The sequence below is a fragment of the Odocoileus virginianus genome, chromosome 22 (assembly GCF_023699985.2).
Source record: "Odocoileus virginianus isolate 20LAN1187 ecotype Illinois chromosome 22, Ovbor_1.2, whole genome shotgun sequence".
Taxonomy (NCBI): domain Eukaryota; kingdom Metazoa; phylum Chordata; class Mammalia; order Artiodactyla; family Cervidae; genus Odocoileus; species Odocoileus virginianus.
This window is the reverse complement of record NC_069695.1, coordinates 9,265,398-9,406,420: the sequence shown is the minus strand read 5'-3', so window position 1 is coordinate 9,406,420 and position 141,023 is coordinate 9,265,398. Positions and strand designations below refer to the sequence as shown.

The 141,023-nt window shown below is 42.4% G+C and overlaps 1 pseudogene; it reads right to left on the bottom strand.

The window, feature by feature from the left end:
- Positions 1-38,611: 38,611 nt before the first annotated feature.
- Positions 38,612-126,420, bottom strand: LOC110149309 (AP-3 complex subunit sigma-1 pseudogene; annotated as a pseudogene).
- Between the last annotated feature and the right edge of the window lie 14,603 nt (positions 126,421-141,023).

Sequence of the window (141,023 nt, the reverse complement as noted above, 5' to 3'; positions counted from 1 at the left end):
AGGCGCGTGCAGTCCAAGCGCACACCTGGCTGTCCGCGGTCCTGGGCATCCCTGGGGCCCACCTGGGTGGGGTCTTTCAGCTCCCAGTGGGGGCGGCTTTGGAGGTGTAGCGTAGGCATGGGCCCGGAGGGCATGGTTGAAGAGGTGATTTCCCTCTTTCAGAGTAAGGGCCTAGGGAGAGTCATTGAAGGAGGAGCCAGTGAGGTGTCCTCCTATCCAGCCGCGGGGGTGGTTTCCTGAGCCGCGTGGCTCCTGGGCCTTCCCTGCACCACCCCGGGAAGCTCCTCCTTCCCGGGCGGGGCCCGCCCACGCCCCGCCGGCTCGCCTCCCAGTACCAGCCGGGTTGGTTCCATGAGGAACCTTCAATACTGAACTCCAGTTTTTTGGGGGCTTTTCTTCCTCCAAGACGTTCTTCGCACAGTATTGTCCGGGTGACACCACACAGTGGCTATCTTTTAGAGGGATTTATTTTTAAATGGTTTGTTAAAAACAAATCTTATTACTTTCCTTCATCTTGGGCTATGACTGTCATCCCCCACTCCCTTGCTCCGCTTTCCCTCCGCCCCGTTAGAATCTCCACAGGGAGTCTTCCCCAGGTTAGTCCTAATCACCAGCGTTGTCTTATGAAGGTAGAGTGTGAACAGCGTAATGTAATTTTAAGGTTTCTAGTGTCACCGTTATAAAAGAAGAAGCAATTTTAATAAATATGAATTCAGTATATTCCAAATATCATTTCAAGATGCAATCGATATAAAGTTACTAATGTATCTTATAGTTTTTTTCACGCTAAACCTTTGAAAATGGTATTTTGCATTAGGGTAGCTCAATATTCACTTCATGCTGGCCATATTTCAAGTACAAGATAGTAGTGTTAGGCTTCTTGAATTCTGAATTATAAATTGATACCCTATTTTGGATTTATTATATCTTGTTTCCTGAAACTCGTTTCTTATGATGAGCTTGAATGAGTGCCTACTTTTCTAAATTGCCTGAGGTGCTACAAAGACAGTCTAAGAGAAGGCTAAGGTATATCTTCTGTTGCTCTATTTTATGCCCTTCTATGGGTGTACACAATTCTACTTCAATTTATCCACCCCTCTGGGAAATGGAGTATTTCCTGCCATATCAATAGCCAGGGTGTCACAGTCATCAGCAATTCCAGCTCTCCAGGGCAACCAGGAAGCAGAACAATACCTGCCATCCGGCAACTGTTAGGCTGCAGCCACTCCCTATGGTAAGCCCCGAGGAAAAGCTCAGGGTACTAGCTCCAGATAGGTAAGATGCATGAATGGAATGATCTCAGTGAGCCCAGACTCTTGCATCTTCCCGTACATAGAAAAGCGCTAAATTCCTTAACTTGAGGTATCTGGTTTTCTTTAATTCACAAAAACACTTCTGATGTTCAGACTACCTGCCCTTTGTTGCAAACTTCCATATAACCTGACTCCTCACTGGCCCCCCTCCTGCCTCCCTGGAGCAGTTTTCTCAGGGTCACTTGAGATGACCTGTCTCCTAGGCTTGAAGTCCTAAAATTTCCCACTGAATAAAATATAACTCTCAACTTTTAGGTTGTGACTATTTTTCAGGTCAACACTTCCAATCAAAGGCATAGAGCATTTTATCTGGTACCAACCTTTTCTGTTACTCCACTGTATCCCTAGTCTTTCCATCACCCTATAAGTTGCCTCTCTAACAACTCATTTATAGCAGTGGCCTCTGGAGCAGTGATTTCAGTCTTGGATATATAACAAAGTCAAGAAAGGCTTTTTAAAATGGTAGATGAAGAGAAAGAAGAAAGTCTCAGATTTTGTTATAAAGTGCATCTAGAGTGGGAACCTGGACATGCTTTTTAAAAACTACACAGGGTTGAGCATACTGATCCAGGGTGTGAGTTTGAGGTTTACAGAAGAAAATCTTGCTATTTCCTGAAAAGTGATCCTTTTCTCCCCTACCTTCCCAATTCAGAGACAGAAATGGCAACCCACTCCAGAATTCTTGCCTGGAGAATTCCTTTGACAGAAGAGCCTGGTGGGCCACAGTCCACAGGGTCGCAAGGAGTCAGACACAACTGACGCGACTTAGCATGCACACACCTTCCCAATTAGGTACTATTTTCACAGATTTACTATGTTTATACCCTTTTGGTGATATATCCCAAGGACATAGTATTTTGTGGCATCTTAATAAAGGTGCTGAATATATTAAAAAAAAATTTACCAGTGAATAGCTTGTGTAACTAGACATTTACTTATAGAATATGCAGCTATGTTTGCTGTCTGATATTTCTGTTTAAGCAATAATCATTATTTGAAGGATAGATTTTTCTAGCAGAACAAATCTCATTTCAAGGGAGAAACTAAAACACATAGTGGCTACTCCCAGGATATTTTTGTCAGGAGGAAATGCATAGCAGAATTACAAATGAAACTCAGAAGTTCCTTTCCCTGCCTGTTTTCATGACTTGTCATTTATTGCTCACCCCTTGGTCCTACATTCACTTCCCAAGAACTCAAAGCAAAAGCTGTAGCAAGAGTGATAGCTCCTCATATAGTTTTCTTTCAAGAGGGGGGAGTTGTAGATAAGATCCATTCAGCTAAGATTATTTTTTTTAATGCTAAGTGGTTTAATTTATGTGTTTTTAACATAAAAATTGCTTCCTGCTTCAGTCTCATGTAATAAATGAGGTTTCCTAAGTTCCTATAGACAAATGTATACATTCATGCATTAATTTACATTTGATCAATATTGTGATTTATGAACAAGGTAGGAATTATTGAAGTTCAGAGACCTTCCCTTTTGGGTCTAAATTTATTGTCTTGTATTAAATTTTGTTTATGAAGCAAGTTTAAGATTTGGTTTTGGCTCTAAATACATGACTGAGTTTCTTTCATTTAAATCCACTAAACAGGCTATTCCCCTCCACCCTCCCACAACCACACAGCATTAATTTGCACCTGATTTAGTTTTCCCTTTCATTGTCTGCTGTTGTTTAGGACATGGGTTCATACACTGGGACAGAGGGGTTGCTTTAAAGATCCCGGGACTAAAAGAAAGTACAGAAATGGCTACATTTTATCAACTAGCAGGCTGACTGCTAAAACCTGATTGTAAGGATGTTAAGGATGTAGGATGTTAAGGATTGTAAGGATTGTAGGATGGAACAATTGCAAACTAAACAGACCTCCACAAAGATGTTTGTCCTAGTAAGGAGAAATTCAGATAATAACTTTGAAGCCATGTTGTAAAAGCAACCACAAAAGTGGGGTGAAAGACTTGGCTGACACTGTCACCTAGAACCCCCAAAGAAACATCTGCTCTGTTTTAATCAGAATGAGTTTCTTTAGGGTAGAATGTCCCTTAAAGAGCCTCTTCATGAAAGTGAAAGAGGAGAGTGAAAAAGCTGGCTTAAAACTCAACATTCAAAAAACTCAGATCATGGTATCTGGTCCCATCACTTCATGGCAAATAGGTGGGAAAACATGGAAATAGTGACAGACTTTATTTTCTTGAGCTCCAAAATCACTGAAGTTGGTGACTGCAGCCATGAAATTTGAAGATGCTTGCTCCTTGGAAGAAAAGCTATGACAAATCTAGACAGCATATTAAAAAGCAGAGACATTACTTTACTGACAAAGGTCCATCTAGTCAAAGCTATGGTTTTTCTGGTAGTCACGTATATGAATGTGAGAGTTGGACCATAAAGGAAGTTGAGCACCAAAGAATTGATGCTTTTGAACGGTGGTGTTGGAGAAGACTCTTGAGAGTCCCTTGGACAGCAAGAAGGTCAAACCAGTCCATCCTAAAGGAAATCAGTCCTGAATATTCATTGGAAGGACTGATGCTGAAGCTGAAGGTCCAATACTTTGGCCACCTGATGAGAAGTGACTCATTTGAAAAGACCCTGGGACAGATTGGAGGCAGAAGGAGAAGGGGATGACAGAGGATGAGATGGTTGGATGGCATCACTGACTTGATGAGCACGAGTTTGAGCAAGCTCCAGGAGTTGGTGATAGACAGGGAAGCCTGGCATGCTGCAGTCCATGGGGTCACAGAGCTCATGACTGAGCGACTGAACTGAACTGACCTGAGGATGTCCCCTGGGAACAGGAACACCCCGCTCCATGGTAAGTCTTACTCAATGAGCATATCATTCTCCTGCTTCAATAGCTTCCAACTGTTTAGGAATAAAGTTTCCTACCTGAAATTCCTAGGCCTTCCACATGCTGGGACATTCTTCTAAGTGCTTGAAATTGTTATTTAAACACACTCAAATCTCTGCTATATTAACAGAAACTCTTCCTTGATGCTGCACCTGCCCCCTGTGACCACTTGGTTCTCTCCTCCAAGTCAACTTCTCCAATAACTGCCTGCTCTCCTTTACTGCATAATGCAGAGTGCCTGTGGCCTCTTGCTGCTTCACTGAAATATCCTCATATTGTCACTGTACCCAGTAAGCACTTCTTGTCCTTATTCCGCTTCACCTTTCCATGTCAGGGTTAGACACCAGTGACTGTTCCTCGAAGCACTGTCTTCCTTTGCCTGCCTTCTGCCTTCCTTCCTGCTCCATATTCCTGCTTCAGTCTCCTTCACAGGCTTAGTGTCCCACTCTCTCCTGAGGTATTTATTGAGAATTTGTCTTGGGCCTGCTTTCTGCTTACACCATACTCTCCACCTAAACATCTTATCCTTTCCTAAGATTTCTTCTTCCTTATTGACAAGTTCCAGACCTCTTGTCACTCCCAATCTCTCCATTGAGCTTCAGACCTAGAAATCCAGTGTTTTAGGTATGTTTCCAGTGGGCAATTAAAATTCAGCTCAAATTTCCAAACGGAAATCTCAGTTAAAATGTTTTTTAGCTTCGTTTTGGATAGCACAACTCATCTACTCCTTTCTTCTGGCCCTGAGCCTGGTGGCCATTCTTGACTTCTCTTTCAACCTCCATAGCCAGTCAAGGCCAGATCTTGTGATTCATACCTCTCAACTCTCAAATACATCTATCTTTCTCCATCTTTACCACTATTACTGTGGTCTAGGCCACTATCATTTAGACCATGAACTATTGCAATAGTCCCCCAAACAATATCTTTATATCTAGCCTTGCTTTCCTGCAATATATTTTTAATGCTGCAGCTGGCATGATTTTAATTCAAGTTTACTCTACCCACTTCCCTGTTGTTGTCCTTAGGATAACACCCTGGTTTCTTAACATCCCTTAGAAAGTTTTCTGCATCTGGGTCCTGTTTAACTCTTTAGCCTCATCTCCTGCTATTCTTCTTCTTGCATTCTTGACCTCAGCCATAGAGACATTCTAGGAGCCATTCCTGTATTCTGTATACATACTCCCATTATGCCTCAGGGCCTTGAGTATGGCTCTCTTCTGCTCACTCTCAGCTTAGCTAACTCCTACTTGTCTTTCAGAGCTCAGCTTATGTGTCACTTCCTCTAGGATGTCCTCCCTAACCACCTAGGTAAGGTTAGGTGACCTTGTAATAGGCACCAATTGCATCCTGTATGTCCCTAGCCACACTCTGCCTACTTGCTTAATTGTCTCTTTTCTGTTTTCATCCTAATAAAGCCAGTACCTACATAGTCCCTGGTGCATAGGAGAGGCCAGTATGTACTTACTAACTGAAGTTTCTTCCAAATAAACTCAATACGTTAGCTACTTTGAGCTTTTGACCATTTTTCAAAGATGTAGTGTAGTCTCCCATCTCTGGGCCTTTGCTTATGCTATTTTTTCTGCCCTAATTGCTCTCACCTTTTATCTCCACCCTCCCCATCTCTACCTGTTTTAAGGCCTCAGCTTAGAAAGTTGACTTCCTTTGACATATTTTCCTAATCACTACAATCAAGGGTAGTCCTTCTCTCCCTCTCCCCTGGAGAATGCACATGAAGGTGACATTGTGCTTCTGTCTTCTGAATGCTTAAGCAACTCCCCTTTACAGTCTATCCATGGATCTTTTGGGATTGCACAGGCCTGTGACTCAGACTAGCTAGATATTCACTAACCCACTTCCTCTTCTTCCTGAGCACACAGCCTGCTGTTGCAAACTGGGGCAGCCATAGACTCAGTTTTACCAAGGGTGCGACAACTGCAGACCTAGCCCCAAAGAATCCCTCACACAGTATCTTCCACATCCTTTTCCCATCTGTGATGTAGATGAGTATGATGACCACATGTTAAAAATGGCAGAGTCACGAAATAAAAGGTACATCACCACATGGGGGAAAGGTGCCCTGAATCTGATTTGGTGTTTTAAACTTGGCGTGAAATAAAAAAAATTTTTTTTTACTGAGTTTGAGGTATTATACACTTTTGTGTACATTTGTTGCAGTGGTTAACCTATCTTAATTAATATAAAATGCTAGGTTAACAGGGAACTCAGCTCAATATTCTGTAATAACCTAAATGGGAAAAGGATTTGAAAAAGAATAAATACTTACATGGGTATAACTGAATCGCTTTGCTATACTCCTGTAACTAACACATTGATGATCAACTATAGTCCAATATTAGATAAAAATTAAAAACCAATACTGGGTTGAAAACCTGTGGTTTGCTATATACCATGGAGCTCAACCTGGTGCTCTGTGACAACCTAGAGGGGTGAGATGGTGTGGGGAGGGAGGCTCAAAAGGAAGGGGACATATGTATACTTATGACTGATTCACGTTGTACGGCAGAAATCAACATAACATTGTAAAGTGATTATCCTCTAATTTAAAGAAATCAGAAAAAACCCCTGTGGTTTGTAAGGAAAAAGTAAAATGAGCAGTAATTAAGAGGTTAAGGGGGGGGAAAGGATAAAGGTGTAGGGCACAGAGGATTTTTAAGGCAGTGAAACTATTTTGTATGTGATCACAGTGGTGGATACATGTCATAATACGTTTGTCAAGACTCACAGAAGATAGAGTACCAAGAGAACACTGCTGGCTTTGGGTGATGACAATGTATCAGTGCAGGCTGCGGATTGTAGCAAATGTCCTTCTGGTACAGACTAGTGATAGTGGGGGAGGTCACCCTCTGGGAAGCCAGGGCATGTGTGGAACTCTGTGCTTTCTGCTCAGTTTTGCTGTGACCCTAAAACTAATTTTAAACAATAAAATCTATTTAAGCAAAAAATACACAAAAGCATAAGCGTTTTGTACATTGATGGCACTTAATTTGAGCTATTCATTTGCTCTGGTCACAAACTGCCTGGGACTATCCCACTTTGTAGCCTCTGTGTGTGTGTTTCCATGTGAGCACTAAGTCACTTCAGTTGTGTCCAACTCTTTGCGACCCTATGGACTGTAGCCTGCCAGACTCCTCTGTCCATGGGATTCTCTAGGCAAGAATACTGGAGTGGGTTGCCTTGCCCTTCTCCAGGGGATCTTCCCCACCCAGGGATCAAACTTGAGTCTTTTTTTTTTTCATTTATTTTTATTAGTTGGAGGCTAATTACTTTACAATATTGTAGTGGTTTTTGCCATACATTGACATGAATCAGCCATGGATTTACATGTATTCCCCATCCTGATCCCCCCTCCCTTTCTACCCGATCCCTCTGGGTCTTCCCAGTGCACCAGGCCCGAGCACTTGTCTCATACATCCAACCTGCCACGCCAGTCAGGATGGCTGCTATCCAAAAGTCTACAAGCAATAAATGCTGGAGAGGGTGTGGAGAAAAGGGAAACCTCTTACACTGTTGGTGGGAATGCAAACTAGTACAGCCGCTATGGAGAACAGTGTGGAGATTCCTTAAAAAACTGGAAATAGAACTGCCATGTGACCAAACTTGAGTCTTTTATGTCTCCTGCATTGGCAGGCAGGTTTTGTAACACTGGCACCACCTGGGAAGCCACTTTGTAGCCTAGAGCCTGATGATATTTATTGTCAATCCACCAAGATGACATGGCAGTCATAAATTTGTATGTACTAAATAACAGAGCTTAAAAGTATATGGAAAACAAATGAATTAACAAAAACAGAAAACCTGATAAGGCTAAAAGGAGAAATAGACAAATTTACAATTGTAATTGGGGCCTTCCCTTTCCATCAATTGATAGTGCTATTAGACAGAAAATTAGCAAAAATATAGAAGGACTGAGTAATACCATCAGCCAACAGGATCTAATGAATATTTATAGATTGCTGCATACAACAGTATGATGTGCATTGCTTTCAAGTGCCCATACAACATAGACTATATCCTAGTCTGTAAAACTAATTTCAGCAGATTTAAAAGAAATGAAATCATATACAGCATGCTCTCTGACAATAATAGAATCAAACTAGAAATCACTAACAAAGAAAACATAAGAATATCAAAATACCTGGAAATTATACACTTCTAAAAATGCATTGAACTGAAGGAAAATGAAAATAAAACATACCAAAATTTGTGGGACACAGCTAAAGCAGAGATGAGAGAATAATTTATGGCACTAAATGGTTATATTAGAAAAGAGAAAGATTTAAAGTCAATAATCTAAATTCTTATCTAACAAAAAGAACAAAATAAGCCCAAAAAGCAGAAAGAAAGAACTAGTAAATAGCTGGAATCACTTACATTGAAAATAGGAAAACAGGAAAATCAAATCAAGAAACTGATTCTTGCCCAAAATTCAATAAAATTGATAAATCTTTAGTAAGAATGACAAATTTGAGAGAAAACATAAATCAACAATATCATTAATGAAACAGACAATAGCAGTATAGATTGTACAACCGTCAACAGGATAAAGGAGAATACTGCAAATAATTTTATATTTAAAAATTTGACAACTTGGAAGAAGTGGGCCAGTTCCTCAAAATCCACAAACTATCAAAATTCAACCAAGACAATTAAGGTAATTGAACTCTTGAAAAGTAAAGGAAAAGATCCTTTCAGGAAATCTCCCAAACCTAATGGTTTCACTGGAAAATCCTACTAAATACTTAAAGAGGAATATAAGACCATGTTATACAATATCACCTAGAAAATAGAAGGGGAGGGAATACTTTGCAATCATTTATGAGGTCAGTAGAGATGCTAAAATCAAAGACAATTCAAAGAAAACAAAGCTACTGACAAAATCTCTCATGAACAAAGACACAAGGGTCTCAACAAAATATTATCAAATAAAATCTAACAACACATAATAGGAATAATATACCGCCACCAAGTGGCATTTCTTTCATGTATGTAAGGCTGTTCCAGTATTTAATAGAGTAGTAAAGGTGGCTTAGTGGTAAAGAATCAGGCTGTCAGTGCAGGAGACTTGGGTTCAATCCTTGGGTCAGGAAGATCCTTTGAAGGAGGAAATGGCTACCTACTCCAGTATTCTTGCCGGGGAAATCCTCTGGACAGAGGAGCCTGGCTGGCTACAGTTCATGGAGCTGTATACGAGTCGGACATGACTTAGCGACTGAACAACAGCAAACATAAGTTCACACAAAAATTTGTACAAGTACCAAGAGAATAAAAAAAAAAAACCAAAAAAACAAAAAACTTGTACAGGAATGTTCGTTGCGGCATTATTCATAATGACCAAAGAGTAGAAACAACACAAACATTCTCAACTGATGGATGGACAAGCAAAGTGTGGTATATTCACACAATGGAATATTATTCAGCCATAAAAAGAAAGAAGTACTGAGACATGCTACAACACAGATGAACCTTATTAACATTAGGCTAAGTTAAAGAAGTCACTTCCAAAAGGTCACATATTGTGTAAATCTATTTATATAAATACTCAGAATAGGTAAATACACAAAAATCAGGAAGCAGATTAGTGGCTGCTAGGGACTAGAGAGTGAAAAAAGGAGTGACTGTCGAGTCTATTTTTGGAGTAATTAAAATGTTCTGAGATTAGTGGTGATGGTTCAAAAACCTTGTGAATGTACTAAACTATAAACTTATATGTTTAAATGTGTGGATTATCATACTGTTTGTTATTTATATCTTAAAAACTCAATCAATGTAATCTACCATATCAACTGTCCAAAGAAGAAAAATCATATTATCCTATCGGTGCAGAAAAAGCACATCACAAAATCCCATACCCATTCATGATAGAAAACTCTCAGAAAACAAAGAATGGAGGGAAACTTCTCCTTGATTTACAAAAAGACTTTAGCCAACATTGTAATTAATGACAAAAGACTGAATACTTTTACCCTAAAATAAAAAATGAAGCAAAAATGTCCACTCTTACCACTCTCATTTGACATAGTACTAGGAGTTTTAACCAGAGATATAAAGCAAGAAGAAGAGATTTAAAAAATACACAGACTGGAAAGGGACAAATATATGTTTGAATTATCAAATATAAATAAAAAGTGGAAGAGTATTTCAGTGAAAAATTTCAAGTTTCAAAATAAAAGGAGAAAAATCACCAGAATTGATCTCCAGGTTATATGGAACTGATTCTAAAAAGCTCAATGTAAAACAGTAGCTATGGCAAAAAAGTATAGTCAAGAAAAGCAAAAAAAAAAAAAAAGCCAAAAAACCCAAAAAACCAGGGACTTCCCTGGTAGTCCAGTGGTTAAGACTTCACCTTCCAATACAGGTGGTGTGATTTCAATCCCTGGTGGGGGAGCTAAGATTCCCACATGCTTGGAGGTGGCGGGGGTGAGGGTGGGGGAAGGAACATAAACAATAGGATCAATATTGTAACATGTTCGATAAAGACTTTAAAAATGAAAATGAAAGTGAAAGTCGCTCAGTTGTGTCTGACTCTTTGCAACCCCATGGACTATACAGTCCATGGAATTCTCCAGGCCAGAATACTGGAGTGGGTAGCTTTCCCCTTTTCCAGGGGCTCTTCTCAATCCAGGGATCGAACTGAGGTCTACCACATTGCAAGTGGATTCTTTATTAACTGAGGTATGAGAAAAAATAATCCACATCAAAAAACAAAAAATAGCCAAAGAAGAAGAAGGAAAAAGCCACAACATATAGGTACCATAAAGTTGAGAAAGGTAGAGAAGAATCTAATTGGCCAAACAGTTAAGGCCTTTGAAACAGAAGGATATGCTATAGCATATAGCACACAAAAATATGTAAAACAGTAAAAATTCATTAAAAAAGTAAAACTAGAGAAACTAAAGAAGAAAATGAAGTGCAAGTTATATAAAACAGGGAAAGAGAAAAACAATGAGATGAATCTGGAATCTATAAATAAATATTAGTTGATTGAGAAGCTAAGGAAAATGTCTATACGGTTAAAAAAATCTGATAGTACATCGCAAATTAACAACATGATTTGAATACATCTTAAATTTATGTTTAATAATAAACCATGTAAAGAAATTTGATTAATAAGTATATAAGTAATTACATTCTTTTTTCTTAAATTTCTGCCCTTATTTTGGATGGCATTAACATGGCTTAAGATTCTTTACTCTCTTGTGGTCTCCACTTTTGATTATCCATTTTAAAAATGGAATCATTCTGAAAGGATAGTTTTTCTAACTTCTGCAGTCTGTCAATTCAGAATTCAGCATCTCACCACTAAGTTCTAACCCACTGGAGCACAATGCAGTTTTGAATAGGGTGGTCAGGGTAGATCAATTGAGAGGGTGCTGTCTGAGCAAAGACTTAGAGGTTAAAGAGGTAGCCAAGTGGAAATTCAGGGGCAGCATGTTCCAGAAAGAGTCTCACATCTAGTGCAAAGGTCTGAGTTGGGAGTAGATCACACAGACCTTTGTAGGCTGTTTAATAGGCTTTAGTTTTATATGTGAAATGAGAAGCCATTGCTGAATTTTCAGCAAAGAAGTGATATTTTCAAAGGTGTGGAGGATCTTTGCTGTAGGAGGCATGAATAGGAGTGGGGTCATAAGGAACAGGAGGATTTGGGACGTATTTTTGAATAAAGTGCAAACTGACTCCAAGATCTTGACCCGCCCAAGAAACCAGAAAGATGATGATGCCATCAGAAGGGGTTGTTGCAGGCAGACCAAGTCTGGGCTGAGTGTAGGGTTTCATGACCTGGGTGGCCTCTCTTGCGGCTTGAGTCCAAAGTCTTCATCTCTGATTTGATGTTTCTCATGATCCTTCCTGCCAGTTCTCCTTTTCAGCTTTGCAACCTTCGAAGTCTTAGCTTTAGGGAGAAGGAGCAGCCTAGTTCTCTAGACAGCCTGTTGGCTGGTTCCTCTTCCTCAGTACTTCATTATAAATCTGCTAAACATTCTCCCTGTGGGACAGTGGTCCTAGAGAGGATATAGATGACTCCTGGTTGGAAAAGGAAAAAAACCCTACTAATACTTTCAAATTTTCCTTTAAATTTTTTCATAAGATTAATTTAAAAAATATTTTTCTTAAAATAGTATTTTGCAAGAATTTAACTTCTATTTTTAATATTTATATATATTTATTTTTGGCTGTGCTGCGTCTTCATTTTTGCACACAGGCTTTTTTCTAGTTGCGGTGAGCAGGGGGTCTACTCTGTAGCTGCAGCGTGCGGGCTTCTCATTGCAGTGGCTTCTCTTGTTGCAGACACAAGCTCTGGGGCATGCTAGCCTCAGTAGTTGCAGCTTCTGGGCTTCTAGAGCACAGGCTCAGTCATTGTGGTACATGGGCTCTGTTGCTCTGTGGCATGTGGGATCTTCCCAGATCAGGGATTGAACTGGTGTCTCCTGGATTGGCAGGCGGATTCTTTGCCACTGAGCCACCAGGGAAGCCCCTAATTTAACTTCTAGAAGCAACTTAAAGCTCATTTTGCAGTACTAGAGGGTTAAATTTCTGTCGGTAAGGAGAATAGGGAAGCATCTCTTCTTCCAGTTCTTAGCAGAATATTTTAATCTTGACCTTGAAAAATTCCTCTTAAGGATGAGCAGGGAATACACTTTCCCTATCAATCAAATCTCAGACTTCTTTTTTTTAAATTTTGCAAAAATGAGATGTTTAATAAAAATTAATATATTTAATTTAATAAGGTAAAAAGTCATTTTACTTTTCTGTTTTATTTATTTTTAATTGAAGGATAATTGCTTTACAGTATTGTGTTGATTTCTATCAAACATCAAGATGAATCAGTCATAGGCTTTAGCCAAAGGTCCGTAGCCAAAGGTTCATAGCCTAAGGTCCATCTAGTCAAAGCTATGGTTTTTCCAGTAGTCATATACGGATGTAAGAGTTGGACTATTAAAAAAAGCTGAGTGCCGAAGAATTGATGCTTTTGAACTGTGGTGTTGGAGATGATTCTTGAGTGTCCCTTGGACTGCAAGGAGATCCAACCAGTCCATCCTAAAGGAAATCAGTCCTGAATATTCATTGGAAGGACTGATGCTGAAGCTGAAACTCCAATACTTTGGCCACCTGATGTGAATAACTGACTCATTTGAAAAGACCCTGATGCTGAGAAAGATTGAAGGCAGGAGAAGGACACAACAGAGGATGAGATGGTTGGATGGCATCACTGACTCGATGGACATGAGTTTGAGCAAGCTCCGGGAGTTGGTGATGGACAGGGAGGCCTGGCTGCTGCAGTCCGTGGAGTTGCAGAGTCAGACACGACTGAACGACTGAACTGATTTCGTTGATTTCTACCAGACATCAAGATGAATCAGCCATAGGTTTACCCATGTCCCCATTGACTTCTTTCTTTTAGGTCATGTGCAGGAGTGGTTGAGTTTACAATGGACAGAATGAATTTTGAAATACACCAACTATCCACTAGGACTTGGGGTGAAGCCATGAAGTTATTTTATTCAGGTCCCTGTGTAATTGTGATAGAGGCATTGGTCCCCACAGTCAAATCTGCACTGAAGTCATTGCACAGTAAAACCTCCCCAAGGCTACATTTTTATGTTTCATTTTCAGACTGTTGGTGCCAACGGAGCAATTAAAATTTGTGAATAATGTCTGTTTCTCCCTTGATAAATAATGTGAATGGCCGGCAGTCTGTTCATATTCATGGCAAGGGATTTAACAGGCTATTGTGTTAGTAACAATGTGGATGCAAATTATAAACATTTATCATCCCAAAGTTTCATACAGTTTTCAAAGCAATATCAGTTGAAACAGATGCTCTAAAACCCCTAAATAAAACAATATTCAGATGATTTTCCCACACTCTCCAAAACCATTTTGTCTCTCAGTGACTTCTATTTATTATATCAAATAATATTGTAAAATCTACTAAAAAGTGATGAGTAATGGATAAAAAGTTTAATGCAATGTCCTCTAAAATTGATTTCCTATCTCTGTAGAGGCTATGAGCTATTACTATATCAATAACACCTTACATATGCTGGAATATAGTATGTTCCCTCTGCCTATTTATCAGCGTGTTTATTAAGAGGTAAACTACTTATTGCTACTGAAAATTTCCTGATATAATTACCTATTTATTTCAGAAATTTACAACGGATACTATCTTCACTCCTGAATCACTGATCCTAACAGGAAATGCCAAAGATTTGGAAATCTTAAAATTGAATGGATATTTTGCCAAGAGGGGAAAACTCTTTAAGAATCATTATTTAAATCTCCTAACACAGCAGGTTGGAGGAGACAGACATGGATCAACAAATATTTCTTTTTTTTTTAATTAAAAATTTTTTTATTGGCTGTGCTGTGACTTGTGGGATTTTAGTTCCTTGACTAAGGATTGAACTTGCATCCCCTGCCATGGAATTGCAGAGTCCTGACTCCTGGATGACCAGGAAATTGCTGACTAATTTCTTCTTATGAGGCCTTGGACTGAGCATGTGGGGATACAAAGAAACATAAACTGTGGACTTGACCTCAAGAGGCTCATAATCTAGTCAGGATAGTCAAAAGTTAAAAATCTGGCAAGATAGTCAAAAGTTGAAACGTGCATGGGCAGAGAAGATGGTAATCTATTAAATAATAAATTAAATGGATGTTGGAGAAGCATATTTTAGGTATTTTGAGAAGGAATATTGTTTTTTTGATAATCAAGAAAGACCTTATGGAAGAAGTGGAATTAGGTAGAGATTCAGGAGAGGTGAGCTCTGAAGAGCTGAAAAGCAGCGTGTTGGTGAAAAACACTCCACATAAAGGAATAAGAGAAGCCCATAGTCTTGGAAGTAGTGGGAGATTGTGGGGTGAGTAGACAAGTCTGATTAAAGTGAGTGATAAATCTGTGGCGATGAGAAAAAGCACAGCCTGGTAACATGGAAAAGGTGAAGGCATTTAGACTCCACTGTGAGGCCCCTCTACTGTGGAAAGGTTGGTTTCTTGTGTTAGGATTCAGGCAGAATGGAGATAAAGGCCCTGCTCCACCACATATGAACAGTTAGTGATTTAACTTCTTTGAACATCAGTTTGCCTTCTTGCCAATGGAGATTATATCCACCAAACAGAGTTGTCAGGGCTGCATAAATAACATTTCACGATCACATTGGCTGTCACCCCTCCCCAGTAGGGGGTGGGGCGGGGAGGCCGAAATAAGTGCTTGTGAGGAGGAAAATGACATCATTAAAGGAATGGGCGTGGTGCTTGGGAAATGGCAGTTTTGTGATGGTGTGCAGGGTGAACTGAAGAAGAGGCATATGTGTGTATCAGAGGTGAGAGGAAGCAGGAAACCAAGCCTATTAGGCCATACACAAAGAGACAGGGTCCTAACTAGCCATCCTAGCTATGGCCAAGCCAGTAGAAATGATGAAGTGACTGTCAGAAGGGAGGGATGAAGGATTTGGTGAAAATAGGGCCAAAGGTAGAAGATGAAATCCAGAAGAAAAATTGATTTCAGGATGAAGATAGAAGTATCAAACTAGTAGAAGAAAGTATTGTTTTAAAACCTTCCAATGAATGTTTGTTTTGCTTTGTTTTGCTTTGTCTGCTCAGTACCTGCTCTTTCCTTTGGGTTAGCTGCTTTCTTCTGTCTCTGAACATGTCTTTATCTGGAAAATCAGAGCCCTTTATTGTCTTGGCACGATGGTTGGTCTGGAGATCAGGCCAGCCAGACTCCTTCCTTAGGATTTTTCCACCTGAAGATAAATCCACTTGACCTGAGTATAGAAACTAGCAGGATCTCTAGAGAAAGCTGATGGTAGGAATGCAGGAAGCCAAATGGAAAGCATAGGAAATCAGAGGAGAAGCAGAAGGATGGATTGGAAGTTTGGTAATGTTGATACTAGTTTCATTTCCCAGGATCCACAGGGTTTCCCTGATTTTGGTAGAATCTCTTTTAAAATTTCTGTGAGCTACAATCCTTCTAACAAACCCCTTTCTGTTTAAGCTAGGTTAGGCAACAGAAATACCAATAGATGTGACTTTGCAAAAGTTAATGTTTCTGCAAGCCAAAATATTTTAAAATTAAGTCAAATAAACTAGATAACATTTGCAACAAATACAATATGTCAGAAAAGGTAACTATTCTTATTGCATGGAGAGAGATTACATATCAATAAAAAAATGTTACTGTTCCAGGAAAAAAGTGAGCAGAGGTCATGAGCAGACCATCTGCAGAAGAAGAAATACGAAAAGTCAATAAGTAAGAATCTGCTTCAATAACAAGCACATAAATATAAATCAAACCAGCATCCATTGATAGATGACCAGATAAAGAAGATGTGGCATATATAGGGCAAAAATAGAGACACTGAAGTAGAGAATGGACTTGGGGACGGGAAAAAGGAGAGGGTGGGCTGAATTGAGAGAGTGGCATTGACATATATGAAAGTGAAAGTGTTAGTCACTCAGTCGAGCCGGACTCTTTGTGACCCCATAGACTGTAGCCCTCCAGGCTCCTCTGTTCATGGAATTCTCCAGGCAAGGATACTGGAGTGCATTGCCATTCCCTTCTCCAGGGGATCTTCCTGACCCAGGGATCGAATCTGGGTCTCCTACATTGCAGGCAGATTCCTTACCACTGAGCCATCGGGGAAGCCCGTATATACATGTTTACACCACCATGTATAAGATAGGCAACTAGTGGGAAGATGCTGGATAGCGCAGGGAGCTCAGGTTGGTGCTCTGTGAGGACCTAGAAAGGTGGGGTGGGGGGATGGGAGGGAGGTTCAGGGGGGAGGGGATGTATGCACGTTTATAGCTGATTCACATTGCTGTACACCAGGAACTAACACAACATTGTTATACACCAGAAACTAATTCAACATACGAGGGCACGTATGTATGCCTATGGCTGATTCCTGCTGATATTTGGCAGAAACCAACAAAATTCTGCAAAGCAATTATCCTTCAATTAAAAAATAAATAAACTAAAAATAAATCAAAAGGGCTAGATATGCTCTTCATTAATCAAATTGCAAGGTGAAAAATATGGTCAAAATCTTGCACACAATGTATGTATTTGTATTATTCTACTTTTCTTGCGGGCTTTTCTGCTTTGTGTGTTAAGAGCCTTAAAAATGTTCATAACTTTTGTTTGAAATATTCTTCTAGGAATGACCCTAAGGGTATGATCACAGGTGTATCTAGGTACTCAAAGGTGTACTCAAAGGTGACATGAATACATGTACTCAAAGATATACATATCCGGGGTTGTTAATTGCAGTGATATTAGCCTAACTGTAAATGTCTAATTGGGTGATGATTTAATAAATAATGAGGAATGGGAAGTCATATGATGAAAAATTATGAGCCAATGTAAATCCCACTTTTGGAAAATATTCCTTGACATGGGAAATTCTCATTAATGGAAATCAAGTAGAATGCAAAATGATGATATGGTCCCAATTATTATTATTTTATGTATATGTGTATGTATATATGTTTTAGGATGTGAAATGGGACTTTTTCTATTATCTGGAATTTTCTCGGCCAAAGCCCAAAGCTGAGTAATTGATACAGAGTACCCTTACATTCTCAAGAAGGGGGTTAGACACAGTCCCACAGTATTTACATTAGAAAACAAAAGCAAAAAGGAATGAAATGTAGTAGTCACTGTTACTATAAGGAACAGTCTGTGAAATTTCTCAGGAAGGATTATTTGAAGTGAATTTTTTAGGGTAGCTTGTGCTTTTTGGCATAGACCCTGGTGCCTGATGCTGCCTTGGAGGTATCTGAAGGTGGGAAGCTGCTTGGAGCAGTCCACAATGGTAGGATAAGAGACGGGAGTAGCAGCGTCCTCAGGCCTTCCTTTCCCCCTTGGATTCTTCCACGGGTTGAGTGGGGTGGGGCGAGGAGAAGGAAAGATCAGACCATTCATTACCTCCTTCTCCGCTCTGAGTCCCTGAACTACAGAGAAGCCTGGGCTCAGGGAATAGAGAAGCATTGACTTGATCGAGAGCGAATGAGGCTTTTCATTCCTGCACGAGAAAGAGTTCCCCTCCCTGAAGGTAACAGAAAGAAAAGCTATGGGCTGTGTTTGGGTCGTGGCTAAGGGCAGAGAATGGAGAAATGTAAACTGGAAGGAAACGGTAGGAAAAAATGTCAAGCCGCTTCATTTTTGTATTCCACTGTGTCCATTCTATGAAGTCATTACTCCTAATCACATCCATTCATCTTGGGGGAAAAAAAAATCAGTATGTTATCTGAAATCATCTCTGAGTGGTGAGAGCAGAGGGCCTTCTTAAATGCCTTCTTTATATTTTCTTCTGTATTTTTCAAGTTTTCCAAAATAAAACACGTATACTTTTATAAGAATAAGAAAAGACATAAAAAAAATGGAGAGGAAATGGCTCAAAAGAGAAGAACCAAGACCAAAGTTTTAAAAGGAGATGAATTATCTCCCACTTAGTCTAACGAGTATGTTATTTCTGGATTTCTCTTGAGATGTCTTTAAATCTCTCCCTCTTTTCATGGTCATGTCACCACATGAGTGCTGAACCTTCCTCCTCCACGTTAGAAGACTGCAGTGACTTCATAATTGCTGTTTTCCTCCTAGTAACCACCACACGACTGATGGACCAAAATCTCTAAACATTTTCTCCTCTTCGGATTCTCTCATTGCTTCCTGACTGTTCCATGATGGCCTTCCAGATTCAATCAAGAGTAGTTCACTCATAGTCCCTTTGTAGTAGGACAGTTTCTTTATAGTAGGCTAAGCCAGTCCCTCCTTGGGCTCTTGTCAATTTCTAACATCCAAAGTGTCCTTTCAGTGTATTCAAATTGTAACTGTTTCCTGGGGCTGATCTTTGTTCCCACCCTTTCAGTCATTTCAGGAGGCAAGAGGCACTTGCTTTGAAGGTTGGTTACATGGTAAATAGAATTCTTTACTTTTCTGTGCGTGTAAGTTGGATTTACCTGATGACATAAATTCTACAGGTGATGGGGCCGTGCAGTGTGCTTTTGTGTGTATGTCCTTCTGTCACTTACTGCATTCTTTAGCACATAATAATTTCAGAAAATATTGTTGCATTGATTGAATTTAAGTAGTCATCACAAAAGTAATCTGTTAATGCATCACTAGAACTACTAGAATTCTGGTACTTAAAATAGCCTATTCAGTTCCTTTCTTGAATTTTGGAAATAACTTTCTAAATAATCTTTCTTTTCATCTGTGATATATGGTCATGTGAAAGTAATTTGACATCATAATATCTAAAATATAAAATAAGAGAGTGGATTTAGAGAAAATAACCAGTATTAGACCCATTCATATTTGTATTTGAAATTTAAAATGAATTAGTACTTTCATATTACAGTTGTCATTTCAAAATTAGTTTTTTTGAGCCTCCTAACAATAGTCACTGAAAACATAGAAAACTTTTTCACCTTTTTCCTTACTTGGAAAAGATTTTTCTCTTGATCTTTCTGAACAGATCCAAAGGAAAAAAAATAGAGGCTCCTACTTGTTTTCTCCACACTTATATTATTACAAATATTTTATTTGTAAGTAAATTTACCCTTGGATTCCCAGGTGCCTCAGTGGTAAAGAGTCCATCTGCCAATGCAGGAGATGCAGGATACACGGGTTTAATCCCTGGGCCGGGAAGATCCCCTGGATAAGGAAATGGCCACCTACTCCAGTATTCTTACCTGGAAAATGCCATGGAGACAGGAGCCTGGAAGGCTACAGTCTGTGGGGTCCCAAAGCCTCAGACATGACTGAACAACTTAGCATGCACACTTACCCTGACTCAGTGCTAGGCAAGGGCGAATTAGCTTACAAAAGAGAAAATGGAATTGGACATAGACAAAGGTCAAGTTTCCTCTTATGTCTATAAGGCAGCCATGTCCAATGGGACTGACACATGCAATGCTTTTTGTGGGCTGGGTATTTCAGAGGCCATGATATGTAGTATTACATTTGATTTGACTTCATTAACAAACATAGTACTGATCACAATACTGATTTATGTTAGCTTTTTCAAGTTTTTTTTTTTTTTTAATTCCTTATTTGACCTCACGTTGAAACCCATGGACACGTTTTCTTTAGTTCCCACCCCCGTCTACTGGAATCCCCAACTCCATCATCCTCAGCAGCGGCAGTGCTATAGACCAGGCCTGTCGGCTGGGTTGAAGATCTCTGGAGGACCCTAAACCCAGAGGCAGCTTGACTCTTGCACCCCCAACCCTTCTGAACTCTCCTGCCTGTACAGCCTGCTTTCACCTCCCAGAGTCACGTCCTTCCTTCTCCCTTTTCTTAAAAGTTAAGCTCTCTAGACATCCGCCGTATCCCTACCATGGGGCTGGCAGGCTGCAGAAGGTGAAAGCCTGGCTGTTCCTCCTGATGGCAGAGGCAGAGGTATGCTCACAGCTGGAACTCAGAACTCACGTAACCAGAGAAACCACGGAAACCAAGGCGTTTGTTAGCTAGGTTCTAGAGTACACGCAGAGCTCCAGATGAGGTGTGGAAGTCAGACGCCCTCGTGTGAGTTCTCCTGGGCATCTACCTACTCCTTCAGGGCTGTTTCCTTAGGAGAATGGCTTTGCGTTCCAAGTCACTGACCATAAACTGTCTGTGTGGAGGGGGCCCAAGGGGCAGAGGTTTAAATTGTTGGCTGCCTGTGAACCCAGGCAGGGGTGGGTCCCTCTGAGGGACTCAGCCCTCTTTACCACGACTCCAGGCTCAAGACTTCTGGGTAACTAGGGAAATGAGGCATGTTAGAAGGAGCACCAGAAAGGGAAATAACTAAACTTGAGTGGGGAGAGGGTGCCCAAGAACTTGGTGCAAGGACTGTGGGTGGGGCAGGAAGGGCAGGTGGTTTGGGAAAAGTACCGGTGAAGGTTTCCAGAGGGCTTTTGGCCGGGTCCCTAGAGATGGTAACAGTGTTATATTGTTAAGTTAGTTTCTATGGACCTGTATCAGAGACTGGTGGGAAGGTTATCACACACATACAAAAAAACAAAACAAGTGGAGCCAAGAATTCTATCTGCAGTTCTCTAAGAAATGGAGGCCAGGGGTAGAGTTATCTTGTGTATGGCAGGCATTCTGCTGTTCAGTTGGAACAAAATAAATTTGTAGCTACAGTCAAGGCCACCCCAACCTGGAGGCAATAGGAGGTGAAAGCAGGAATCCTTATAAAATGATGAAAGAACTAGGGCCACCGAAAAGCAGGAGGAAGGGTCATCAGGGTCATTTATGACTCTGACTTCCCCCATAGGAGAAAGAGAGGTTCAGGGCACCGGGATCCAGACATTGAGATGCAAGTCTCTCATCCAGGTTTAGCAAATAATTTACTGATCTGGTGACTCTTTTGATTGTGTCCTAGGGGGACGGGTGCTTTGATATACCCCTTGGTGTTTAGGAGAGGCAGAGGTATATTTATGTTAGTGGTAAAAAACCTGCCTGCCAATGCAGGGGAAACGCAAGAGACACGGGTTCCGTCCCTGAGTTGGGAAGATCCCCTGGAGAAGGAAATGGCAACCTGCCCCAGGATTCTTGCCTGGAAAATTCCATGGACAGACGAGCCTGGTGGGCTACAGTCTACGGGGTTTCAGAAGAGTCAGACACGGCTGAGCGCACACACATGTGCATAGTATATCAGCCCTCAATGAGTGTTCCTGACAGCCTAAATAAAACTAAATAAAATAGAAATAATATATAACGAAACTATACTTTGGGGTTCAGACAAAAGGCAAAAGGAATTATTGTTGTAAAACTGAAGACACACTGTGCTGGTATCGAAGCTGATTTTAGCCTTTGTTGTTTATCATCTTAGCTGTTGAATGGGCCCATCCAGTCTTTTCCTTCAGGGGAACCGGATAGAATTGGGAAGAGACACCAACCTTTACTGTGACAATTTAACATTTATTTTATGGTCTTTCAAAGAGGTCTGCAGGGGGCTTCCCTCGTGGTCCAGTGTTAAGAATCTGCCTTGCAATGCAGAGGATACTGGTTCGAACCCTGATCTGGGAAGATCCCACGTGCTCTGGGGCCACTAAGCCTGTGAGCCACAACTACTGAAGCCCATGAGCCCGAGGGCCCGTGCTCCACAGCAAGAGAAGCCACTGCGGTGAGGAGCATGAGCATCACAACTAGAGAGTAGCCCCTGCCCACTGCAACTCGAGAAAGCCCGTGGACAGCAAGGAAGATCCAGCACAGCCAAAAATCGCAAAAATGTTTTAAAAGTGGCCTCGTGGGGCTCTAAGCCTTCTCTCCTGACTGAGAATGTGGTGGGTATTAAGGTAGAGGATGAGTTGATGCCAGAATCTCAAAAGTGATGGAGATAGTGGTGGTGGTGGTGGTGGTGCTGGATGCATGTGTCCGTGCGTGCTAAGTTGGGAGGGATTTTTGATGGGAGGTATAATGTTTCTTCTAGCCATTGACCCCTAAAACTGGAAGGAGTTGTCCCAAGTGTTGGGAGTATGGCTGCAGAAATTGGCCTGACTATCCCCTCTAAAATTAGGCCTAATGCTGCCTTTTGGCACATGAGTTCGAGGTGGAAGGCAGACTAGTTTGCTCTAGTCTAGGTGGATTATAACAGACAAAAACGTATGCAGATAAAGTATATACTTCATGAATGCCAAATGCTCTTACTCACCGAAAGCACTGCTTACCATCCTTTGTTTGTTTGTTTCTGGCTGCACTGGTTTTGTTGCTGCACGTGGGTCTTCTCCAGTGGCACTGAGTGGGGGCTACTCTCTAGCTGCCATGCGCAACAGAGCCATGGGCTCAGAACACGGGCCATGTTTCTGAGTCTGGGCTTCAGTAGTTGTGACGCACAAGCTTAGTTGCTCCATGGTATGTGGGATCTTCCTGGACCAGGGATCGAACCCGTGTCCCTTGCATTGGCAGGTGGATTCTTAACCATTGGACCACCTGAGAAATCCCTCCTTTTTTTCATTTCCACTGTTGCTACCTTAGTACAGGCCCTCGTGAGCTTCTGCCTGGGATTTTGCAGTGGCCTTCTGCCTGAGCTCATTCCAGCTTCATCCTTGTAAAATCCATCTTCCCTGTGGCAACTACATAAGATATCCGCAGTGCAAGCCTAGCTGTATTAGTACAAAACGTTCCACCCACCCTGACCTCTCCAGGTTCTCACTTTTCTTTTTCCACTGCATCGGTCAACAAAAGCTTATTATTTCACCCACAGACCAAGTCCAGGCACTTGCATCAGTAGCTATGTCAGCTTTGGTAATGAGAAAGAGAGATGGTTAGTGTCCACTGATTTAATCTTTAAGATCGTCTTCAACACTTTATTTCCTATAAGATGAAGCAGAAGTTTTGCAGGTTGTCATTCACTGCCCTCCTTACTTTTTAAACTCCACCCTCCCTTCCCCTATCCCCCATAACTAAAACTCCATAAGAAGAATCACTGCTTCAGCCAGATTTTCCTATAATATAGTAACCTGCAAGTCTTTCTCCAATGGTGGTTTGCTTGCACAGATCATTCTGCCTACAGAGCCCTTCACTTCTTTTCTGTCCATTCACTCGAACCAACCCTCAAGGGATTCTAATTCACACTGATTTTTTGCTCTTCTATCATCTACGTCTTTGTTTGCACAATTAAAAAAAAATAATTTATCACATATTGCTTTATATTGATAATTGATTCTTTATGCATAGGTCCTACCTCTGTCCTACCTACAAGATTTTAAGCTCTGTGGGGGACAAGGTCCAATTTTCAAGCCTCCGAGTGTACCTAGCTCATTGTTTTGCCTTAGGTGGGTCCTCCACACGTGTTTATAGACTTCTTTCTACAGGACCTATCTCTTGAGCCATGACAGCCCCATATTTTGGTGAATTGTCAATAAAAGGGTTCAAAGAAGACAAAGTCAATAAATTTAAGTTTCCAAATGTAAAAGTTAATTGAGGTTAGATTCCTCAAGTCCCACAAAGGGGATAATCACTTTTGTAAGATGCCTAGCAATAGTCTTATGTTCTCCTGAGCAAGTCCTGGAAATTTGTAACTTTTGTGTCAATGAAAATTATAATTACTGAGTACAATAACAATGCCTTGGAAATCATGAATATTATGGTTCATACATCTGTAAAATTGCTATTTCAAGGCACATGAAAGATACAAGCTCAGAACAAAGGAGAACAAGAAAAACTTTGGAACTAGATTTCTGGTGGCAATAAAGAAGCTACTGAAATTCCCTGGAGTTCCAGTGGTTAGGACTCTACACTCCCACACTGCAGGGAGCACAGATCTGATCCCTGGTCAGGGATCCTCATGCTGTATGGTTTGGCCAAAAAGGAAAGAAAAAAAAAAAAAAAAGCAGTTACTTTAAAAGTCTGGAATTTTAATTTTTCTTTCTCTATATATTCTTATTTATTTTTAAGTGTTTCACCTTAAACTGGAGTTCATGAACAAAGAAACTCTTCTGTTATTTTCATATGTTTTATTTTTCTGCTTCCAAGATTCTGTCCCCCATCTGTTTTCATGGCTTTATTACAATTTTAATGAACTTTTCAGTCAATCCCCTGATCATCTTGACCCATTAGGCATTTTTCTTCTAAAGGTTTTAGACAAAAATTCCATTTCATTTATCTTTTCATAAAATTTAGTGTTCTTTCCATTGTAGGTGGCGTTTTGTACTTGACTTGGCAAAAAAGGAATTTATTGGCTCATCTTAATTGAAAGTGTAGGGCTAGATCAAGTTTCGGGCACAGCTGAAGTAAATGGCAAAGAGATGTCATCTTTGTTTTCTGCCAAGTGTTGCCTTTACTTCTGTGCTTACTCTCTCAGTCGTGTCTGACTCTTTGTGACCCCATGGACTGTCGTAGCCTGCCAGACTCCTTTGTCCATGAGGATTCTCCAGGCAAGAATACTGGAGTGGGTGTCCTTGCCCTCCTCCAGGGGATCTTCCCAACCCAGGGATTGAACCCCAGGTCTCCCTCATTGTGGGCAGATTCTTTACCATCTGAGCCGCCAGGGAAGCCCTTAATTCTAGGCTTAATGTAGTAGCAAGGGAGTAGCAACAGTCTGGGTCCTATATCTCCTCTAGTTTTAAGACAGTGGGAACGAGTGATACTCCTTTCCTAGAAGTCCCACAAATGGATCTCATTGGCTCTCAGTGGTTTTGTGCCCACCCATAAATCAATCGCCATGACCTTGATTTACTTGATTGGGGTGAAGAGGGACGGTAGGCACCACCTGGCCTCAAGGGTGTAAACTGCTCCACCCGAGTCTGATGGACTGACAATAAGGGTGAATTGGCATTAATCTTTGTAGAAACCCATCTACTGAACTGTCAGGAGCCGTTGACCTTGGTGACCACTTCTTCTCTAAATCATCGATTTCTTTGACTTTTGTGATGCTTCAGTCTCCTGGTCCCTCTTTTATCTTGCCACTCTCTCTCTGGCTGTTAAATGTTCAAGCCTCTTAAGGGCGGGTCCTAGGCACTCTTGTAACTGGCTTCTATTTGAGGTGATTTCATTCATAAGCAAGGCTTCAATGACCACCCAAAACCTGAGGATTTGACATTTCCTCTGAAACCCAGAGGAAACTTTGCACCTGCTTCTTTGTTCAACTGCCCACTGAATTTTCTATTTGATTCTCTTAAGGTCATTTCAGACCACAATGTTCAAAACCACATCCCCTGTCCCCCAAATAAACCTGTCCTGAGCATGGTGTTTTCTGTTGTGGTGAACTGAATCTATCCGGTTGAGCAAGTCAGAAGTCTTTAACACGGCCCTCAACCTCTCTCCTGGTTGCTTAGCGGATCTATGACCAAATCCTACAAGTTTTGCTTCCTCACTATCTCTCAAATCCTTCCATTTCTCACCATCTTTATTGCCACCTCCTGAGTCCAAGCCGTTATCTTCAATCATCTAATTACTATACATTTTCTCAACTCACTTACAATGTGTTTCTGCCTCTTTTAAGTCTGTCTTTATTTTGTAGTTACAGTGCATTTCTTCAGAATTCAGTGACTTTCCATTGTCTTAAGATGCAGAACAAAATCCCAACTCTGGTCTACAAACCTTGGCTGGTACGCCTTCTTCCTAGCTCCTCATCACCGTGACGCTCCATACTCCCCTCTTGCCATGCCATTATGGCAGCATTCTTTTACTTTCTTGACACATCATGGTAGACACAGAAAAGGCCCTCCAGAGATGTTCACAGCTTACTCACCAAGACGTCTGAATGTGACTTTATATGGAGAAGGAACTTTGTAGATGTGATCAAGTTAGGGGTCTTGAGACAGGAAAATCATCCTCTCTTATCCAGGTAGTCCCAGGATGATCAGAAGGGTCCTTATAAGAGCAAAGCAGGAGAACGGAAGGCAGAGAAGGACGTGTGATGGTGGAAGCAGAGATCTGAGTGGTATGAGGAGGGGACTGTGCATCAAGGAACACCAGTGGGGACTTCCCTGATGGTCCAGTGGTCAAGGCTCTGTGCTTCCAATGCGGGGGTCATGGGTTCTATCCCTGGTCAGGAAACTAAGATCCCACATGCCCTGCAGTACAGCCAAAAAATAAGTATAATTACAATAAGAATAATAAAATAATTTTTTAGAAAGTATCACAGGTAGTCTTTGGTAACTGGAGGAGGCAGAAGACAACACTTCCTCTAGTAGGCAGATAACCTTATTGACACCTCAATTTTAAGGCTTCAGAACTGTGAAATAAGAAATTTGATTCAAGTGATTGGAATGGTGATAATTTGTTACAGCACCAAGAATAAATGGATACACACATCCCTGAGCTGAAGATTTTCGGTTTGTCCTTGCCGATTATTCTCCACCATTCTTTGTGCTGCTCTGTGCCCCGAGGCTGACCTGCGTGCTCTGCCTCAGCGAGATCTCTTAACTTCTGCTGTGGCTGGGCTTGGCCAATGGGAGATACCCCCAGGAAGCTGGAGGGCAGAAGGAATGTGAAGTTGGGCTATTTATCTCCCTTCCTGCCACCCTATCGGGTCTCTGTGGGCTGGTTGCACCCCTCTCTGCTAAAGACCACAGCTCCTGTTACATGGCCCTACCATGTGTCTGCCTACTCCAGATTCCAATAACTGCCTTATTCTCTTGCGCCTTTACGCTGGGGTGGTAGTTGCTAACAGTTCCCTGCACGTGGCTGCACCATTCTGTACTATCTTCCCTATACCCTGGCCTCATCTTGTAAACACTCCTTAAATTTCCTGGTTCAGAGGCTGTGTCTTTCCCCACAGGAGGCTGACTAAAATAGGCCTTATTATCTTCCGCTCTGCCTCAGGGCCTTGGTACATGCTTCTGTCTTTACCAGGAAAGCCTTTCTTCCTATCTGTGACCTCTTCCTGGATTAATCTTCAGAGTCTTAAACAGCACTTTCCTTAGACAAAGTCAGATATTACACCATCACCTAACACTATATATCTATAGTTCTTATCACTTACAGTTGCTTATGAGTTTTTTTGATTACTGTTTCTCTTTCCTTCTGGAGTCACATTATCCTATATGGTGGCTGCTAGCTACATGTGATTATGGAGCATTAGGAAGTGGCTAGCTTCACTGACTAGTCGAATTTTAATGATTAACTTTGATTAAATTTTTGGATGGTAAAGAATCTGCCTGCAATGAAGGAGACCCCCAATTTGATCCACAAGTATGGGAGATCCCCTGGAGAAGACAATGGCAACCCATTCCAGTATCCTTGCCTAGAGAATTTCATGGACAGACCATAGGGTTGCAAATAGCTGGACACGACTGAGCTACTAACACTTTGATTAATTTAAATTTAAGAACTATTAATAAAGTTAATTAATCAGAGAGCTTTTAAGAATATTTATAAAATCTTAAGTCATGGAAACCTACTTTATCAATGAACATTTATGAAACATAAATACAGGTACAATTTTTCCTGACAAAAATTTAGTGTCTGAATAGAGATGGGCCATAAAAAAAAAAGAACAACACTAGATTTCAAAGACTTAGTACAAAACAATGTAAAATATATAATTAATAATTTTAAATATTGATTACATATTGAAATGGTAATATTGGGATCTGTTGAATCAAATTAAATATATTATCAGAATCAGTGTCACTTGTCTCTTATTACCTTTTCTAAACATGGCAACTAAAAAATTTGGAATTCCATATGCGAGTCACATTGCTATTTCTCTTGGTAAGTGCTTTTCCAGACTAGAGAGAGCATAAAGTTCAAGAGGGCAGTTTTCTCACCCTTGTTTCTCTTTGCCTACTGCCTGATGGTTCTTAGATGATGCTCCTCAAATATTTAATGCATAAGTGAACAAATGGAAATGTGTTCTCAGGCTAACAGTGCAGAGTAGCCTTAGGGAGCATCTTACCTTGAGTAGCAACAGATTTCTGGTCTGCATCCCTATGTAGCTTAAGAGTCAAAGTTTTAGGGACAACGCTGGTAAGACCTATACATGTTTTTGTCTTCTGGGAGTTAAGATCCTACAGCTTGATAAGGATAGCTGTTGCAAAATAGACCTTATCTAGTGATGAGATGGTGTGTGTATTAGTAGCAGTGGAACAAACTTTGCTGCCCTTGACAGGAAGCCAAGTTTTAAGGTGGTTTTGAGAGAGATGAGAGTGAGCTGTACTGAAGTCTCCTGGCACTCATATTCAAAAATAAACCAGGGACTTCCCTGGTGGTCCAGTGGTTAAGAATCTGCCTGCCAGTGCCGGGAACATAGGTTCGATCCCTGGTCCAGGAAGATCCCATGTGCTTATGGAGCAACTAAGCCCATGCACTTCAACTATGGAAATCCATGCTCTGGAGCCTGGCCTCTGCAACAGGAGAAATCACGAAAATAAGCCTGAGCACTGCAACTAGAGAGTAGCCCCTGGTTGCCACATCTTTGTTGCCTATGCATGGCAGCATAAATAAATAAATTAATTAATTTAAAAAAGAATAAATCAGGGCTGCTCCCTGCGAGCCATGCTCCCTTTCCCACAGTGGCTGTGTTTCCTTTTTTTTTCCTTTTAGGCTCTGGTTTCTCCCAGCCTAATCTCATAGGGTATCTTACCAAGAGCCTGCTTCCAACCAGGGCTGCTTATTTTGTGGACAGTAGACTTTTACTTCTCTGAATGGACTCTTCAAAAGGAGATGTGGCAACTTGCTGGGGTGAGAAATAGGCCATTTGATTTTTGTTGGAAAGACATCAATCATATTAATCAGACCTCTGCACTGTGGGTCACACATCTCCATCTTTTCAGCCCCAAGCACCTCTTTTCAACTGGAAAAATGTCACCCTGCCAGGCAAGCTGGTCTCTGATGTTGAGTCCTTTTATCTTTGAGAAGGTAGACACAGGCAAGATAGCAACTTCATGTCTTTATGATTAAGGTCCCTTGAATGTTCACTCTGCCTGTCTGCCTGTCAGAATAAAGTTCTGAGTCATAGGGGGGTTTGAAAGGGGACTTCCCTTGCTGGTCCAGCCCTGCTGCTCTGCCATCTCCCTGCATTTTTCACAGATCTCACACAAGCTGAATTCAGCAGCTTATTTTCATTCATTCCGTCTTTACGCTTCCTTCAGAGCAATGACCTACTTAAGTTAAAGGGAAATACAAACCTCCAAGGAGATTTGCTGACAGCTGTTTTCCTGGGTAGAATTAGGTTGGACATGTGTCTGAGAGAAGCTTATGAACTCTAAGAATCATCTTGGCTGAGGATGGAAGTGGAAAAGAAGGAATTAAAGGTTTTAAAGAAAAATGTTAGACACAAGTATTCCTGGGGAGGTGATGGGAGACTGGGGGAGGTGATGGGAGACTGGTGAAGGCAGGGAGGGTTGGGTAAGAGTTTCTCAAGGACAGGTCTCAGCTGGAGTTTCCACGTTCTCTTTAGTTCCCTCTCTCAGTTTCTTGCTCAGAAGCTCTATCTACTCCTCAGGTCATAGAGCTTCAGTGTCCAGACAGCAGATAGAGCCAAGTCAGCATTAGAAATAAAACACACTTTTGGAAGGCAGTAAATCATAGGGCAGTTTGGAAGGTAATTTAAAGACAAAAGATCACAGTGGAAACAGCTTTGGATCGAGAGTGGGAATACTTAAATTTTTACCATGAATTTGCCAGGGACTGGCTGTGTGTGTTAAACAAGTCATTTTGACTCTAAGCCTCACTTTTCTCATCTGTAAAATCTGTGGTTCAGACTAGATCATGATTAAGATGCCTTCAGTTATTAAATTCCTTGAAGCATATAAAATGATTTACCTACTGGCTCACGTAGCTGATAATCACTTTCACTTAGTAAAGTTGTTAAAAAGTAGACTGACTTATGTTTTATCCTTTTTCTTTCTTTCGATGGAGGTAGTTGAAGGATGGCCAAAAGATCAAAGATCCACATAAGCCCCAAACTGGACAACGGGCTCTGGTTCATGGATGGCTGATAGGGTGTGGACTTATGGTGCCCACTGCTATGAGTCTTCAGCCTTATCATCCCAAGCATCCGGTCCCGTGAGGTGATCCTTTTCTCATCTGTTTGGTGCATGGCAGAACCAACCAACAGCCCAGAATCTCCTGGCTGAAACCTACGGTGCAGTTTGCATGTTGTTTTCATTCAACTGTTAACCGCATGAGTAGAGTAATCTCCGTATAATATTTGATGTTAAATTCCACACCAAACCATCTGGTGTATATTAGATCAGCTGGCAAAACTGGTTATAGAAGATCAAAGTAGTCTTAGGTCAGTTTATAAGCTTAAAATTAAGTATTACAGAATTTAGCTTTAAAAGAGACTGGAATCCACCTAATCTAATACTCAAACTTTAGAGGAAAAGTGAAGATGCAATGACTTGCCCAAGGTTACAAGTGAATAGTATAAAATCAGGACTTGATTCTCAAGTCTGTATTCTTTCTACTATAATCTATTGTTTACAAAGGAACCTGAGTATATGTTAAGTGCAATTAATCTTTTGTAAGATGAGTATTTTTAAACACATTTTTGTTAATTTTAAATATGCAGTGCAGGCACTACAAAATTTAAAAGACACAGAGGGTTTACAATGAAAATTCAGTCTCCCATCCATTACCATCTCTAACCACTTAGTCTCTTCCCTCTTTGATCAACCTGGAGTTTATTTTAGTATAAGGCATGCGATGGGGATCTAACTTTATTTTCTTTCAGATTAAGATCCAGTTATCGTAATGCTGATAAGGTATGTTTCCCTTATTTGCGCTTATGTTTTGGAATTTTCATGTTTATTCTTGCCTGTTTTTTTTTCTTATATATGAACTTGAGAATCAGCTTGCACACTAAAAAAAAATACTGCTTTTTAAAAAATGGGATCCTATTAAATTTATAGATTGATTGCAGGGAGATTTGATAGTGTTATAAAGTCTGCTGTAGAGCTTCAAGACATATTTTCCTCTCTGATAAAAAGAAACGTGATAAAAGATACTTTTCTTTCTGCCTTTTGAGGTGGTTCTGTGAGGGTGTGGTGGTCACACTTCTAAATATCACACGTTACCTCACAGTTTATACTCAAATAGGTTCCAGTTATACTGGCCTCCTTGCTATTTCTTCAACTCAGCTAGCATGTTCTCTCTGCATAGAACATGTCCTTAGTTCAGATATCTGCATGGCTCACTCACCTCCCTCGGGTGTTTGTGCAAACACCAACACCTCACTGAGCCTACCCCTTGACTACTCCATTTAAAATCACTGTTGCCTACATCCCCAGCTCTTCCAACTTTCCATTCCACTTATCACCCTCTAATATCCTAGGTAATTTTTGTGTATGCTCAGTTGATCAGTTGTGTCTGATTCTTTGCAACCCCATGGATTGTAGCCCACCGGGCTTCTCTGTCCATGGAGTTTTCTAGGCAAGAATTCTGGAGTGGGTTGCCATATCCCTTTTCCAGGGGATCTTCCTGACCCAAGGACTGATCCCAAGTCTCCTGCGTCTCCTGCATTGGCAAGTGGATTCTTTACCACTCTGCCACCTGGAAAGCCCTTAATTTACTTAATCATTATGCTTATTATTTATTGTCTGTCTTCATTACTAAAATGTAAGCCTCAAGAGGGCAGAGATTTTTGCCTGTTATATTCACTGCCATATTCCAAATGCTTAAAACTGTGCTTGGCATATAGCAAGTGTTCAATAAATATTAATAAAAGTAAAGAAAGTATCTATCTAGTAAATGATTTTATTAAGACTAGACATTACATTTTTTTCAGTATGAAAGATTTTTTCAGCATCTATGGAAATAATCATAAGACTCTTTTCTCTTTTCATTCCCAGACTTGGTAAATTATATATTACATTTCGTAATAGTAGACTGTCTTTGCATTCCTGAAATCAGTCCAACTTAGTCTTGGAGACCCAGGGATCGAACCCAAGTCTCCTGCTTGGCAGGTGGATTTTTTACCACTGTGCCGCTATGTTTTGAAGAATAGCTGAGTTAATAAAGACACGCTAAGTGCCCATTTGAATGCAGAGTTCCAAAGAATAGCAAGAAGAGATAAGAAAGCCTTCCTCAGTGATCAATGCAAAGAAATAGAGGAAAACAATAGAATGGGAAAGACTTGAGATCTCTTCAAGAAAATTAGAGATACCAAGGGAACATTTCATGCAAAGATGGGCACAATAAAGGACAAAAATGGTATGGACCTAACAGAAGCAGAAGATATTAAGAAGAGGTGGCAAGAATACGCAGAAGAACTATACAAAAAAGATCTTCATGACCCAGATGACCATGATGGTGTGATCACTCACCTAGAGCCAGACATCATGGAATGTGAAGTCAAGAGGGCCTTAGAAAGCATCACTATGAACAAAGTTAGCAGAGGTGATGGAATTCCAGTTGAGCTATTTCAGATCCTACAAGATGATGCTGTGACAGTGCTGCACTCAATATGCCAGCAAATTTGGAAAACTCAGCAGTGGCCACAGGACTGGAAAAGGTCAGTTTTCATTCCAATCCTAAAGAAAGGCAATCCCAAAGAATGCTCAAACTACTGCATAATTGCACCCATCTCACACGCTAGTAAAGTAATGCTCAAAATCCTCCAAGCCAGGCTTCAACAGGACATGAACTGTGAGCTTCCAGGTGTTCAAGCTGGATTTAGAAAATGCAGAGGAACCAGAGATCAAATTGCCAACATCTGCTGGATCATCGAAAAAACAAGAGAGTTCCAGAAAAACATCTAATTCTGCTTTATTGGCTATGCCAAAACCTTTGACTGTGTGAATCACAAAAAACTATGGAAAATTCTTGAAGAGATGTGAATACCAGACCACCTGACCTGCCTCCAGAGAAATCTGTTTGCAGGTCAAAAAGAAACAGAACTGGACATGGAACAACAGACTGGTTCCAAATCGGGAAAGGAGTACATCAAGGCTGTATATTGTCACCCTGCTTATTTAACTTAAATGCAGAGTACATCATGCGAAATGCCAGGCTAGATGAATCACAAGCTGGAATCAAGATTGCTGGGAGAAATATCAATAACCTCAGATATGCAGATGACACCATCTTTATGGCAGAAAGCGAAGAACTAAAGAACCTCTTGATGAAAGTGAAAGAGGAGAGTGAAAAATTTGGCTTAAAGCTCAACATTGAGAAAACTAAGATCATGGCTTCTGTTCCCATCACTTCATGGCACATAGATGGAGAAACAGCGGAAACAGTGTCAGACTTTATTTTCTTGGGCTCCAAAATCACTGCAGATGGTGACTGCAGCCATGAAATTAAAAGGTGCTTGCTCTTTGGAAGAAAAGCTATGACAAACCTAGATAGCATATTAAAAAACAGAGACATTACTTTGCTAACAAAGATCTGTCTAGTCAAAGTTATGGTTTTTGCAGTAGTCATGTGTGGATGTGAGAGTTGGACTATAAAGAAAGCTGAGCGCCAAAGAATTGATGCTTTTGAATTGCAGTGTTGGAGAAGACTCTTGAGAGTCCCTTGGACTGCAAGGAGATCCAACCGGTCAATCCTAAAGGAAATCAGTCTTGAATATTCATTGGAAAGACTAACGCTGAAACTGAAGCTCCAATACTTTGACCACCTGATGCGAAGAAATGACTCGGAAAAAACCCTGATGCTGGGAAAGATTGAAGGCAGGAGGTAAAGGGGATGACAGAGGATGAGATGGTTGGATGGCATCACTGACTCAATGGACTTGAGTTTGAGCAAGCTCTGGGTGATGGTGAAGGACAGGTAAGCCTGGTGTGCTGCTGTCCGTGCAAAGAATCGGACACGTCTGAGTAACTAAACAGCAGCAACAGCAGCAACATGTCACTATCTTTACTATGACTTTATACCACATATTCTGTGCCTGGCTTTGTAGAAACAATGATAAGTATCACACCAATGATAAGTATTATTCCTTAAGTTATTGATGGTCTATTTGGAGCATCAGAGAAACAAATATACAGTTCTATCTGTGTGCTAGGAATGTGGATGGAGGTGTGCATGGGGCCACAGGCAGTTCAGGGGAGCACAGTGTTGGTTCTGAGAAGCCTGAGTGATCGGGACCAGGAAAATCCATGGATCCCCCATGAAGGCAGAGGGAATGACTCTTGGGGAGGCGGGAAGCTGAGACACTGTGTATTCGAGAACTGTTTGCCCGAAGTGAAGGATGTGAGGATGAGCTGATGTGAGATGAGGGAGATAAGGCTGGGTCTGGATGTTGGAGGCCTTTGTTGGCCAGAATAAGAGTTGATCTGAAAAAAAAAAAAAAAAGAGTTGATCTGATCTGTACTTTCTTAAAGTTAAGAACCCCATTTCCCCAAGATTTAAAGCTTTTTGAGGTATTCTAGAAGGGGAAGCCACATAGCAAAACCAACACATACATGCATGAATGAGTGAGTAAACAAATGCCTTAAGAATCTTACTTTAATGGGAGAATGATGAATTGACCTGAATTTCCTGTAGAGTGGTGGCTCTCAGCTGGATGATTCTGCCCTTCCTGGGGACATTTCTCAGTGTCAGGAGACATGCTTGGTTGTTGCAATCAGGGTGGGAAGTGCTACTGGCACATTGCGAGTGGAAGCCAGGGATATTGCTAAAAGTTCAAGGACATACACAGGACAGTCCCCAATGATACAAAACCATCAGGTCCAAAGTGTCAATAATGCTGAAACTGAGAAACCTTGCTTAAAACCTGAGAAATAAGGCTAGAGGAGAAGGAGGTTCTGAGCACCTTCATGCATATCTTTAATAACATGACAAGTATTTTGGAACTCATTGCACAGGCCATTAGGAAGCTAATGAAGGTTTTTTAGTAGAGAGCTATGGTGAAGGTTGTGTTCTGGAGGATTAATGTCTGTGTGGAGGGAACTGAAGAATTTCAGGACATGGCACAGCCAAATAGGCCACTTTGGTGTATTGATTATTTTGAGCTAAAGGTACTTGAAAAACGTCAAATGAAGGGAGACGTTTGCTCTGAACTCCTCTTATCTACCTCAAGACAGATCTTCCAAGAGGAACTCAATAGTGATAGATCCCCTGTGGGGAGTTTTGTCCTCCAGGGAGGACTGAGTCGTTGCAAGAGAGGAAATTAGAAGTTGACACCACATCTAGACAAACTTTATCACAAACTAGCATACTTCCCATCAAACTTAATAGCAAATAGAAGGGGAAGAAGTAGAAACAGTGAGAGATTTCCTTTTCTTTGGCTCTAAAATCACTGTGGACAGTGACTGCAGCCGTGAAATTAAAAGACACCTGCTCCTTGGAAGAACAGCTATGACAAACTTAGACAGCATACTAAAAAGCAGAGACATTATTTGCCAACAAAGGTCTGTCTAGTCAAAGCTATGGTCTTTCCAGTAGTCTTGTACAGATATGAGCACTGGACCATAAAGAAGGCTGAGCACCGAAGAATTGATGCTTTTGAGTTGCAGTGCTGGTGGAGACTATTGAGAGCCCCTTGGACTGCAAGGAGAGCAGACCAGTCAATCCTAAAGGAAATTAACCTTGAATATTCATTGGAAGGACTGATGCTGAAGCTGAAGCTCCATTACTTTGACCATTTGATGTGAAGAGCCAACTCATTGGAAAAGACCCTGATGCTGGGAAGGATGGAGGGCAGGAGGAGAAGGGGGTGGCAGAGGATGAGATGGTTGGATGGCATCATTGACTCAAAGGACATGAGTTTGAGCCAACTCTGGGAGATAGTAAAGGATAGAGAAGCCTGGTGTGCTGCAGTCCATGGGGTCACAAAGAATTGGACATGGCTTAGCAACTGAACAAAGACAATGATTATACCTCTCATCTGTTCTTTGAAAGGCCCATTTATCTTCCTTAAACATCATTTACTCTCCTTTAAATTGCCTGCATTCTCCCTCCCCTTTTGCTCTTAAGATGATATAAAGCTCTTGAATCTCACTGATTCTTTAAATATTCACTCTCCCCCTCCCCATGATGTCCTCATGCACATAATATTAAGAATTAATATATTTGTATCTTTTTCTCCTGTTAGTCTGCCTGTTGTCAGTTTGTTTAGTAGATTCCCCTAATGAAACTAGCAGGATCGAGGGAAAGTCTTTCCTCCCATACAGGAAGGACACCAGAGCGTAGGAGGGATCGGAGGCAGAGAATTGTGTAGGAGGTTATTGTGATGGTTAAGACTCTAATGGTAAACCCAAGTACTTGGGAGAAAATGGAGAGGAAAATAATGAAAATTGATGGACATTAAAAAAACTTGGAGAGGAAGATACTGTGGGAGAAGAGAATGTGCTTTTTTTTAAAGAAAACATTCATTTTAGGTTAACAGTGCAATTCATGCAGAAATATCTCCTATGCAGACAGTTGTGTCAACTGAAACAAAACAAAACTCCACACCCTAAACCTAAGAATTAGGCTTTAAAAACAAAATTTATTTACTTATTTTTGGCTGCGCTGGGTCTTCATTGCTGTGCTCGGGCTTTCTCTAGTTGTAGCGAGCAGAGATAGTCTCCAGTTGGCGCGCCTGGGCTTCTCACTGCTGTGGCTTCTCTTGTTGCAGGGTACAGGCTCTGGGCTAGTAGTTGGGGTATATGTGCTTAGTTGCCCCGCAGAATATGGGATCTTGCTGGACCGAGGATCGAACTCATGCCCCTTGCTTTGGCAGGCAGATGATTCTCAACCACTGGATGACCAGGGTAGTCCGGGAATTGTGTTTTATTTGGGAGACTTTCTGAAGACTTAAGCCCAGGTGGCCATCTCTCCTGTAGCTCTGAGGGACTGCTCCAAACAGTAAGGGAGAAATCAGGATATATGGGAATTTTTGCAATCAAAACCAGGTAGTTGGAACATTGAAAGATTACTATTAATGAAAGAAAAAGCCAGACATTTCAAGTCAATGACTTTAGCACTTTCTTATGTATGTGAAGATGCAAGCGTCTGGGTTCACTGAGATTATTCCTCTGATAGGCTTCTGAACTATCTGGGCCAGTATTCTGTTTTGTCTGTCCTGAATCTCCTGGGGGATTCACGGTGGTGGGGGAGGGCTGAGGCTACAGTGGCTGAGGGTTTGATGTCAGCAGCCTGTTTCTAGATATGGCAGGTGACATTTTCATCTTCAGATATGTGCTTAGGAAAGAAGGTTATAGGAGTCATCAGGCTAGAAGTGACCAGCAAAATAGCAGCAGGCTAACTCTTTGGGCAGAAAGGGGTGGCAAGAGAAAAACAGTAGACTAAGAACTGAAGGCAATTCATGTCATGATACCTCTTCTCTTACTCTGTTTTATTGTTTCCTTAAAGCCCCCGTTTCTCACCAGTGCTGTAAATAGGAAGAATGGAGACAGGTGCCATTTCCAGCTAGCCTGACTCCGTTGGTATTCAAGATTCCTTAAGTGACTGTTCATTACATTGATTAGCCAGGTGTTTCCTGGCAGGTTGACTCCCATCTGAGGATTTATCACTGAAAATTAGCCTGCTCATCGATGCTTCTAGTTACTTTGGTCCTCCTCCAGGCTAGATGGTAGATTTGTAATCACAAAAGGAGCATGGCCTGGATCCTTTCCTTTCCCATTGTGTGTGCCTACATGCCTGAGGTGTTGGCATTCTGTAGATTATATGTATATTTTTTGCTTTATAAGTCCGGTTACATTGTAGTTTATTTACACTAAGAGAAAAAGGTCATAATGTTTTCATGCAATACATACTTCATTCTTTAGATAACAATTATTGTGACAAATAACAGACATCATTAAGGAATGCTGCACTTGTGATTCATACAAAACATCAACATTTTGGGTTGCACACAATTTAAAGAAATGTCCTGAACACTTTTGGAAATACTGTAATAGCCAATACATAGAGGCATGCTTTAGGTGGCCACAGGAATGCAGTTTAGAAAATAAAGAAAAAAAAATCACACTTGGAACTGCTTCATTTCTTCAAAACCACTGAGCGAGAAAAGTAACATTGAACTTCCAATACTGATTTTACATTATGTCTATACAGTGCCTTGACTTAAATCCAAGAGTAAAAGTAGACTCTCCTCTATTTTTGGTAAACAACTGCATGGTAAACTTAGATGATTTTTTCCCCTGGATTTTACCTGGGAGTGGCCTTTTTAATTTTTTCTTTAAAAGAGAGCAGGTTTGACACTTTTATACTGATGTCATCAATGTCAATATTTCTTGGGATCTCAGGAAGATTCATATTCTTTACAGCTGATATATCACAGACTGGAGCTCCTGCTAAGTCAGCCTCAGATTTCTCTAGCTTATTTTGTGCATCAATTTGTGTAACAATATCATTCATGTTGGTCTCCAATGCCATTCCCCCATCACCATTTCTGCAAGAATATTGTGAACCTTGTCTACATGGAAAATTAAATCCAGTTCACAGACGTTTTCAAAACACTTGTCTAATGTTTCCACAAACACTTGAGTTACATCTAAAATACCAAGTTCACTTTCTGAAGAATCCACACAGAAGACAAAATATAATGTTGCATAATGTCTATAAATCAGACAGATTTGTTGTCAGATCCTCCAATTAATAATCCTCCTTCTAGGAAATTACAAACATTTTCATCTCTCTTAGATACCAAATGGAATGTCTCCCTGATGATTTGCTGTTGTGTATCTTCACTCTGTGATTCTGAGTCAGGGTTGGGCTGGGTTCTCCCCCACCCCTACTCCAGCGCCTCTCTAGAGATGCTCTGTAGATTGTATTTTTAAAAATCTTATTTGGCCATGTCCCATGGCTTGGAGGACCTTAGTTCCCTGACCAGGGATTGAACCCTCCTCTTAGACAGTGAAAGCATGGAGTCTTAACCACTGGACCACCAGGGAATTCTTTTGAATCTTGGTTACTGCTTCCCTGTTGAATCTCCTGTGTCTCACCAGTATATTTCTCTCCCACAGAGCATGTTAACCACAGAATTCTACAGTCTCTGCAAATTGACAACTTGATCTGGGTGGAGAGCAATGCAAGGAAGAAGGAAAGGGTATTAAGGAAAATAAAAAGACAAATGTATTTGGTTAGAAGAAGAGTGAGTGAGTGAATGCTAGTCTCTCAGTCGTGTCTGACTCTATGTAATACCACGGACTGTAGCCTTCCAGGCTCTTCTATCCATGGACTTCTCCAGGCAAGAATACAGGAGTGGGTTGCCATTTCCTTCTTCATAAAAAAAGAGACAAGTGCTCAGGCCTGGTGCACTGGGAAGACCCAGAGGGATCGGGTGGAGAGGGAGTTGGGAGGGGGGACCGGGATGGGGAATACATGTAAATCCATTGCTAATTCATTTCAATGTATGACAAAAACCACTGCAATGATGTAAAGTAATTAGCCTCCAACTAATACAAATAAATGGAGAAAAAAAAAATTAAAAAAAAAAAAGTAAAACGATAGGAAAAAAAAAAAGAGCAAAGCCATTAAAATGACCTTTTAGTCAAGAATTACACAGAACCTTAAGAAGGAAGGAAATCCCACCATTTGTGATAGCATGGATGGCCCTGGAGGATGTTACGCTAAGTGAAATAAGCCAACACAGAAAGACAAATATGTATGATCTCACTTATAGGTGGGACATGAAGTAGTTAAACTCACAGAGGCAGAGAGCAGAGCGGTAACCAGCAGAGGCTAGGTGCAGGGGGGAACAGGGAGGTGATGGTCAAAGGGTACAATGTGTCACTATTTAATGGCTGTTACTTATTTACTCAAAATTTAGTTTTCTTTTTTAAAAAAATTCTTTCTCTGTGAGAAACCAGGCAGCAGTGAACAACTTTCTGTGTAGATCATTTTGCACATAGGTAACAAGTACCACTAGAGAATACATTCCTAAAAACAGAATTGCTGGGACCAAGGGCGTGTACGTTTGTAGTTTTGATAGTGAAACAACCTCCCATAGAGATATACTCAGATTAACCTCCCACAATGTACAGGGTTGTGCTCATGTTTAAACTTATTTTTTTTGTCCTTCTGATAGAGAAATCATAGCTTCTTTTTACTTTTCTTTGTACAACGTGACCAAACATCTTTTCATATGTTCAAGAGACATTTTAAAAATTAGCATTCTTGGATTTCCCTGGTGGTTCAGTGGCTAAGACTCCGAGTTCCCAATGCAGGGGGCTCAGGTTTGATTCCTGGTGGGGGACACAAGTTCCCACAGGCCACAACAAAGAGTTCGCATGCCACAACTAAAAATCCTGCATGCCACAACAAAGATCCTGCTTGCCACAACTAAGGCCTGGTGCAGCCAAATAAATAAATTAATTAAAAAAAATTTTGTAAAAATATTCACATTCTTAATGCTCCCCAGTCTTGTGAATCCTTGGCAAGGTTCAGCTTGTCCATAAGTCAGCTGAGTCAGTAGAATCCTCTCATTGGGCTGGACCCCAGCTTTCCTTCCTCTTGATGATGTTTACTGAACCGACGGGCCACACGTTCCCTCTCCTTGTGGCTCTGAAGGAGCTCCCCCTGCACAGAGGGTATCTTGGCCTCCCCTGGCCTTTCTGCCATCCTCTGCTGATGCAGTCCCTTCTCACTCACTAGCATCACCTGCCTCAGACGGCCGATCTGTGGACACCACAGTCGCAGCCCAGGCCTGGGTTCTGCTGCACTGACCCAACCTTTACCTCTGACTTTCTAGGCTGCCTGTTGTCATCCAGGCCCATCTGGGGTCCATGCTTTCCTAGCCTGACTCTGGTCACCTACCCTCAATGCAGCCGATGCTCGGAATAGCTCCCCGTAGTGATGACCTCTATCCCTTCTTTGGGAATGTGCTATATCTACCCAGCACTGTTGTCTTGGTCAGTTGCTGCTATAACAAAATACCATAGACCAGGTAGCTTATAAATGACCAAAGTTTATTTCCCACAATTCTAGAAGCTGGAAAAATCCAAGATCAGGCACTGACTGATTTGGGGTCTGCCAAGGGCCCATTTCCTGGTTCAGAGATGGTTGTCTTTCTCCTGAGTCCTCACATGGCAGAAAGGGTAAAGGAGCTCTCTGAAGTCTCTTTTCGAGCCCATGAACTATAGTCCGCCAGGCTCCTCTGTCCATGGGATTCTGCAGGCAAGAATACTGGAGTGGGTTGCCGTTCCCTTCTCCAGGGGATCCTCTCAACACAGGGATCAAACCCTGGTCTCCTGCATTGCAGGCAGATTCTTACTGCCTGAGCCACCAGTGCCCCTTATGAAAGCACTAATCCCAATTGTGAGGGCTCCATCCTTATTACCTGTTTTCCTCCAAAGGCTCCACCTCCTAATACCAGCTCATTGGAGATTAAGTTTCAACATATGAATTTTGGCGGTAGACAGGGTGGGGGTGGACACACATATTTAGTCCACAGCAATTGTGCTGTATGTTAAGTGATTTGCAGGAATTCTCTCTTTAAGTGTGTGTGTGTGTGACTCAGTCCTATCTGACTCTTTGCGACCCAAGGACTGTAGCACTCTAGGCTCCTCTGTCCATGAAATTCTCCAGGCAAGAATACTGGAATGAGTTTGCCATTCCCTTCTCCAGAGGATCTTCCTGACCCAGGCATCGAACCCACATTTCCTGCATTACAAGTGGATTCTGTATCCCCTGAGCTACCAGGGAAGCCCCCTTTAAGTCTTTACAAGCACTTTAGTTTAAGGAGGAGGAAACTGAAGCTCAGAGAAGGTACGTAAACTCCTCAAGGGCAAGAGGTGGAGATGGAGGAAGATGGAGGAAGGCATTGGAGGAGTGAGAACTCTGTCTCTCCTTCTTTCTAAAGTGCATGCTGTCCATCGCCCCAGTGGCGGTGCTAACCAGATCTTGACTTCCAGGGTTTGCTCTTGGCTGCTTTCTGGGGCTTGCCACCATGTCTCTCCAGTTCATGGACACCTTTCTCTCTCTGTCTATTTAAAAATGTCTTCCTCTGCAAACTGGCCAGATCTATTTTCAGGGAGATGAGTGGGAGGGGAGAAACCACTGCACGGGCCCCTAGCACAGAGGCTGTAGCCCAGAATGACTGAGGTCTTGAGGTTTACCCTTCAGACTTCCTCTTCCTAAGGCACCTATGCGCTGGGTCAAAGGTTGAGGAGGAAGTGGAGAAGGATGGGGAAGGGTGTCGCATGGTAGAGAACCCATCACTCCATTCTGCACTCACTCCCTCTCCTGCCTGGGCTGGCGGGCCCCTCCTTCCCAGATGCCTCCCTCCCTCACCTGGGATTATTCTCTCAGGAGCCCCTTTGTTCTCCTTGCAATCAATCTGTTGTCTGTCGGGCAACCCAGGGCATCAGATCCATGCATAGGTAGGTCCCTTCTACCATGTGGTCCCAAAGGCCTCCTCACCGTGGTTCTATCAAGTCAGGGGCTGCCCCTAGATCATTACTTAAGGTCTCTGAACCTTGCAGTGCACAAGAGACTCACTCTGTGCTGAACATTCCGCAAGGCCAGCTACACATACAGATACGCCTGGGCCTTAACCATGGTTCCATCAGACCCTCCCTTAACATACTGCCCCTTCCTCTAAGCCCTGTTCTATGGTTTTGCCTGCACAATGGACCAAACAGTCTCTTAAAGTTGAATTAACTTTTGCTTGTATTTCTGTCTTTGGTCTCTTAGTACCACTGTTTCCTTTATTTTTTTTCCATTTCATTTTATTTTTATTTAACTATTGTTGAGTTATAACATTGTGGTGGTTTCAGATGTACAACTTCAGATTCTTTTCCATTGTAGGTTATTACAAGATATTGAATGTAGTTGCTTCTGCTATATGGCAGGTCCTTGTTGTTTATCTATTTTATATATAGTAGTGCGTTCCTGAAGAAGGCAATGGCACCCCACTCCAGTACTCTTGCCTGGAAAATCCCGTGGACGGAGGAGCCTGGTGGGCTGCAGTCCATGGGATCGCGAAGAGTCGGACACGACTGAGCGACTTCACTTACACTTTTCACTTTCATGCATTGGAGAAGGAAATGGCAACCCACTCCAGTGTTCTTGCCTGGAGAATCCCAGGGACGGAGGAGCCTGGTGGGCTGCCGTCTGTGGGGTCACATACAGTCGGACACGACTGAAGCAACTTAGCAGCAGCAGCAGCAGCAGTGTGTTCCTATTAATCCCATAATCCTAGTTTATCCCTCCTTCTTGCCTTTTCCCTTTGGTGACCATAAGTTTGTTTTCTATGTCTGTGAGTCTGTTTTTGTCCTGTAAATAAGTTGATTTGTATTATTTTTTCAGATTTCTCATGTAAGTGATACCATATGTCGGTCTTTCTCTGCCGGACTTGGTTGGCTTTGTATGGTAACCTCTAGGTCCATCTGACACAGTCTCCCAATTGTCCATCTGGTCTCAGAGCCACTGCCTTGGGCAGCTGCTACTTCACTGTCTCATTCCAAAAAGCTGGATTCAAACCCTTCCTTCCCAGTTCCCTTCTCAGACACACACACACACACACACACACACACTCTCTTGAAAGATCCAAGATTTTTGGAGACAAAAAAGTCCTTTCCAATAGAAGCTTTATTTTGTAATTTGTGGCACTAACAGTCTGGCTGGAAATGAGGTTCTGTGCAGAAATGGGGTCTAGTGGATGGACACAATGTGGGGGCAATAACTTTGGGGGCTCGATAGCCAGGTTCCACTCTGCTAACTTGTGTCCTTCAGGGAAATCACTTTACTCTCAGAGCCTCGTGTTTTCTCATCATCTGTAAATGATGGGACTGGACTAGCTGGTCTCTGGACTTGTGAGGAGACGGGCACAATTTTCAGCCTTCACGAAAGCAGGTTAGCAGGGGCACCAACTTCCAGCCACAGAGGGAAGAGAACACATCCTTTCCACAGTCTACCCCAGGCTCTCAGTCTTGGCCCTGACATTTTGAACCAGTGTTGTGGGGGGTAGTGGTTCCTATGTACTGTAGAATGTTTAACAGCACCCCCGACCCATACCAGTAGAATCCCCTCTCTAGCTGTGACAACCAAAAGTATTTTCAGGCATCGCCAGATATCCCGAGGGGTGGGGCAAGAGCCCTTCCAGTTAAGAACGGCTGGTCTACCTTATGCAAGGCTTCCCTGGTTGGCTCAGGCGGTAAAGAATCTGCCTGCCATTGCAGACTCAGGTTCAATCTCTGAGTTGGGAAGAACCCCTGGAGGAGGGAATGGCAATCCACTCCAGTATTCTCTCCTGGAAAATTCCATGGACAGAGGGGCCTGGCGGGCTATAGTCCGTGGGATTGCAAAAAGAGTCAGACACGACTGAGAGGCTAACACTTTCACCCTATGCAACTGGTATAGATTTTCTTCCTGGAATGAAGTCTTTCTTCCAAGAGAGCCAGAGTGAAGACCACAAAGGGTACTGCTGCCTCCCTCTGTAGGCTGTAACCTGAGGGCTGTGGACACTGATCACAACAGGTTTAGTTGCAGTGGGTTTATTTCCATTTCTCTGTATTTGCTCTGATCTTAAGCATCTATACACTGGCTATCTGGCAAACAGTGGTGTCTAATGAGTGTTTGAAGCTCTGGAGGAGATGAATGTTGGCCCACAGGAGATATGTTTCCTCTAAATTCTTTTTTTACAAGGAGGCTGTAAACTGACTCCAAGAATCCTATCTTAGTTGACACTCCAAAACTTCTAATCGTTGCTCTAGGCTGCCTGTGATAGATAGGAGAGCTTCACTTTGAGGGGTCTGAGTGCTCAGTGGGGCTGGTCGGACAGAGCATTAGCCACAGAGCCGCAGGATTTTGAAGCTGTGTTCAACAATGGAAGCCAATGTAACCAACCCATAGACCTAGGTCACTACAGAGGGCAGACCTACGAACCAGGAGGAAATCAGTTTGCTCCTCGGGGGGGCGGGGGTGGAGGGGGAATCAGATCCAACTTCCAAGGGGTTCCAGGAAACATCACTCTCATGGGGTGCAGGTAAACTGCGGGACTGGCCCCCAGCCCTGCACCCAGTGTGCCTGTCAAGAGATCTGAGGTCAGCCTTGAGGGAGAAGGGGAGGAGACTTCAAGCCAAGGTCAAGTGCAGCCTGAGGGGTGAGTCAGGAGGCTGGTGGGGAAGATACCAGATCTGGCTGCGAAGCCCAGTCCTCTTTCCCTTGGAGTTACTGATTCTCTAGGGGGATTTCATATATTTTCAGCCAGAGCTCGCAGTATCATCCTATCCGCATTCTTCCGATTCTTCCCTTAGTAACTTCTTCTCCTTCCCCAGATTCTCACCCCAGCCCTGCAGCCAGTCTGGCTGGTGATTCCCCCGGGCTGACATTGCCGGTCAAGAGGAGATGGGGGTGCAGGTGTCTGCATACGGATGCTGGAAGTGTTAGAGGTGGGGCGTTTCTGTAGCTTTTGTTCCCTCATTGGCCTCCCACTCAGTCTCTGTACCTCATTTGTAAGAACTACTAATCTGAACTCTGGATCTTTCCTATAGCATTGCTCACCCCACCTACCTGAAACCTCTTTTTTTAAAAAAATTTCTTTTGGCCACACTGTGCGGCGTGTGGGACCTCAGCTCCCTGACCAGGGATTGAGCCCATGCCCCTGAACTCGTGCCCCCTGTATTGGCAGCGAGGAGTTTTAACTACTGGACCACCAGGGAAGTCCCCACCTCCCCAAACCTCTGATTGTCCTTTAAAGCTTGATTCAAGGCTCCCTCCTCAGGGAAGACTTCTTATCACCTGAGTCCGACTTGGGGTCCCTCACGTTTGCTTCAATAACATCAGTGCTCCGTCTTTGAAGTCTGATTCTATTTAGTCTGTGTCTGTTTTCATGTTCGTCTTTCCTCACCATTTTTTGAACTCCTTAAAGACAGAAATAAAATCTTCTCTCTCTGTATACTTTAGACATTTCAGCATTAGCCCTAATTTAATAATAAACAGTCCTACTATTTATTTGGTAGGCTGTAAATAAGTATCCATTAACCAAATCGATAAAGATAATTTAGAGAGCCCATCAGAATTCCTGGGTGGAGTTTTCAAAATATACATTTCTAGATCCACCCCTGGACATATAAATCCTCCAGTTCTGGACTGGGGTTCGTGGATCTGCCTTTTGAAAAAGTCTCATAATCATTTTGAGGTTCACTCATGGTTAAAAACCACAGACATCATTAGATCTATTCTACTCACTCTGAAGCTGGGGGGGAAGGGACTTACCTAATGTCACGCGGAATTGAACTAACTATCCAAATATCCCTACCAGCAATCATGCCCTTTCTTCTACTTTCTAAAAAAAAAGAAAATAGAAATGTGTTAGGAAGAAAAGAGTTGATGTGAGGCAGAAACAAAATATTGGGATGAGATGAAAGTTCTCTGGCTCTTCAACAACAATAATTATCATTAATGATAATAAACCCCATTGTGGTTGAAGGATAGACATTACTAATGACGGAGCAGATGTTTGGGAGAAAAACTGCAGCACCACTCAGCTGGTGACAGCCGGGGGAGTGATACAGTCCCCATCACCCTGCTTCCTTGCTTGTGAGGCATGCGGACCGCATTTGCCTAAATAAACATCCATACATAGAGCCATTCTTGGATTGTTGGAGGAGGGAAGGGTGCAAAGTGCCTTTAGTCTGGTGATCCCATTTTAGAGAAGAGGAAACTGAGGCTGGGGGTGGGAGTGGGGAGTGACTTCAGGAGCTGCAGCCAGTTAAAGGAAAAGCGGGGCTGATAATCTAGTTTCCAACTCTCTGCCAAGTATGTGCACACTGGTTATTCCTGAACAAAGCAGTTAAAAGTTTTCAGGTTGATTCCCTCAGGAGTCCCCAAAGTGTCCACTTAAACCTGATCTTTTAACCTAGCAATTCAGATTTGATGGAGCCAGGGTCTCCACCATAAGGAATTCAACTTCCTCTTGGAAGGTAGTCTGCCTCTCCACTCAACTGGGCCTCCTTGGACCACTTAAGGGGAGAGTGAAAGTGAAAGTCGCTCACTCCTGTCTGACTCTTTGCGACCCCGTGGACTATACAGTCCATGGAATTCTCCAGGCCAGAATACTGGAGTGGTTAGCCATTCCCTTCTCTAGGGGATCTTCCCAACCCAGGGATCAAACCCAGGTCTTCTGCATTGTAGGTGGATTCTTTACTAGCTGAGCCACAAGGGCAGTGCAAGAATACTGGAGTGGGTAGCCTATCCCTTCTCCAGCAGATTTCCTGACCCAGGAATCAAACCGGGGTCTCCTGCCTTGCAGGTGGATTCTTTACCAACTGAGCTATCAGGAAAGCCTCTGTTTGAGGGGATGGCCTTTGAAATTCCACTGGACTTTGTCGACAAAGGTCTGTCTTGTCAAAGCTATGGTTTTTTTAGTAGTCATATATGGATGTAAGAGTTGGACCATAAAGAAAGCTGAGCACGGAAGAATTAATGCTTTTGAACTGTGGTGTTGGAGAAGACTCTTGAAAGTCCCTTGGACTGCAAGGAGATCTAACCAGTCCATCCTAAAGGAAATCAATCTGAATATTCATCAGAAGGACTGATGCTGAAGCTGAAGCTCCAATACTTTGGCCACCTGATGTGGAGAACTGACTCATTAGAAAAGACCCTGATGCTGGGAAAGATTGCAGGCAGGAGGAGAAGGGGATGACAGAGGATGAGGTGGTTGGATGGCATCACCAACTCGATGGACATGAGTTTGAGCAAGCTGTGGGAATTGGTGATGGACAGGGAAGCCTGGTGTACTGCAGTTCATTGGGTCATAAAGAGTTGGACAGGACTGAACAACTGAACTGAACTGAACTGAACTGAACTGAACTGATGCATTCTCACTTGTTTTGACCCTAGTCTTCATGATTTGAAGTGGGCATTACCATTTCACCTTTAAGTCTGGAGGAACAAACTCTTTACTCCGATCATATTTACCTGCGCGCTTCCAAAAATTCACTTTCTCTGCTGCTTCCAGTAATTTCCTCCTCCTTGAGTGTTTCTTCATGTCAACATCTCCACTTAGCAAAATCCTTCCCATCCTTAGAAACCTCACCCGTGTTCCTGTCCCCTGTAAGGCAGCCTTGTCCATTCTCTGAGGTCTTTGAGCTTTCCTCCCTTTCAGCGCTTGCAGGAGTGTGTATCGTCCACACCCATCACTTGGTGTGTGTCACGCTACCTGGTTTTAGGGTTGGGGACACAGTTTTCCCTGCTGGCCAACAAGCCCCCAGGACCACAGCACATGTGAGTTATTAATTTTCTGCAGAATACATGCTGCGGGGTAACTCAAATCAACAAACGTTTATTGTGCTTTGTATACCTTGGGACTTCTTGTCATGGGGAAAATAAATGTACTTATTGTTCAAAGCTACAATTTATTTGGGTTTGCACTTCCCTGTAGCCAAAAGCAGCATGACTGATATATATACTGCTTAAGTAAATAAATGTGGGAGTGGACACAGGGTTTTTCTACAGTTCGTTTCAATTTGAAGGGTATATGAAGGGGAATGAGGGAAAAGGGGGAGTTAAGAATCAGTGTGTGTGTATGTACGTGCACGTGTGTGTGCATGTAAAAGCACAAAGCTAAAGGAAGCATGGAGTGAATGTATACCCGTGGGAGAAGGCAGGAGAGAGGAGGACATTTATTTAGAAGCAGATGAAAATAATGAACTCCTCGTGCAGTGTGACTCCAATATGGATTGTTAAAAATCTAGATATTCTTTTTAAAAATAAGCATTTCTCAAGTGCCCCGGGTTGGCTAGGGGTGGCTAATACCACTCTATTTCTTAAAACTTCAACTCACCTCATCCAAACCAGTGCTTCCTAACATGAAATTTGATTTTACTCTCAATAGATAAGGAAAATAGTTTTTATTCTCCATTTAGGTCAGAAGCAATTCTGGCAGCAGTTCAGACACTCCTCAGGGCACCAAGAATAACTAGCAGCTTATCTTTGTGGATGTCTTTTTGGGGCCTTTTTCTCATTCTCTGGGATTTTTCTTTTCTAGCCTTCTGAATTTTCTTGCTTTTTTTATTTCACAGTTTTCATTTATTTTTCATCACATCTCTCTTTTTTGACATTCCTCCATGGTTTCCTTTTCGGGGGTCTCACATTTATTCCTCCCTGGAGTGAACATCTCATGTTAATGGAGGGGGTAGACTTGGGGTCTTCAGAGTAGCAGGGAGAGCAGTTTGGTAAAGTAGAGAAATTCTTGGATGAGGGCTCAGGAGTCTGGGTTTGCGTGCAGGGTTTTATCACTAACAGGCTGAGTGACCTTGGGCAAAATTGCAACTTCTTGGTATTGCCTTAGGACCCTTATCTCTAAAGAGAAGGATTTGACCAGTATGATCTCCAGGCATTAACTTTCTGTGCCGTTTGTAAAATTACAGCTGTATTTAAGAAGTGAGATTTGCCCTGGTACTGGAAATATGGGCCTTTGGTGATAATTAGCGCTGGATTTAAAAGTAGCTTTGTGTTCTGCAACTTTGTGGTTGCTCGAGCTTTATAAATGAGGGCTGGGATTTTGGACCAGCATTTCCCAGGTTGTCATCCATCAAACACGGGAAATGTTTCCAGATAGGAGCCTATTCTAAAGAAACAGGGAGAGAGAAGAGTAACAGTCCTTGATTTGTGTGTGTGTTTTTAATTGTGGTAAAGACACAAAACATAAAATATACCCTATTAACTACTGTGTAAGTGTACAGCACAGTATTGTTAACTTCATTGCACTTGAATTTCCAGAACTGTTTCATCTGACATGATTGTAACTCTAATCATTGTATAGCAACTCCTATGCCCTATCTTTCCCCCACCTCTGGCCACCACATTCTACTCTCCATTTCTATCAGTTCAGATACTTCTTATCAGGGGAAATCATACAGACTTTGCTTTTCTGTGATTGCCTTATTTCGCTTAGCATACTGTCCATAAGGTTTATGTGTTATAGAATGTCACAGACTTCCTTCTTTTAAAAGGCTGAGTAATATTCCTTGACTTGTATTCTAAACTAGACTTTTTCCTGAGTCTTATACAAATAACAGTAAACCAGGTATTTTGTCTCAACACACTTTCCTGCTCCTGTGGGTGGTGCATGGTGCCCTCACCAATGTAAAAACTTTTTGGTCAGATTGGCCTAGTACCCACTCACATATAAGTATGGTTCTCTTTACCCCTGATGTGTTCTCAATGTTGCATGATTATTATATTTTTTTAAACCATTTTTTGTTAAAACTGTTGTTCAGTCACTAACTCACGTCTAACTCTTTGTGACCCCCATGACTGCAGACACTGTCCAGTGATTTTGGAGCCCAAGAAAAAAAAAATCTGACACTGTTTCCATTTTATCCCCATCTATTTGCCATGAAGTCATGGGACCAGATGCCATGATCTTAGTCTTCTGAATGCTGAATTTCAAGCCAGCTGTTTCACTCTCCTCTTTCACCGTCATCAAGAGGCTCTTTAGCTCCTCTTTGCTTTCTGCCATTAGACTGGTATCATCTGCATACCTGAGGTTGTTGATATTTATCCTGGCAATCTTGATTCCAGCCTGGCATTTTTCATCATATACTCTCTATAGAAGTTAAATAAGCAGGGTGACAATATACAGCTTTTTCTAGAGTTAGGTTTATACAAAGCAGAAATCTTTGTCTATAAACATGGCCTTTTAAATAGAATGGTCCAAGTTTTTGGGACAATCTAGATTCTTGTTTTGACTCTGCACATCCTTGGGCAAACTTCTTCCCAGTATGGGCCTCAGTTTCTTCATCCGTAAAATGGAGAGGTGAGAGTAGATCAGTTGTCCTCATCATGGGTCATTTTTCCCTTCAGTGGACATTTGGCAACGTCTGAGGACAGACGCTACTGGCATCTACTGAGCAGGAGCCAGAGGTGTTGGCCTACAGGGCCCCGGAGAGGCCTCCTCCCTCCTCACTGAAGAGCTATCGAGCTCCAAATGTCAGTAGTGCTGAGGCCGACAAGTCCTGGGCTAGCTGATGTCTACCATCCCTAAAATGCCATGATGTTTCCCATCTCTTCAGCTTTTCCCTTCATACTCTCATTGGCTTGGGCCTGAAACACAAATGTAAAGTAGGAGAATTTGTTTACTTTCTCCCTTCTCCTTTCATACACTGTCCTTCCCAAGCTTTCATTCTCTTTCCCTTTCCTTCGCTGTTTCATCATCATATGGGCTGGGTTTAAGAGGCATATTCATTTGAACAGAGTTGAAACTCTAGGTGGCATCAGGCTGGCTCAAGGGGGGAAGACACCTGATCAGCCTAGGTCGTTGCTCCCACACGGCTTCCTTCTCAGGCTTTGAGTCCACGTGTGACCACCCCGCTTCTCCCACTTAACCTGCCCAGTTATGTCAGCGGGGGAGTACACTACAGTTTAGTTTCAAAACAATATGTTGTTAGTTTCCAGCTGCTGTTAGATTTTGCTCTTTATGTTTTCCTACCCTGACAGTCCCTGTCTTACCCAGAATTTTTATGTGTAGAAGTAAAATCATAGGTCTATCTGCCTATGTGTACTTACTCCAGAGAACTAAAGATACCCCTTGTATACAACCTTGTCTTTAAGGCAATCTTTAATGATCTCTGGCATGTCTTCTATAATAGAAATACATTAACTATTCAAGCACATAAGCCAGAGTCTAAGTGTTATCTTTGATAATTCCCTATCTCTCATCTCTCAGATCGAATCCGTCTCCAAGCCCTATTGATTTTGCCTCCTAAATATTCTCCAAATCCCACCACTTAATGTCTCCTCTGTCAAGAAAGAAAGAAAGAAAGAAAGAAAAAGAAAGAAAGAAAGAAAGAAAGAAAGAAAGAGAAGTCACTCAGTAGTGTCCAACTCTTTGTGACCCAATGGATTGTAGCCTACCAGGCTCCTCAGTCCATGGAATTTTCCAAGCAAGAGTACTGGAGTGGGTTGCTATTTCCTTCTCCAGGCCTCTGTCAGTAATTCCAGGGCAAATTCCTATCACCTCAACCTGGACCACAATCATCTACCCTTGACAGTTCCAAACAGATCCTTCTTAGCCCCCTCTAGTCTTTTCTTCACATTGAGACAAGAGCCACCATCTCAAAACGGAAATGAGATCACATCAACCTCCACTATAAAATCCTTCACCGGCTTCTTACCCCACTGAGGACAAAGGCAGAGCTCGTTTCCAGGGCCTGTATGATCACTCTTGGATCCTGCAGAATTCTTCTCTACTCTCTTCCCTCTGCCCCCAACCACTTCTCTGGACACTTCTCCTCCCACTTCTTCTTTTCATAATATTTGTTTATTTATTTGGCTGTGCCAGGTCTTAGTTGCTACAAAGGGGACCTTTGATCATCTTTGCAACATGCAGGATCTTTACTTGTGGCATGCGAACCCTTAGTTGTGGCATGTAGGATCTAGTTCCCTGATTATAGGTTGAACCTGGGCCCCCAGCATTGGGGAGATGGAGACTTAGCCACTGGACCACCAGAGAAATCCCTCCTACCACATTTTCCTCATTATTTTCTATTCTAGTGAGAGTGGCCATCTTTCAGTCCCTTGAACTCTTCATGTTCCTTCCCATCTCAGGGCTTTTGCACAAGGTTTTTTCCTATTCTCTCCTCCCTCACTTGAACTTCTTGTTTTTAGGTGGGTCCTCCAAGAAGTCTTCTCCTGACACTGGAACATGAGTTTGTCTAGTTGGTGTGAGAAGCAGTCCAGAAAGCACTGGTAAGGGAATCAGGGAAGGCAGATGAGTTGGGGATAAAAGGAAGCCAAGACTAGATGCAAGGATGAGAAGGTTCCTGGTGAGGACGGTGAAGCTCGGTTTCATCAGGGACTTCTAGAAGGTGGTGCAGACCATGCTTGGAGTTGTCCAACCTGGTAGCTTAGGAAGTTGAGATGTTTGTGCTTCTGGGAGTGCCAACTTTCTAGGACTCCTGCCTTGCCTTGTGTGTGGATTGAGACCACCCTATGGCCAGAGAAAGCCCTTGGGCAGAGCACTGACATCATCTGCTACACCATGTGCCCTTCTTCACCAAGTTAATTTCTACTCTTTCTTGAATTGCAGTTCAATCATCACTCTTTTAGGAAGCCTCTCCAGACCTCATTGAGAAAGTCAAGTGCCCTAATTATTAGCCCTTCTGGCAACATGGTCTGTCCTTTGTAACATCTGCCATAGTGTGATTATTTCATGAATCACACTGTGTCATCTAGTGTAGTCTCTACCACTACACTGTAGACAACATGAGGACAGGGACTTGGTCTATTTTTACTTACCTGAGTCTTTACTGCTACCACAGTGCTCAGCCCAAGCTTTGTGAAATGAATGTGAATGCTCTTTAATTTTATTCTTTCCCCCCTGTAACTGAATATACAGATTTTCTTTTATTTATACTCTTTGAAACACATCGAACAATTCCCATTTTTGTTTGGATTATATTTTTTGTGAAATCTATTCTTTTTTATACTAGGATTTGTCTTAAGTTATAGAAAAATCATAAAGGTAAAAAAATTCTAAACAAGTGCTGAAACATGGCTGTATAGACATAGACAGAGGTGTTTAGATACAAAATTATTGATTGCCAGGCTGTGTTATCTTAACATGGCTCAGTTTTGTGTGAAAGGTGATTTTGATGTTTTGCTCTTGGAAAGGAGTGTGAGTTCTACAAAATTCTGATGAGTGAAAGTTAAGGGCTGAACTGTGTGTTCATTGATCTACTCTGTGATTCAGAGTAGAACCAGTCCATGATAACTTTGCAGCCCATGATAACTTTGGGGTACGGTCTATTTCTTTTAAAGAGAAGCTTCTGTTGCTTTGATGAAAGGTAGATGCAATTGCTTCTTGGGAGTACATTAGTTGGGTCTCCAACAAAGACTACTATAAATGGGAAAAACGGGGCAAAATACAGGAAAGATGAAGTGCGGAGTCTGTTCGGTGGATCAGATTAAAATAAACATAACAGGTCACTTTCCATCACATTCATTCTCTCTTTCTTATTCTCATTTCCTTCCCCTCTCTTCTTTGACTCTCTCTGGGTTTTCCATATTTTCTTCGGTCATACCCAGGCTACTTCCATGTCAAAGAAAAGATGACCACTGATATCCCCATGGGCTTCCCGGGTGGTGTAGTGTTAATCTAGCAGTCTCAGTAATAAGAGAACACCTTTCTCCTAGTACCCGAGTACCAGGGAATTAATTGGTTTTGTGAGTCATGTATCTGTTGCTTGGACCAATCACTGTGGTGTGTGAAAAGGAATACCATGATTGGTGAGCTTGGATGGAGGGTATAGGAATTATGGGTGGCAGCCCCACCAGAACTACATGGAAGGAAGAAAGAAGGTTGCTATTACTGAAATAAGGGGAAAATGCTGGGCACAGAGGAACAGCAGATGTCCTGGTAAAAAGGAATGAATTTGATTTTTCATTAGTTTATTCATTCAGACAATAATCCATGTATTCAAAAATTACCTAGTGATTCTCTTATTAGGACCAAATACTGTCAGATATAGAAACAAAAGATAGTTTCCCATCTCAATTAACTCAATATGGTGGAGGAGATAGATAAGGAAAGAGTCATAATAGGTATCAGCTTTCATCTTTTAGAGTAACCCAACTGCAAGACATTAGAAAACTTTTTCTTATGTCTATCCAAAGAAGCTGAGAGCTACCCTGACAATGAGAACCACATTTATTCCTTCTGACTCTGGCCATGACAAAGCTAATTGGTTTCTCTACTGTTCTGTGGGTGAGGTAGAGGGAACAGTGAGGAGAAGCTCAAAAATTGAACATCTACTCAGAGTTCTGACAGTAAGGGGAAACTATCGAGATTCCAAGGATTCTTTGAAGAAGAAAAGCTCTTAATTAACTCTCCTGGGCTTTGAGAGTCAACCCTTATGTCTAGGGCTATAAGAATCAACACCTTTCTGGTTTGTCTGGAGAATTTCTTAGAAAAACTTGATGATATGTTAAGCTTGTCAACCATCAAGCATTTACAATACTGCAATTGTTTGAACAGTGTCACTGCTAATAGTTTTCTCAATCAAGTCCTCCTATGGAATGTCCGTGACCTTGGCCAACATTCTATGAAGACATCATTTTCTGGAATTCAGTTTGGAAGTTCCTCTAGTCTCACCTACTTGAGAGGTTTAAAAAAAATAATAATAAAGTGATTCATAGTAACAATAACCAAAGGCGATCACTGCTAAGTGACTTTATTTCCCACTGAAAACCAACAGGGATTTAGGGTGAAGTTGGCCAGAGTGGTTTGATCTAGCAATAAAGGACTGTCTTCTTTAAGTTCTACAATGCCCTGTTATTTACTGTCTTACTGTTGTCTAACCCCCGCACAGACCTCCCTTTACACACATTTCCAGCACTCTCCTTGTCACAGCAGGAGACACTTAGGTCTGAGAACTTCCCAGCAGAGAGATAAAGGCCTATAACTCACACAAGTTCTGAAATTTCATGCAGAGAAGAAGCCTTCATCACTTCTGCCCATGTAGCAGGCCTCTTAGTAACACAGCTTGCACTCTGACACAAGGTTGCCACACCTGTCATCTCAAGCTTCCTGAAACACGTCAATTCTCCCAGTGGTTTCAAGGAAAGTCAGTGGCAAGAAGAGACAGTACTCCTTTATTTTTTTTTATGTTAATTTTAAAAAATTGGAATATAGTTGATTTGCAAATGTTGTGTTAGTTTCTACTGTATAGCAAAGTGAATCAGTTATACAGATATCCACCCTTTTAAGATTCTTTTCCCATATAGGCCATTATAGAGTATCAAGTAGAGCTCCCTATGCTATACAGCGGGTCCTTATTGTGTGTTAGTTGCTCACTCGTGTCCAACTCTTTGTGACCCTGTGGACTATAGTCCTCCAGGCTCTTCTGTCCATGGGATTTTCCAGGCAAGAATATTGGAGTGGGTTGCCATGCCCTCCTCCATGGGATCTTCCCAACCCAGGGATGGATCCCACCTCTCTTACATCTCCTGCATTGGCAGGTGGGTTCTTTACCACTAGTGTCACCTAAGGACAAAAAAATAAAAAAGGACTGTGCCATCCTCATCTTTGCATGTTACCTCAGAATTGTCTGGTATATTGCACAAGCTCAGTAAATATTTGCTGGCAATTGAAAGTGAAAAGTGAAGTCTCTCAGTCTTGTCTGACTCTTTGTGACCCCATGGGCTATAGCTTACTAGGCTCCTCCGTCCATGGGATTTTCTAGGCAATAGTACTGGAGTGGGTTGCCATTTCCTTCTCCAGGGGATCTTCCCAACCCAGGGGTTGAACCTTGGTCTCCGGCATTGCAGGCAGATTCTTTACCATCTGAGCCACCAGGGAAGCCCTGGTAATTGAAAAAGCAAATTAATTGCTGTCTGGAGACATTTGGTCAACCTTATATTGATGACGACAATTTCACTCCTTGTTCTTTTAAAGCACAATGCTTCTGAATTTTGAGAAATGGACAGTTTTCTAATTTTTATGAGCTTTAGTTTAGTTATAGTGCAGTCTAACATTTTATATCTAAAGTATATATATATATAGCTTTATATTGCAGGGTGCATTGTCTTTCCTCATGGATAACTGGGTCAACTCCTTAACTAAATAGATGCTATTTTTCCTTTTCTTTTCATATTCCTTGACAGCTGGTAAAATATTACAGCTGTTCCTAAAATGTGTTGATGTGGCTATAATTTCTCTTATTGACTCCTGGTGGAGACGAGATGGGAGTCTATTCATTCTGTGGTTTTTCTTCCCACCTGATAGAAGCCCTTGGGCAGCTGTCTGCTTTACTGGGGCCAGGATGGAGGCCTGAGCTCCTGTCTGTTTTGCTGTATCCTTGGCCAGAGGTCAAGCCCTGAGTTTCTTCTGAACCTGGGGGAGTGGCTTAGGCAAATCTGGTCTGTTTGGCAATTGTCAGGTTCTCTGGGTAACAGACTAGCAGCCTCTGGTGATTAGAGGAGAATAGAGTCCTCCACAAGCTGACTAGAGGGAGTAGGCTGCAAAGAAAGTGAATCTTTGACAAAATTCTGTCAGATACACAAGTGTAAAAGAAGATATGCAGCCTGCTCTAGGAAATTCAGAGGTGGTTCCTCTCATTGACTTCATGAGTGTGTTACTTCAAGGTGAGTGCCATGGTTTCTGATGGTTTTGGAGTCAAGTCAAGCTCACAGCCCAAGCTTGCCTATCCTTGCTGTCATAAGGCATTGCATCACTACATGGGTAGACCTAGAGAGTGTTGTACTGAGTGAAGTAAGTAAGACAGAGAAAGACAAATGTCATTTCATATCCCTTATATGTGATATAAAGAAATCTAAAAAGAAATGATACAAATGACCTTATTTACAAAACAGAAACAGACTCACAGACTTAGAGAATGAACTTATAGTTACCAGGGATGAAGGCTGAGGGGCGGGGAGTTTGGGATGGACAGGTACACATTGCTATATTTAAAATGGATAACCAACAAGGACCTGCACATGAAACTGCTCAATGTTATATGGCAGCCTGGATGGGAGGGGAGTTTGGGGGAGAATGGATACATGCATATGTATGGCAGAGTCTCTTTGCTATTCACCCGAAGCTATCACAACATTGTCAATTAACTATACTCCAATATGAAATAAAAAATTAAAAAATATATAAATCGTTGCATCCAGATTGGATTAACATATTCACACAAGGTGCTTGTTGGAGTCCCTTGCAGTGGTCCCCAACCTTTTTGGCACCAGGGACTGTTTACATGGAAGACAATTTTTCCGCAGACCAATGGAGGGAGATGATGGTTTAGGGCTGATTCAAGCACCTTGCATTTATTTATTTAACTCATTTATTTTAATTGGAGGCTAATTACAATATTGTGGTGGTTCTTGCCAAACATTGACATGAATCAGCCACGGAGGTACATGTGTCCCCTCCCCCCAACCCCATCCCCAACTCCTCTCCCACCACCCTCCACATCCCATCCCTCTGGGTTGTCCCAGTGCACTGGCTTTGAGCACATTGCATTTATTGTGTACTGTATTTCTATTATTGTTGAATCAGCTCCACCTCAGGTCATCAGGCATCAGATCCCGGAGGCTGGGGACCCCTGCCTTAAAGTGCAGGGATAGGATTTCCCTAACGCTTTCGCCCAAAGTTATGAAGTCCTGGGCTTGCCTGATCCTTAAACTTCATTTATACAGGTATGGAAAGGCATGGATAATTTCTAGAAAAATTTACTAGAATATGCATAACATAAATTTTTTCCTATTTTAATCATTTTTCAGTGCCACAGTTCCATGGCATTAAGTATATTCACATTGTTGTATAACCATTACCACCATCATCTCCAGCACTTTTTCATCATCTGAAACTGAAACTCTGCACCCATTAAACATTCAACATTCTCCCCAACCGCCCCCCACCCCCAGCCCTGGCAATCATGATTCGACTGTCTATTTCTACCAGTTTGACTGCTCTGTGTACCTAATACACAGAACCATAGAGTATTTGGCCTTTTGGGTCTGGCTTATTTCAATTAGCATTAATGTCTTCAATGTGAACATGAAGTCACTCATTTGTGTCTGACTCTTTGCGACCCCATGTACTGTAGCTTGCCAGGTTCCTCTGTCCTTGGGGATTCTCCAGGCAAGAATAATGGAGTGGGTTGCCATTTCCTTCTCCAAGGTGACTGGATAGTTTTTATTTCTTGAAGACCACTTATTTCACCCCAAATAAATTATACCTAACATCCTTTATGCTATTTAACAAACCTGTGAAGTAGATTTAAGTCACAATGTCTGAGGGGCTTAAGCAGCCACCTCTGAGCTGTTGAGTCTTGTTCAGGGTTTTTCATATGATAATGAATCACCTTTTACACATTACATAGTTCATAGTCTTAAAAGTCTTTAAAAAGTAAATTACCACATCGACCTTATGACCTAGTTAAAATTCAAATCTCCTGACAGAGGTAATGCTGAGTATTAATAAAGAAAGGGGTGTCTAAATTGAGTAGCATATCACATTTGATTTTGTGAGGCAGCAGGGTTTCAGAGATGGGCTTCAGAATCTATTCTGCACAAAACTCTGTGTGTATTTCTGGGGTAAGAGCTCAGGCTTTTTACCAAATTCTCAGAGAGGTGTTCATGATCTCCCTAAAAATGTAATGAGCCATGTTGAAAGGGAAAATTCAATTTTCTGCAGTGTTTTTGAGGAAACAAAATGTTCAGATATCTGCATGGCATGGTTTCTGAGGATGGCAAAAGGTCCAGTTACCTAGGTGGGATGGTGCAGTGCATTGAATGCTCATGGCCCCTTAAAATTCATATGTTGGTACACTACCATATGTAAAATAGGCAGCTAGTGGGAAGTTGTTGTATAACACTGGGAGCTCAACCCAGTGCTCTGTGACAGCCTAGAGGGGTGGGATGGGGTGGAGCGTAGGAGGGAGGCTCAGGGTGGGGAGGCATACGGATACATATATTAATGGCCCATTCACATTGTTGTACGGCAGAAACCAACACAGCATTATAAAACAATTATCCTCCAATCAAAAATAAATTTAAAAAATTCACATGTTGGAATCTTAACCTTCAGTCTGATGGCATTAAGAGATAGAGTCTTTAAGAAGTGATTATGTTGTTTCTCATGAGTGAGATTCGGGTACTTATTAAGAAGACCCTAGAGAGCTCTCTCACCCCTTCTGCCATATGAGCACACAGTGAGAAGAAATCTAGTGAACCAAGGAGAGGTTTCTCACCAGATATGAAATCTGCCGACACTTTGATCTTAGACTTTCCAGCCTCCAGAACTTTGAGATATAAATTTCTGTGGTTTATAAACCACTCAGTCTAGAGTGTTCTGTTATATCAACTGAACTGACTAAGATGGGTAGGTGGGAATATTGAGAAGCACAGGTTTATTGCTTCTGAATTCTCATGCCACTGAGACCCCTGGTTGACGGTTGCTCTCAGCACTAGACTGAACTGAAGAGAGGAGCTTTTTTGGCCTTCTGATCACCTCCTCTAAACAGTAGGTCTTAGCTTTTATTGATGTCTGTGCCTCCGTAAAGTTACACTGGTTAATAGCTCTAATTGTCACTTGGGCTGTGTGTGTATATGTGTGTGTGTGTGGTCCCTTAGCCTTAATTATTTTATGGTCCTCAGTATGAGTGTTCATGTTTTGTAATTTCTCTTATCAGAGCCAGTGATCTCTTATTGGACCTGCAGCCTCAAAGCTCTTCCTTACTCATGAGGGTAAGCGCATCACACAACTTCAGGGGACACTGTTCACCTCCATCCCCTGTCAATGACACTGCCTCGAGTTGGGCAGTGAAGCAGCCTTGTTAATTGCCAGTGCTCTCTTGTATGTGTTGATGACACCGAGGTCTTCATCAACACCCCTTTTCCCCCACAGTCTGTCTACTCTTTCATGTGTGTATTTATTGTGGCCTATGTGGAAAAGATCAAAGAAGAATCAAGAATAGGACCCTGGCTTCTGTGTTCCAAATTAGCAAAGTGATTGTTGGGATTTTGAAAAGATTGTTACAGTGATCAGCTAATGAGGGCATTCAGGGAGATAAATAACATCAGGAATCTTTCACAGCTAATAACGCCCTAATTTTCTCTTTCAGCCTTTCCTCCCCAGATTCTCAATGCTATGCCAATTTGGTAAGCTGATATAAATCATTCTTTCCTACCTGGAATGTTCTTCTTCACCCTGACTGCTTGATTTCTCTACATTCTTAAGATCTCAGCTTAAGTTCCACGAAATCCATGAAGCCTTCTGTAATCTCTTCCACCCACCATGTTCCCTTTCTGAATCCAGTACCACTCAGGGTGTGCAGCTCACTATTAGTGCTTACCACGTATGGCCACACTGTGTTCATTTCCTTTTTAGACATGTGTGATGGATGTGAGAGTTAGATTATAAAGAAAGCTGAGCACCGAAGAATTGATGCTTTTGAACTGTGGTGTTGGAGAAGACTCTTGAGAGTCCCTTGGACAGCAAGGAGATCCAACCAGTCCATCCTAAAGGAGATCAGTCCTGAATATTCATTGGCAGGACTGATGTTGAAGCTGAAACTCCAATACTTCCGCCACCTGATGTGAAGAGTTGACTCACCGGAAAAGACCCTGATGCTGGGAAAGATTGAAGGTGGGAGGAGAAGGGGACGACAGAGGACGAGATGGTTGGATGTTATCATCAACTCAATGGACGTGAGTTTGGGTAAACTCTGGGAGTTGGTGATGGACAGGGAGGCTTGGCGTGTTGCAGTCCATGGGGTCGCAAAGAGTCAGACATGACTGAGTAACTGAACTGAACTGAACTGATGGGACAATATTTTGATATATTATCTGGGATAATTCTCCTTGCTGGTAACTTCGGTTGCTCTGCAACCCTCTCTTTCCAGTAAGGCTGAGGCAACTACTGAATTGGGGGTGCAGATTTAGAGAAACAGTTCCCAAGACCACTCTCACTTCTGACTGAAGTTCACACCCACTGCAAGTTCAAGGGTTCCCAAGACCATCCACAGGTTTAATACCTCTTGAGTACTCACAGATCCCACTGAAAGCCGTTATGCTCTCCATTATGGTCTATTACAGGGGAAAGATGCAGGTTAAGACCTACCATGGGAAGAGGTGGGAGGGAGAGTCCAGGAAAGTCCCAGGTGTGGAGTCTTTGGTCATCCTCCCCCACCGTCATGGACAGGGTTACTCTTCTGCCAAGGCTGTGTGATAATGAATGTGGGGGATTGCCAACCAAGAATGTTCACCTGAGCCTTGGTGTCCAGAGTTTTTGTTTGGGTTCCATGGCTCATGATGGCTCACGTGGCTGACCTCAGGCTCCAGCTCCTTCTTCGGAAACTGAGCTGACAGCACTTGTCTCAAAACCCCCTCATAAATCACATGTCTGGTGTGGTCCAATGCCTCCGGGTAAGCAGGGACAGTCCTATAAGGCAGGACATTCCAGGCTTAAAGGTAACCACCCCAGGAGCCAAGGGCAAAGACCAGACCTCTTTTGGGGCTAAGTTCAATTCCTGTGACACAGGGAGCTTTGCAGTATCTAGCTGAAGAGTAGAGATGACTTTCAGTTCCCGGCTTCCAAGATAGGCTCTCAAAGTGCACATCAAAGACAACAGCTGTGATTTCCATCTGCAAGGTTTTAGTGTGAGGAGTCAGATTCTTTGAGAGAAGTGAGGTTTGTGTGTTCTCCGGGAGCCAATGCTGGAGGACTAGAGTTTGGCATTTACACAGGTGAACAGTAGAACAGGGAATGATGTAGGCTGTGACATAAGGTGGTTTCCCATCCCACAAGGAGGCAATAAGAACGCCTCCTGGGCTAGGAGGAGCTCAGGAGACAGAGAGAGATAGGGAGGGGCATTGACTTGACCCACCTGTGGGGTTGAAACCAGGGGATAGAAGTGAGGGCAGAAGCTCCCCAGATGCATTTGAGGATCCGGGTGCAGAAGAAACACCTACTCTTCCTCCTGCCTGGAAGTCTTGGAGGAGAGCAGCTCACAAAGTTATACCAAAAAACTGCAAAGATGGAGCACACATAAGGCTTTTTGCTGCTGCTGCTGCTAAGTCGCTTCAGTCGTGACCGACTCTGTGCCACCCCATGGGCTGCAGCCCACCAGGCTCCTCTGTCCATGGGATTTTCCAGGCAAGAGTACTGGAGTGGGTTGCCACTGCCTTCTCCGAAAGCTTTCTGGGTTGTAAGCAAATAACGTTCTCACATTGAAACGACACATGTAGGACCACATGCATATCCTTTATTATGCTGCACAATCCATAGACAAACGGAAGTCTGCCCACATTGATGGTAAGAATTAGTGTTATTATTTCAAGCACAATAGGCAATTTACATCTTTCTTGTCTTTCTTGGTTAGTTGTATAATCTCTGAATAAACATAGCTTTGGGCAATTTATAGCTGATCCTATCTGACTGTGTTTTCCTTGCTCAGATGTGGTTGATAAAACTCCCTGCCCCTTGGCCAGGCATTCACATCTCCAGTTTGGTCTCAGCCCTTCTGCGGGCCTTTATCTTCTGTTCCTTCTACTCAGGCTATCCACCCTCCGCTAAATGGAGCTCAGTGGTTCCTAGAAGCGCTTCCCTCACTGTGTCTTTACTTGGGCTGTTGTTTCTTTCTGGCCTGACTTTCCATCTCCACCGGGCTGAAATTTCACTTCCTCTGTGAAGTTCTCCTTAATTTGTGGTGGAGGCCATTCCTTTTGAGCTTGTTGAAACACAAGTTTAAATTGCTACAACCTTGGGCATTTTGGTTTGGCTATTTTTAAAGCCTTAAAAATACAATTCTTTTAAACTCAGCCATTCTACCTCTGGAAATTTATCTTCAGGAAATATTCATGATAGTGCACAGAGCCTGGCAAACATGCTCACAGTGATTCATTTTTAATATACTACTAATAAAGAAACATCCTAAATGTACGACAATCAGATTTAGGTAAATTAAAAATAGATAAGCAAACAAGTATACATATTTTTTATCACAGAATTCTCTGAAGTTAGTAAACATGATGTTGAAGATTTGGGTCCACTTTCCTCTAAACCCTGCTCCCTAGGACTTCTCTGGTGATCCAGTGGCTAAGACTCTGTGCTCCCAATGCAAGGGACCCAGGTTCGATCCCTGGTCAGGGAACTAGATCCCATATGCTGCAATGAAGATCAAAGTTCCTGTGGGCCACAACTGAGACCTGGCACAGTCAGATAAATAGATATGTAAGTAAATATTAAAAAAAAAAACCTCTTCTGTTCCCTGATTCAGGGCTGGTTTATGTAGATGTACTGTCCCCAGCAGCCATTTGTTTTCTACCTGTATGTGCTAAGTCGCTTCAGTCATGTCTGACTCTTTGCGACCCTATGAACTAACTAACTAACCCTGCCAGGCTCTTCTGTCCATGGGAATCTCCAGGCAAGAATACTGGAGTGGGTTGCCATGCCCTCTGCCAGGGGATCTTCCCAACCCAGGGATCGAACCTGTGACTCATGTCTCCTGCATTGGTAGGCGGTTTTTTACCACTGGGTGGCACCTGGGAAGCCCCCTGCAATGAGGCAAGATCCCTTGATCTTTGAGACTGGCCCGTGGTTGCTTGATTCAAGCCTTGCTGAGGCCAGAGCAGAAGGTAAGAGAGGGACTGGGTTCCCCAAGCCCCTATTTTGGGGGCTGGGTGTGTGCACAGGTGCTGAGCTGTGGGCTGCCTGTGTATGAGGCTGTGTGATCAGTCTCTCCCAGGAGGGCACAGCTCAGGAGGGAGTCTCATCTTCATATTTGGTGGCTTCTTTTTCTGTATCTAATCGAGGGAGAAAATGGCATGGACGTGAGGCTGAATCGCTGACCTGTCTGACATTAGAAGGAATTTCTTGACATGGAAAGAGGCTCTGGATCCCTTGCCAAAGGAAGTAAGCAATTCACAAAACTGCATAGTGCAGTATTATTTCATTTTTTAAAAATAGAAGCCTTATATCTTTCCATATTTATACTTACATCTACACCTCTATCTATATGCGTGTAGAAAAACATCTAGAAAGAAGGCTTACCAAAATATTGACATCTGTTAGTCTAGGGGGTAGAAATGCAGTTAACTTTTGTTTGTGTGTATTAGTCTTTAAAGGTTTTGTTTTCTTTCTTTCTTTCTTTTACCTCTCCCTCTCTTTTCCTTTACCATAAAGATACATATTACTAGTGTTCAGTTCAGTCACTCAGTCGTGTCTGGCTCTTTGCGACCCCATGGACTGCAGCACACCAGGCCTCCCTGTCCATCATCAACTCCCGGAGTTTACTCAAACTCATCCATTGAGTCGGTGATGCCATCCAACCATCTCATCCTCTGTCTTCCCCTTTTCCTCCCAACTTCAATCTTTCCCAGCATCAGGGTCTTTTCAAATGAGTCAGCTCTTGGCATCAGGTGGCCAAAGTATTAGAGCTTCAGCTGCAACATCAGTCCTTCCAAGGACTATTCAGGACTGACTTCCTTTAGGATGGACTGGTTGGATCTCCTTGCAAGTGTAGTAGACATAAATAGAGATCCGCCTCTGACTTCTTCTTCTGCTCACTAAACCATAGTAAGGAGCTCCCGGTTTGAGGTGTAAGAGGCCCTCAGTGGAGAGTCTGGCAGGACGAGCCACTCATTCTGACTGGGGCTACTGGGAATGTTGTGGAGGAGGTGGCCCTTGAGGGGGTGGTCCTACGGAGGAAGGGGGAGAAAGGTCACACTGTGTTGAGGGAGCAGCATCAGTGACAAAGCGAGTGGCTTCATCAAGGTGACGGTCGCCTCTGGGTCTCTGAGGACACGGGTGCCCCAAATGGCTGGGGGACAAGGGGACTCATCAGACACTCACACTTAGGTCTTCCGTCTGGACCTCAGGGCTGCCTGTAGTCATTCTTTGACCCTTTTCTGCTCAAAAGTCCTGTCCCGAAAGGAGCTTCAGCTTCATGGGGGCAGACCCTTCTTATGAAGTTCCCCCAGCAGGTTCCTCAGTGCTGAGCAGAGGGGAGATGTCCAGTGAGTCTGCAGGACTTGAGTTGACATGAAGTCCATGAAGGCAGCTGCAGAGAACCCCCGCCCCCCCGCACGTGATCAGTCTGGAGGGAAGGTTGAGGGTGACCTATTTAAAGAGCGTCCTCCTCTAAGGCTGTTCTTGATAGAGATGTGAGGGGTATTACTAGTAATTTGGTACTCTGAGTAGTTAAATTTAGCTTACAAATTATTCCCTTTTTGTTCACTAGACGGATTCAGGGGTATGCATATGATAAAGTAATTCAAACTGTCTTTCTGGGAGGCTGCCTGCATGATGAACATGACATCTAGTCTACTGCCTTTATGATCCACATGGCTCAGTGAACCATTTTCCCTGATGGACGCTTTCTAGTGAATTCCCTCTCAGGCCTAGAAAAGTGTGATTACAAGTCAGGGACAAAGCAAGCTGGTTGTACTACTTGGGGTCTTGTCAAATCTGCCTCTGACATGGACACGCATTCGTGGTCCCCTGACTTGCTTCCCTCAGTGTGTGAAAAGCTGACACTGGTGACAGCTCTGAGGTGAGCTGGAGAAGAGCCGTGAAGGACGCTGGCTAGCAGTGACAGGAGAAAGCCAGGCCTGCAGGTCAGGAGAGACCCCTTCCCTCTCTCTCCAGAGCATCCCTGTGGCCACTGAGGGCGGCCGTCAAGGAAACCAGGCTTATCAGTAGCGGGTGGTTCCCAGGCACTTGAAATAGAACACGGACACCATGTGAGGCTTCCCAGGGGAGAAGGCAGCAGCCTCTGACCCCATTCCCTCACAATAGGCCCTGGGGAGCATACTGTCAGCAGGAGCGCTCACTCCAGACAACTGGGAAGTTGCACTAGCTGCCATTCAACTTCCGGAAGTGAAATGAATCCCGCTCGTCCTGCGGTGGAGTCACTTTGCCGCTCTCCTTTGTCCTACCTTGACTGCCAGAATCCGCTGGGTGCAGCTGGGAGGGTTTTGAGAATGTTCCTTGCTTTACAGACACTGGAGAAGCCTGTATTCCTCTAAAATGATGACTTAAGGCTTTTGTTGGTGATTGACAGGTGCACAAAGTCCTGAGAGCAAAGCTATATTCACCCGCTAACCCAAATATAACCTAGTTCGAGATTAATTTGAGTCACAGTCTCAATCCCAAACTATGTCAAGTGAAGAAGGATGCCCTTCAATGGACTTCTGCTCGGGTTCCATGGATGGGTCATAGGCTCGTGCCCCAGCTGCGGGGGAAGCTAGGAAAGCAGGTGAATGACATGTTCACATCTGCAGTGTGATGGACTGTCCAGCGAGGAAGAGGGTTGGGGGATGGATGCTTGTAGGCAGCCGTGAGCATCTGCCATATTTCCTGGATGTCTGGTTCTTCAAATATTTGATCAGGCCATCGACAATAAAGTCCAAAAGTCCAACAAATCCCACTCTTCTATCTCAGTTTGTTTCTTCTCTAGTTTGGAAGTTGTTGCTGGAATTGGAGGTCCTGGTTCTTGCCAGTGACACGTCATTTCACCATCTCTTGTCATTTTGCCATGTTGGCCAGAAACAATGAGAATCATTGTTGCCTTTCTGCCAGAGGTCTAACCAGTGGCCCCAACACTTGTTCCAGCCTTCTCACTGTCTCTTTAAATAGCTGTCTTTTTACTACATCGGTGTCTCCACAGCTCCATCCCCATCCATGGAGCCAGTCCTGTCTTCAGGCAGGCGGACAAGTGACTCCATGGCTGCCTGGTGATGCCAACCTTCGTGGGGTCTTCCAGCACGTGGTCTGGTTCTTTTTTGAGCCCCCTTACTTAAAGCCTGGGAGTCTGTGATTTATAACAAGAACTCTAACTTGTGGGTGTGCACCCTTGAGGAGACATCATTGTGTTTCTCCTCCCAGTGGGTGGGTTTCCAGAAGAACTGGTGTCCATGTTGTGTTTCTGATTCACTAGTTATATTTATACCTAACAGCTTATAACACAAACCCGATTCTGATGAACCCAATAGAAATTTTGTTTTTCTCATGAAAAAAGAAGTCTGGAGAAAGGCAGTCTAGAACTGAGGCAGAATATACATAATGCTATCAGAGACTCTGTCTTTCTCATGCTTCCTGCCTTATTGTCTGTTGTATGTGGCTGTTGGCCTCAGGAGAGCAAGATGACTCGTTCACTGAAAGAAATCACATTTGACTCCAGGCAGGAAGAAAGGGAGGACAAAAAATAGGAAAAAGGGAAAGACTTTCTTTTTTAAATGAGGAAACACGCTTTCTGAGAAGCTCTATGCTGTAGGTTTCTACTTACAGAACTGGGTCACATGGCCGGGGTTTCCCAGGTGGTGCTAGTGGTAAAGAAGCCGCCTGCCAATTCAGGAGACGGGGTTGAATCCCTGGGTCGGGAAGATCCTCTGGAGGAGGGCATGGCAACCCACTCCAGTGTGCTTGCCTGGAGGAGCCTATGAACAGAGGAGCCTGGCGGAAGTGTTGGACATGGCTGAGCACACCAGTACAGGTCTCATGGATACTTCCCTACCAACAAGGGAATCTGAAAGAGATAAGCTGGCACGTTTACTGAATACAGCGATGTTCTCTTATTTAAAGAAGAAGCAAGGATGGATACTGGGTGGGTAGCCAATAGTGTCTGCCACGGGAACCCATCTCTTCAGGTCAGGTGTGGTCTCTGGGAAGGGGCAGAGTACCTGAACCACAGAAAGTTCCCTGTTTCCGTATTCCCACGAGGCGCTCCAACTCCGTTGGTGAAGAACAGCTTGCAAAACTCCCACATTTCCTAGAGGGCTGGCGCATGTTTGCTTACGGCCATTTTGTAGAGTCCCTGCCTTCCTCTCAGGAGAGTTATTCAGTTCCACCTTCTGTCTGGCTCCCTCCCTCCCTGCTTTCATTCTTTCCTTCATTCCACCCTTCCTTTGTTTCATCTCTTTCTTCCTTTCCTCCCGCCCTCCCTCCCTTCCTTCTTGAAACGCTTTCTGAGTCCCTGATCTGTATCAGACAATGTCCTGGGCACTTAGAGACACAGGCTGATGTTGCCCCCTCCTCTGTTGAGCAAGATGCCAAGTGAGACCCCTGGATGCCACACAAAAATTGGGGCTCTCCACTGAGTGTCACCTGCTTGGAACTAGCCAGGCAGGGGACATGTGTTTGTGGCTTGTGAAAGGTTAAAGAAATTTCTGGAAAGTGTGTCCCCACAGCCTGCAAACCTTCTGAAAGCTTGCTCTAAGAGAGAAGACACAGGTCTTGCCTCTCCCCGAAGGACGGAAGCCATCCCCAACTCTCCATCTGTTGACTTCACGCCTGTGTGTGGGAAGCTTGTTTTCCCTGTTACAGATGGCTGGACGAGCCAAGTCAACCTGACACAGCTGCGGCACAAGATGTCCCCCCTCCCCACTGCCCACTCCTACTCCCATCAGTTGGGAATCTTGCTGGTGATGGACACAGGGGGTCAGCCCCTGGAGAGGCCAGGTTTAAAGAGGTTTATGGCAATACAGTCATCTCCATAACTAGGACTCAAGACTATTTTGAAAACTTCTCAATCTGTCAACGAGAAAGATGTACAGGATTTTCAATTACCCATGAAGTTGGAAGGTGTCTGCTGGGGGAATGCTGAATTTAACCGGAATAACTATACTATTTTATATTGTTAATATATTTGTTATATATTTGTTTAACATGTTATACTTTTCAAAGTGCTAATGTATACTTGATCTCTTTGGACCTTTGAAAGAGTTTTAAAGTATGCCTCATGTTATATATTTAATATTGACAACTTTTTCCCTACCACCTAAGGGGTTTCCCAGGTGGTGCTAGTGGTAAAGAATCTGCCTGCAATGAGGAGACGCTGGTGAAATGGGCTCAATCCTGTGTTGGGAAGATCCCCTGGAGGAAGGCATGGCAACCCATTCCAGTATTCTTGCAGGGAGAATTCCAGGGACAGGGGAGCCTGATGGGCTATAGTCCGTACGGTTGTAAAGAGTCAGACATGACTGAGCATGCACACACTCCCAACCACCGAACAAAGGCAATAAAACTTCCACGGACACTGAATATCAATATCTCAGGAACACTAAACCCCAAATGTTTCACTTTCTCCTTTTACTTGCCGGATGAACCTGTTTTATTTATTTTTCAAGGTTGTTTTTTTAATGTGGACCATTTAAAAAGTCTTTATTGAATTTATTACAACATAGGGCTTGCTTTATGATTTTGTTTTTTGTCATGAGGAGTGTGGGATTTTAACTCCCCGACCAGGGATCAAACCTGCACCCCCTGCATTGGAAGGCAGAGTCTTAACCACTGGGCCATTGGGGAGGTCCCATGACCCTGTGTGGTTTTATAACACACATTTTGTGTTCCTAATTCTCATTCTGACATTTTCACATTTCTGTTACCCCGGAGTGTCCTTATTCCTGATATTGGATCTTTGCTATCCCACACTAACCCACTTTGTTTTTGCTGTTTGAGTTTTAAAAAGCAATTTATTGAGGTGAAATTTACATACAACAAATTGTGCACATTTAAAAGCATTAATTTACTAAGTTTTGACATATGTATAAACCCATAAAACCATCACCACAACCAAAGTAGTGAACATATCCATTTACTTCAAGCGTTGGCCTTTATTGTTTCCAATCAAAGGAAGCTTAACTAAGATACCATTTTATTTACATTTTCTGGTTCTTGAATATGTTTAGGGAGCACTCTCATTCCAGCTCTGTACTCAAGGGGCTGTCAATTCAAGCAGGACCTCAGCCTTAATAAATGATATTTATACATATTCTGTGTCTTATTAGCTCTAGTTTCTATTTCAGCAAATTCAGTCCATCTAATGTGGTAGTTGAAAGAGGACATTTCAGAGATGGATGATCTGAGTCCATGTCTCTTCCTTGCTTCTTTCTAGATGTGTGACCTTGGACAATAATGACAATCACGACACACAACTTACTGGGTTATTCTGGATCACACAAGAACCTCCTCATGCAACAGGATGTGAAAATGGAAGCTTCTGTTCAGTCCTCAAGCCATGATACATGTCATATTCCAACACCATATCAGCACATGGACAGTTTACAAAGAATATGTCCCCAAACTGATTCATGATCTCTTGAACTTTTTCTCGCCAGCTTTAAGATGATAAAAAGAATCAAGAGGTGGAGAGGACTGAGAATGTGTGAGGGAATTTTATTTTATTCTTCTTTAACAACTGAAGTCTAGTCACTTTACAAAGTTGTGTTAGTTTCAGGGGGATTTTCTTGAGTGAGGACTGTTCCATAATGTGAACCTCCACACCCCCTGAGGTTCCCTGGTGGCAGGTGACTCCCAGGGGATCGTTCAGAGAGATGTGCATTGCTGCAGTTGGGGAAGAGCTGACTTGTGGGGGGAGACCTGATTCACTCTGAGAAAGATGCAGAGGACCAGGAGCAGCAGGTGGGTGGGTTGCCTGCACTCCTGGGGACTTTCGGGATGAAGGGAGCATGAGGACTTCTTGGAAGTCAGAGGTTGGTGGAGCTCATGCCATTTAGCATCTAGAGAAGGTAAGGAGTGGATGAAGACTCCCTGATGGAGTCCATGTGGGCACTGCACGGGGCCATGGGTGATGGGGAGCGGTGTCTGGAGGAGCAAACGCAGGGCCATGTTGTGGGAGCATGGCCAGAGGGGCCAGCAGAGTGGCCTCCAGTGGGTCCAAGAAAGTACCTGTGGGGGAAGAGGTGGCTTTTAATGTCCACATACCAGCCAGGAGAGCGGAAGCTGTCGGTCACGGGGGAACCTCCTTGCCCCTCTTTACCCCTCCTTACCCCTTCCTCTTGTCTCTCCCCACGTGCCACTCCATGGGGGACATCATGCCACCTCTCAGAGGTCTGGGAGGGCAACAGAGAAATCTCACCCTGAACGTGTCTTATAATTTCTGAATTGGGAGATTCTGCCTCCAAACCAGCAGAAGGGTCATTGGATCTGACTGTATTCTCATCAAGAAACAGGGGAAATGTACTCCTCCATTTTAAAGGGGAAGTAAAAAGCAAAAATAAAGTTGCATTTTAATTACATCACAAATGATACTTGCTTATCATATGAGTTACACCCTTACAGTGGAAATGTCATGTAAATCTTAGTGACTGTTCAATACACCCTTTACAGTTACCTCTCACTGGTCTCAGAACACCCATTGCAGTGGGTCTGTGGTGGGGGTGGGGACCAAGAATTTGCATTTCTAACAAGTTCTTGGGTGTCGCTGATGCTGCTGATCTGATGCCCGCCCTCGGAGAACCGTAGTTCTTAAACCCTGGCTCTCCAGCTTGTCTATACACCTTGTGTATTAGAATCACCTAGGGGGGGGGGGGGGGGGTGGGACTTAAATACTGATGCTTGGGCCCCAGCCCAGAAGTTTGATGGAATTGGTGAATCTATTTCATGGATTAAAGTTGGTGTGACCAATTCATAGACCAGTTCATGGATTAAAAGCTATACTGGGAGTTAGAGGAGGAATGTTTACTTTTATTTAAAATTCTGATTTACTAAATGACCCAATCAAAAAATGGGCCAAAGAACTCAACAGACATTTCTCCAAGGAAGACATACAGATGGCTAACAAACACATGAAAAGATGCTCAACATCACTCATTATCAGAGAAATGCAAATCAAAACCACAATGAGGTACCATTATACGCCAGTCAGGATGGCTGCTATCCAAAAGTCTACAAGCAATAAATGCTGGAGAGGGTGTGGAGAAAAGGGAACCCTCTTACACTGTTGGTGGGAATGCAAATTAGTACAGCCACTATGGAAAACAATGTGGAGATTTCTTAAAAAGCTGGAAATAGAACTGCCATATGACCCAGCAATCCCACTTCTGGGCATACACACCAAGGAAACCAGATCTGAAAGAGACACGTGCACCCCAATGTTCATCGCAGCACTGTTTATAATAGCCAGGACATGGAAGCAACCCAGATGCCCATCAGCAGACGAATGGATGAGGAAGCTGTGGTACATATACACCATGGAATATTACTCAGCCATTAAAAAGAATTCATTTGAATCAGCTCTAATGAGATGGATGAAACTGGAGCCCATTATACAGAGCGAAGTAAGCCAGAAAGATAAAGACCATTACAGTATATTAACACATATATATGGAATTTAGAAAGATGGTAACGATAACCCTATATGCAAAACAGAAAAGAGACTCAGATGTATAGAACAGACTTGTGGACTCTCGGAGAAGGCGAGGGTGGGATGTTTCAAGAGAACAGCATTGAAACATGTATATTATCTAGGGTGAAACAGATTACCAGCCCAGGTTGGGTGCATGAGACAAGTGCTCGGGCCTGGTGCACTGGGAAGACCCAGAGGGATTGGGTGGAGAGGGAGGTGGGGGGGGGGACCGGGATGGGGAATACATGTAAATCCATGGCTAATTCATTTCAATGTATGACAAAAACTACTGTAATGATGTAAAGTAATTAGCCTCCAACTAATAAAAATAAATGAAAAAAAAAAGTCACATGCATTTCAATGTTCATGGCAGCACTATTTATAACAGCCAAGACAAAGAAGCAACCTAAAAAAAAATAATAAATAAAATAAAATTCTGATTTACCTAATTGAAGGTAGAGTCCTCAACTTTTTGCCTTATACATTTTGGTATTATCTGAATTTTTAACAAAAAGCCTGTGTCACTTTATAGGACTTTCCAGATGGCAGTAGTGGTAAAAAACCTGCCTGCCAAATCATGAAGCATGAGAGATGTCGGTTCGATCCCTGGAGAGGGAAGATCCCCTGAAGGAAGGCACAGCAACCCACTCCAGTATGCTACCTGGAGAATCCCCTGGAAGGAGGAGCCTGGCTGGCTGTAGTCCATAGGGTCGTAAAGAGCCGGACACGGATGAAGCCACTAAGCATGCATGCATGTCACTTTATAATTAGCAGCAAACATGTGACTTCATTTTTCCCACCATTTGTGCCCATTTTAACATGTATCACAACTCTTTCAAATCTTAGAGGACATTTGGGGCTCTTCTCCATCATTCCTTTAATCATTGAAAGAATGCCCTCCTGGTCTACTAAAATCTAGCTCATTCCAAATTCTGCCCAAATGTATTATATTTTAATTTCAGTGATTACTATGGAATGTTGGAAAAACTTTATCCTACACCTTATACTTCATAGAGATGAGAGATATTTTCCTCACAGTCCAGAAAATTCTACTGATCCATTTCCCTTTCTGGTGTTCCAGGCTCCTATAAGTAGTGAAAGTGAAAGTTGTGTCCAACTCATTGCGAGCCCATGACTATACAGTCTGTGGAATTCTCCAGGCCAGAATACTGGAGTGGGTAGCCTTTCTTTCTCCAGGGGATCTTCCCAACCTGGGTATTGAACCAGGGTCTCCTGCATTGCAGGCGCCTTCTTTACCAACTGAACTATCAGAGAAACCTGATGTAAGTAAACACCTTTATTTACTTGTGTTCTCATAAGTAAGTAGAAACACCTACTGAGGATTTATATTGAGTCAGACACTCTGAGAATTGTTTCCATTTTACAGATTTGGACACAAAGGCTTAGAAGATTTCCAAATTCATTATTACAGGATTATGTGTGTAGCTTTATAGGTGTCTTTCCTACCCACATATTTATTGACTCATTTGTAAATAGCTGAAATGTGTTTAATTTCTGACTTGATGGGTAGCCCAGTTGTCATGAATTCTTCAATTAGCCTTCCCAAATTCTGCCCAGAGACCCTGTTTATTGTAGATTGATCTCTGATGACTTCTCACATGTCTGTCTTTTTCAAAGACACAATTGAAATATTCTTGCATGGAGGAAAGATTACTTTTCGGAGGCAGTTACACATTTTATTATTATTCCCAGGCTCCCATTCATATGCAGTATTATAAATACACATCTGGCAGCTGAGGTTCTCTTTCTTTCAAACATGCTCATTTTGTATATTAAACAAAATTCCACCTCTACATGATTCCCTTTTCCTATTACTGGCTTGTGGGAAGATGCCTAAAACCTACTCCCTTTATGTACAATAAAATTCTCTCTAGGTATTATGCTTTATTTCTTGTACTAAAATCACATCCAGTTTCTTCTCTCTCAGGGCCATACCAACTGTGACTTTAATGTTTTTCATTTTACTACTTTTATGTATTTCTAAATTGTGCTTTTTCTATATAAATGTAATTTTATTAAGACCTACATATTTCCTTTGATTGCTGTCTCCTCACGGCTCCCCATCTTTGTTCTTTTAGGATCAGGGCCCATTCACTCTGAACCCAGCATTATTTTTTGGAGGGGGGTTCTCATTTAGTTTCTTTGCTGTCTTCTTTTTTCTCCTCTGTTGATTCATTTCGATGTAATAGACTATTTCCCTTCTTTTCCATGAGTTAGCTATTCCCCAAAGCTTTTGCCTATAAGATTTTATGACAAACATTTTCAAAATACAAAAAAGTGTAAAGGATTTTATAGTGAACATCCACACGCCTTCCACTCAGATGCCACCATTAACATTTTAGTGCGGTTACTTTATTACATGTCTATCCATCTATCTGTTCCTCTTTTTCCATCTATCACACCACCTTCATGTGGATGCATTTTGAATTAAATGGCAGGTGTCAGAACCCATCAGACCAAACATGTCAGGTGAATATTTTTAAAGTTCAATATTTGTTTATGGTTCTTTTGTCCCTTTTGAAGTCAAATTTATATACAATGAAATGCATAAATCTTCAATTTACTGTGTGGTGTGTTTTGACAAATACCGGTCACTTACCCTGACTCCACAGACTGGGAACACAGTTCAGGGTGCAGGGTGGCTCTCCTGACCTCGGGGCTCAGTGATTGCCTTCGTGGTCTGGTCATAAGGCTGTTCCTGCCCCTAACATCAAGGCCACATTCACACCTCAACTATACTCTCTCTCTCTCTCTCTGCTTCTATTTGCTTCTTCTATCCTTCTCTCCACATGCTTCTCTACTTCTGCTGTTGGCCACCTATGTGTGTGTGCCATGATCAGACTTGTTATGAAAGAATCTGATTGGTTCAGTTAGTTGCCAGCCGCTATTGGCCATCCCTATTTGGTAAAACTTGCCAGATTTCAGAGGGCTGTTTTTGGAGTCAGGTGCTGGGGGTAGAGGGTGTGATCTGGCTTTAGAGGCAAATTATTACTTTGGCTGCTCTCTCCTAAGGGGGCTATGGAACTGGCAGGCTCAGAGCATCTTGTCCAGGGTACATAGCGAATCCGGCCCTCACAAGCTAAAGACAACACAGTCCCCAAATGAGAAGTCCCAAGCATCAGGATGGTTGACCTGTTCCTTCCTTTGCTATAGCTGATTTCATAATAAACTATATGTCCCTCAAGTCAAACCCCTTTTGTGTCTGTTTCTTTGCTGGCACTGTTAGTCTCCCTTAGTATATAATTCAAGCAAAGTTTCCTGGAGGAGGCAAGCCTTGATCTGCAAGGGCCTAATCTCTCTAATATATAAAGAACTTCTAGAAAGCATCAGGAGAAAGACCTATAAGCCAATAGAAAAATAGACAAAGGTCATGAACAGCCAGATCACAGAAAAGTAAATTAAAAGGGCTTTAACATGTGAAAAGATGGTCTTGGTTTTAATAGTAAGCAAATATATAAAATATAATATGAGTAATATAATATATAAATATATAATTACATATAACAAGTATTATATAATTTTAATATTTACATGTATAATAAAATAATAAAAGGAATAATAAGGGACACATCCATTAACACTACCACTCATGGGCTATTTCTAACCCACCAGACCAACAAAACCTTAATCCTCTAACCTTTAAGAATCCATATAGATCAAGTTTGGCACACAGGCCAGCTTCATGTGTCCCCCTTCTCCAAGGTATTAGTTAATATAGAAAATATTTCAGTAATGATTAAAGCAATGATTGGAAAGTCCTCAGGGAAAGAAAAAAAATGTTATACCCAGATAAACTGCACAAAAGTAAATAAGAAACTGACAGATATTTTCAAATATGACAGAACCTGAAGAATGTCGTCATTTAGGAACTTGAAATTAGCAGATACAAACCACTATATATAAAATATATCAACAAAAAAGTCTTACTTTATAGCACAGGAAACTGTATTTCATATTCTATAATAAACCATAATGAAAAAAGAATATGTGTATATATGTTGGCATAGGAAACTGTATTCAATATTATGTAATAAATCATAATGAAAAAAGAAAATGTGTATATGTATGTGTGTGAGTATATATATATAAATATATATAAATATATATAAATTTAGTATATAGTATAATATAAAATATAGTATAAATATATATATATATACTCACACACACATGACTAAATCATTAAATCACTTTGCTGTATACCAGAAACTAGCATGACATTGTGAATCAACTCTACTTCAATAAGAAGGTAATAATAAAAAAGAATGTAGTCATAGCTGCCACATGTGGCATACATGTATATGGCATTCCATAGACTGTAATATGAATGGTGTCCCCTGGAATTGTGCAGTGCACAGTTTGCACAGATGTATGTAACAGTGCTGAATACATTGTTCATGTTTCCTATTAGACCTTGAAAAACTACTAAAGGATAAAATTTAGCTGTATAAAAGGTCAGTGGAGGAGCTAAAACAAAAAGGACTGGCAGTAGGGATTGAATCTATCTAAATGCACAATAAAACTAACAGCAGTGGTAATTATGGCTCAGAATAGAATGTGATCATTACAAAGAAAGATAATGTACAAAAATAATTAAAACCTCAGACCGTAGAGGGAATGAGATGGAGAAGGAAATGGCAACCCACTCCAGTATTCTTGCCTAGAGAAACCTGTGGACAGAGGAGCCTGGTGGGCTGCTGTCCATAGGGTCACACAGAGTTGGACATGACTGAAGCGACTTAGCATGCATGCATGCATTGGAAACAAATGGCAACCCACTCCAGTACTCTTGCCTGGAGAATCCCAGGGATGGAGGAGCCTGGTGGGCTGCTGTCTATGGGGTCGCACAGAGTTGGACACGACTGAAGCAACTTAGCAGCAGCAGCAACAGAGAATGAGAAGGTGGATAATGTAAGTCTATGGATTTTCTCATTTCTCATGGTGGGTGATCCAAGGATACTGTCTAAATCTGCTAAATAAGGTAACAGGCTACCAATACATATAAAGCAATGAAATTTAAAAAGTAACAGAAAAGAAAATTGGGTAATAGAGAGGAGAGAAGGGAGGTAGGAAGAAATTTCATCTTCATTGATAACGTGAAGCCAATAGGTTTCCTAAAAATTAGAGAAGCTAGACTTTTTTTTTTACTAAATGGTTCAAAAATTCATAAATAAAACTGATAAATATCTTGGTTTGAAAAGCAAAACTATTATGATTAAAAGAATAGGTTTTGAAGTCAGACTCCCTAGCTTTGAATTCCAGTTGATTTGCTAGTTATAATATCTTAAAAAAATTAATGAAATGCTAATCCTTAGTTTTTTCATTTGTCAAGTGTGATTACAATAGTGTTTATTTCATAAGGTTATGAGGGGTAAATGCAATAATGAATCTAAAGGTCTTAGCAATAAAAGTTATTAATATAAATAAATGCTGTTATTATTTCGCCATTCATTATTTTCATTTCATTAAAAGATGCTTGCTCCTTGGAAGAAAAGTTATGACAAACCTAGACAGCATATTAAAGAGCAGAGACAGTACTTTGCCAACAAAGGTCCATCTAGTCAAAGCTATGGTTTTTCCAGTAGTCACGTATGGATGTGAGAGTTGGACTATAAAGAAAGCTGAGCACCAAAGAATTGATGCTTTTGAACTGGGGTGTTGGAGAAGACTTTTGAGAGTCCCTTGGACTGCAAGGAGATCCAACCAGTCCATCCTAAAGGAAATCAGTCCTGAATATTCATTGGAAGGACTGATGCTGAAGCTGAAGGTCCAATACTTTGGCCACCTGATGTGAAGAACTGACTCACTGGAAAAGACCCTGATGCTGGGAAAGATTGAAGGCGGGAGAAGGGGACGACAGAGGATGAGATGGTTGGATGGCATCACCGACTCAATGGACATGAGTTTGAGTAAACTCCAGGAGTTGGTGATGGACAGGGAGGCCTGGTGTGTTGCAGTCCATGGGGTTGCAAAGAGTTGGACAGGATTGAGTGACTGAACTGAACTTGTCTTGACTGTTGTAAATAGTGCTGCAATGAACATTGGAATGCATGTATCTTCTTGAATTATGATTTTCAGGGATGGAACTGCAGGATCATATAGTAGCTTTATTTTTAGTGTTTAAGGAACCTTCATACTGTTCTCCATAGTGGCTGCACCAATTTCCAATCCCAACAACAGCATAGGAGGGTTTGTAATTTTCAATAGCATCATCAAGAAGCTTCCCTCTGAGAAAAGTCCTGAAGGAGATGAGCGAGTAAGCCATGTGCCTGTTTGGGGAGGAGCAAGTTCAAAGGTTCTGAAGTAGAAGCATGCCTGGTGTGTTCAAGGGGCTCACTATAGGGAGATGAGTTGTTTGGAGTGTAGAGGTCAAGGGGGAGAATGATAGATAAGAGAGGTCAGAAAGGTAATGAGGAGTGAGAGATCAGGTAGGATCTACTGTGTATATATGTGATAGTAGCTCAGTCGTGTCCAACTCTTTGAGACCTCGTGGACTGTAGCCCACCACCATCCTCTGTCCATGGGATTCTCCAGGCAAGAATACTGGAAACAGTAGCCATTCCCTTCTTCAGAGGATTTTCCCAACCCAGGGATTGAACCCAGATCTCCCACATTGCAGGCAGATTCTTTACCGTCTGAGCCACCGGGGGAGCCCTGTAGGACCTACCGCTATTATTATTGCTACTACTGTTATACCTTTACTGCTACTACTATGACCACTATTACCACCACCACCACCATTAGCACCACCAGTGCTGCTATTATTACTACTGCTATAGCTATTGCTGTGACTCCTAATTCCACTATTATTCAGGGTATGAGGATAAAGGAGAGGGATATGGTAAGACATAAAATTTACAAATAAGTTTGGGTTTAGAGTCGAATTCTTAAATTTTTGCCTTTGATTCTAGTGGTTCTTGCAAACCATAAACCTTGCATGCTGCTTAAAAAGCCACTGCACCAAATTCACCACCTAAAAATAGGTGCTTTGTCAACGGGGGATAATGGAGTAAATGAGAGAACGTGTACTGGCCACTGATGCAGGCCTGTCTCTCTACCAGCTTCTATGCAGAATACAAAATAAAGATGACTTGATCCCTGCCTTCAAGAAATCTGTAGTCTTTTTGGAGTTAAAAAAAGACAGACAGACAGACAGAAGTTCTCAGCTGGTAGTGCCGGCTCCATGTAGGAGGCAATGAAACTCTATAGAGAGGATGATGAGGGAGCTTCCTGAAGCTTCACCTTGAAAAGTGATTAGACATGGGAGAGAATACCAAGCAAGAATAAAAAAAAAAAAAAAAAACCTGTTCATGACAGCAGTGAGCTTGAGCTGGGAGTGCAGTGGGAGGTGAGGTTACACGGGTGAGGGTGAGGGAGGACTTTGAAAGCTCAGCCAAGAAGTTTCAAAGGTAAGAGACTAATGTAGCTTTTCACAAGTGCGAGCAGGAAAATGTACTAGTCTATTGTAAACCCTGATAGAGAAGAGATTGGCCAGAAGCAAACCTGGATATGGTGCAAGAAGAAGTTCACTTGGAGGACTGCCGGGGGAGACTTATGCTGATTGAGCTCCCTTAATGCTTTGCGAAGAAGAACTAAAGAGCCTCTTGTTGAAAGTGAAAGAGGAAAGTGAAAAAGTTGACTTAAAGCTCAACCTTCAGAAAACTAATATCATGGCATCTGGTCCCATCGCTTCATGGCAAATAGATGGGAAACAGTGACAGAGTTTATTTTTTTGGGCTCCCAAATCACTGCAGATGGTGACTGCAGCTATAAAATTAAAAGGTGCTTGCTCCTTGGAAGAAAAGCTATGACCAACCTAGACAGCATATTAAAAAGCAGAGACATTACTTTGACAACAAAGGTCCGTCTAGTCAAAACCATGGTTTTTTCAGTAGTCATGTATGGATGTGAGAGTTGGACTATAAAGAAAGCTGAGCACCGAAGAATTGATGCTTTTGTGGTGTTGGAGAAGACTCTTGAGAGTCCCTTGGACTGCAAGGAGATCCAACCAGTCCATCCTAAAGGAAATTAGTCCTGAATATTCATTGGAAGGACTGATGTTGAAGCTGAAGGTCCAATACTTTGGCCACCTGATGTGAAGAGTTGACTCACTGGAAAAGACCCTGATGCTGGGAAAGATTGAAGTTGGGAGGAAAAGGGGAAGACAGAGGATGAGATGGTTGGATGGCATCACCGACTCAATGGACATGAGTCTGAGTAAACTCTGGGAGTTGGTGATGGACAGGGAGGCCTGGCGTGCTGCAGTCCATGGGGTCACAAAGAATCAGACATGACTGAGTGACTGAACTGAACTAAGTGCTTTGCGCTCTTCAAAAATTCTCTTCCCTACCTGCGGGCATGCCGGAGCCTGCCGGCAAACGAACCGGTCATGGGTGCAATCGCCGAAATACCTAAGAAATAAAGACTGGGAAAGATGGGGTTGAGAGGGATGGAGTCAGCTCTCGACTGAAACCGACAACTTTATTGAGGAGTAACATGCGTATATATGCTAACAGGACTCACTAAATTTAGATCAAGGACATGTATACGTGCAGAATCGCAGGCATTAGTCTTCGCTCAGGAATTTTATCTCAACTCTTTAAGACTATCAGAGCAAGGGACTGGCGTCTTAGTATGATTACAATCAGTTAAAAGATTATCATGATTACAATCAATTAAAGATTATCTAAAGATTACCTAGATGTAAACCATACACAGGAGCCTGACAATCTCGTCAGGAAAATGGGTAAAAGGTCACTACAGCAATTTCCTTGAGGGAGGTGAGAAAGGCCAACCTGCACTTTAATAAATCAGGGGTGGCGGGACAGAGAGGGACCTCTTGATCTCTCTCAGGGCCAAGAAGGAGCCTGAGCAGTCAGGCCGGCTCCCCGCACGGGCAGTTAGGGGAGCTCTCTTATCAGACTCCTGCCTCCAGTTGTAGCAAGCTAGACTGAAGGCTGTTATATAAATACATTTTAAATGCATTACAAGATTAGAGAGTCCAGAAATGGCAGAGATGAAGGCTGCACTTATCCTGATTTCAGCAGATAGAGGGGAGAGAGACAAGAAAATCTGTTGTTGAAGGCAGGAACCAAGGGAAGGGGCTTTAGAAATCGGCCCTCCCCACACCCTCCTCCTTGAATCAGAGTCGCCTCGGAAGGAAACCTCACATCCACGTTCTGCTGCTCCTCTCCCACCTCCAGGCCTTTCAGAGCTCAAAGGTGGGACACCATTGCTTCACTCCCCAAAGCTCATGGGTATGATCTTTAATCTGTTAAGAGAAATGTTCTCAGCCAGAGAACTGAGGCACCATTTTGGGAGAAATTTCCAGCTGCTGCCTGGAAATACCTGTGGATATAGCGCCTAGGTTTGATTCTTTCAAGCAGTTTTTTGAGACTTAAAGTGCACATCCTTAGCAAAACACAGCATCTCAACCCCACCCCATCCTTACTGACTCACAATTCCCTGGTGGCTCATAGGGTAAAGAACCCATCTACAATGTGTGAGACATGGGTTTGATCCATGGGTCTAGAAGATCCTCTGGAGAAGGGAATGGCAACCCACTCCAGTATTCTTGCCTGGGAAATCCCATGGACAGAGGAGCCTGGCGGGCTACAGTTCATGGCATCGGACACAATGGAGTGACTAACACTTTGACCTCCCCCACCTGCCCACCATCCTACTCTGTTGGTGAGAATGTAAACTGGTCCAGCCCCTATGGAGAACAGTGTGGAAGTTCCATGGAAAACCAAAACTACCATATCCTGCAATTCCACTCCTGGGTATATACCTGCAGAAAAAGCATAATTCAAAAGGATATATGCACCCCAATGTTCATTACAGCACTGTTTACAATAGCCAAGATATGGAAGCGATCTAAATGTCTATCGACAGAAGAATGGATAAAGATGTGGTGCTTATATACAGTGGAATGTTACTCAGCCACTAAAAAGAATGAAATAATGCCATTTGCAGCAACATGGATGGACCTAGAGATCATCATACAAAGTGAAATGTCAGACAGAGAAAGAGAAATATCATGTTATCACTTATATGTGGAATATAAAAAGAAATGATATAATTGAACTTACTTACAAAACAGAATACAGACTCATGGGCTTAGAGACCAGAACTAATGATTACCAGGGGAGGGAGGGACAGCTAGGGAGTTTGAGATTGACATGTACACATGGCTAACCAACAAGAACCTACTGTATAGCTCAGGGAACTCTGCTCAATGTTATGTAACAACCTTAATGGGAAAAGAATTTGAAAGGAATAGGTACTTGTATACGTATAACTGAATCCCTTTGTTTGTTGTACACCTGAAACTAACACATTATTAATCAACTATATTCCAATATATTGGGTTGGCCAAAAAGTTTTTTAAAAAGTCCCCTTTGTACCCCGACTCCTTTATATCCCTCCCTCCCCGAGGCTATGTCTTTGGAATGCTAGACTCTTCCCTGTAACTGATTATTCCTGTTCTTCAGTTTTCTTAGTATAGTCCCTTTCTACCCACATTAAGTCCTCTGCTAATTCTGGAACTTGTCCCCCTGTCTCTAACTTCATTAGCTTGATCCAGGACCTTCGTCTTATCAAGAGTTATCCACTGTCTTTGTAACCGGCCTTCTTGTCCTGTGTCTTGTCCCTGCCAAATGCAATCTCTACAGTGATGGACACATAAAAGTGAGGACTCGGTAAACCCTCCACAGTCTGCCTGAGCAGGGTTAGATCTAAGGACCTCACCTTCCCTGGTGGCTCAGATGGGAAAGAACCTGCCTGCAATGCAGGAGACCTGGGTTCGATCCCTGGGTCAGGAAGATCCCCTGCAGAAGGGGAATGGCCACCCACTCCAGTATTCTTGCCTAGAGGATTCCGTGGACAGAGGAGCCTGGTGGGCTAGGGTCCATGGGGTCGGAAAGGGCTGGACAGGAATGAGTGACTAAGACTTTCCAAGGCCTCTCACGATCTGTCCGCCGACGGTCTAGCCTCCTCGCCCTTGACTGTCTCTTGTCTCAACTACAAAGTGGGGGGCATCTGACTTCTCTGTGCCTCTGCACACGCACTCAGGCTCACCCTTGGGCTCCAAATCATGTTCTTTCCTTCTCCACCAGGTTGATGCTGTTTCGACTGCCACACCCAGTTCTGCTTTCCTCTCCTGTAGGTCTTCCAACCCTAGCTGCACAGTAGAATCAGCGGCCAGGAGCTTTTTAAAAAAGTACTGAAACCCAGGCCTCACCCCTGGGGAATCTGACTTTCTTGATGTGGGGCAGATGTCTGGACATTGGTATTTTTAAACAGTCGACTAACTTCATGCTTCTTGAACTTTGCTGTGTCCACCCACCCCCTGGGGATCTTTCTGAAATGCAAATTCTGATTCATTAGGTCTCATGGGGCTTGTCAGATGTTACAAGGCTGTTGATAGTGAGGGTCTGGCACGGATGGTTCTGAAGTGCCTGGAGGCTGGCCACTCCTCTTCTATAGGACACTTTCAGGCCTCCTGATCATCACTCTTCCTTAGCTGCTCCATCTTTCTGTGTCCTGCCTTCTGATTTTTTGACATTTCTTATCATAACAAGATTTTCTCTGCAACCTACAGTGATTAAAAACTCCAATAAAAAATAAATTTAGGTGGGAGGGAGGTTCAAGAGGGAGGGGACATATGTATACCTACGGCTGATTCATGTTGATGTATGGCAGAAACCAACACAAATTTGTAAAGCAATTATCTTTCAATTAAAAATAAATAAATTAATCAGAAATTTAAATATTAAATAAATAAATTTAAAAAAGTAACCTCCAAATTAAAATTCAATGAGCTGTTTCATGATGGAGAAAATTTCATATGCCTTTTTACTAGCAAACACTTTGGCATCAAGATACAATTTTTCTTTAAAATGCTTACTAGGAAATTGGTAAGACATCAAAGAAAGACATTTCCCACAGAAGCAAAGAAAAGATGATTTGTTTACCTAAGAAACACAGTTCAAGGGCTATATGAAGTATTTGATATGAAAAGGAAATACGAAGAATTTGTAATAATAATGGTAGTAATAATGATAAGAGTTAAAACTTTTACTATTAGATAATAGTTATATATTATAATAGTTATACAGCATTACTACAAACAAAACTAGTGGAGGTGATGGAATTCCAGTTGAGCTATTTCAAATCCTGAAAGATGATGCTGTGAAAGTGCTGCACTCAATATGCCAGCAAATTGGGAAAACTCAGCAGTGGCCACAGGACTGGAAAAGGTCCGTTTTCATTCCAATCCCTAAGAAAGGCAATCCCAAAGAATGCTCAAACTACCACACAATTGCATTCATCTCACACACTAGTAAAGTAATGCTCAAAATTCTCCAAGCCAGGCTTCAGTAATACGTGAACCAAGAACTTCCAGATGTTCAAGCTGGTTTTAGAAAAGGCAGAGGAACCAGAGATCAAATTGCCAACATCCACTGGATCATCGAAAAAGCAAGAGAGTTCCAGAAAAACATCTATTTCTGCTTTATTGACTATGCCAAAGCCTTTGACTGTGTGGATCACAATAAACTGTGGAAAATTCTGAAAGAGATGGGAATAGCAGACCATCTGACCTGTCTCTTGAGAAACCTGTATGCAGGTCAGGAAGCAACAGTTAGAACTGGACATGGAACAACAGACTGGTTCCAAATCGGGAAAGGAGTACATCAAGGCTATATATTGTCACCCTGCTTATTTAACTTATATGCAGAGTACATCATGAGAAATGTTGGGCTGGAAGAAGCACAAGCTGGAATCAAAATTGTAGGGAGAAATATCAATAACCTCAGATATGCAGATGACACCACCCTTATGGCAGAGAGTGAAGAGGAACTAAAAAGCCTCTTGATGAAAGTGAAGGAGGAGACTGAGAAAGTTGGCTTAAAGCTCAACATTCAGAAAACTAAGATCATGGCATCTGGTCCCAACACTTCATGGGAAATAGATGCGGAAACAGTGGCTGACTTTATTTTTTGGGGCTCCAAAATCACTGCAGATGGTGATTGCAGCCATGAAATTAAAAGACGCTTACTCCATGGAAGGAAAGTTATGACCAACCTTGATAGCATGTTTAAAAGCAGAGACATTACTTTGCCAACAAAGATCCATCTAGTCAAAGCTATGGTTTGTCCAGTGGTCATGTATGGATGTGAGAATAGGATGGTGAAGAAAGCTGAGTGCCGAAAAACTGATGCTTTTGAACTGTGGTGTGGAGAAGACTCTTGAGAGTCCCTTGGACTGCAAGGAGATCCAACCAGTCCATCCTAAAGGAGATCAGTCCTGGGTGTTCATTGGAAGGACTGATGCTGAAGCTGAAACTCCAATACTTTGGCCACCTAATGCAAAGAATTGACTCATTGGAAAAGACCCTAATGCTGAGAAGGATTGGGGACAGGAGGAGAAGGGGACAGAGAATAAGATGGTTGGATGGCATCACTGACTCGATGGACATGGGTTTCGGTAGACTCCGGGAGTTGGTGATGGACAGGGAGGCCTGGTCTGCTGTGATTCATGGGGTCTCAAAGAGTCGGACACGACTGAGCGACTGAACTGAACCGAACTGATATTATATTAGTTATATACTAGTTACATATATTAGTTGTATATTATAATAGTTACAAGAAAGAAAGAAGTTGCTCAGTTGTGTCCAACTCTTTGTGACCCCATGGACTGTAGCACACCAGGTTCTTCTGTCCATGGGATTTTCCAGGTAAAAATACTGGAGTGGGTTGCCATTTCCTTCTCCTGGAGATCTTCCTGACCCGGGGATTGAACCCAGGTCTCCTGCATTGTAGGCAGACGCTTTACCGTCTGAACCGCCATGGAAGCTCATAATAGTTATATATTATATTATAAGATAACCATTAAGCAGTTATTATCAAGGTAATGTCCTAAATGCTTTGCAATCACTCTACTGAACCTAAAATTAAAAATCCTAAAATTGTCCTTTGAGATAGTTTCTATTAATTATCCTCATTTTTTCAGGCAAGGAAATGGAGACTCAAAGGTGTCAAATACTCAGCTGTGTGAACTAGCAGGTCACTTAACTGAAAAAAGTGATTTAACACTAAAAAATACAGGAAAGAACTAGAATCATCCAGAGGTTAGAGACGTAATTTAACACCTGTGAAAGAAGATCACTGAAAAGTTTTCCAGGGAAAATACCCCTTACCCAGCTTATATCTACAACTTACACACTTTCAGTGGTGTTGGTGAACATCAATTAGGCATGGAAAAGTTCTTGAGACACGTGACTCATGATTTTGAATGCAGTTTGAAAACCTGGGGAGCAATGAAAAAAATGCTTCCTCTTGCTTTAGGGAGTTTTGTCATTTTTTGTTTAACTTTCATTGTATTCTTACTGTGAAATTCTTCAGCCAATTCAGCTTGTGCTGTAAAATTCTCCCAAAAGAGTATTCTAAAGATTAAATATTTAGATTTAATGGTAAAGAATCTGCCTGCCGATGCAGGAGATGCAGGACATGCAGGTTCAATCCCTGAGTCCAGAAGATCCCCTGGAGGAGGAAATGGCAACCCACTCCAGTATTCTTGCCTGGGAAACCCCATGGACAGAGGAGCCTGGCAGACTACAGCCCCTGGGGTCACAGAGAGTTGGACACGGCTTAGTGACTAAACCACCACACCAGCATTTAACACTTACTAGATATCTAGAAAAGCAGATACCAGCAGTTGCATTAAGCATGTGTGGTATTGCTCTGGTGTGAAGGACTCTCTAGGAATGAAACCTACATCTATACAAATACATCTATAGGAGATAAGCACTCTACTTACGATGTCCTGACAGCTCTCCGATAGGTTTGTGCCCAGGTGGATTCTTTAACACTTAATGTGCATGTTTTCTCAAAGGCAAGAACTGGATTTATTCAGCTTTTTATCCAGCTCCCTGCCAGGCTGCTCACTGTGTTTACTGAACTAAACCAGTATCAATAGTTAGTGTATACTGAGTGCTTTCTCTGATCCAGGCACTGTGCTAAGTGCTTTTGCAGGGGTTAGCTCATTAAAGCTCTCCATAAACCCAAGTGGTGTGCACGCTAACCCAGGCCTCTGATGACAGCTACCCTCCTGAATACTCTGTGCTGACGCTTCTTCACCTGTGGGTTTGGGCTGCTTTGAGACCATGTGCCCTTGGCAGCTGCCAGGCTGCATACAACACCTGCAGCCCAACTTCTCAACAGATTTTTTTCTCTTCCTGAACTTTTTTTTTTTTTTCCTCTTACTACCCAGCTCACAAACTGGGCAGTAAAGCTACTGACACAGCCCAAAAAATAAAAATTCCATTTTATCTGCATTCTTGCTGAATCCCAAATCAAGTATATTTTTCCCATTTGAATTTTTGGAGAGCTAATAAGCTGCAATTGCATTCCAAGATTTTCTCAGAATCCTAACTCAGATATTTCCCCCAACTTGACTCTTTAAAGAATGAACACTACTAAAAGCTTTACATTCAGACTCCACATTTAATTAGAAGCTGTCTTAAATGTGGTTCCCTCTCTTGAATAGTCAAGTAGCCTTATGATTTAGTTATTTTCTCCATTTTACAGGTGAGAAAACTGAGGCATAATAGTGTTTTATTCAAAGTCACACTGCCTTTTTAAAAGATAGATGTCACCATTTGTAAGATACAAGATGTATATAAGATAGATAATATAGGCATTGTTATCCATATTTTATGCATGAAGAAAAGAGGGTGTTAAAGGTAAGAACTAAAGAGCCTCTTGATGAAAGTGAAGGAGGAGAGTGAAGTTGGCTTAAAACTCAACATTCAGAAAACGAAGATCATGGCATCTGGTCCCATCACTTCAGGGCAAATAGATGGGGAAACAGTGGAAACAGTGACAGACTTCATTTCTGGGGGCTCCAAAATCACTGCAGATGGTGACTGCAGCCATGAAATTAAAAGACGCTTGCTCCTTGGAAGAAAAGCTATGACCAACCTAGACAGCATATTAAAAAGCAGAGACATTACTTTGAGAGCAAAGATCCGTTTAGTCAAAGCTATGGTTTTTTTCAGTAGTCATGTATAGATGTGAGAGCTGGACTATAAAGAAAGCTGAGTGCCAAAGAATTGATGCTTTTGAATTGCAGTGTTGGAAAAGACTCTTGAGAGTCCCTTGGAGAGCAAGGAGATCCAACCAGTCCATCCTAAAGGAAATCAGTCCTGAATATTCATTGGAAGGACTGATGCTGAAGCTGAAATGCCAAGACTTCGTCCACCTGATGCGAAGAACTGACTCACTGGAAAAGGCCCTGATGCTGGGAAAGACTGATGGCAGGAGGAGAAGGGGATGACAGAGGATAAGATGGTTGGATGGCATCACCAACTCGATGGACATGAGCTTGAGTAAACTCCAGGAGTTGGTGATGGACAGGGAGGCCTGGCGTGTTGCAGTCCATGGGGTCGCAGAGAGTCAGACCCAACTGAGTGACTGAACTGAACTTAACTGAAAGGTAAATAGGCATCATACTGCTTTGATTATTGTACTTTGCAGTAAAGCTTGAAATCAGGGATCATGATACCTTCAATCTTATACTTCTTTCTTGAGATTGCTTTGACTAATCAAGATCTTTTATGTTTCCATAGAACTTTTAGAACTATTTGTTCTAAATATTTGTGAAAAATGCCATTGGTATTTTGAAAGGAATTTCACTGTATCTGTAGAATCCCTTGGGAAGTATGGTCATTTTTAACAATCTATGAACACCAGCATATTTTTCCATTTGTTTGTGTTGTCTTCAATTTCTTTCACAAAATCTTATAGTTTTTCAGATACAAGTGTTTTGCTTCTTCAGTTAGGTTTTGTTGTGTTGCTCCATCGTGTCTGACTCTTTGCCACCCCATGGACTGCAGCACACCAGGCTTCTCTGTCCTTCACTATCTCCCAGAATTTGCTCAAATTTCTGTCCATTGAGTCAGTGATGCATTCAACCATCTCATCCTCTGTCATCCCCTTCCCCTCCTGCCCTCAATCTTTCCCAGAATCAGGGTCTTTTCCAATGAGTTGACTCTTCACATCAGGTGGCTAAAGTATTAGAGCTTTAGCATCAGTACTTCCAATGAATATTCAGCGCTGATCTCCTTTAGGATTGATGGTTTGATCTCCCTGCAGTCTAAGGGGCTCTCAAGTCTTTTCCAGCATGGCAGCTCGAAAGCATCAATTCTTTGGCGCTCAGCCTTCTTTATGGTCCAACTCTGACATCCATACATGACTACTGGAAAAACCATAGCTTTGACTATAGGGACCCTAGCTGGCAAAGTGATATCTTTGCTTTTTAACACACTGTCTAGGTTTGTCATAGCTTTTCTTCCAAGGAGCAAGCTTCTTTAAATTTCATGGCTGCAATCACCGTCTGCAATGACTTTGGAGCCCAAGAAAATAAAGTCTGTTACTGTTTCTATTGTTTTCCCATCTATTTGCCATGAAATGAGGAGACCGGATGCCATGATTTTAGTTTTTTGAATGTTGAGTTTTAAGTCAGCTTTTTCACTCTCCTCTTTCACTCTCATCAAGAGGCTCTTTAGCTCCTCTTTGCTTTCTGCCATTACAGTGGTATCATCTACATATCTGAGGTTGCTGATATTATTTCAGGTAACTTAACTAAAACGACTTCTCAGCACAATTTTATAGGACAGTGATCCTAATAGAAATATTTTTGGATGCTTGTCTTACCTGTAGCCTCCTTTTCAAAATTGCTTCCTCCCTACCCATAGCCTCAGTTGAAGGAGTGGTAGAATCAGGGAGCCATGTTGACCCCAGCTCCCCTTCCCTGATTGCACCTGTGGTGGATACCTGACCGAGGTCCAGTCAATCCACTGCCTGACCAGCACCCAATCAGAGTCTCTCTTTTGAGAAATTGAAACAGGAGACACAAATAGTTCTGAAAGGCCTAATGGACATAGACTTATGGATATAACGCCAAGGAATCCTTTTAAGAGAAGTGGACAAGAAAGAGAAAGAGCTTGGAAAGAATGCATAGTTCCCAAGAGTGGAATGAGATCTCTTTCCAGAGTTGAAATTTCTGACACACTCTTTCCTGCATGAGTGGACCTCTGGTCCTTGAAACACATTGACTCTTCAGAGAGTGGATGTAACCATGTGATTTTCTCTGAGTATGGAAGTTTATATTGGTTTATATGTGTGTGTGTTAGTCGTTCAGCCGTGTCTGACTCTTTGTGACCCCATGGACTATATATAGCCTGCCAGGCTCCCTTATCCATGGAATTCCTCAGGCAAGAACACTGGAGTGGGTAGTGGGAGATTCCCTTCTCCAGGGGATCTTCCTGTCCCAGGAATCAAACCTGGGTCTCCTGCATTGCAGGCAGATTCTTTACCTTCTGAGCCACCAGGGAAGCCCATTGGTTTATATGTGGCATGCTAATTGATATAAATGGAATGTAAAAGTTCGGGGTTTTTTTTTGTTTGTTTTGTTTTTGCTTTTGCTTTGTTGTTTTGCATTGAAGTGAAGCTGTGTTTTCATGGCAAGAGAATGTTAAGTCCCCAGAGTAGAATGTCCAATTGTTTGGCAAATATTTGAGTACCTGCCATGTGCCTGAGGGGATCATAGGGCTAGACACATCAGTACTACCTCCAGACAAGTTTTCATCAGCTTTTTCTTCATAGCCAAATGGTGATTAATAGTGACGATCAGCCAGCCTCTGGAGAATACATACTGCTTGCTTTTCTGTCTTCCTGCTCTGACTGCAGTTTCCAAATTCACTGCTCCTAGGCACCTCGACACGGGGATAGAGGAAGGAACAGAAGTGATGCAGGGAAAAGAGAAAACCAGCCAGTCTTGCTTTGTACTTTGAGTTCCAGTGCTACACTTGGTGGAGGACCAGGTTTATAGATTGACCAAGAGGATGTTTCATGAAGAGCCCTTTGCCTCTGAACCCTCCCCCACACCTCCACTGGGTTCCCTAGATTCCCTGCTCTCTGGAGGCAGCAGACAGGTGGGAAGAATCCTGGCCTGGGAGCTGTGTCCTTTCTGACCCTGGCTTTGCTTGTGTGTGTTCGGGGGGGGACTTGGGCAAGGGCCACTTACCATCGCTAGGCTTCTGCTCCCACATCTGTAAGAAGATCATCATTAATGCCAGTTTTGTCTAGCTCACAGGGTGGCTGTAGGATCAAATGAGAAAATAGATGGGAAAAGATTTCTAAGCCACAGGGAATAAAGAATGTGTGTGGGATCATGAGTCAGGCCATGGTGGAGAAATGTGTGCAGGCAGCACAAATTCCAACCTGCCCTGACTTGTAGCCACTCCAAGACTCCAGTCTTGTGGCCAACCCTCCCCCACCCTCTCCTCAAACCCACCCCCCTGACTTTCTCAGGTTTCTTCCCCTCTCCACCCTTTCTCTTCATCGGGGGACAAACCTGTTGTCAGCCAGGGCTATGGAACATAGAAAGCAGCCTTCGCTTTGGAATATTTAATTGAGTGTTCCGGATTCTTGATCAAAGGTAAATGTTTTTATGTATCTGTCAATGTGAATAAATCACTGTACTTCCTTCCCCCCACAGTTTTGTTCAGAAGGTGAAAAAGCGGAATCGTCAAAAGGCCGGAAGTTTCCCCGTGTGCCTATCAGTACTATTGGTGGCTGTCCACCAAGACCCGCCCCCTCTCACTCGCCCCGCCCCCTTCCCCCGACCCCGCCCCATCCCCCACAATTCTGCCTTAATTGGTCTGGGGTGCGGCCTGGACATCTGTGCTTTCAGAAGGTACCAGGAGATTCTAATACGTAGCCAGGGTTGAGAACTTACTGATCTTGTCTAAATTCAATTTACCGTTGAGGATTTGGAGACCCATGTTTCCCAAACTACAGTCCTTCATTTAAATTCTTGTTGGCCTCCCTTGTTGGGAGTTTAGCCAATACCTAAATCTCACATATCCCAAAATGGAAAACATGTTCCTTTCCAACCAGCTTAAGCTATTTATTTATTAGATTATTTTGTTGAAGTATAGTTGATTTATAATGCGAGTTGTTTTCAGATGTACAGCAAAGTGATTCAGTTATGTGTGTGTATATACACACACACACACACATATGTATATACACACACACACATATGTATATATACACACACACGCATGCACATATATATATACACTTTTTCAGATTCCAAGCTGAAACTTTTAATGTCATTGCCATCATTATCCTCAATGCCTTCCTGGAAACCTCAGGCAGCTTTAATATTCTCCTTATCCCCAAGATGAACTCTGGAACTGGAAGGATATTTCTTGTCTATTTTTTTCTGTTTCCACTATGCTCAATGACCTCATCCATCAACTGGTAAACTGGTCTCCTTGCTTCTCTCCCTTGCTTTATTCTACCCCCGAAATATGAGGCTCGGTGGAGGGTGGGCTCTCAACTCCTCAGCCTGGTCTTAAAAGGCTCTGGGTCTTTGTTTTGTTTTAAAATTTCTTTACTTATTTTTGGCTGCGCTGGATTTCTGCTGCCACGTGCGGGTTTTCTCTAGTGGCGGGCAGGGGCTCCTCTCCAGTTGTGAGGCACGGGCTTCTCATTATGGTGGCTCCTCTTGCTGCAGAGCGCAGGCTTAGTTGCCCCAAGGCATCTGGAATCTTCCTGGACCAGGGATCAAACCCCTGTCCCCTGCATTGGCAGGCGGGACTTGTAACCACTGAACCATCAGGGAAGTACCTGGCTCTTTGGTTTTATTCTCTCTTGCTGACAGCTAGCAGACCTGGGCCCTGGACCCTACTTGCTGAACACGCTTTTTTCTTTTTAAGTGTCTGCTCAGGTTCTGCTCATAATTTTCCTTCTCCTTTTCTCTCTGTTGAATCTCACTTACCCTTCAAAGTCCAACTCCAGTGTGGCTGCAACCACTAAGTCTTTTCCGATCACCTCCTGCCAAAGGGATTTCTCTCTGAATTCCGGCAGCATTTTCTTTGTGTTTGACATTGAGCACTTGGCAGATGCTGAGTTTCACACGGAGACTTTGAGCTCCATGGGGACTGGGGCCCTGTTCTGTGTGTCTCTGTGTCTCCCAGCTGATACCCAGCACAGGCTTCTCTGTCATGGTGGGAGTGTAGTCAGTATCTCTTGTGTGAGTGACTGTAGGGTTGAAAGACAAACAGCTAAATGACTTTTGCAAGATCATCCAGGTTGTTTGATGGTCTGAGTAGGAAGACAATCTGTATCTTTGATATCTACACTTTGTTCTTCTTCAAGGAGCCTGCTTTATTTAGACAATTCACAAATGGTGTACTTTATAGAATATTAATTGTTTCATTAAGGACACATGTTTGTTAATTTTGAAAAGAATCACAAGTAAGAAAAAGCTGAACAGTTTGAGAGAAGGAAAAGTAATCTTGTATGTGGCTCAACCAAAACAACCAAACATTAAAGATGCATGGAGCATGACATTTTCCTGTCATTCCTGGGAGGGTCTGGGAAACCTGAATGTCAGAGGAGGAAGGGACAAGAACAAGTTGAACAAAATGCTTCTATTAAGAGAAGATAAAGAGCCTCAGTCAGTCAGTCAGTCAGTCAGTCAGTTCAGTCGCTCAGTTGTGTATGACTCTTTGCGACCCCATGAATCACAGCAGACCAGGCCTCCCTGTCCATCACCAACTCCTGGAGTTTACTCAAACTCATGCCCATCGAGTCGGTGATGCCATCCAGCCATCTCATCCTCTGTCATCCCTTCTCCTCCTGCCCCCAATCCCTCCCAGCATCAGGGTCTTTTCCAATGAGTCAACTCTTTGCGTGAGGTGGCCAAAGTATTGGAGTTTCAGCTTCAGCATCAGTCCTTCCAATGAACACCCAGGACTGATCTCCTTTAGGATGGACTGGTTGGATCTCCTTGCAGTCCAAGGGACTCTCAAGAGTCTTCTCCACACCACAGTTCAAAAGCATCAATTTTTCAGCACTCAGCTTTCTTCACAGTCCAACTCTCACATCCATACATGACCGCTGGAAAAACCATAGCCTTGACTAGACGGATCTTTGTTGGCAAAGTAATGTCTCTGCTTTTTAATATGCTGTCTAGGTTGGTCATAACTTTCCTTCCAAGGAGTAAGCGTATTTTAATTTCATGGCTGCAATCACCATCTGCAGTGATTTGGGAGCCCCCAAAAATAAAGTCTGACACTGTTTCCACTGTTTCCCCATCTATTTGCCATGAAGGTGATGGGACCAGATGCCATGATCTTCGTTTTCTGAATGTTAAGCTTTAAGCCAACTTTTTCACTCTCCTCTTTCACTTTCATCAAGAGGCTTTTTATTTCCTCTTCACTCTCTGCCATAAGGGTGGTGTCATCTGCATATCTGAGGTTATTGATATTTCTCCTGGCAATCTTGAGTCCAGCTTGTGCTTCTTCCAGCCCAGCGTTTCTCATGATGTACTCTGCATATAAGTTAAATAAGCAGGGTGACAATATACAGCCTTGATGTACTCCTTTTCCTATTTGGAACCAGTCTGTTGTTCCATGTCCAGTTCTAACTATTGCTTCCTGACCTGCATACAGGTTTCTCAAGAGATAGGTCAGATGGTCTGGTATTCCCATCTCTTTCAGAATTTTCCACAGTTTATTGTGATCCACACACTCAAAGGCTTTGGCATAGTCAGTAAAGCAGAAATAGATGTTTTTCTGGAACTCTCTTGCTTTTTCAATGATCCAGTGGAGGTTGGCAATTTGATCTCTGGTTCCTCTGCCTTTTCTAAAACCAGCTTGAACATCTGGAAGTTCTCGGTTCACATATTGCTGAAGCCTGGCTTGGAGAATTTTGAGCATTACTTTACTAGTGTGAGAGATGAGTGCAATTGTGCGGTAGTTTGAGCATTCTTTGGGATTGCCTTTCTTAGGGATTGGAATGAAAACTGACCTTTCCAGTCCTGTGACCACTGCTGAATTTTCCCAATTTGCTGGCATATTGAGTGCAGCACTTTCACAGCATTATTTTTCAGGATTTGAAACAGCTCAACTGGAATTCCATCACATCCACTAGCTTTGTTCATAGTGATGCTTTCTAAGGCCCACTTGACTTCACATTCCAGGATGTCTGGCTCTAGGTCAGTGATCACACCATTGTGATTATCTGGGTCGTGAAGATCTTTTTTGTACAGTTCTTCTGTGTATTCTTGCCATCTCTTCTTAATATCTTCTGCTTCTGTTAGGTCCATACCATTTCTGTCCTTTGTCAAACCCATCTTTGCCTGAAATGTTTCCTTGATATCTCTAATTTTCTTGAAGAGATCTCTACTCTTTCCCATTCTGTTGTTTTCCTCTATTTCTTTGCATTGATCGCTGAGGAAGGCTTTCTTATCTCTCCTGGCTATTCTTTGGAACTCTGCATTCAAATGGGAATATCTTTCCTTTTCTCCTTTGCTTTTCGCTTCTCTTCTCCAAGCATCCGGGGGACCTGGCTTCTCTGTGATGCTGCCGGCTTTTGGTGGTGTGCAGTTGTGTGCAGTAGTGCGACTAGGTAGGGTGCAACCCCGGGTAGCAAGGGTTAGGGCAGTTTCTTCCCCATTTACACCTCATTAAACTTCTGAATGCTGGAGCTTTGCTAGCAGACTGGATTAGGTTTAATCTCTCCTGAATTCCACACATTGCATTTAAGCCGCACAGTTAATTGCCTAAGGGGTAATTGAAAATGTAGCATAAAAAGTGTGGTGAGCGAAGGCTATTACACAGACCTCAAAGTTCTACATTTCTGATTAACTTTGTGAGCTTAGCGCACGTTAACCTGCGTTCCCTTTGATGACCTGCATTGGGTTCAGGCCAGTGAGTTCTTGCTAAGCGCGTGCGTTTGAGAATCTTAACTGCCACCTTGATCCTCGCCCCCTCCCTCTCTCTATTTCTCCCTCCCTCCCTTCCTCTCTCTGTCTTTTGTATTCCTGGGATACTGGATTTCTCAAACTGTTTGCTATGGAAGGAGACCGACTCTGTTGAAGCCTAGAAAGTAGCCACGTGGTGCCCAGTGATGGCTTGTGGAGAGCGTGGGGACACCCCGGCTTCCTCCAGGCGCCTGCCCAGCAGCCCGCGGAGGTGCCCTGGCCCCCGCCCGGGTCCCTCAGCTCCCTGACGATGGGGCCCGAGTGTTCTGGACGTGCTCCCTGCCTCACGGGCTAGTGTTCAACCTCCATACAAGGCATAATATGCAGGCAACCTTCTACCCCACCCCCCACCCCCCCCCCCGCCCCGGGCAAGGTGGGAAAATAAATCCTTGTTTCTGCATTCTTAGAAGCAGGGTCTCCCCTCTGTGAGGTCTGGGTCCTAAGGTGACTCCGGAAACCCAAGAGACGTGTCTGCTCTTCTTCAGAGGTAGCCTGTGCGTCTCTGCTGGAAACACCCGGAAACATGTATACAGCGGGACCGAGAGGTGTGAAGACACACATGGAAAATGACTGATGAAGGGCGGCCCAGTGGGTAAGACTCTGCTCTCCCAATGCAGAGGACACAGGTTCGATTCCTGGCGGGGGAAGTAAGATCCTACATGCCACACGAAGTGGCCACAAAAGAAAAGAAAATGGTTGATGAATGACTGCACCCACCACGAGCCCCTTGTGGAGAGTGCTGGGACACACCCGCCTGACACTGATTTGAGGGGTGTGTGATGTTGGATGCTCACGCAGGTGAGGGGTGTGTCCGTCGGAAAGGCGGTGGGGCCGTGAATCCTGGGCCCCGCCCTGTCACTGAGAGCGTCTGGCCTTCTGGAAGTTGCTCACTGTCTCTGAGCCTGACATTCCACATCTCCAAGACCATCTCCTGGGGCCCTTCCAGCTGTGGGAGATGGATGTTTAAGAAGGTTCTCTGGGCATTGTCTCCAGTGCTAGAAACCACACAGAAATAAAGTAGCAAGGGATGGGCTTCCAATGCCAAGAGTCAGAGAACCATCCAGCAAATAGTAACACAACCCAGTAGGGTCTCCCTGTCACCTGATGGTCAGCATCAGTTCAGTTCAGTCGCTCAGTCGTGTCTGACTCTTTGCCACCCCATAGACTGCAGAACGCCAGGGTTCCCTGTCCATCACCAACTCCTGAAGCTTGCTCAAACTCGTGTCCGTGGAGTTGATGATGCCATCCAACCATCTCATCCTTTATTAATCTGTTCCCTAATTTAGTTGAGTCCTAGACCTAACCTAGGCTAATGGACCTCACTCAGGACTGGCCATTATGAATTTATAGATTTTTCCTCTTCTCCCCTGGGCTCAAGTGTCTATAGCAATTGAGGTCCTTGCTGGGTTGTGATGGGGAAAATAGGAATGAAATTAACAGCGCTTTCCAACAAGGATAAACTTAATGGAGGTAACAGATAAAATGTTTAATTAAACAGGCATGTATCACTGTCTACTTTGAGTCTAAATAAATTTGCCTCTTAACTTGGGTGGGATAAGAGGTTAATTAAAAACCAGCGGATGTGTGGCCACACCTGGGTGCTCCCTGATAAAGGCAGTGTCTGGGTTTGAGAAGGCGGGGGATGGTTTCATCCAGTATAATCTCCATCCAGTGTAATGCTTTTGAAGGACACAGCCCTAGTGAGGGTCGGCTATGTCTCCTTTCTCCTCTCCCCCAATACACACACACACACACACACACACACACACACACAAGCATGCATGCACACATGTGAGTGTAAGTGAGTGAACAAGTCACTCAGTCGTGTCTGACTTTTTGTGACCCTGTGGACTATACAGTCCATGGAATTCTCCAGGCCAGGATATTGGAGTGGGTAACCTTTTCCTTCTCCAGGGTATCTTCCCAACCCAGGGATCGAACCCAGGTCTCCACATTGCAGGTGGGTTCTTTACCAGCTGAGCCACAAGGGAAACACACACATGAGGAGTATTTATTTCCTGTGGATGAAGCTAACTCACAAACATTGAACTGAAAAGAGAGACAGGAAACAGAAGAAAGATTGTCAAGTTCAGCCACATCGTGCATCATTCTGGGGGAAGGGAAAACTCACCCCTAGTATTTCTCCTCCTCCCACCTCCAGGCAACTAACATTTACTTAGCCTTTCTTGTGGTCTACTTTAAATTTTTTTTTTTTTTTTTTTTTTTGGTTGTGGTTAAATAAGCATAGGGCTTCTCAGGTGGCTCAGTGGTAAAGAACCTGTCTGCCAATGCAGGAGACACAAGAGACACTGGTTTGATCTCTGGGTTGGGAACACCCCCTCCTGGAGGAGGAAATGCCAACCCACTCCAGTATTCTTGCCAGGAAAATTCCACGGACAGAGGAGCCTGGTGGGCCACAGTCTGTGGGGTCACAAAGAGTCAGACACGACTGAGTGACTGACACAAATGTGTATAACACGGGATTTACCATCCTAACCATTTTAAGTGTACAATTCAATAGCATCAAGTAATTCACACTGTTGTGCTATTATCACCACCATCCATCTACAGAATTCTTCTCATCCTGTGGAACAGAAACTCCATACTCACTAAGCACTAACTCCTCATTCTCTCCCCCTAGTTTCTGACAACCACCCTTCTGCTTGATCTTTATGAATATAATTTTTCTGAGTACCTCATATGACTGGAATCATATAGTATTTGTCTTTTTGTGGTTGGCTTATTTCACTCAGCATAAGCGTGTGTCAGAATTTCCTTTAAGGCCAAACACTTTTCCACTGTATGTATAGACCACACTTTTTTTATTCATCTATTGATGGACACTTGGGTTGCTTTCTCCTTTGACTGGTGCGAATGATACAGCTGTGATTATGGGTGGACAAATGTCTCTTCAAGCCCCTGTTTTAAACTTTTTGGGACTATACTCAGGAGTGGAATTGCTGGATCATGTGGTAATTCTATGGTTAATTTTTTGAGGAAGAGCCTTGCGGTTTTCCAAAATGGCCGCACTGCTTTACGCTTATACCGGCCGTATACAGGAGTTCCGGTTTCTCTGCGTCCTGGCTAACATCTGTTGTTTTCTTACCTCCCTCCTTCCCTTCCTTCCTTCCTTTTTCTCTCCTTCAAGAAAGAGATGGAGAAGGGGAGGCAACTTGCTTTAGTCTTTGTCTCTCTTGCTGCTCCTTTGCCCGTTCTCCTGGGTCCTTTGGTTCCCTCTGATAGCGTCCCCTCATTTCCAGAGGATGGGGCTTCATGGCCGAGCTTCTTGGGATAGAAATCTGACAGTTTCTGGGTTTGTGGTACCAGTTGGAAAATCATCTGTGTCTTCTCCTCTGTCCCCACAAGGCCTGTCTGTGCATGTGGGTGCCCACACATGTGTGAAGTATAAGTGAATGATGAGGGACAAATCCAGGCTCGGTGACCGCTGAGTTACTTCCATCCAGCTTATCAAATATTGAGTGTTCTAGCTTGCACCGTGCTCTGGAGAATGAAAAGGAAGAAGTTAAGAGGTAATCCTTCACCTGGAAGTACAGGGGAAGACAAACTTTACTGATGAAAAAGAATCAGAGAACAATACTGGGTAGTATAGAGGCAACTGCTAAGTCCAATATAATTTTTAAATTCTAGCATAATCAATGAGAATAATGTACTGGAAGCCAGAGAGAGGCAGAGCTCAGTCATCGTGGCTGAAGGGTTGTTTCAGGAGGTTTGCTGTGAGCCGGGAAGGAAGAATCAGACTGGGACAGAGGAAAGAAGGGCTGCAGGTACCGAATGATTGCACTGTGTGGAGTCCTGTTCTCCTCTTGTTCCTGAAACAGCGATGGATTTATTAGCTCTGTTTACCAGGGTTCCTTTGGTCTGCTGGGAAAGCGCATGTGCAGACCTTGCCGTTGAAGAGATAATGTCCCACCTTGACATTGACCTCACCTTCTTTCAACTACTTCCCCTACTCCCTCTTTACGTTTCCCAATCAGGACTCGAATTTCTGGGCTCCTGTTTGTCAAATCTGTCCCCTGGGGGACAAATATGAATACTTTCAAGAACTCCTTTTTTCTGAATGATTACAGGTGGCATTGGCCTCTTTAGGGACCCTTGGCTAACATCCAGCCCTAGAAATGAAAAAGGAAGAAAGATGTGGCATGTTCATTGTAGAAAAGTCATTTGTTACAGAATTAAAAGTGTTGGTGGCACTCAAGTGATCCCGTGATCACTTGTTTTCAAAACCCAGGATATGTGACTACTTCGCTCCATCTCAGTGGAAAATTATCTAATCAAAATTCAGAGGTACCAGCCCTGAAGGCTCCTCTTTGCTGTGGTTTTGTGAGCAAAGAAAGCTGAGAACGAGAGATGGAAATATTCTCTAAAGATTATAAAGGTCTTCGTTTTTATTTATTGTCCAAAATGCTCTTTTTCTGAGAAGGTGGCAGCTTTGCCTATAACATTTGCTGTTGTTTTATGGGAAAGGCATCTCTTTATAGAAAAGGGGGCAAATTGATTAGGGACCCACACACACTTCCTCCCTAGTTCTGTGTGGTTGTTGATTGACCTATTGTGTACTAACTCAGCAGCTGAAATTTGGGTCCTGCTAGTGGGTCCAAAACTTATCTGACTCCTGTTTGTTTTGTCTCTGCTTTTCTTGCCTCTCAAGATGTTTTCTTTGAAAAGGCAGCCCAAGGTTAACAATGGATAATTTGCTACTGGTTGCCCAGAGCAGCTCTTTCCAAAGGCTGCGTTCCTGTGTGTGCAGCGGAGGCTAGATAATGATACAGCTTTATCTTTGAAGGCAAACGTCCTTCCTACCAATGGGTGCCCCAAATCCTTTCCAGGGTTAATTAATGCAGCTACAAAGTGGAAATAAAAAATGACGGTGGAGGGGAAGGGAAGAGCAGCTCGGGAGCTGTTAGCAAAGGAAAAAAGATAACACCTCTTATATTCTAAAGCACGCTCAGCAAAGCTAGTCATCCCAGCTGCAGGACAGATCGTGTCTGGGCCAACTGAACACCTATTAAAGGCGAAAGAAGATATATCCAGGTACCCATGTGTCAAGGTCTCTTCTGGTGTGACATTACAACAGTGATCGTGGTGATCACATGCCAGGCAACGCAGAGGGTGGAGGCCACGCACCAGGCCCCGCGGTAGCAGCTTCTTCATTAGGGTTTCTCCGCTCGTCACTATTGACATCTGGGGCAGGATAATTCTGTGTTCTGGGAGGCTGTCCTGTGCATTTAGGATGTTCAGTAGCATCTCTGGTCTCTGCTCATTAGATGCCAGTAGAACCCCACCCTCAATGTGTGGCCAAATATATCACAATGTGTGGCCAAAAATACCAAAAATATCTCCTGCTATTGCTGAATGCCTACAGGGTCATGTTATTTAACCCTTCTCTATGAGGGACACTGTTATTTTCTCCATGTGACCAAGCAGAAACCTGAGAGATGAGAATGTTAGATGACTTGCCCAAGGTCATAGTATATATGATTCAGGACGGCGAGTGTCCTAACCACAAAACCAAGTGGTCTTTTAGGACACATTTATGTGCTCTGCCGGTGAATAAGTAGCTATTTTTAGCGGTGAGGTGCTTTATTACTACTTACCCAGATACTAATCATATAGGATCCTTTATCATACCTTTCTACTCTACACACGTTAACTACTTAATACATCAGGTGTCTTCAACCGTTGCTCCATTCATACTATCTAAAAGAAAATATTGCCAGCCTATCAGAACAAAGAACAATACGACAGATGCTGGATACAGACCACATCATTAGTTTAACTTATCCTAATGTTTTAGCATATTTGCTTTAGATTATTTTAATTAAAAAAAGAAGATATTCTGATGTCTTCCAGTTTCTGTTCTGCTCTCTTCCAGCCCAGAGATAATCCCTATCCTGAATTGAGTGTTTATCATGCCCATGAATATGTTCATATCTTGTTACATATTTGTGTCCCCAAATGACATATTGTAGTTTCCCATGTTTATTTGTGCTATTTGAATGCTATTATAATGAAGTTATCACAGTGCATGGGTTTTGCTTACCATTTTAAAATTAATTTTAAATTTTGGAATAATTTTAGATTTATAGAAAATTCATAAATATAGTACAGAGTTCTTATGTACCCCTTTCACAGTTTCTCCTATTGTTACCAATTTATATTATGGTGATACATTTGTTAAAACTAAGGAACCAATATTCTTACTATTAATGAAACTATAGTTATCCAGATTTTACTAATTTTTCTCCTAATGGTCTGTTTCTCTTTTGGGATAAAGCTCATTGCATTTAACCTCACATTAAAAAAAAAGTAATGGATTTATTAAGATATAATTCACATACCATACAATTCACTAATTTAATCAATGATTTTTAGTATACTCACAATCAATTTTAGAATATCTTCATCATGCCAAAAAGAAGCATGTCCATTAAAAATCATGTCTCATTCCCTTCCCCGCACCCTTGCCCCCAATCCTAGGCAACCACTAATCTTTTTTCTGTCTCTATATATTTTCTTGTTCTGGACTTTTCATATAAATGGAATCATACATCATGTGGTCTTTGGGACTGGCTCTTTAACTTAGCGTAATGTTTTCAATGGCCATTCGTGTTGTAGAATTAAATAGTACATCATTCCTTTTTATTCCTGGATAATATTCATGGTATGGATTTACCACTTTTTGCTTATATGCTCGTTGGTTGATAGATGTTTGGGTTTTTTTTTTTTGGCTGTGATGAAAGATGCTGCTATGAATACTCACATGTAGATTTTTGTGTGTACCCTTTATTTTCTTGGGTACATATGTAGGAGTAGGGTTGCTGGGTCATATGGTAACACTATGTGAAATGTTTTGAGGAATTGCCAGACTGTTTTCCAAAGTGGCTGCACCATTTTACATTCCCACTCACACTGTATGAGGATTCTGATTTCTCTATATCCTTGCTAAACACTTATTATTATCTAACTTTTTCTGATCTGAGCATACTTGTTTGAGTGAAGCATCTCATTGCAGTTTCTTTTAAAGCTTGATTTTTATTTATTTATCTTTCGGCTGTGCTGGGTCTTTGTTGCTGCTGCCTTTTCTCCAGTTTCGGAGAACTGGGGCCTCTCTCTGCTTGCACAGGTGCATGGGCTTCTCTTTGCAGTGGCGTCTCTCGTAGCAGAGCGTGGGCTCTCAGGCTCACGGGCTTCTGTAGCGGTCGCTCCCCGGCTTGAGCGCACAGGCTCAGTTGTTGTGGCGCTGAGGCTTAGTTGCTTTGTGGTTTGTGGGATCTTCTTGGACCAGGGACTGAACTGGTGTCTCCTGCTCATTACCACTGAGCCACCAGGGAAACCCCTCATTGCAGTTTTGAATTGTATTTTCTGATGGTTTATGATGTTGTGCATCTTTTCATGGGCTTATTTCTCATTTATGTATCTTTGGAGAAGTGTCTGTTAAAATACTTTGTCGTTTAAAAAATTGTTTTTGTTTTTATTATTAACTTGTAACAATTCTTTTAAAATTGCCTTTATTGAGATATCTTTGATATATAAATACTGGATACATTTAAACTATACAACCTGATGTTTTGATATATGTATAAATTGTGAGGAGATCATCATAGTCAAGCTTACTAACATATCTATCTCCTTCACATAGTTACAATTTTTGTGCATTTGCATATGTATTTTGAGAAGACTTAAGATCTGTCTTAGCAAATTTCAAGTAAATAATACAGTATTGTTAACTATTATCACCATGCTGCACATTGAATCTCTAGACCTATTCATTTTCTATAACTGAAACTTTGTACCCTTTGAACAACACCCATTTCTCCCTCCCCCCAGCCCCTGACAATCACCGTTCTACTTTCTGCTTCAACGACTTTGACTGCTTTAGATTCCACATGTAAATGAGATTGTGGAGTATATGGCTTTCTCAGTCCGGCTTGTTTTGTTTAGCATAATGTCCTCTAGATTCATTCATATTGTTGCAGATGACAGAGTTTCCTTCTTTTTTAAAGGCTGAATAATATTCTATATATATATATATACACACACACACACACATATATATATATATAACATTTTCTTTATTCATCTATTGAAGAATATTTTGAAGGGCATTTAAATTGTTTCCATATCTTTGCTATCATGAATCATGATGGAAATGAATGTAGGCGTGCAGATACTGCTTTGAGATAGTCCTTTGGTTTTATAGCCAGAAGTGGGACTGCTGAATCATATGAAGCTTCTATTTTTAACTTTTTGAGGAAGCACCATACTATTTTCCATAATGGCTGTGCTAATACACATTCACATCAGTAACACACAAGGATTCTCATTTCTTAACATCCTCATCAGCACTTGTTATCTTTTCTCTTTTTGATAATAATCATCCTAACATGTGTGAGAGGATATCTTGTTGTGGTTTTATTAACATTTTTCTAATGATGAGAGATGCTGAGTATTTTTTCAGACATCTGTTAGCATTTGAATTTATTCTTTTGAGAAATGCCTGTTAAGTTTCCTCTGCCCATTAAAAAAAATTAGGTTGTTTATATTTTTGGAATTCAATTATATGGATTTCTTATGTATTTTGGATATTAACCTTTCATTAGATATATCGCTTGCAAATACTTTCTCCTATTTTGTAGGTTGCCCTCTCATTTTGTTGGCTTTTTCCTTTGCTGTGCAGAAGCTTTTAGTTGAATCCAGTCTCACTTTCCTGTTTTTGCTTTTGTTGCCTGTGCTATTGTTGTTATCATATCCAAAAAAATTATTGCCAAGGCCAATGTCAAGGAGGTTTTCTCTTATGTTTTCTTCTAGGAGTTTCATAGGTTTGAGTTTTACTTTTAAGTCCTTAATCCATTTTGAGTTAATGTTGTATATGGTGTGAGATAAGGATCCAGTTTAATTCTGTTGCATGTAGATTTTCAGTTTTCCCATCACCATTTGTTGAAGAGACTATCTTTTTCCAACTGTGTGCTCTTGGCACCCTGGTCAAAGATTAGTTGATGGTAAATGCATGAGCTTATTTCCGGGTTTTCCATTCTGTTTCACTGGTCTGCATGTCTGTTTTTATGCTAGTATCATACTGTTTGGATGACTATTGCTTTGTAAGATAGTTTGAACCAGACAGTGTGATGTGTCCAAATTTGTTCTTCTTGCTCAAAATTGAATTGGCAATTTGGGTCTTCTGTGATTCTATATGAATTTTAGGATTTTTTTTTCTAATTATGTAAAATATTTGGGAAGTTTTGTTAGAGATTGATTTGAATGGGCCTTAAAGCAATATTAATTCTTCTAATCCATGAACATGGAATGTCTTTCCACTTATTTGTGTATTTTAAAATTTCCTTCATCAGTGTTTTATAATTTTCAGTGCAAGTCCTTGACATCTTTGGTTAAGTTAGCTCCTAAGTATTTTATTCTGTTTGCTGCTAATGTGATAGTTTTTCTTAATTTCTCTTTTGGACAGTTTGTTGTTAGTGTGATGTCATTGATTTGCATATGTTTAATTTGATCTTGAAACTTTACTGAATTTATTAGTTCTAACAGGTTGTGTGTATGTGTTTATTTTTTAGGTGCTCTGAGGTTGGATGCAAATATATTGATAATTGTTGTATCTTCCTGTTGAACCGACCTTTTAATTATTATAAATGCCTTTTTTTTTCTAGTGACAGTTTTTGACTTCAAGTCTACTTTTTCTTGTTATCAATAGAGCTTTCCCTGCTCTCCTTTGGTTACCACTTGCATGGAATATCTTTTTTTACATATTCGCTTTGAGCCTATGTGTGTCTTGATACTTAAAGTGAGTCTCTTATAGACTGCATATTACTAGATCTTGTTGTTATTTTTGTTTTTAATCCATTCAAATAAAATAACTCTGTCATTTTAACCAAGTTTTTGATTCCTGAGTTTAATTCTTTGATATTTATTATGCTTATTCATAGTTAAGAACTTACTATTCTATGTTAATTATTTCCATTTTTGCAGTTCATTTTTTTCCTTTCTTCTTTTCTTCCTGTCTTCTTTTTTTGTTATTTTTTTAAAAAAATAGTAATTTAGTTTTGTTCCTTTCTGTTTTGTGTATATACTATTTTTTTTTTTTTTTGTGGTTACCATGAGGCTCATATACATCTTGTATTTACGCACATCTATTTTAGTTTAATAACAACTCAAATTCAAATGTATATAAAGCCTCTCCAATTTTATTCCCCTCACACTTTGTGTTCTTGAAGTCAAAATTTACTTCTTTTTATGTTGAGAATTTTGCCAAATTTTTCTTGTTATAATTATTCTTAAAACTTTTGTCTTTTAACTTTTCTAATGAGGTTATGGTTAATTTGTGTACCACCATTATATTTTTCTGTATTTCACTATATATTTACCTTTCAGCTCAGTTCAGTTCAGTTCAGTCGCTCAATCGTGTCCGACTCTTTGCGACCCCATGAATCGCAGCACGCCAGGCCTCCCTGTCCATCACCAACTCCCGGAGTTTAGCCAAACTCATGTCCATTGAGTCGGTGATGCCATCCAACCATCTCATCCTCCGTCGTCCCCTTCTCCTCCTGCCCCCAGTCTCTCCCTGCATCAGGGTCTTTTCCAATAAGTCAACTCTTCGCATGAGGTGGCCAAAGTATTGGAGTTTCAGCTTCAACATCAGTCCTTCCAATGAACATCCAGGACTGATCTCCTTTAGGATGGACTGGTTGGATCTCCTTGCAGTCCAAGGGACTCTCAAGAGTCTTCTCCAACACCACAGTTCAAAAGCATCAATTTTTCGGTGCTCAGCTTTCTTCACAGTCCAACTCTCACACCCATACATGACCACTGCAAAAACCATAGCCTTGACTAGATGGACCTTTGTTGGCAAAGTAATGTCTGCGCTTTTAAATATGCTGTCTAGGTTGGTCATGTTTACCTTTACTGGTGAGATTTATACCTTTACATGCTTTTGTGTTGTTGTTGGTATTTTGGGTTCCATCTGAAGACGGTCTCATGTGGCTCTTGTAGCAAAAGTTATGGTGTGTCCACGGTGGCTGTGATGACTGTCCTCACCAGTACTTTTGGGTCCAGGGGCAAGTGTGCCTGGGTAGGCATGGCTAGGGTAGCAGGCAGAAGGGCTGGTATTGGAGGTATGTGTGTGCCGTGGTGGTGGCCAACAGTGGGGCCTGGGTCTGGCCCTGTGCAGGCACGTACATGGTTGCAGAGGCTAGAAGTGAGCATTTGTGTGGCAGCAGGGGTCAGGGCTGGTTGGGGACGCCTGAAAAACAGCTGGTGGATCTCAGGACTGGGGCATTGCAATGGCACTGGCTGGGTTGGGTTCCAGGGGGTGGGATGAGGGTGGTTCAGGCAGCCTTAGTTCACAAAGGAGAAGACTGTGGCATCCTCAGTGGTGAAAGCCATGGGACTCATCAGTGGCTGCAGTGAGCTACGGGGGTCTTTTATGGAGAAGGCTGCTAGTGATTGCAATGGAAAACACTGGGGTCCTCCACAGTGAAAGCTGCAGGAGATCCATGGCAGCACTGGAGCTCATGAGGTGGCAAAGGCTTCTAGAGTTTTCCGCAGAGCAAAAGTGGCAGTCTTCTACAGAGCAGGCCACTGGAGACCATGGTGGTTGTCCACAAATGAAGGAGAGAGAGACTTTCTAGATGTTGAAGGTGTTTATCACCACTAGACTTGCCTTATAAGAAATGTTAAAGGGAATTTTTCAAGTTGAAATAAAAGGACACTAATTAGAAACACAAAAACATATGAAGGTATAAAACTCTGGTAAAAATAAGCATATGGTCAAATTCAGGAAAATCGAATACTATAGTGGTGGTGCAGAAATTTTTTAACTCAAGTATAAAAGTTAAAAGAAATATTAAAAATAGGTATAGTTACCATAATAGTTAATGGATACACCATATATGATGATGCAAATTGTGACAGTGGTAACAGAAAATTAGGTAGGGAGTAGGAAAAATGTAGAATTTTCGTAGGCAATTGAAGTTAAGTTGCTATTAGTTTAAAATTGACTGCTATAAAATGTTTTATGTGAGTCTTGTCATCACATGGAAAAAGTCTCTAGAAGATATGCAAAATGTAAAGACAAATGAATCAGAGGATATCACTACAAAAAGTCAAATCACAAAGGAAGACAGCAAGAGAGGAAGGAAGAAAAAAAACTACCAAACAATGAGAAATCAATTCACAAAATGGGAAGAGTAAGTCCTTACCTGTCAATAATTACTTTAAATGTAAATGGATTAAATTCACTAATCAAAAGACAAGAATGACTGAATGGACAGGAAGATAAGATACAACATTTACAACAGATTTGTTTTACCTTTAGGGCATGATGGCCAAGATATGGAAACAACATAAGTATCTATCAGCATATTAACAGATTAAAAAAAAATCACACACACACACAAAGAAATATTATTCAGTCTTAAAAAAGAAGGAAATCCTGCCATTTGTGAAACCATGGATGAACCAACCTGGAGGGCATTATGCTAAGTTAAGTCAGACTGACAAATACTGTATGAAGTAGCTTATGTGTAGAATCTAAAACAGTCAAACTCATAAAAGCAGAAAGTAGAATGGTGGTTGCTGGGGCCAAGGGGGTGGGGGAAATGGGAGGTGTTTATTAAAGGATACAAAAGTTTAGTTATATGGATTGAAAAAGTTCTGGAGATGTAATATATAGCACAATGACTGTAACTGATAATAACATATTACATACTTGAAATTTGCTGAGAGATTAGAACTTGTATTCTCACCCCTCCCCCAAATCATAACTACATGGGATGATGGATATGTTAAAAAACTTGATCATGGTAATCATTTCACAACATATATGTATATCAAAGCGTCATATTGTACAGCTTAAATATATTCAATTTTTATGTATCAAGTACCACTATATAAGATGGAAAGAACTTATGTCATATTGTGCTATAGCTAATTAATTTGTGTTTATAAAGGGTTTTGAAATCTCAAATTGAAAATAGTTATGAAGCAGAAAGTAAGTATCATTATGATGATTTATTTGTGTACTGTTATTTGCTGTTATTTTATTACTGAGGTTATATAATTTATTGTCATAAGGCAAAGGAGAGTTCATTGCCTGGGAAATGAAAATATACAGTAGATATAGTAATATATCTATTACACATATTTTAAAGGGAGCCGCCTGCTTGCATTTATCACCTTAGTTATGTGAGGGTGAGTTATGAGACCTCACAAAAAAGGTGTATCTCTTTTTATGTACTCATAATTTAGAAGTAGTCGCTGAATGGATTTCAAAGAACTCTCCAAAAAAAAAAAAAAAAAAAGAGCACCATAGGACTCAGATCAGCTCAGGGATTTGAGTGACTAGAGCCATTTCTCTGCCTAGGGATGTACTGAAGTGAACGAAGGAGAAAGTACATGCAAAGAGGAGGCTAGAACTTTTGTCCTATTGCTGTGCTTGAGTGTTGTACGCTGAAGACTACCAAACTGACATAAATATTTTGAGGTGTCATGCTACCTAAATAGGGAGGTCATTTTTATTTTTAGTGGTGGAGGCTTTCATTATTTCCATTTTATGGGTTGAAAAACCAAGCAGGAGATAGATTATGCATCTGACATCTGGTGGAGGAATAAGTTCATGTCACCTTAGCGCTAATCGTTAAGAGTAGTAACCACGGCAGTTTATTGTGTAATAACCATGTAGATTACATAGCAAGGAGCCTGGCACACATTGACCAGAGTGTCGCTGTGTCAGACACTGTGCTGAGGGCTTTACTTGGATTACTACATCAGATTCTCACTGTAGCCAGAAGAGGTATCAGCTCCCATTTGAGAGGTACAGAAACAGTGGAAACAGTGGCTGATTTTATTTTTCTGGGCTCCAAAATCACTGCAGATGGAGATTGCAGTCATGAAATTAAAAGATGCTTACTCCTTGGAAGGAAAGTTATGACCAACCTAGATAGCATATTAAAAAGCAGAGACATTACTTTGCCAACAAAGGTCTGCCTAGCGAAGGCTATGGTTTGTCCAATAGTCATGTATGGATGTGAGAGTTGGACTATAAAGAAAGCTGAGTGCCGAAGTATTGATGCTTTTGAACTGTGGATTTGGAGAAGACTCTTGAGAGTCCCTTGGACTGCAAGGAGATCCAACCAGTCCATCCTAAAGGAGATCAGTCCTGGATGTTAATTGGAAGGACTGATGCTGAAGCTGAAACTCCAATACTTTGGCCACCTGATAGAAAGAGCTGACTCATTTGAAAAGACCCTGATGCTGGGAAAGATTGAGGGCAAGAGGAGAAGGGGACAACAGAGGATGAGATGATTGGGTGGCATCACCAACTCAATGGACATGGGTTTGGGTGGACTCTGGGAGTTTGTGATGGACAGGGAGGCCTGGTGTGCTGTGGTTCATGGGGTCGCAAAGAGTTGGACATGACTGAGCGACTGAACTGAAACTGAGGTGCAGAAAGTTTCAGTCAATTAGTGATGGATGAACATACAAATCCATGTCCATCTGATTCCAAAGTCTCTGTCATTAACCATCAATTCTCTACTGCTGTTCGATATAGTAGCTGCTAGTCACTTTTGGATAGTGAGAGCTTGAAATGTGGTTAGTCAGGATCACAGCACAATTTGCTGTGAATGTAAAATACATACAACATTTTGAAGACAGAACAAAAAAAGAATGTAAAATATCTCATTAATATTTGACAATATTGACCAGATGTTGAGATGACAGTGTTTTTGGACTTATTTGGATTAAATAAAAATGTATTATTGAAATTGATTCTACTTATTCTCTTTAAGTTTATTTTTTATGTGGCTATTAGACAATTTAGAATTGTGTATGTGGCACACATTGTACGCCTCTTGGACCACACTGCTAGACTCTGTGATTGTTCTAACCAGAGGCCTCTGCCCACAGTAAACCCTCCACATGTCCCAGCATACCCATGACTTATATAATCAAGGTTGGAAGCCAAAGAAGAGGGAAAATGATAAATTGCCAAGTGATTCCTCTTGGCATGAGTGGAACACAGCTTGACAGACTCAGAAGACAGACTATAAAGTGGCCGTTTCCAGGGCTCAGGCCCCCAGTATCCCACCTTCCCAGCCCTTCCTCACTGTCCTTCCCTCCTCTCATCAACAAACATACCGGGAGCGCTTAGAACAGGCTGGGGACTGTGCACGGCGCTGTAAATTACAAAGGTAATAAGACCAGTGGCAAGGTGTTCACTCCCTAATAGAGATATTGATCTGTATTAGTTTGCTAGGGTTGCAGTAACAAGGGGCCACAGACTGGGTGTTTGAACAGCAGAATTTTTTCCCTCATGGTCTGGAGGCTAGAAATCAGACATCAAGGTGTTAGCAGTGATATTTTTTTCTGAGGTCTTTTTCCTCGGCGTGGAGTTGGCTATCTCCTCCTTCACATTGCCTTCCCTCATTGTCTGTGTCCAGATTTCTTCTCTCATAAAGGGCACTAGTCATATTGGCTTAGGGCCCACCCTCATAACCTCATTGAACCTCGTTGTCTCAGTAAGGACTGTCTCCATATACGGTCACATTCTGCAGTATTGGGATTAAGACTCCAGCACGTGAGTTTTGATGTATTCAGTTGAATGTGTAACAGGACCTGTGAAGCAAGGGCAGTGGCCATGTGGGAGATGACGTATGTGATGCCTTGTGGCTGGGTGTTGAGTTTTGTGTCAGGGAAGACTACTGATGTGAGGTGGGGGATTGGTGGGCTCTTTTCTTTTTCTTTAGTCAGATAAACTGCCTGCTGTTCTCAGTACACGTAGAACTAAAGGCAGATATTGGCGGCTTTGCTTTGTTTCGTGTTCTCAAGTAAAAGTGTAGCAAGACACATTTTTTTTTTTTTTTGAGTGGCTTAGAAGCTGCCTCACCCCTTGGTATGTAGACTTGATGGTCAAGGAGGCAATGATCAGCTTGCTTAGGGGTAGACATAAACCAGTGACAGACACAAGAATGGGTAACAGACCCCCCTAAAATAAAATTACTTTGAAGAAAAGAATTGTCTACCTTTGTGATTAGGCTTAGACCCAGAGGGCCAGGTGTTTTTTAATGGGGTCCTGCTTTGGCACAGGGTGTTACTGACACTGGAAGCTTTTCAGGACCCCCTACATTTGAAGGATTTGAGGTTTACGGGCCATGGATGGATGTAAAGGTTTGGACCTGAAGAAGGCACTCGGGAGTCCAAATACAGGTTCTCCAAAGGGACTTGGACTAACTAGGGCATCAGAGCAGAAGGGAAATGTGTTCATGGGATTGTGTTCAGGGGATAAGTGATTGTGAGGTGCATACAGAGTGAACAAGCACCCAGTGTTTCCAAAATACAACCTGGCAAGAAGTGGCAGTTATAGGACTGCAATTCTCTCCATAGGATTTTGACAGAGGACCCTTCTGAGATGAAGTAAGCTCCTTTGATTTGTTAAGAAAAAATTTAAGGGAAGTGAGAAGGTCCCAAGAGAAAGATGAATGCTTAAATAATTTACTGGGAAAAGAATAAACAATTGTATCCTGTGTGATGGAGGCTATTCAATGGGGTTCTAGAGTGGGTAGCATACAACTTGGAAGGATGAGTTGGAGTTTTGTAGAAGGTAAAGTTAAAGGGAGACATTCCAGGCAGAGAAAAGAGCAATTGCAAAGCCCTGGAAACATTTGGTTTGTTAGGGAAGTGGCTGCTAGTGTGGACCATAGAGTTTTTAATGGGAGAAGGAAGAAGGGATGAAGCTGGAACGGTATGCCAGCCTGGCACAAAGGTTTCTGTGCTGTGCTATGGAGTCTGAACTTTATCTGATAGGTATGATGGAGTGATTTGGTGATGGGGGCTGTGTTTCTTTAGCTGAAGAGTGGGTGAGAAGGAAGAGAGGCCGTGAGTGGGGACATATTGTTGTTATTCAGTCACTAAGTCATGTCCCACTCTGAGACCCCATCGACCACAGCACGCCAGGCTTCCCTGCCCTTCACTAATCTCCCAGGATTTGCTCAGACTGATGTCCATTGAGTCACTGATGCTACCCAACCATTTCATCCAGTCACCACCATAATCTGGGTTCATGTGATGGGGTCAATAAAGTGGGTAGGGCTGTACAAATGACCCACTGGGCCCATGGACAAATAGTAGAACTTCTATTTCTTTATAATCTACAAAGCAAATAAGATATTTACTGGCGTTTATGTAATCACACAGCATCCTGACCTTGCTTGGATTGTAGGGTGCAGCCACGTGCCTTCCAGGACTCACGGATCCTGAGGTTGGGTGGAGGCTCCCCCAGGTGCTGGTGCTGACAATGGGGACTGCACACCTTCGCTTGCTTCCAATCTATTTTTCTGCTCACTTGCTTAATTGAGTGAATTTACAGATGGTTTTTCTTGGTTATATCTCACTTAACATGCACAAAATAGATGAGAGGCTTGAACAGTTCTAAAATGAAACTCTGGGCTTAAGGCGACATGAATAATGCAACCAGCAAGCAGAGCTTGGGCAGATGGTGGCGTTACTGCTTCTACTTTTAGGACAAATTCTTTGTCTAACACAATACGAGGTAAAAATAGTTACAGTATAGTCCCCCAACGAGAGATGGGCTCCCAAAATTGAAACCAAGATTTTTAAAATATGAATTTATATCACTGTTGCTAATGTCAAACCTTAACTGTATGTTGGCCAGTAATATACTTAGCAAGAAGGTTAGCAGAAATATTCTCTGCTTCTTTATTGTATCTTTTAAAAATACCTTTTTTGGCGTGTGTTTTATAATATGCATATTATTAGAACAGTGGTACATGTACATAATCCATAAATAAGTAAGTATATATGTATGTAATTGGAGAGTGAATGTTCAAAATTTTTACTGAATGGGTCTTCAATACCAAAATTTTGCAGTCGACTGCTTAAAATGAGAGATTGAAATCAATGTGCAGACCCCCTGTGGATTCCTGATTGCCCTTTGGGAGTCCTGCTAGGGTTTTTCCACACAACACTCACATGATGATTATTAGTTCACTGTCTCCCTGCTCTGGAGACCCTAGGGTACCCAGCATGATCTGAAAATACAGGTTCAGAAACTCCTTTCTGTGATATTTCTCTCCTCAGAGGTGTCTAGGGGTTTCCTTGGCTGAGGCATTGTGGGAAGGGTCTTCACAGCCATCAAATTACGTAGCTCTGCAGATCTGAGGTCCGGGCAATGCTTGGCTACGTCTCACAATTGACCTGGGCAGTGGGTAACCTCCTGGATGCAGGCTAAGCAATGCCCCCATCCGTTCAGGAACCTGTGACCATGAACGGTAACCTGGTGAGTGTCCCTGGCATCAGGGGCCAGAGTCAAGCCTTGGGCTCAGCTTGGTTTTAGGCATTTGGGTAGTGTCCCTCTTCACAGTTTCTCTCCATGTCTACCTCTTCAGACTTTCTAAGGCAGAAACCTACAAACAAGGGCGCAGGCTTTGGGTCTTGACCCAGTGCCTCTTTTCTTCGGCTCCTCCCTACTCTATTTGGTTCCAGCCCCAATATCCTTTATTTTTCAGTGTGAAAAATCCCTCTTTTCTATCACAAAATTTCCACCCTCCCTCCCTTCCTTCCTCTCGTCCTTCTTCCAGCTTTATTGAGATATAATTGACCCATAACATTGTATGCTTATGGTGTGTTGATCTGATACATTCATAAATTGTAAGGGGCTTCCCAGATGGCTCAAGGTATAAAGAAGCTGCCTGCAGTGCAGGAGATCCAGGAGACCCGGGTTCGGCCCCTGGGTCAGGAAGATCCCCCGGAGAAGGAAATGGCAGCCCACTCCAGTATCCTTGCCTGGAAAGTTCCAGGGATAGAAGAGCTTGGCGAGCTGCCGTCCATAAGGTTGAAAAGAGTCAGACACGACTGGGCCACTGAACTGAACTGAATGTGGGATAAAATTGGAATAGAGTAAGATGCATTTCATGGGAAAAACACAATAAAAGAAACCCAATGTACTTTTAATTTGGCTCCTAGTAGATAGTTCTTTCAAATGACATCTGGACTCTGCCCGATTCCTCCTCTCCTGCTCTTGTTTGCTGTGGTGACATGTGCTATGGACTTGGCCAAGATACAGCTGGGATGCTGAGTCCGCCTTGGTTTTCCACCACACCTTCTCTGTTCCAGATGGAAGAGGGTCTGCCTTGGTGCCCAGGCTGCCAGATCTGTTCTCATTTCCAGCCTACTCCAGCAACAACCTGAATTAGTTAGGACTCTTGGTTGAAAGTGACAGAAACCAACATTAGCTGCTGTTAGCCAAGTGGAGAATTTATTGGCTCACCTAACTGAGAAGTTCAAGAGTACATCCAGATCCCCATTCAGCTGGACCATGGGGTCCACCAAGGCTGAGCTCACCTCCTCTTGGTCATGCTTGAATTCTCCTTGGCTTCTTTCTCACAAAGTTTTTCTCTCAGAGCTTCTCCAAGCTCGTATTATAATTTTAGCTGCCAGGTCCAGCAAAACAAAGGCCTTCCTTCTCTCTTAGAATCCATATATCAAGTGTTATGGAGGGGATTGAATTGGCTTTGCTGTGGTCACCTGCCCATTCCATAACTGTGTCCACTGTGGCCAGGGGACTAGGAGACTCTTCCTGGCCAGCTATGCCTTTGGTATTATATGCCTTCCCTGCAGCTGAAGGTGGTTGTGCTGTTCCCTTCCAATACCACAGTGGGTTTCCCACAGCAAAGAGAGGTTCTGTAGTCAGAAAAAGGACCACTGGTGACGCCAAAACAAGAGCTCTCCTCTAGAAACCCTAAATAGGGACCACTTGTGCTGGAGTTTGTTGTTGCTGCTGTTGTTCAGTCACTACGTTGTGTTCACCTCTTTGATACCCCATGGACTGCAGCACGCCAGGCTTTCCTGTCCTTCCCCATCTCCTGGAGTTTGCTCAAACTCAAGTCTGCTGAGTCGGTGATACTATCCAACCATCTCATCCTCTATTGCCCCCTTCTCTTCCTGCCCTTAATCTTTCCCAGCATCAGGGTCTTTTCAAATGAGTTGGCTCTTCTCATCAGGTGACCAAAGTATTGGAGTTTCAGCTTCAGCATCAGTCCTTCCAATGAATATTCAGGACTGATTTCCTTTAGGATTGACTGGTTTGCTCTCCTTGCAGTCCAAGGGACTCTCAAGAGTCTTCTCTAGCACCACAGATCAAAAGCATCAATTCTTTGGTGCTCAGCCCTCTTTCAGCTGAGTAGCTTGCTACCAGGCTACAAAGCCATGAAGCCTGTTAGTAACAACAACATCATAAGAGGTAGGAATCATATAGCAGGCACTTCCAAGGGCTTCGTGCATCCCATATTTCATCCTACAGCCATCCTAGGAAGTACACTGGAGCATAGCCTCGCATTTTACACTGAGAAAGTGGAGGTGAATGGCTTGTCCAGTGTCACACACATACCAGTACTCACTGTTCATAGAGATTAGAATGCAGTAGTTTGGACTTCCCTGGCAGTCCAGTGGTTAAGACTCTGTGCTTCCACCGCAGAGGGCATGGCTTCCATCCCTGGTCAGAGAACCAAGATCTCACATGCTGCATGGCTCAGCCAAAAGATAAAAAATAAAATTTTTTTAAGAAAGATAAGATAGTTCAAGTCTCTATTTAACTCTCCCCCTCTTCCTCTTCTTGCTCCTCTCCCTTGTTGTTGTTGTTATTATTATTATCTTCTCCTTAAGACTCAGGCATGAGTTGGAGGAGGCTCAGCTTGGCTGGCAGACTTGCTCAGAGAGACACTGTGTGATCCTCTCAATCAACATTTCCCACCGATCCTTTCCTCTGCACCCTGGCTCTCTTGTCTTAAGATGTGGTTACCCATTGGGCTCCTTGGTGATTTTAGGGTGAACACTGCTGAGGTTCTCAAGAGGTCACCCTAGTTCCATTGGCCCTGCTTCTCCAGTAGACTTGCAGCAAGGAGCTTTCTGAGCTGTGTCCTCTGTTCTGTTATTCCTGAGCTGTTTTCACTCTTCCAGGTGAGGAGCTGGTGTCTAGAGAGAGAAGTGACTTGCCCCTGGCTCCACAGCTGGTTTGTGGTGGGGCTAGCACTTGACTTTGTCTAGTTCATGGCTCTTCTTTCCATTCTTTATGCAAAGAGATTATGTTCCAGCCTTACAATAGGTCCTGGGAGTGAGCCCTGATCCCTTAGCCTATATGTCATGACTTCAAGTCCTCTGGACTTGGGGTCAAAACTCTCAGTCTCAAGCCTGTATTCAGTACCTACTGAGAGTCTTTGGGTAGATCACTTCACCTCTCAGAGCCTCATGTTCCCACCCCGACCCCCAAACACTGAAGTAATACTATCAGTTCTGTCTGCCTGTGAATGTGTTATTATTATTTGGTTTGTTGTTGTTGTTCAGTTGCCAAGTCATGTCCAACTCTGTGTGACCCCATGGACTGCAGCCCACCAGGCCTCCCTGTCCCTCACCATCTCCTAGGATTTGCCCAAGTTCATATCCTTTGAGTCGGTGATGCTATACAACCATCTCAACCTCTGTTGCCTTCTTCTCCTGCCTTCAATCTTTTCCAGCATCAGGGTCTTTTCCAATGAATTGGCTGTTTGTATCAGGTGGCCATTATGTAGTTACCCATTTTATTTATTTATTTTAAACTTTTCATTTTGTATTGGGTTATAGCCAATTAGCAATGTTGTGACAGTTTCAGGTAACAGTGAAGGGACTCAGCCATACATATACATGTATCCATTGTGAATGTATTAATGAAAGGGTAAAATGGGATGAAATATATGAATGGGTTTTGGAAGCTGTATTTTCCTCTATAAATGTTTCATAGTATTTTAGTGTAACTCATTATAAATCTTCAGCAAATGTTTTCTTATTAAATGATTCAGTGCAGAAGCACTTCCTTTTGAATCAGTTCCCGAGTCCTGGAATCTTATCTAGATAGTATTTTCTCTGGATTTTGGCCGATAATGGTTATTTACTTGTCATTCTCAGATAGGGATTCCAAAGTGATATTTAAATCTTCTTTCCACAGTCTCAGGGAAGGTTCCTGGATGTTTGCTTGGAAGAGGCACATGTAATCCGTAATAATGAGATCAATATACTTTATAGACCTTTCCTGATTAGAAATGTTAACACATCTGAGATGCTGTGCCCTGTCGGTAGCACGATTGTTAGAGCAACTAAATGAGGCAAATTCAATCTGTTCTTGGGCAGAAGAAGCTAGAACTAAACTCACCTTGTCTGTCCTTTGGGTTTGTGTGTGTCACCAAGAATAATGTGACTTTCAGACTTAGAGAATGAACTTAGGTTATCAGGAGGGAAGGGTGGAGGAAGGTATCGTTAGGGAGTTTGGGGTGGACATGTACACACGGCTGTGTGTAAAATGGAAAACCAACAAAGTTTTCCTGTACTGCACATGGAACTCTGCTCAATGTTATGTGGCAGTCTGGATGGGAGGGGAGTTTGGGAAGGAATGGATACATGTATATGTATGGCTGAGTCCTTTAGCTGTCCACTTGGAACTATCACAGCATTGTTAAGTGGCTATACTCCAATATAAAATAAAAAGCTAAAAAATAAAGATGAGCACTTTTGAGCATCTTGTACTTTTTGGTTTGTAGGTGGCTGGTACCTTCCCCTGGCCTTTCTTGTGGGTGCACGTGTCCTAACCTCCTCTTCTTGTAAGGACACCAGTCATATTGGAGTAGGGCTTGCCCTAATGACCTCATTTTACCTCCAAGACCCTATCTCCAAATGCAGTCACATTCTAAGACACTGTGACTTCAACATAGACATTTTGGGAGGATGTTCAGCCCATAACACCAAACAACCCAACCCATGGTGTCCTTGTGTGGGCAGGTACCTGTGTGTAGCTGTGGTGGGGAGGGGCCACAATCGCAGGGCAGGAGAGCTCGGGTGGAGACCCTGGACATCTTCATTGAAGCCCAGGGTTAAGAATCATCAGCTAACCCAGGACTGAGTGGGCACAGTGTTGATCATCATAGTGCTGGACCTCGGGTTCTGCTCCTGGTTCTTAAGAGATCAGGCCCCGGCACACTCAGCTGGGAGTCAGAGAATCAATGCCAAAGTTTAAACCTTAGAAGAAGCTTTTCAAAACTCTGGGTCAGCCTAAAAGACACGTTAAGTAGGAAGTCTCTTTAATGTTTTCTTAGTGATGGAGATGATGGACGAGCAAGTTAGCCGGTGACACTGCGGCCCGTCGTTAAATAACACGTGAATCATTAACTCAGAATGGAGACAGGGGGCCCAAACTTCATCATTTTTATTCCCACCTTTGGGGAGGCCTGGCAGCATAAATGCCCTCACCCCTGCCACGAGGAACTGTTCTGAAATGCAAAGTGTGGCTCAGCCAGCGAAGTCAAAGGAATGGTAAATGGTCTCATTTCTATCTTTTTGAGTAATGATATGCCACTTTCCCCATAAATTGCATAAAGATGAAGAAGAAAAATAATTCTTTGACCTTTCTCATTTATAACCACACTTAGGTATTTCTTCTCATCTCTTATGCTGGCCGCAGAGCTTCACCCCGCTGAGACTTCATTTCCTGCAGTCGCAGCATAAAAATGGATAGAACCTCCTTCTCTCCTTTCTCCTGCCCTCCAACCTGAAGCCAGGGCTGGGAAAGACACAGGACCCGAGTGAGGGGCGTTGCGAGTGAAATCCTTCCTTTCTAAGCACACCGTTCCCATAGCACAGAGCAAATAGGCGCCTGATAGGAAGGACTGTGAACGTTAAGCACGTGGGCTGTGGCCGTCACACCTTCCAGGTGATGAATATCTTTTATCCAGATAAATGTACTTATAATTTGTTGGTTTTAATTACTGTAGCCTTGTGAAGTCTTGAGCCAGTAATTCCTTTCTCAACAAATTAGAGGCCTGAAATAATTCTGTGGGAAGACTAATTGCTCACTCTGGTTTTTGGACATTTGTCTGAAACATATTTCCAAAACTCAGTTGGGTGTTGTTCACCATTCAGCTCTGAGGACTCTGGTTGCCTTGTGACCTGTAAACCCCCTCATTGGAGTGGCTCCTGCATTGCTAACGTCGATGTGTAAATCTCTGTTCAGTAATTACCTTCCCCAGCTCTCCTTTTAGGATGGCAGGAAGATCTCATCTTAATAATGTGAAGCTTTTGTTCCAAAAGAAGAAAGTAAGGGAACTCTCCCCCTGTCGGATCTCAGCTCTTAAATGAAAAGAAGAGTCTGGTGTGGACACGTTACTGGAAGCACCAACCACTTTTCGCCCAACTTTGTCCCAAGATTGGGTACTGAACCGTTCAAAGTCTGCATTGGGAAAATATGTAAGCTTTCTCCCCTATTATAATTTCTGCTCATTTTCTCTGTTTTGCTTATGTCTGTCTTTCCCCACCAAGTGAGAACTGGTTTTGCTGGCTTTCTGTCAATAGGAAATCTCTGCTAATTGGCGTTTCTCTGCTTTGCAAGCAGAATGATAACTGATATTCATAATGATATTCCAGACGCTCTGCAAGAACCCGAAGGGGCTGATGAATTCTCAAAAAATGATTGACTTCTGTGCAGAGTAATCTTAGTGTCAGGTGTATTTTATGGTTTTCTGATTCACTGCAAATTGGATGTCCTTGTATGGGTATAACTTTCAGTTTACCAAAGTATTAATTAAGCAGAGCCCAAGTCTTTGGACTTCCCAAGTGGCCCAGGGGCAAAGAATCTGCTGCCGATGCAGGAGATGTGGGTTCGATTTCTGGGTTAGGAAGATCCCCTGGAGGAAGAAATAGTGACTCACCCTGGTATTCTTGCCTAGGAGAAAAGCCAGGGACAGACGAGTCTGGCAGGCTACAGTCCACAGGATCACAAAGAGTCTTTTAGAGATGGAAAACTGGACTTTTTCTATTTGGCAGCTCCTGGTGGTAGGACGCAAGTCAAGTCTAATTCTTCTTTTATCTTTGATGTACTTAGTAGGTCCTTGGAGGATGCTGTGGGATAACTGCGCCATGCAGGGACATGGAGAGCTGTAGGCTTGACGAAGGCCCATCATCTTAGCAAGCCTGAGCCAGAGGCCTGAATGGGCTTGTTAAACCTGAACGGTCAGATGGATGGGACCAGAACAGGCTGCGAAAATATAAAAGTGAGGAAAACTCACATATAGAATACAAGTCAGAGCAGACTGAAAGATCTAAACCCAGTGGGTTGAGTATGATTCCCAAAGATGGAAGTTTGGCTTATGAGGATCCTAAAGCTCTGTGTGTGGGTGACTGTGAGGTCCCTGTCGTCACTCAGAGTCATGTGGGACCAAGGATGCTGGATCCCTGAGGTCTTTATGGAAAGGGGAAAATACAGATGGGTACTTGCTTGTGGTCCAGTGGCTAAGACTCAGCGCTCCCAATGCAGGAGGCCCAGGTTCCATCCCTGGTCAGGGAACTAGATCCTGCAGGCTGCAACTAAGAGTTCTTGAGCCGCAACTAAGATGCCACATACCATTAACCAAAGATTCCGCAAGCTGCAACGAAGATCTGGTGTGCCACAACTAAGACCTGGTGCAGCCAAACAAATAAATACAAAATAAATAGATAAATAAATCCTAGGAATAAAAGCCAACTCGGGCTGTGCTTAGTTGCTCAGTCATGTCCGACTCTTAGAGGCCCCTTGGACTGTAGCTCAGCAGATACCTCTGTCTGTGGGGATTCTCCAGGCAGGGATACTGGAGTGGGCTGCCATGCCCTCCTCCAGGGGATATTCCCAGCCCAGGGACTGAACCCAAGTCTTATGCATTGTAGGCAGATTCTTTACCAGCTGAGCTACCAGGGAAGCCCCAAAGCCAACATAGTCTCCTTAGGAAAAAAAAAAGAAGAAGGATGTGGGTAACTGGTTACTGAGACAAACCAGCTGTGTCTTCTCACTTTGTGATTCTGACTGCCGCAGCCATATTGGTGGTGTCAGTCTGCTTTCATGGTCTAATCTACCCACTCACCTTCATTGCTGTCTGTCTCCTTTACATGCTCCAGGAAGACATAAAGTCAGTGCCATTTGACTCCTGGCTAAACACTCTTGTACTCTGTGGGAGACCAGTTAGCCTTGCATATTATATACCTTAAATTGTATTAAGTAACCCTGACGTTTATTGCTCTTGCTGGGTCAAAGCACCAGTGTAACGGAGAGGAGGTAAGAAAGAGTTCACTGTCTGTCTCTGTTTCACATACCTAATTCTGTGTAACAAACCACCCCAAAGCAAGTGCCTTAGAACAGCTATGATTATTTTATTTCTTCCTGAGTTTGAGGACTGACTAGAAGTTCTTCGGTCTGGCCTCCTTTGGGGGTGTTCCATGTGGTTGCGTACAGGTAGGGGATTAACTGACTGGCAGATTTAAGAAGGCCTCTCTCGCATATCTGGGGTCTGGGTGCAGATTGTTGGCAGGAATGCCCTTCTACATGACTCAGTTCTCTCTCCTCTCTGCTCTCTCTCTGGAGTCTCATCCTCCAGGGCTTCTCCATGTCTCTGTGTCTCATCCTCTGGGGTTTCTCTGCAACATGGCAGCTCGGACTTCCTTACTGCATGGCAGCTGGGTTCCCAGGATGCGAAGGGAGAAGCTGCCAGGACAAGGCTCAGCCTAAAACTGGCCCCATGTAACTTTTGTCACCTTTGATTGGTTAGAATGAGTCACGGGGTGAGCTCAGACTCACTTGATGCTTTTGAACCGTGGTGTTGGAGAAGACTCTTGAGAGTCCCTTGGACAGCAAGGAGATCCAACCAGTCCATCCTAAAGGAAATCAGTCCTGGATGTTAATTGGAAGGACTGATGTTGAAGCTGAAACTCCAATACTTTGGCCACCTGATACAAAGAGCTGACTTATTTGAAAAGACCCTGATGCTGGGAAAGATTGAGGGCAGGAGGAGAAGGGGACGGCAGAGGATGAGATGGTTGGATGGCATCACCGGCTCAATGGACATGAGTTCGAGTAAACTCTGGGAGTTGGTGATGGACAGGGAGGCCTGGCGTGCTGCAGTCCATGGGGTTGCAAAGAGTCAGACACAACTGAGCAATTGAACTGAACTGAACTGAGCTCAGACTCAAGGGAAAGGGAAGAGTTCTCATTTCTTGTTGAGAAGAGCAACTAATAATTTGTGGCCATTTTTGGAAATCCAAAACAGAGGGGATATATGTATATGTATGACTGATTCACTTTGCTGTGTAGCAGAAAATAACTCAACATTGTAAAGCAACTATACTCCAATAAAAAAAGTTACTGATTGTCAGCCAAGGGGAGAGAAATACATTAACGTTTATCCTGTAGGTTGTTGTGAGGTTTAAATGAGGTCAATGCAAACATAGCATTTAGGGCAGGTAGATAAACCGTTATATTTCTTCTGCCTGATTTAAGGATCCATTCTAATGGGTAGGGACAGTTGACAGAAAACTGTAATTCAGGGATCGGGTTTCTGGTCAATTGTGGTTTAGTTATTCCCAAGCAGGAATTAAGTGAGATGATACATGTAAACTACTTAGATGAGTCAGTGCCTAGGACATGGTAATCACTCAATAAATGTAAGTTAGTACTTTTAACACCATCAGTGTCGAGGGGCAATGATTCCTAAAAACAAAACAACATCTTCAAGACTATAGGCAACCCACCATCCTGATTATGAACATCCTTCCTTTCATTTGAGTTACTTTTAACCTTTGTGTAACAGAATTTTAGAGATGTTTACAATCTCAGAGGTTTAGATCAGAAAGAAATTTAAAGCCAAGTTTTGCCACCTCACATAGCTAATTAGAGGATTACTTCCAAATTTCAAGACCCCAAGCTTCTAGCCAAGGGCTCTCTTCACTGCATCCTTAAGTGTAGATGTTCAAACTCATTTGCTTTAAAAATAAGAGCTAGGAATACAAAGCTGCATTTGGCAAGTATAACACATTTAAATATGTAGTTTGGTTTTATAAATCAGCATGTACTTTGGAGGGGAGAGGAAAAAACTGGAAAGATAGAGGACGGAGCAAGGACAGAAAGAGATGACAGATAAATCCAGAAGAACAGAAAGAGGGTTAAAAGATTAAAGATGATTTGTTTAATGACTTTCATGAGTACTAAGTGCTGGAAAGCTGTCGGGCAAGAATTGGTTCTACATCTGCCCCCAAAGTCCTGCCCCCTCATCTGGCAGCAGCACCCTCACCACCATTTTTTGAAAATACCCTCCTCAATTCCAGCCTGCGAATTCTGATGGTTCTGACAGTTGCATCATCTTACTTTTGTGGCCATGAGGATTGGTCAGGTGGGGACCAGTTAGAGTACTTTTCTAGGCTCTGTGGAGCAGAGCGAGAAAGGCATCTTGATTAAGGTTGGCTTGCTTCCAACCACTTTTTAGTAAAATCTGCCATAGACAGTTTAGCCATGTCCACTTTCCTTGGCCATGCCCTCAGTCTTCATATATCCTATTGCTCTCTTCTTTGTTATTCATTTATTAAATTTGTATTGACCTTTTGCTATGCATCTGGCATCATAATACAGTCATAGTTCTTTCATTCATGGACCCTACAGTCTGCTGAATATAGACACGGGTGATAGACAATTAAAAAGTTTACAAAAACACGATTATGATTTGTGATAAGAGCACTGTTGTAGGCTGAATAAAGGCCCTCAAAGATGTCTATGTCCTAATCCTCAGAACCCGTGAGGTTAACACCCCATGTGTTACCTTTCATGGCCAATGGCACTTTGCAATCGGGATTAGTTAAGCCTCTCTAACGGGGAGATTATCCTGGATTATCTGCAGGAGCCCAATGTCATCACCAGGGTCCTTATAAGAGGGAGACAGGAGGGTTAGACTCAGAGAAGGTGATGTAATGATGGACACATAAACAGAGACTAGAGGATGCTCTGCTGCTGGCTTTGATGATCAAAGTGGCCACGGGCCAAGGAAGGCAAGTGGCCTCTAGAAACTAGAAAAAGGAAGAACACAGATTCTTCCCTGGAATCCCTAGAAGGAACACAACACCTTACTTCTGGGAATGCTGACCCCTAGAATTGTAAGAGGACACGTTTGTATTGTTTAATCACTAAGCTTGTAATTGATGGGAGTAGCAACAGGAAACTAACACAAGCTTCAAAGGAAAAAGGTGGATACATGAAAGGATAATGTGAGGAACCTTCCTAAGATTAGGGGGTCAGCAAAGACCTTGTGAAAAACTCATATTTTGCTTAAGAGCGCATGGAAAAGAAAGAACCAGCCTTAGAAAAAGAGGAGGGGTGTTGACGGCTGCATTCAGGAACACAAAGCCAGAAAAAACCTTAAACTAGATAGGTCTGTCTGTTCTAACAACTGAAAGGAGACTAATGGGGCAGGATACAGGAGAGTGGCATCAGATGAGGTCGCTGGTCCTTAGTGATCCACACCTACTACCAGGAGTTCCAGTCTTCCTCCTTCTTGGCTTTCTAAGTCCTTCCCACCTTCTCTTCCAGCTCCATCTGCATCCTTACCTCAAAGCCTTCCATGATCTCAGCAGCTTTATTCATCTCCCTCTTTCATCCAAACTATGCTTCCTCTTTGCAAATAAGGTCTTTGGACCTATGAGTACCCACCCTCCCCCCCAGATTTATCCTTGGGGAAGGTATCTTCAAATTTTTCAAGGATGTTTTAGTTTTAAAGATAAGCATTAAAATAGAATAAGCTTGGGCTATCCTTTAGAAGCACCTGCTTGAGTTTTATTTTAAGATTTCAGAGCCGTCGCTGGGTCACTTGAAGGCTAAATGATGTCCAGGCAAGTCATAGAAGCAAAGGTTTTGAAGAAGCTCGAGCAGAAGAGTGGAGGGAAATGAAATGATCAGAGGGCACACAGCATGTAAGATTGAGCAGCAGAAAGCAGCACCCTGCTGGCCTTATAAGCAGGTTTGTTCTGTGGATTCTTTCCTTCTACGTTGCTGTTGTTGAGTCGCTAAGTTGATTGCAGCAAGCCAGGCTCCCTTGTCCCTCATTATCTCCTAGAGTTTGCTTAAATTCATGTCCACTGAGTCGGTAACACCATCTAACTATTTCACCCCCCCTCTCTCCCTTCTCTTTCTGCCCTCAATGTTTCCCAGCATCAGGGTCTTTTCCAATGAGTCAGTTCTTCCCATCAGGTGGCCAAAGTATTGGAGCCTCAGCTTCAGCATCAGTCCTTCCAATGAATATTCTGGGGTGATTTCCTTAAGAATTGACTGGTTTGATCTCCTTGCAGTCTAAGGAACTCTTAAAGGTCTTCTCCAGCACCTTCTTATAACACTTCACTACTAGTAGATCTTTTTCAGTTTTGCATCCTCTATTAATTGATTAGTCTGTTATGCGTCAACGGTTAAAAGTGAGGTCACTGAAATTAAACACAGCAATGATGGCTGTGAACTCAATGCTAATGACTCAAATGATGATCTGTCATGCTTAAAATCAAAAGATTCATATTGATACTAAGTAAAATAGGAATGTGCAAATATATTTTTCCATGATTGTGTCCAATAGTACCGATCAATTTTAAGTAAAACATCGTCAATTATCACATTAAATTAATGCAGTTTTAAATACCTTTGGTTTCACACTTTTATTTATATTTAAAATTTTTGTTTTGATTTTACCAAGAGAGATATAAGTATAATAAGTTTATAATTAATTATATGTTGTACAGATTGCCTTTGCTGTACATTTCATGTAGAATAATATTATAATAAAATATAACTTGTCCACACTGGGGATCTGTGGAAAATATTTTTCTTTAAAGGGAATCCATAGCTTATTAAGTTTGAGAAACGCTGACCTGTAATATTCATATTGTACAGTTTTTGAAATACTAGTTCTTGAGTCGCTACTTCCTCTGTGTGAGTTTATACCCACTGCCTCAAAAGAAAGGAAAACTCACTCAGGGTGAATGAAGGGCATATGTACACGTTTTCCGAGAATCCACAGGTCCCATGGCAGGGCTGGGCACACAGAAGATGCCCAACAAATCCCAGGGGAATGTACTAATCATGTCTTGTTATTATCTGTTTCTGGTGCTCTGGGGCCTGCCTGATGGTGGAGGGACAGCCTCTCTCAGGGATCGTCATTCCCAGGACAGCTTGCCGTCATCATGCCTTCCACGTGTCAGGTGAATGGTCCAGCGCCCACCCCTCCCCCGCCCCTCCTCTGTCGCCGTGAGGCTCTGGACCGCTCGCCACCCGCTCTCATCGCCCCGCGGCCAGGTGCAGACACTGACGGACAGCCCCTGACCTGCCGTAAGTGTTCCTTCCTGCCGTAGAGCGCAGTGAGGGAGCTTGCCCACACTCTCCTCTTGCCCCTTCTGCCTCCTGGCCGACCCGGATGCTTCCCCGTGTGGCCCTACACGCGCTGCTCCCTCGTCCTGGGAGCTGTCACAAACTCTTCCCTGGGGGCTTCCCAGGTGGCACTAGCAGTAAAGAGCCCACCTGCGAATGCAGGAGACGGAAGAGAGGTGGGTTCAATCCCTGGGTCAGGAAGGTCTCCTGGAGTAGGATATGGTAACCCACACCTGTATTCTTGCCCAGGCAATCCCACAGACGGAGGAGGCTGGCGGGCTACAGTCTGTAGGGTTGCAAAGAGTCAGACTCGCCTGAAGCAATTTAGCATGCGTGTATTTTCTCTTGAGTGGCAATGGGCTCCTGATCTCTTGGCCTTATCATCCCTGGATTAAAAAAACCCTACATTTTAAAACAGAATACATATATAATCCCATTGTTCTATGCTCTTTATACAAAAATGTTGCAATTTCTTCAGTCACCAAGTGAAAACCTCTTATTCGCTGTATATTTGTGTGTCTCCACTGTAGAATGTGATGTCCTTCAGAGCTAGGATTGAGTGTGAATCTGGACTGAGCTGTCTGCACTTCCAGTGCAGAGTCTGTGACCACAACAGGTTATTAAAAGATTGATTTAATAATTTTATTATGATTATTATGTAATAATCACCTCGGAGGTTTACTTTACCATTCTATCCTCATAAGTGTCATGTTTTTGCTAACTCAGCTGATGAGCCCCAGTTTGACAATGACTCTTGGTCCAAAACTCCTTGCCTAAAAGTGAATTCCTGTTTCACCCCAGGTCCCTTCCTCCCTCAGGCCCCATGTGTGTCTTATTTGGATAGTCTGCTTTCAGGACTCAGCACAAGCCACACCTCCTCCTGGAAGCCCACCTTGACTTCTCCTGCCCGTCACAGCTCCCTCTTCTTTGGGCTCAAACACTCTCTGACTTATTATCTTCCCTTCATTACTCCCCACCAAGCAGTGCTTGTTTTCATAGTAGGGTTTCCTCAAGTGTTTATTAATCACCAAACTGCTCTCTTTCCTCTAACTGTTGCTGGCCAGGGCAGCTTCATTCCACCCAGGGGTAGGGCTTGAAATGATGGAACCAGAGCTGTATTAGTGGAAACAAACTGATTGCACAGGAAGTGGTTTACAGTTTTTACTTCCAACCGTTTCTCTCGTTAAAAAATCGTCCCATAGCCTTCTCTGGTCGCCGAGAAGCCACATTGATTTTTATTCACCCAGTCAGATTTCTGAATCCTCCTAGAGTTAACAGAGTTGGTTCACAGGGTATTTGTCAGAAACAAGAGCCTCTCAAGTCAAGATCTTGCTCCCCTCAGGCAATTCCATCCACGGCCCTCCAAGGCTTCGCATCAACACTAAGCTCATCACCCTAGCAACCAGGAACTTCAAACTGTCCTCTGGATTCCACTGACATCTCCTACATTTGATAGGTGAAGGGTGATGAGCCATGAGCTCTGTGATGGCAAATGGAAGATTCTTTCTCCGGAGCAGGCAGCCTGCAGCATGTGTGCCAAAGACTCTCTTGGATGAATTTCAGTATGTTCGGAGGTTGTCATGTCGAGCTCTCTGAAAATTGGACTCAGCAAAAGTTGATTATGGTACAAATCTAATCTGTCACTCTACCTAAAACCCATAGCTCTCCTTTACCATACGATTTGGTTCAGTTTTCTTTGTAATTTTTTTTAAAAATTAACTTTTGAGATCACTGTCAGTTTCACAGTGATTTGAGGCACAGTTTCAAGACATCCAGAGCCCCTGTACCCTTTACTGAGTTCCCCCTAACAGTAGCTCTGGAAGATCAGATGCTGACATCCTGCAAAAGGGGTGGGGTCCCGGGCAGAAGAAGTGTGGATGGGAATTCCGGACTCCCCAAGGCCTCCACTGACACCAGAAAGGGGTGGTTTGTCATTGCTTGATGGGCACTGACGTCCCAGATGCCCACCTGGCCTGTCTGACCCCTCCCTGGTGCAGGGTTTGGGGCACCTAGCTAGAGCCTAGCCTGGGTGAAATCTAGCTTTTGCTGGTGGGGGTGGGACCATAGTTGTTTCCTGAGGTGTCTGGCTGAACTCAGGATAAGCAGTTCAGCCAGATAAGCAGTTCAGTTTAGAGGATAAGCATTTATCATCTCAAAGTCTTGCCTTTCTAGGCTGCCCTTTTGCCGGTCCTTTGGCAAGAGAGAGCTGGCTCTTGCTGCTCCTCTTTTGTCTGCTCTGCATGGCATTTCTGGGTTGCCAGGCACTTAAGCTCCAAGTCTGGGATACGTGAAGCCAAAAACAAACAAAAAACCCCAGTGAACTCATCACTGTATCATTCCTTGGGTCCTGAGGTCCCTCCCTGGCCCGCCTTCCTTTTTTTTAATTCACTTCTCAGCATCTTATTTTTAACGTCCAGGGTTTTAGCTGTACTTAGCAGGAGAAATAGGAATAAGCATAAGGAGTCCATCATTTTGGACGTGGAAGTCCCCAGGTGTCTTTTTCTTCTTTAAACATGAATGGCCCCGATCTATCTGCTGCTCACCTCGCCAGCACTCGTCACACCTGCTTCTTGCCTGATGCTTGAACACTACCTACCTGCAAAGCAGCCCTGCTGTTGCCATTTCAGGTCTCTTCACCCACACTCTTGCTAATAAAAACAAGCACGTATGCAGCACTTATTATGTGCCAGGCACATTATATGTTATAATTATGAATTAAGGACTATTATTATAGAGATGAAGAAACTGGGGCCCAAAAAGATTAAGCAATTCACTTGTGGTCACCCAGCCAGTAAGCCACAGAGCCTGGGTTTGGATTCAGGCAGCTGGTTCTGAAGCCACTTCCCTGCCGGATTTGGCTGTCTAACTTGAACTTGAGTGGCATCAGCATCCCCTCCAGGGCTTGAAAATACAGACTGCTGGGCCAGCACCCAGAAATCGTGAGTCTAAGGTGGGGCCTTTAGAATTTGCCTTTCTAACAAGTTTCCAGCTGATTCTATTTTCTGGGAACCACACTTTGCAAACCAATCACTTTGCCACCCTCTCCTTCGCCCCAATTTGCTTGGCTAATTGCTAAGTAGACTTTTTGATTCAGCAAAGCTGAATTTTGCCTGATTTGACTTAGTCTTCCTCCTCCACCCTCAGAGGGTTTTAGCAGTCTCAGCATATCTGTCATTGTAGTTGCCACGTTATATGGAAATTATCTGTTTATGTATTTCCAAACCCCTTGAGGGCAGAGAGGTTAGTGCAGAACAAAGTATATGTTATTCATCTTTGTACAGTCATCTGGGGTGACTGTTGAAAACGGGATTCCTGAGCCCAGCCCACGAAGTTTCTAAATCAGTAGATCAGGGCAGGACCCAAGAAGCTGCCCTTTAAGTAAACAACTTGCATGATTCTGATGTGGTTGCAGAGGTGAGGGGGAGCGTGGGGGAGGCACTTTGAGAAACTGGCCTAGAACTTTGCATTACATTTGGCATTAAGTGCCCAATAATTATTTCTTAACTGTATGTTACTGAGCTGAACTTTGGGCTGAATGGTAACCCTCACCCCAGTTTCCATGCTGGCAGTTTTTGCGCTCATCCCTCCACCCCCATCCAAATCACTCCTTGCTAATCAGAACTGTCCTTTATATAGTACAGCTGATTTCAGTTAGTTAGTGAGTCAACTTGGAAACATAAACAATTTTTGTTGATGGTATCTTTTTAAAAAATAGTAAGATGTAACTTACATAGAGAAAAGGTACAAATCTTAGTTGTCAGCCCTGGGTAAGCACCCCTCAGATCACAAAGTGGAATATTTCCAGCCCCTCGCAGATGCCATCATGACTCTTTCTATTCAATACATCTCCTCCAATGGTGATTCTGAGTTCTATCACCATAGATTAGTTCTGCTTGCTCTTGAACTGTGTATAAATGAAATTACATAGAATGCACACGTTTGTACTTGGCTCTTTATGCTCCACATTCTGTATTTGAGCTTTGTTTATGTCTGTGTATGCAGCAATAGTTTGTTTCATGGCTGTGCTGTATTCCATTCTTTTTTAAAAAAAAATCATTTGTGAAATTTATTTTTAAAAACATTAAAATTTTTGTTGATGGATAGCTGATTTACAAAGTTGTGTTAGTTTCATTATACAGCAAAGACAATCAGTGATACGTATGCATATATCCACTCTTTTTTTAGATTCTTTTCTCATATAGCTCGTTACAGAGTATTGAGAAGAGTTCCCTGTGCTATACAGTAGGTCCTTATTAGCTATCAATTTATATATAGTAGTGTGTACATATCGATCCCAATCTTTCAGTTTATCCCTCTTCCCCTTTCTGCCCTGGTAACCTTAAATTTGTTTCTTGCAACTGTGATTTTATTTCTGCTTTGTAAACAAGTTCATTTGTACTATTTTTTTTTATATTCCATGTATAAGTGACCTCATGATATTTGTCTTTCTCTGTCTGACTTACTTCACTTAGTATGATGATCTCCAGGTCCACCTATGTTGTTGCAAATGGTATTATTCTGTTCTTTTTCATTGATGAGTAATATTCCCCTGCGTGTATGTGCCACATCTTTATCTATTCCTTTGTCGATGGATGTTGAGGTTGCTTCCATGTCCTGGCTACTGTAAATAGTGCTGCAATGAATACTGGCCTGCATGTATCTTTTTGAATTATGGTTTTCTCTAGATATATGCCCAGGAGTGGATTGCTGGTAGTTCTATTTTTAGTTTTTTAAGGAACCACCATACTGTTCATCATAGTGCTTTCCCAATCTACATTCCATTCTAAGAATATAAAACTAGCAGCTGTTCTTAGACTGGATTTTTCTTTTTTTGGTTGCTTCTTTTTTATTGTGATAAAATATGCATGTGTGCACGCTAAGTTGCTTCAGCTGTGTCCAATTCTTTGCCACCTTATGGACCCTAGTCCACCAGACTCCTCTGTCCATGGGATTCTCCAGGCAAGAATACTGGAGTGGGTTGCCATGCTCTCCTCCAGGGGATCTTCCTAACCTGGGGAAACCTGCGTCTCCTGTGGCTTCTGCATTGCAGGCAGATTCTATACTGCTGAGCCACTGCGGAACTCAGATAAAATATATAAAACTTAAAATTTGCCATTTTAGCTTTTTTTAATTGAACATTTCAGTGGCATTAAGTGCATTCACAATGTTGTATAACCATTACCAGTCTCAATCTCCGAAATTTTTTCATCTTCTCAAACAAAAACGCTGTACCCATTGAATAATAACTCCCCATTACCCTTCCCCCAGCTCCTAACAACCCCCATTCTACTTTCTGTTTCTATGAATTTGACTACTCCAGGTATCTCATATAAGTAAAATCACATAATATCTATCTTTTGTGACTGGCTTATATATTAATACACACACACACACACACACACACACACACACACACATGCACACACACGTGCACACGTGCGCACACACACACATGCACGCACGCACACACACACACACATTCCCTGGTGGCTCAGTGCTGCCAATGCAGGATACACAGACTTGATCCCTGGGTCAGGAAGATCCCCTGGAAAAGGAGATGGCACGCCACTCCAGTAGTCTCGCCTGGGAAATCCCGTGGATGGAGGAGCCTGGTGGGCTAAAGTCCATGGGGTTGCAGAGTCAGACACAACTTAATGACTAAACAACAGCAACAACATATATATGTGTGTGTGTGTGTGTGTGTGTGTGTGTATGTGTGTATACATATGTATGTGTGTGTGTATACACATTATGTATACATACACATATTATGTATATACACACACATATACACACCACATAAATCACATTTTGTTTATCTTTCAATTGTGGATGGACACTTGCCTTGTTCTTACCTTTTGGCTGCTGAGATTCCTTTTTTTTTAGTTTCAGGGTATCCATGGCGTATCATTACTGCCCCAGGAAAGTGCACACATGCAGATTCCTCTGGCCATGTGATAATGAGGGTGGTCCCTGGACGATCATTGCTTGGAGAGGCTGCAGCTGGCAGGAAGTGTTAGTTGGAATCTGAGAAACAAAAGTGTGAGGATCTCCAGCCTGGGAATCGTAACAAGTGAGGCACCACTCTGCAAAAACGGAGGAGAGAGTGGAGTGAGCAGGGTGAGTGTGGATGTGGGTGAGCCTGGCAGCCAGCTGGGAAATAACTCCACGAAAGCCGGTGATCTAGTGGACATTTTCAATTTCTCTGTTACACGGCCCAGGGTTCCTTTGAAGGCTGGGTTTTTATTTTTTTATTTTTTCCATTTATTTTTATTAGTTGGAGGCTAATTACTTTACATCATTGCAGTGGTTTTTGTCATCCATTGAAATGAATTAGCCATGGATTTACAAGGCTGGGTTTTTAAAGAGCTCAGTCCAGGCTGCTTGCTGATGTTTGCTTCTATTGTCATGAATTCTACCATCTTTTATATATTAATGCTTCCCAAATCTGTCCTGTTAGCACTAACTTTTTCTTGGGCTCTAAATCCATGTTTCCACCGACTAGCTGATATATACAGCTATATGTTCAAGGATATTTCAGATTCAATATGCACTAAATCAAATTTTTAAAATCTTCTATAGTGATTAATGTCATTACCATTTACTCAGTTCCGGAAACCAGAATGCCAGGAATCATCTTCAACTCCTTCCCTCCCTAATTTCCATCTACTGATTCTACTTCTAAAATATCTCTAGACCATGTCCGTTTTCTCTTAGGTCACATTTCCATGTCTGAATTCCACCCGATGTCTCGTTTCACAGATACTTGTCCCTTCTTCCTCATTTCTGTTAGGGTTATTTTTCCAAAACAGGTTTGATCATGTTATTTGTAGCACCTCTTCTTGTCTTTAAAACTTTGAAGTCCCCCGGTCATCGCCAATAGGCTAAATTTTATGCTCCTAATATGGTTTATACGGCCCTTCTGACACGTCACTCAGTCACTCATCCAGCATCTTCTTACATTTTACACCTTTCACATTATGCTTCATTTATGCTCATCATTTTTCACATTCTCTAATATTGAACTTTGTTTTACGCCACTGTCTTCGCTTGTGCTGTTTTTCTGAAAGCAGAACATTTAGAATTCTATTCGTTGTTTTCATTCCCTCACCATTTTATTTTTTAATTTTTTGTTTGCTCTTTACAAAATTTTAAATTTTTGGCCAAGCCATGTAACATGTAGGGTTTTTTCCTGACCAAGGATGGAACCCATGCACTCCTGCGTTGGGAATATGGAGTCTTAATCATTGGACCATCAAGAAGGATCCTTATATTTTTTTTAATTTTTGAAATAAATTTTTATTGAAGTATAGTTGAGCTACAATGTTATATTAACTTCTGCTGTATAGCAAAGTGATTCAGTTATACCTAGACATATACCCACCCTTTTTAAAGATTCTTTTCCCGTACAGGTCATCACAGAGTATTGAGGAGAGTTCCCAGTGCTATACAGTAGGTTTTAATGAATTATCTATTGTATATATAGTAGTGTGTATATGTCAATCCCAATATCCCAATTTATCCCTCATGCCCTTCCTTCCTGGTAACCATGTTTGTTTTCTACATCTGTGACTCTATTTCTGTTTTGTAAATAAGTTCATTTGTCCTCTATTCATTTTGGAAGAATCAGGCTGCCTGCCAATCTCCTCATCTTTGGTGGTGGTTGTTCTTGTTGGAGGCTGTAGAACTTGTGCAGAGTCTATAGTGAAGTCTTCTGAGGCTTTGGACACTCCATTATACAGTCTCGAGTCCCCACAAAGTGCCCCCATCAGAGCCCAGTCTTAATGTCCCCTGATATGACCCAGCACACACTTCCTTGGGTCCTTGGTGGAGATGGTTAAAGGAATCTATCTGAATCTACCTTGTATAGCCTAACATTCTGATGTTTGGCATATGAGCCTCATTCATCAAATTGAGATGTTATCTTCTGTGCAGGAGTTCATGACATTACATGAATAGATACCTGTGAAAACCTTTTGTAAGCTGTGACTATTATATTAGTCATTATTAATATATACTTCATTCTTTTACTCTTTCCTTTTTATATTTCTCTTCTTCCTCTTTTTTCTCTCTTCATTTGTTCTGTATCTTTTCTTTTCTCTTCCTATATTTCTTATAAATATTTTCTTCCTTCCCTTGTGATTGACAGTCACAGTCATATGTAATTTTAGCCCCTCTGGGTACCCTGGTAGATTTTTGACCCCCACCCTTGCACAAAGTAGTGCCAAGCCATCCCACAGCCTTGAAAAAAAATCTTATATTGCCGCCATTTACTTATACATTTCTTCAGGGCATTATCAACTCTTCTTGGCCTGGGGAAGAGTTTGCCAAGGTACACCATCTCTTTGTCGTTGGAGTTTTAAAAAAGACTTTCCATGTAACATTGTCAACTGATTAACCTTTAGGCCTGGGAAAAAATGGGAATATCAAAGCAGTAATATTTTGAGCTGCTTTCCACTGAAGGGCACATCAATCTCAGAAATGTCTTTGACTTCTGTTTGGTTACTGCACCAACAATTGAGTATAACTTTATGAGTTAGAGGGAGATAATGGGTTCTGGGGGTAATAAAGCTGTCAGGAGGAGGGAGACTTTCATCTAACTTCATAAAAAATGTGAAAGCATTGGGTGGCGGCACAAGGACGTTGAGGAGATGGCAACATCTGGAGAATCTAAAGACCCAAACAGTCTCATAACTTATGGCCCCGAGAGAAATGCGCTGGGCCAGGAGCCTGCAAACCTGGGTTCTCTTCTCATCCCTATCACGGACTTCCAGAGTGACCTTGGGCAAGTTGCCTGATCATTTTTTTTTTTTTTTTTGCTTCTAGTATTCATACTCTAGGCAAGGATAATAATACTAAATAATACCACTAATATTTATCCATTTGTTACTCAAAGAGAGTTTTTATTTCTATGTTCTCTCTCTTTTGATAGGTAAATGAGGCCCCTGCTTTGAAGCTGTTATGTAAATTCAAGGTCTTGTTCTCATCATACATGTATATTTTTATTTACAAAGAGCTTTAATCTTTTTTATTAGGAAATCATCAGATCTGGGATGCCAAGAAGTTTAATGTTCAAGCTATGCCAATTTTAAAGAGAGCCCCCCCGCCCCATTCTCTTTCAGTAGATAAATGAGGCACCCCTTATGAAGATGTTGTGTAAATTCAAGGTCTTATTTCCTCTCTCCCTCCCTCCTCCCCCTTCCTCTCCAGAGTGTGTACACACACAGTTTTCACAAAGAGCTTTAATTAATTTGTTTAGGAATTCATCAGACCCTGGGATGCCAAGAAGTTTAATTTTAAGGCCATGTCAATTTTAAAGAGGTAGTAGGTGCAGCTCAGAGAAATTGGTTTTTCCTGAATCAGAACTTTAAGATCCTTTTAATCACACCAGTTTTCTCCTGATTAATCACAGACCCATAAGAAAAAGAGAAACTTTGCAAATAAAATCAGATGACCTTGGAAGTACAACTATCTGTATTTAAGTTTGGCAAGCGGGTCATGTTCAGTGTGGAATAGCAGTAAAATATCCACAGTTGAGCTGGGTGTTACACAGTAAAATGGGGTGGGGATGGAGTTAGGGCTCAACCCACCCCCCTCCTCCTCACACAGACCTCCCAAGGCACAGTGACATCATACATCTTATTACTTGTAGCATTTGTTTTTCAATTACAGTCTACTTCTTGAAATTGTTTTCTTTTATTGCAATTGACTTTTAAGGAATGATTATTCCTGTGGTTAGAGATTCATTCATGCCACAAATATTAAGTCCTTCAAGACCTCAGTTAATATGATGACTGGGGGGGATAGAGTGGTGGACTCTATCAGACTCTGCAGATGTGCCTCCTACCTTCATTGACCTTGGGATTGAGAGGAGAGAGACTTCAGAACACTGCCGTGGAAACATCTGGTTGCAGTGGTGATAAAGTGAAGAAGAGCTTGTCCATAAGTGATTGTCCTGTAAGCGATCTTATTATAGCTCCCAGATTTCTTTCATCTTCCTTGAGGCCACTCTATTTGCCCCACCAACATCTCCCCCATGCTTCTGTGTGTGTGTTTTTAATTTTAATTAATTAATTCATTTTTAATTGTGGTAAAATACATACAACATAAAATTTACCATTTAACCATTTTTAAGTGGACAGTTCAGTAGTAGTAAGTACCTTTACACTGGTGGGCAATCACAGCCTTCATCCAACCCCAGAGCTCTTTTCATCTTGCAAAACGGAACCTCTCCACCCATTAAAGAACAACTCCCCACTCCCTCTTTTCCTGGCCCCTGGTGACCACCATCCTATTTTCAGTCTCTGTGAATTTGATGCTGGTAGGTACCACATGTAAGTAGAGTCATACAGTATTTGTGTTTTGGGGACTGGCTTATTTCACTTCGTATAAGTTTTGTCCATGCTGTGGCACATGTTAGATTTTCCTTCCTTTTTAAGGCTGAATGATAGTCCGTTGCATGTATGTACCACATTTTGTTTGTCCGTTGATGGACACTTAGGCTGCTCTATCTTTTGCCTATTGTGCATAATACTGCAGTAAAGGTGTGTATAACTATCTCTCTGAGACCTTGTTTTCAGTTCTTCCGGGTGAATACCTAGAAGTGGAGTTGCTGGATCCTGTAGCACTTCTGTGTTTCATTTTATGAGGAATGTGTGTGTATTTTGTACTTGGTTTCTGTCCTGATATAGCCACACTGTCTCTGGCCAGTAACATACTTGGTGGCCAGTACAAGGCATGCCTGATTTATATTGTTTCTCTTTCTGCCTTAAGAGGCTTGTGCCAACACCATGGTGCACTTCTGCTTGTTCTTTTTTCTTTCCTTATCTGCTCAGAACTTAGCTAAGACCGCCCCCCGCCCCCCACCCCGGCCCCGCCACCACCGCACCCCGCCAAGGGCAGTCTCCTTAAGGCACCGTACACATCGTCTTTTCTGGATTCAATTCATTGAGTCATAGATTCCTAATTATGGCAGATAAATGAGTTTAAGACCACCAGTGATAACTTAAATATCAAGGGAATGAAAAGCTCTTTGCTTAAAGTGCATGTAGAAACTATAAATGATGAGAAAGTCAAGGTCATCAACATCAAAAGCCTTTGGAATGCCCACCATCTCCTCCCACCCTCACAAGAGTTTCTAAAAGCTTCCCTTGCTTTCCAACCTGCCTTTAATTAATTCTCCTTTTCCTCAAACTTAAACACTGAAGATAATGAAAAAAGCCATTTCTTATTCTACTCTATTGTTTTTCTGAGCTGTTTCATTACTAGTTTATAAACTTGTTTTCTACTATTTTTCCTGCAAATGTGCAGAATTTCAATTACCTTAAGATCCCTTCCAACCCTGGAATCCAATAATTTTGTATTATAGAATAAATAGGCCTTCTGAGGGATAACTTACAAACTTAACCATGGTTGATAAGATTTTTTTCTCTATGGGGAAATCTTCCTTGAGACTTGAATTCTAACCAAATGACTTCTAAATAAGTATTCAGAATATAATTCTTTTGTAAGTAGGACCATCCAAATTATAAACTCTTTTGGGTACTGAACTGTTTTACATACAATCATCTCTTCCAAAATGCCTACTAAGATGCCTTACACAAAGCTTGGTGGAGGCAGTGAAAAGATTGGGAGACTCCACATTCTCTATGGGAAATTCACATTTGGTCTTGCAGAGCTTGTGTCTTCTGTTTTGCAGTTGAGGTAAATTTCTACTTGCTTTGTCCTTTGTTAGGCCAGAAGCTGATGATTTACAAAGCATCTAATGCACCTCTTTTTTTCTGTTCAAAACTATTCTTTAATTTTAATTTTATTTATATTGAAGTGTAGTGATGTACAGTATTATATAAGTAATAGGTGTGTGGGCATGCCTGCTGTTGCTTCAGTCGTATCCGACTCTTTGTAACCCTGTGGACTGCAGCCCGCTAGGCTCCTCTGTCCATGGGATTCTCCAGGCCAGAATACTGGAGTGGGTTGCCATGCCCTCCTCCAGGGAATCTTCCTGACCCAGGGATTGAACCCATGTCTCTTGTGTCTCCTGCACTGGCAGGCAGGTTCTTTACCAGTAGTGCCACTTGGGAAGCCCTAAGTAATAGGTATACAATATAGTGATTCACAATTTTAAAGGTTTAACTCCATTTATAAAAAATAGAAATATCATACAGTTCCATTTATAAAATGTATAAACTCAACTTATGAAATAGTATCTATATTCCTTGTGTTGTACAATATATCTTTGTAGTTTATTTTACACATATGTTTGTACCTCTTCATTCCCAATCCCTTTATTACTCCCCACCCCCACTTCCTTCTCCTCCCTGGTAACCACTAGTTTTTTCTCTATATCTGTGAGTCTATTTCTTTTTTTGTTAGAATCACTAGTTGTATTTTTCAGGTTTCACATATAACTGATATCATTTGTCTTTCTCTGGTTTATTTCACTTAGCATTATGCTTCCCAAGTCTGGCTATGTTATTGCAAATGGCAAAATTTTATTCTTGTTTATGGCTGAGTAGTATGCCACTGTTTACATGTATGTGTGGCATGTTCATTTGCTCAGTTGTGTCTTACTCTTTGTAACTCCAGGGACTGTAGCCCACCAGGCTCCTCTTCCATGGGGTTTTCCAGGCAAGAATACTGGAGTGAGTTGCCATTTCCTTTTCCAGGGAACCTTCCTGACCCAGGCATTGAACCTGTGTGTCTCTTTTGTCTCCTGCCTTGGTCTCCTACCACGAGCACCACCTGGGAAGCCTGTGTATATATACACACCACTTATTTACCAGTTCATCCATTGGATGGGCTTCCCTGATAGATCAGTTGGTAAAGGATCCGCCTGCAAT